We start from the raw sequence: 144,179 nt of genomic DNA on the forward strand, positions 1-144,179 counted from the left end.
AGAGGACAATACAGTTGTTCCTCAGCATCCTCAGGGGAATTGCTTCCAGGACCCCCCTGTGAATATCAAAATTCTTGGATGCTCAAGTCTCTCATATAAAGTGGTGTACTGTAGTATAAGTAGTTGAAGTGCTGAAAGTACAATACAAAGAAGAGAGGCAGAAAAGAGAGAAAGTGGGTCCTTGCTTCCTTCCTTGTTTTTTGTTTTAAAGGGGATATACCTTTGCTTCTTTACTTACTTTCCATTACCAGAAATCTCTTCAGCAGTCTATTTTAACTGCTCTGGTAGTGGGTGAGGAGAAGGAGCACGTGTGTACTGTCAAAGTTTTACTGTTTTGTCAGTGATGAAGGAAAGGCACCTCCAAAAAGTATGGAAAAAAATTAAATTCAGTGTTTTCATGTATTGTGTGTTTGCCAGGTGTGTCTATGTTTCTTGCCTCTTCAAGTAGTCCTTCTTGAAGGGTGTCCTTTTGGGTGAAGATTACATTATTGTGTGGTTTCAGAGGGAGAAGTAGAACCCAATTTTGGGGGAAGGCCATTGGTACGTGGAGTTAACTGTTGAATTAATAGTGACAAAACCTAGCCAACTAGAAGATGTTTAAAATATGTCCCTCTTATCTTCCCCAGTCCCCCCCAAATCAGCATCAACACTCAGATCTATTAAGTTCAGATTGTATTTGTTCCTGGTAAGCACCTACCACGTGCTGGAAATTTTGCTAGGCAGAGTTTAGATTACTTTGTTTAATCCACACTATAGACTGGTCAGGCATTTGTAATCCCTGTTTTACATATCAGTAATTGAGGTTAGGAGAGATGAAGTCACCTGTTGACTCTTAAGTATGCCTAAGAGCAGACAGAACTGAGAAATGAGTGTAAAAGTCTCCCTGCATCTGAACATCATGATCTTTCACTACACCAGACCTGCAGGAGCATGGAATGGGTAACCTTGTCGAGCTCTTTTACCTGTCCGTAATCCTGCCAACTGGGCCAATTGTCAAGCTAGGCCTGGGTCTGGAGCTCTCAGACCCCTCAAGCCCATTCACAGACTGGGTCACCAGACCCCTCACAAGCAGATCTATTCTCTAGATAACTGGCAGAAAGGTCCTTGGAAGCTGTAGGTTCGAGAGCATGGCCGTGCGCAGTGGATGCCCAAGATTGTAAACACCAGCCAGCTCGTGGCGCCATGCATTCGCACTAACTCCACCAACATACAATTTGCTTACAAAGAATGCACCTCACCACCCCCAACCGGATGGGCAGGTGAGGGGGCCTGATTAAATTATTCTATTTTCCCAACAAACCTCACAAGGGAGAGTTCTCCATCCCTGAGGTAGGAGACACAGCAACAGCTACCTCTTTATTATTATGAATATTATCTAAATTTTGATTTATTTTCATTGAAGTAAAATTCACATAACACAGAATTAGCCATCTTAAAATAAACAATTCAGTGACATTTAGTACATTCACAGTGTTGTGTGATCACCACCTCTATCTAGATCTAAAATATTTTCATCACCTTAAAATAAAACCTCATATCCATTATGCAGTTACTCACCATTCCTCCCCCCCACCTCACCCCCACCCTAGAAACCACCAATCTTCTTTCTGGCTCTCTGGATTTACCTACTCTGGATATTTAATGTAAATCTTTTTTCACATAGCACAGTGTTTTTGAGGTTCATCCACACTGTAGCATGTATCAGCACCTTGTTCCTTTTTATGGATGAATAATATTCTATTCTGTATATGTAGCACATTTTATTTATTTATCTGCCTGTAGACACTTCAGTTGTTTTCAACTTTTGGCTATTGTGAGTAGTGCTGCTATGAACATTCATGTACAAGAACTGTTTTCAATTCTTTGGGAGCTCCATCTTTTTGAGTATTTACTTTGTGCTGGTCAGTGAACCAAGTGCTTTATGTTCTCAGAACTCTGTGAGGTGAATATAATTATCCCTGTTTTATGAATGAGGCAAGGATGGAATTGAGGAAGGAATGTCTGAAGCAGCTATAGGTGTTAAGTCTAAAGCTGACAAGACACAAGTGCAGAGTGTAGACTCTGGAACTTGGCTGCTCGGGTCATGCACTTGTTCTGGGATTCAAATCCAAGCAGCCAAGTTCCAGGGTCTATACACTGCACTTGTATCTTGTCAGCTTCAGACTTAACACCTACAGCTGTTTCAGCCTTTCCTTCCCCAATACTATCCTTGCCTGTCTTCAATGGGCATGCTTTGTCCATCTTTCATTTGTCATGTTTTCTCTTAAAATTTATAATTCAGTATTAGATACATATGCCAGGAATAATTTTTTACATTATTATTATAATTACCATTATTGATGTTTTGGTTACATTGAAATGTACTTAGATGTTGGTTTTTAGAATAATATTTGTTAGTTTTTTCCTAACAATGAAAATTATGTAATAAAAAGCTAAATGAAGACAAAAGTCAGACCCAAGCATCACAGTCCAGAGTATCTCTGTTGCCATTAAAAAATAAAGTAAAATAAAATAAAAATAATAGTACATCTATAGGGTTAAAAAATTCAAATAGTAAAGAAATATATAATATTTTTATTATTACTTTTTTCTGGAAAGAGAAATTATTACTATTCCCAAATCCATATTTTAAATATGTTCTGACAACGGTTATATGCAGAGTCTCTTTGATCTCCTCAAGGCTCTGTTTTAGCTTCTTTAGCAGCTATACAACAAACCAAAGGCTACCACTGAGTTTTTATGGTGGACCAAAAGTCCCAGGTTCTTTTCTCATGATCTGTTACCAAGTCTTAGCCACACTCTTCCTTCAATTATGCAATTGATTCTCTTAACCTACATGCAGAACTTTCCATGTTGCTGTGTAATTCACTGGGAATATTTTGGTAATTCCCTTCTCTCAAGATAAGTTTACATTTGAAGTCTGATATTTGGTCTGTTAACTGCCTTTCTCAGTTAGGAAAGGGCAAAGAACTCTGCCACTTGGCCATCTCGAGGACTTACACACTATGAGCTGAAAGAAGATTTTGATCACCTTAAGTTTCACTTAGAAGCATATCAGAAAGATTCTTGCTCAAGCCAAACATGTCCCACCTACCATTTCCAGAGTGACATTGTTCCAATTGTAAAAACATAGGTTGTAGAATATACTAAAAAGCATATGTACCTTCACAGGGCCTGGTTTTCCAAAGCCTTGCAGTTTCAAATATTGACCTTGTGGAGAACTGGAAATTTCCCTCAGGCTTTAAGTCTCTGTTGCAAGATAAGGATTGTGGCACAGCAGGTTGCTGGCTCAAAGACAGACTAGTTACTGATTGTTGCACAAAGATACTGAGAAATTGCTATAGGAAGGAATGTTTGCTAAGATCAAACTGTTGTTGATAGGACCACTTAATTGCCTTACTGGAATGTCATCTGGCTTGTTTCACTGAAAGTTACCAGCCTATACTGTTAAACTGTAACCCCACCTTTGTCTCCTCCTGTAACTTCCTGGTCTGGAAAAATAAATGCAGGAAGAGAACCCCAATTCGGCATTAATTTCGCAAGGAAGGGCTACCTCTCACTGGATGGTGCCTGGGAAGTTAACCTCTTTGGGGCTTCTTACTTATCGAAAGAGATGGGCTTTGAGTAATCCTTTGTGTCTCCGTAACCCAGGGGAAATGGTGTGACAAATCCGTCGGGGGTGAAGCAACGCAAAGCAACAATAGGTTCATTTGCAGGGATGTGATATGGAGGGGTGGAGAGACAGTATTCAAGTTTAAATGTAGTGTTTGAAACTATGGAGGTTCTATGCAGTTCTCAGTGTGAGTATAGAATTGCACAGTCTCTTGCTCAGTTTAATTTATTATCTGAGAGATGTGCATACATTAATAGTGTTTGACCACACTTTAATCTCACTACTGTTATGAATTAAACCAAGTGGTAAAGGTATAATGTATAAATTCATTTTATACCAATATAAGTTAGTATTAACCCATAAAATGAAATGTGTTTTTACCTAATCCTGAGATATTTATCTTTCTTGTATGTAACAGACCTATGGTGTAAGTCAAGCTAATCTTTTCCTTTTATCTTTTTCAATAAACTATTTGTGTTAGAGTGGAAATCCCTAATTAATGTAAGTAATTGATGTTTGATGTTTTCGTTAAGTCTAAAGGTATTAATTCAGCATTATCCATTTATTCCCTCTTATGAGATGTTGATAGTGATCATTTGGGGGTGGACATCCTTGTTAAAGCTATGCAATTTACTAATGAGCTTTTCAAGAATAGATTTTTCCACCAAGTCAGTGCCCATGAATGTTTATGATTTCTTTTCTTAGGTGAAAAGGCAAACCAAATAACTGTCTTGTTTTTATTTTGATTATTTTATGTGAAATTCTTCTTAACTTCCTTTTTAAATGGATTTTGTGACAGGAAGAAAATGCAAATGAAGAAATACCATTGCCCATCAATTTCTAGCCTGGTGAACGTAATGCAGGGTACTGGCTTTGCTATCAAACCTCCCCAAGCACATTGTCTTTGTGTTAGTGACTTAGGCAATACTGGATCTTTCATCTGTACATTAGACTGTGTAACTCTTCCCTTCCACATAGCATGCTTTGTGTTGCACCCTTTACATGTATGTGTGAGTGTAGCATTCTTTCTTACCTGAAGCTAAGAAATGCCAGCATCAGATTTCCCCTATACATTCTAAATCTGATAAATGGATACCCTGTGTTTATGAAAATTACATACACTTAATACCTAGGGCAAGTGCCTTGCAGTCTCAGCAAATTCCTAAATGATGATCTGCCCCTTGTTGATGCAAAAGTGATGTTAACACTTTCATAGGAAACATCCTAGATAGTGATTGTTCCTTTGGAGATGTGAACGCACTACTATACTTTTTCAGCCTTTCTTCTTTCCCTCACCTAATTATATCAGTTGTGCTTGTCTTTAAATGGAAACACTCATTTAGAATTATCCAGATACAGACACATGTCTGTATATGATGAAGTCTCTGAGGAAAGATAAAAGGAATTTGAAAACTAGAAAAATGCTCAGGTGATACAAGAATTACTCACAGCTGCCCCTACCTTTCACTTCACATTTGCAGTCCCATTATTATGCATTCTGCAATGCATCTCCAAAGGAAATATATTCCATGCAAGTTATGTATGATATTTCAAATTAATAAAATTTGCTAGGTGCAGAACTACTCCCATGATCAATCATGGCTTACTCCATGATCCAGTCAGGCTTCTCATCTTGGTCTTTCCCTTTAGAATTATTTTATGAGGCTGGTGGCCATGTGGCAAGCAGAGAGAATAGGAGATGTCTTCCAGAGATGGTACTAACAACAGCTCAAAGCCCTGAAAAGTATATGTCTTTTATTTGACCACTCTGGCTGGTATAAGAGGATAACTGGGTTCCTATCTTTTCTGGCTATGTAACCCCAACAACTGGGTCCACAAGGCAACCAGTGACTATAAGGAAGTAATCTGATTTTTGTGGGTTTACTTCAGTTTCTGAGCCTATAATAATAAGTATATAGTTTAGTTGTTATTACTCCTTTTTCCCTGTATTTATGGAAGTCATCACTAATTTGCTGTTGAAGTATTTTCTACTAAACTCAGATATTGCTTCATAATCCTTCTCAACATAGGACCCAAGACAGTTATTGTTTCGGGTCAGAGTTGTCACATGAGATGCAACTGATCTGGCCATCCATCTCTGGGTAGGGTTTTAGTCACATTTCTCTCTAATACATCTTTAATAAGGCATTATAGAGTAAAGATCTTTCACTTTTTTGGTAGGTCACCAACAATAGAAGTACCCTGGATTTCTTTTGTTGTGTATAATTTATATCACAGTAACTCAGGATGATTTTTCCTGGTGTTCCCAGCTCTTTATTTCTTAAGTTTTTATATACCTTATAACTGACACTGTTCCAAAAGTCATTCCCTGAGCCATTCTATCACCTTGAAAATCTCCAGCCAAGTCACAAGAGATGAACATGTGTATTCTGAAACTCCCAGATATTAATCTCCTGGTTAATTCGTAGTTCCATGAATGCTTGATATCACCATCAATATAGTGAAGTCTGGAAGTTTCCTGTGATCACTAACCTCTTATGGCTTGAATATTAAAGAGGTAGCAGAAGATAGTGGGTCTTCAATTAATATTTTTTCTCTGACGCATATGACCACTGTACCAGCTCTACTTTCCTGATGTTCCTGGGCATTGCCATAGATGAAGATGATGGTTTTACTTCTCTTAGGTGAAGAACAATCCATGGTAAGCTCTGAGTAGACAGACTGACCTTTAACTATTACAGTTTTAAGGTAAACCTTTTCCTATACATTAGACTATGAAATATGCTTGGCATTTCTACCAGAGATTCTGGTAGCTGTTGAAACATTGGTTCTGAGATTATTGGTTAATAAATATTTATGGAGTAACTACTGTGTGTCTGGCACTATGCTAATCACTGGAAATATAGCAATAGATGAGAGGGAGCGAACTTTTCACGTAGTTTCCAGTTGTGGAGGAGGACAGGCATTAAGCTGAGAATTCTGCTTCCCGATAGCCCTGCCCAGGGAATATCCTTGTCTGACTTAGTGAACCCGTGTCCTTCTAGGTGATGAGTGGAATTCATCTGTACAGCCTTATGGTTATCTATTCTAAAAGGCGAGTAGCCCACCTTGGTCATATTCTGAGAAGCCTCAAGGCTTGTGTTCAAATGGCCATTATTCATATCCAAAGTTATATAAACAGAAATGTATTGGTCATTTTTGCTTTTGACATTGTCTATTCTTAAATGACTTAGTTTCTTTTGCTTTTACAGATGTATGTATTTTAAAAGCTTAGAACTATTAATAGTAATAGCAGAAATTACCATATATTGAGTATTTACACTATTATCCAGTACTCTGCTAAGAATTTATTTACATTATCTCAATTAATTCTCACAATAACCCTATGGGGTTTGGGTATTATTATCCAGGTTTTATGGATTCCTAAAACCAAGTTTAGTCCAGTTCAATGATCTGTCCAAGGCTGGAAGATCCAGGACTCCCATCTGGTGGTCTGTACTAGAAACTGAACTCTTAACCACTGTACTGAGCTGCATTGCTAGCAAACATCTGGTCTACCCACTACTTTATTAATGGGAAAACTGAAACCCAGTCTAAGTGACTCGCCATGTTAACTGCTATTTAGCTACAGACTTGAGATTAAATCTTATGTCTTCATTTTAATATAATATAAATAATAATAACAGCTTAATATTTTATAGTGCTTACCACATGCCAGTCAATCTCCTAATGCTTTTTATATTGGTTGATTTATTTAATCAATACTACCTGGAAGAAAGTACTTTCATTGTCCCCATTTTACTTATCAGCAGACTGATACATTCTGAGACAGTGGCATACTCAGGTGAACTAGAACTGTATTACACAGCTGCAAAGTTAGAGAGCTGGGACTGCAAATCAGCTGGTCTGGTGCCAGAGTTTGTGTTCTAACCTGGTGGTTCTCAGAGAGGAGAGGCTTTCCCCTCCCCCTTCAGGGGCATTTGCAATGCCTGGAGACATTTTCAGTTGTCACACTTTTGGGGCTGGGGAATGACACTTCTGGAATCTAGTGGATAAAGGCCAGGGATGCTGCTACACACCCTAGACTACACAAGACAGCCCCCTGCAACAAATAATTATTTGCTTCAAAATGCCAATAGTGTTATAAACACTGTTCTAGCCACTGTACTATACTATCTCTCTATGCCAATGGTAGGATCTGGGAAGAGGCATACAGTATAATATACCTTCCCCAATCAGGAAAGCAGAGAGTAGCCTCAGGGCATACTTGGTTTAGTGTGTCTTTTATCATAACTGCAATTCTGGGTTGGACTATTACAGTTCAGTAGGTACCTCATAACCATAAATACTAGCATTGTGCCCAGCAAGAACCATGGGGGCTTATCAATTATTACAATGGAAGCACAAATTGGTGTGTTTAGATTTAGGGTGAAAGAATGGCAACCCAGTTGGAGAAGATGATAAAAGTAGCACTCTGATGAATAGTGGTGATTTTGGCTTTAGTAAAGTATCCACATTGTTATTCAAAAAACATATTATTTTGAAAAGGAAGAAGACTGATGTTTCAGGCATTTTTTCTTTTCATTAAAACAAGCCTATTTTGCAGGTTTAGTATGCCTTTTATCAGTAGTGCAGCTCAATTACAGTTTGGACAGCAAGTTTGGACAAAAATTAAAAAGAGGAATAAAAATATTTTTATACCTACATGTATATTTCTCACAAGAGTTTGCAAGTGTAATTGTCCATGAATTTCATCCAAAAATTTTCAACTATGCAAATCTTACATTTGGTTACTGGCTAATCAGGATTGGACCTAAATCCAGTGCATAACGCTACATGAAGAGGTGGGGACATACATTCCAAGCAAAAACAAATCTCCCTATTACTCGTACCAAGGTTTCATGTGGTTCATTATCATCCAGGTAATCAAATCACAAGACTGCCTGCCTACCTTGCCTCTCCTCATCTCTGTCTTTTCATTTAATAAATATTTTGGTCTGTTTACTATGTGCTAGCTTTTGTAGAGATTACAAAAGAGATGAGATACAGTCTCTGCCTTCACAAAACTGGTAAGTCAGACAGAATTAACATACCTCCCACAAATAAAAATCTGTGCAACCTTAGGCTCGTAGTATTGATTACAGCAATTCCAAAGAATGGCATATTCAGGTGAACTAGAACTACATCTCAAAAAATAAGGTGGATATGCACAGGCCAGTGAGGATAAGGGATTGGATGGAAGGTGGGGAAAATAGTATGATAGAACACAGAGGCATGATATGGTGATAGACCATAAATAGGTTTATTGACTGATAATTTATTTTATAGGTAAACTTCCAGGTTCTAGAGACAGACAGAACTGCATTTGATACTACTTCTACCACATATAAGCAGTGAGACTTTGAGAATATTATTTCACCACTCAGCTTTCTCATTTGTAAAATGAGCATAATAAAATTGTTCTAATTATCAAATAAGAGAATTCATGTAAAGCATTTAGTGCACTTATGTATTTATTAGCAATTACTCCTGTTGTCTCCCTCATACCCTAAAGTCTATGCAATATACCTTCATATTTATTCACATGAATCTGTATATCTACCTATATGTAGCCACACCCAATATTCTCTCATTTGTCTACTTTATCTGTTGCTGTCCATAGAAATATAATGCCAGCCACATATAAAATTTAAAAAAAAATTTTTTAAATCTCCCTTTTATTTATTTATTTATTTTGGCAGCTGACTGTACAGAGATCCAAACTCTTGACCTTGATGTTATCAACACCACACTCTAACCAACTGAGCTAACCAGCCAGTCCCGATAATTTCAAATTTTTTAGTAGCCACATTCAAAAAAGAAAAATGAGCAAGTGAAATGATTTTTAATAATCAAGTTTATTTAGCCCAGTATATCCCAGATAGTATCATTTCAACATGGAATCAACATAAAAAACTATTAATGAGATTTTTTACATTTTTTTGCATACTGCACTTTTGAAACCTGGTGTGTGTTTTACACAATGTAGTATATCTCACTTTGGAATAGCCACATCAGTATTTCTGAGACTCACTGAATTTGAGTCTCTCCTCTTAAGGAATAAAATTGTTGGCCTAACATATCTTTTTAACTTTATTTGTAGTCATAGATGATGATAACTAAAAGCGTCTTGTTCAAACAAAAATGTCAAAAGGCAGTAGACAGAGATATAACTGGAGAAATAGAAGGATTTATCTATTAAGTGGACTTTTTTAAAAACTTGAGTTTAAGGCTACTGATAAAACTTTAAAGTAAGTGCATACTTTTGAAATAAAAACATATCACATAAAATAAAACTAAAATTCAACTCCTCTGTGCCTCGGGCTGAAAAAGAAGCTTGTGTGAGGACCTACCTATTTATGTTATCAGAGTTAAATGAACACAGGTCATTCTTAGGGTACAGGATAAAATTTTAACATAGGAACACTCTATATTAAAACATACTGTTTGATTTATGTGAAAGACATTTTTAAAATAGGAATTAATTGCTTTTAGTTTCACCCTGCTTCTGTGTGTCTGGTACTACAGTATGATATGCCACGCACCATAGTAGAACACGTTGCTTTTATGGGTGAAGCAGATTCTTATGACCTAGAACGTGAACACCTGTGTTAGGCTTTGTTTTCCAGTTCTAATAATGGAATGCCTTAAACTAGTAACCTTCCTGTTCAAATCTTCTTAGAAAAAGTATGTTTGTACCCCTAACTGTAGGCAGCAATTTGTACTTCTCAGACCATTACAAGTATGATTTCTGTATCAAGATAACTGTCATTAACTTACATGAAAGCACTTATGACAACTTCATTTGCATTTTGCTTTATGCTAGGTATGGAACTAACACCCTGGTACATTACTTTAGTTTTAGTTTGTAAGTCCAGTATTGTAATTAACTACCACATTGTATTCCTGTTTTTAAAAGAAATACCCCATCATGTTTTTAGTACTGAAAGTTAAATTCATTAGTCACTCCCCTGTTTGTACTTTCAGTGTAAATTTCCAATGGTAAATATATTTAGGTCTTGGAGAACCTTTGTTCTATAACTGTAAAAGAGACACATACTCTCACAGTTTAATAAATACTGGGTGCTATTGAGTAGTCATAAATGAAATGGTTTTGGTGATGGGCAACAATAATCAGCCACAATGTATATCGACAAAATAAAATTTTTTTAAAAAATTAATAAATAAATAAATGAAATGGGATGCCATTGTTTTTTTGTTTTTTTTTCCCATTGCCTATCCAAAAGTTTAACCATCCAAGAAATAATACTTTCAAGTTATAGACTTCCACAGATGACCACATAAACTACTTCGCTGCTCCTGGAGGGGGAGTTCTTAATTATTCCTGAAACAGCTTTTATAGTTAAGAAACTTGTCTAATGAGAGAAGGAAAATGAAAAGATCTACAGCGAAGGTCAAAACTAAAGGGATTCACTGTGCTGTATGTGTTGTTTACTTTTATTAACTTCAAACATTCTTTACTACATAAAGGCATTTTGTAATTGGGGCTTTTATCTGATGTGTGTGTTTGTGTGTGTGTGTATATATATATATGTATATTAAAAGAGTTAATTTGCACTATATTTTTATCCATTCTTCTTCCTCCAAAAAGTTGATAGATAGATCGCATTCTTTGAAGAATGTCCTTCAACTTTAAGTGGAGTCAATTTAGAAATAAATCTGTCAAATATAAAAGTAAAATATACATCTGCTTTTATTAAAACATTTTAAAAAAACAAGTATGCACTGTATTTTTTGTATTTGGAGAAATGAAGCGATTTAGAATCAAATACAGCTGCTTCCAGTAGTGATTTGGTACCTGTGTTCTTTTTTTTTTATTGTAACATAGTTGATTGTACATATCTGTGGGCTACAGAATTGAATATCAGTACGTGTGTGTAATATGTGATGCTCAAATCAGGATAATTAGTGTATTCAACATTATGCAATGTAATCATTCTGTGTTATTATTGTGGTTTCTGCTTCATTTTGTCCTGTGACTCAGGTGGTTAGAGTGCATTGCAAATTATAGGCTTGAGTACCACTTGAGACAGAAAGTTTTCTTTCTTTCCTCCTTTTTTTTTTTTTTTTTTTTGTCTTCTTGTCCCAGATCTCTCAGTGTTTCTCTTCCATCATCAAGTGTGTCTTTGCCTAAGAGCTACAAAAGCACTTGGGCTTCTAATAGCTCATAGTCTAATAAGGTTGATAAACCGTAAAGTTAGTGATGTCTTACAAAATATGCTACGGATCTCAAAGAAGGGATATCATTATTAAGCATATAAAGCCTCTATGGGATGTTTTAATATTATGGACATATATTTCCTACCAAATATCTTAAGGTTTTCAACCCACAGACCATTGGAAAAATATGACATGGTCATAAAGTTCTATGCTTTGGTAATTTCCAAGTTTACTTTGGGAAATATTCAGGAAGTCAAAATTTTTCACTTGTTTGTGTACCTCAAGCAGTTCATTATGTGTGAATTATGCCAAACATAACTCACCACCAGAGAAAATTAATTAATATACATGCCCTACCCTTTTTTGGTTAGCTTGGCAAACAAGAGTTAGGTTTTCCTTTGACCAATTATTTGTAAATGTTATTGTGGGAAATGGAGCATTAGGAACTAGTCTTTTGGGTTTGTATGAGACTAAAACTTTTATATCTCCCTTCACTTGAGCCATTGCCTCTCTTGTCAACCAGCATGGCTTAAAGGAATGTTTAAGGAATAAAGAGAAGGCACAAAGGTATTGTGTGGGGTGGGGGCGCAGTATGGACAGAAGGAGAGGAGGAGAGTGATTAAAGAGAGAGCTACACATAGTCAAACAGTGCTTATCAAACTGCTGTGGATGGCAATCACCTAGGGACCAGTTAAAATGAAACATTCCTGGGATTCTGCACCCTTCCCAAGGAGGCTTACAGTCTTTGATTTACTGTGTCTCAGGTTGAAACTGGGAATTTGCATTTTGTCAAGGATCTCAGGGCTATGGACCACACTTGAAATTCTGCTCTAGGAGAAAGGCAAACTCTGCCCAAGAGGAAAATGAGGTATCCTAAATACAATTTTCTGGTTCTTTCTCAAAGCAGAAAGTAACTCCAGACCGAGGTAATTTTTTGGCAACCACATGTGTTGAATCTTCTTCTCTGGCATGTAACCCAGCTGGAAACGAGTTTCCTGTTGAGGCTATGATAATCTAGTAGGCCCCATAATTTGGATGCTGGAACAGATCAGGATAAGAAGAAATGAAAAAAAAATTTTTTTTTTTTACTTTTGTTCCTAAAACTATGTAGACTACATAATGGGCACAGAATTTCTGTTTGGAATAACAAAAAAGTTCTGAAGGTAGATGGTGGTGATGGTTGCACAGCAATGTGAATGTGCTTAGTGCCACTGAACTATACACTTACAAAAGTAAATATGTATATTTTACTTTGATATATATTTTTGTTATATACATTATATTATGTATATTTTAACATTGTGTGTGTGTGTATATCCATCCTTAATATCCACGAGATATTGGTTCCAGGACCCCCATGGATGCCAAAATTCATGGATGCTTACGTCCCTGATGTAAAATGGCATAGTATTTGGTTATATCCTGTAAACTTTAAATCATCTCTAGATTACTTAATAATACGTAGTAAAATGTAAATACTATGTAAATAGATGTTATACTGTATTGTTTAGGGAATAATGACAAGGAAAAAAAAGTCTGTACATGTTCAGAAGAGATGCAATTTTTTTTCCATATATTTTTCATCCTCATTTGCTTGAACGCAAGGATGCAGAACCCATGGATTATGGAGGGCTGACTGTACGTATATTATGATAACGACAACTTTGGTTACTCACTAGCTGCTACTTTTGAGATTTAGTGATCCGTGGGAAGATTCTCAATGAGGACTTCAGTGAGGCAGGCAACCATGAAGATTAACTGTTCATCAGTTTAGAAAAAATAACTTTTTGAAGTTTATTTCCTTTTGTTTTAGTTTTATTAAAGATCTGAAAAATGTGAATGATGCTTTCTTTGGTTTAAAAAAAAAATTAATTGGATAGCAATGCAGGTGTTCCACTTGAAACCTCTCTGTTATTTCTCGAATCTTGAAACATCTCAGTTTCTGGGTTGGATCAGATTGTGTCTTTATCCTTTTCTGACATGAAGTTCTATAGGTCTACAGTTTACTGAAATAATTTATATAACATTTTGATATGAAATATTTCACCTAACATGGAGTGTGCAATTCATAATTGAGAGGTTTGGGGGAGAGGGTTTCATGGTTATTATTCAACTTAGTGTATTCATTCAGATTGTGTTACGGGCAAGGTCAAAAGCATCAATGGTGTGAGTACTTTATAACTGACTGGCTGTTGAAGACTCTAGGGAATTCAATATTTTACATGAATTTCAGTGTACTAAATCAACACTATATGAAGCCATCAGAACATAGGATAGCCTCACTAATCTCACTGTGGTAATTACTACAGGTGTATCCTGATTATTGAAAATGGTCATTCCTATTAGGATGCATTATTCTTTAAAATATTAAGGCCATTAGGGAGAATTATAAGAGAATTTTACTTTTAGTACTTATAAAAAAGATGAAATACTTGTCAAACAAATATATCCTACACATTCTGAACACCTAGGATTAGTTTATTGAAGCAAATGTGTGCAAAAGTAGTACACAACATAAGGGTTTGTTGCTACTCTCAACTTGTGTTTTTATCTTTTACCGAGATCTGCAGGAGTTATGCAGAGTGATGAGATTAGAACCCTTCAAAGTATTAAATGATAAAACTGGTAATTCAAAATACAGGATATTTTCATGGGAGAGAGAGGAGAGCGGTAATTTTTTAAAGTACATTTTTAAAAGGACTGGAATGATTCCTTCTTTTAATTTGTGATTGAGTTTGCTGGTGAAGCACAAAGACTCTTGTTGCTATGGTACCTCTGAATACTGCTTTTGGAACAGCCTGCCATAGCTGTAACTGGCTATTTTAAGGGGACATCATACATGCATTTGGACATACATGCATGTTGTTTACATGTTAAAGCTGGATAGTTTTTACTATGCTCTATTTAAAATTAAATTATTTATTTTGACCAAAATTGAGCATGGTAAGTGAACAAAGTACTACTTATATGTTAATTGTTTTAATACCAGGAAGAGTTAACTATTTTCATTCTAGCTGTTTTGTTCATTATGAGAGGAAGTGGAGGTTCCTTTGTTCTTTAGACAAGTCCTTAGTCTTTATTTCTTGCTTTTTTTTTTTTTTTTACATTTCCAGCTGGCAAAGCTCTCAGTTACTGATCTAATTTTAGTATTCACATATGGCGTAGATGCCAGTCTTGCCTTATTTAAAAAGTCTTACAGTATTACTAACATTTTTCCCATTGGATGATCTGCTAAAATTGTGTTATTTCTACTGGAAAAAAAAAAAAAAAAAAAAATCCTGGTTAGGCCCTGGCTACCAAAAATATCAAGGCTATAAATATTGGTAAGATTTCTAAATTGGTGCAGTTTTGCTAAGACATTTACTTTCTGAATTCTAAATTTAGTTTCCAGCTAGTTTCCCATTAGTCCTTTCTGTAGTTTGGCCTCTAGGTGCAAGCACGGCGAAACTGTGAATGTTAATAATGTTTGCCCTTGGACAGATACAACTTCACTTCCCAACTATCTCCAACATACTTTTTTAGGTAAGTCATAGCAAAATTGAGTTATATGTGTGAGATGCATTTTAACATAGCATCAAGAGAATGGTTTCCATTGTAGAATAGACTTGTTTCCGTATCCCAGCCTTTCTACTATGTTTGTTTGACTATTTGTAATTTGCTAAGTGTCTCTGAACCACTGTTTCCTCATAGGTGGATAGCAATATCTGCCTTGTCATGATAATATAAAATCATATATGTAAAGGTCTGAGTAGAATGCCTGGTAAATGGTATTTATGCAGTAATTAATAACTTATTATTATTATCAGTAATTAATAAATAAACCTCTTAGAGATAGGTGAAGATTAAAGTAGAACAGAGTCATCTTTTTAAATCAAGATCAGATATGACAGAGACGGGCCAGAACTTGGCCTTGCATTGTCCTGGTCCCGCCTACATGTAGAAGCTATGTGCACTAATGCAAATTCTACCTTTCATTTACCTTTCAAACAGCACCCACATGCCACCCCATTATAGTTCTCAAAAGAGGCTGATGAAATGGGTAATGTTACCTATATTTTATAGATGAGGGACCTGAAGCCCAACGTGACCTTTGTCTCTCTGCAAATGGGTACGAACTCATACCCAGACCCAATATTTCCTAATTTCTAGTCCAATGATATTTCCCTTGTACCAACCGTGCCACTCCTTATAAACTGAGTTTCTTCTTTCTTAAGAAACCGGAACACAAAGAGTTCCATAAGATGACTGAATTTGACATCAAAACTTTTGGACAATTTTGTCATTTTAATTTTCTTATAACATGAATTTAACCAAAATAGGAAAATTTAGAGTAAAGAAACTTTAAAAAAAATATTCTAATTCAGGAATCTTATATTTGGGTCCCCACCGAAGACCATACAGGCAGGTCAAGGATGATTTTCAGGGAGTTCCCTGAGCCCCATGAAATTGCATGCTTCATAAATATATATTATCAATATATTTCCGGGGGAGTGGGCCTATCAGATTTTGGGTCTGTGACTACTTTACTAAACACAGAAAAAGAAAAAGATATCACCAAACATATGAGATAAGTAGATGTTAGACCAGGAAAGTAGGTTGTCATTTAAGGGATAGGATATAGGACAGTAAGTTAGGTGCATCTAAGACTAACTTAGTGGTTCGTTGATGTCAGCATGACCTAGCCTCCTTTATTTTCTCCCTGCCGTTAGTATCTTGGCCTTTAGCTTTCATGCATCTCAATGTGTGGTCTCAAGACAGCTGTCATCACTCCAGGAATCATATTAAGGTTGAAGGTAGGGAAAAAAATAGGGGAAGGGCATGCACATTAGGCTCTCTCTTATTCCTGTCATTTTTCTAAAGAAGGAAATTTTACCCAGGACTTTTATTCTAATAAGACTTTTATTATAGCTCATTGGTCAAAATTGGCCCTCATGGCTATTCCTCACTTTAAGATGCTGGTATGGTTTGAATGTCCCCTCCAAAACTCATGTTGAAATTTAATAGCCATTATAACAGTGTTGAGAGGTGGGACCTTTAAGAAGTGATTAGTCACATGGATTAATGTCATTATCTCAGGAGTGGGTTAGTTATATCGCACGAGTGGCTTTTTGATAAAAAGATGAAGTTTGGCCTCCATTTTCTTTCTGTCTGTGTGCTTGCTTGCCCTCTGCCATATTATGACAGCATGAAGGCCCTTGCCCGGTGCAGGTGCCATGCATGCTCTTGGACTTCCCAAACTCCAGAAATATGAGCCAAGTAAACATCTTTTCTTTATAAATTACCCAGTCTGTGGTATTCTGTTATAGCAGCTGAAAACAGACCAAGATAGGAGTCGAGGTACATAAAGATGTGGTAAAGAAAAATAAGATTGCTATAATTGGTCTAACCCAATCAGAATCCATCACTGTGACTGAGTTCCTTGCTACTGTGAAGAGAAATGGAGTTCTTTTGTCATAGAAAAAGGAGAGACTGGCAGGAGCTAGCCCACTGCCTATGTCTCTCTTTACTGTGATGATTTCCTGCAAATCCAGATAAATTGACTAAGTTTTACTTTCTTTTTTCTAAATTGAGAAACACCTTGTCATTCCTAAAATATCCCAGTGTGTTAAGCAATACCCATTTACTTAGTTCTTTGCCTCTTAAATATGGAAATTATTTCTAATATTCTACTTTTAGAGTTGGAGCTATTCAGAGGGAGAAAACAGTGAATGATTTTATTAAATAAGTAAAAATGTCAGGTAAAACCTGCAAGTGATCATTTGATTTTCTGTCAGGTGCTCATTCTATCCCATATTAATTCTAAGAGTGGTCATAGCTGAACATAGCACCTTGTTTCTTATTTAATTTCTACCCAGTTTTATGGACTTTTAGTCCTTTACAGTCTTAAATTTTTAGAATAACTTTTAACAGAAAAAATACACCAGATAATTCTCAGCTCTCCTTTTCTCATGTTGATCTGTCATACAATGAAAAGAATATTCTAGCACTGGGCCAATTTAAAGCCTCATTTGGGGACTTATCAGAATACACAATCTGTTGTTTGGATGTAGCGGCCATTTTCAACCAGTTTTTCATTTACTTTATAAAAGTTAGAGGTACATTCTATGTCAAGACAAAAATAGACCGTTCAGATCAGATTTTCTTGATCCATAATTTTATATCTGTGGGTGATGGCCCCTTAGAAAAATCTAATGTTTGTATTCCTGACACAAAACAAAATCTACTCCCTAATGTTTTAGTGAAAAAATTAAATAAATTTTCTGAGTTAACTCATTTAAAGTTTGTTTATCCATCTATGGGGAGGAGGCATGAGGCTGTATTAGTGTTTATATGTGGGTTGAAATTGTTGATTGAAAAATCTTTGAAAGAAATGTTTTTATACATTTATTTGCTAGTATAAATGTATAGCTTGGAAATAGCATTTCTTTTAAAAGTACTATATAATTGGTTTTATGATTAGGTGTATATTGGTTATTTTTATAAAACATGGTTATTGGATGATTTTTTCCTTCTCAACAGTGTACCTTCTCTATTGATAAAATTATACAGTGTATTCCTTTTCTGCTTCTTTATTTCATCTTCAAATTCCCTGTATATTCTGGAACTGGGTTGTAAATGCTCCTCCTAACTTAATATCTAGTCTTATTTCTGATTCTGTCCTAACATTGCAACTTTTTCTCAACAGTTTTGTTCTACTACCATGAGAGGTCAGCCAACACTTGTACTCCCATACTTATTTCTCCCTGTTACGTTCCTTTGAAGGACTCTTAAGAGTTTTACCCATAAGAGTGAATGTTACTTCTTGCACATTTGAGATAAAAATCAGACCTGGCCCGACTCTTTAGAAATATAGCATATCGAGAGTCATGACTGTTTGCACAACCTCCCAAGTAGATCTGAAGAAAGTTTAACAAATCCATCAGCAATCAATGGAGAGGTATTTGGGAGGCTCCTGGTATGTATAAGCTTTGGGATTAGAAGCTTTGAGAAATGCAGAGTCTGAAATACAGTCTTTGCCTGCAAAGTCCTGCCACTTCTGCAAGGGAACGGATGGCACATACATATGAAAAGTTAATTTGTCATGTAAGACTCTATGCATTATTGGTTGAATTAATTTTGTTCGAATGAATATGGCATCAGTAAAAAGGAATTCATAGGTGGGACAGATCATTGTGAACAAAATAAACCAAAATCACAGCACATTTCATCTGTAGGAGGTTATCTTAAATTCTCCTATCCTATAGATAACTAAATAGAAGTCTCAAACTGAGTCCTAGAATGTGATTGTGATTTTCAAAGAGCAAAATGTTATTATTGACAGAACCATGATTGTTTGTAGAGACTGATAGACTAGATTTATTCAGGAAGGAATGGAGAAAAAATCCTAAGTGGGAAAAGGGGCTGGCGGGGGAAGAGCATGAAAATTTTAATTTGACAGACATATTTGGAGAAAAATAAACATAAATCTATTATGAGGAGAGGTTAGGGAATATGCTAGGGGGCTAGCTTCCCACTTCCCATCCTCCAACTTTATTTTCCTTAAAATGATGGCATGTTCTAGAGCTAGATGAGTAAATTTTTTTTCTTGGAAGTGAGTGGCATCTGTGTTTTCTCTTTTTAATGAGGAAAAATTATCATTTCCCTTCTGAAATAGTTAATTCTAGGAATAATGCTCCTTTAATCTTGTGATTGTCCTCCATAAATGTTAAACTTGTAAATCATCTGGATTAGTTAAATTGGAGGCCATCTGTCCCTCCAGAGGTGTGTTGGTTCAGAGTACTCCAAAATGAGATGATCATGGCATGGGAAATTAAGAAACCTCTCATCTAAGTGTTCTGAGCATCAGTAGGTCGTGATGTCACAATTGTTTGCCAGTGAAATTTTTCATTAACCTTGCCTGCATTTTGTATTAAAGTCTTGGGTTTTACCTTCTGAGAACATTTATAAATGCTTTATTCTATGCAAAGCTTGATGCAGTACACATTTTAAAGTCTAATTAAAATGCTCAGATGTGGCACAAAATGTGTTATGAGTAATTTTGACACCAAGAATCTTACAGATGCAAAGTATTTCTTAAGCTCCTTAGAATTTAAATAAGAGAAGGAGTTTCGAGTTTAAAAGTATCTCCTCAGTTTTCCAGCAGATAAGTTAAGGGCAAATTTTACTTAAATAGTAAGTAACATTATTTTGGAAATGGTTGAGTGAAATAAAGATAGTTAGGTTATTAAACTAGATTACCTTTTGAGAAAAAGATGAAAAAAAAGAAGGCAGGGACAGCACAGAACCTTGATGGTGGAAGCAATAAGTGAACTATAAATGAATGGTTAAACAAGCTCCATTGCAGAAGAAATGCGAGATTTCTCTCCGAAACACATTTGACATTAAAATTCTCTAATTCCCATATGAAGAAGAAGGTATAGAAAGAACTACAGAATTTTAGGGGTGAAGTAAAAATGGAAGTTTGACCATTTTGATTCTTTCAGTTTCCTCCCATATTACTAGGAATATAGTTATACTTGTTAACAATATTTATATTCTTTACAGCATCTAAACATTTTTGTGCAGTAGGAAGGAAAGCAATGGGTCCCTCAGTAATTGAATCGGAAGAATTGCTTAGTCAGGTTCTTGTGGAAGAAACCCTTATAATACCATGACAAATAATAATAGATAACATTTATTGGACATTTGTTAAGTGCTATTTAATTAATTCACTCAAGAAATGTGTACTGAGCAATTTTTTTTTGGTATGTGGAATATATTAGTGAGCAAGGCAAAAGGATATCCCTGGCTTCTAGGACATGCACAAGATGAGCCAGGTCACCTCATGCCAGAAAGCAGGGAAGCTACCAAAGATGAATGGGATCATGGCAAAAGGGCACAAAGGCAACTTGAAGGGCTCCCCACTGAGCTAAAATGGGACATTTTGAGCATCAATAGGAATAATGTCTGTAATTGACTGAATGTTGAATATGTAATAAAACCTATTATGTGGTTTATTAATGATGTTACAGGATAAAATGTAGAGGATTCATAAATCAAATGTACTTCACAGGGCCTGGTGTTCCAAAGCCTTGCAAATATTGACCTTGCAAAGGACAGGAAATTTTCCCTAGGCTATTGAGTCTCTGTTGCAAGATAAGAATTGTAACACAGCAGGGTTGCTGGCTCAAAGACAGGCAAGTTACTAATTGATATGTAAAGTAACTAAAAAGCTGCTGGAGGGAAAAGGAATGTTTGCTAAATCAAGCCTTTGTTAGTGGATCACTTAATTGTCTAATAGAATGTCATCTGACTTGTTTTTACTGAATGTTACCAGCTTCTATTGTAAAAACTTATTAAACTGTGCTTAGCAAAACCCCACCTATGTCTCTTCCTGTAACTTCTTGGTCTGGAGAATAAATGCAGGAAGAGAACCCCAATTTGTGGTTAATTTCCCAAATGGAAGGATGCCTCATGCTTGAGGGTCCTGGGATATTAACCCCTTTCTGGGGCCTCTCACTGCTCAAAAGAGATGGGCTTTGAGTAATCTTTGGCAGTTCCGTCACCCAGGGGGAAAGGGGTGACAAATCCATGGGAGGCAAAGATAGATAGGTAGAGATACATAGTTCTACATAGATAGGTAGAGATAGATAGTTGTACATAGCTAGATAGAGTTCATAATAACCTGAAAAATAAATTCTGCTGATTCCTATTTACTGATGAGGAGGATAAGACTTTAACAGGCTGAGTAATTGGCTAAAGACCCACCATTAGTAAGTGGTAGAGCTGGAAATTCAAACCTATAGAGCTTGCATTCACAGTCAAAGCTATTGACAGCTATTTTCTATATCCTCCTGTTTAACTAGTCATCTGGCTTGATGTCCTTCTTGTGGTAGAACAAAAAAGGCACAAATTCATTTATTGTTGCCTAATCTGTTTCTGGAAAGCTCATTCTGAACTCCTCCAGTGAAGTATTTCAGGGCTTGTGAGGTTAAGCTAGAAAGTTTCTAAATAAAAAAGTGGCATTCACCCAACAGTCATTGTTACCTATCCAGCTTGAAGGGCTTCACATCCTTGTGTGTGTGTGTGTGTGTGTGTGTGTGTGTGTGTGTGTGTGTGTTCCTTACTTCTGCATTTTCATTCCTAAAACTTATTCTCAAGATAAGTGATGAAGGATGTGTCTCAGATTGAATCTAAAAGTAGCAATTCTCTGACTACCTTGGACTTACAAATATCTATGTGAAAATTGTTTTGGGAAAATTCTATTTGATTTGAAGTGTATTTTAATCAAAGTAGACACTGTTATTGCTACTTAAGGAGAAACAAAGAATAAATGCAGAATTTGTACAAAAACCAAGGCAGGACTTTGTGAATAAGATGTGCTTTATGATTTCTTGTTTCTGCTGTGTCTACAATGTATTATAGAACATAATGTTATGTGTTGCCACACTTAAGAATGTACTCCAGGATGTGTGTGTGTGTGTGTGTGTGTGTGTGTGTACCCCAGCTGTATAATTTAGCATAACAAATTACCAATAAATGGAATTATACAGTCCCATCCATAATCCAAATTGAGATTGAGTGAAGAGATACATGGCACATAATGTCATTTTTTAATGATAAATTGTTTTGGAAAACAACTTATCTTTGACATAAGTGCCCAGCAATAAAAACAAATATCCTTAGAAATGTACTTTAACTCCTAAAATCAGATGGAACATATTTTACCAATCAGTTCCTTCAACCTTCTCATTGAAGAGATGAGTCATGGGACCCTAAAAAGTTAAGTGACTTGGCTAAAGTGACTGACCGAGTAAGTAGCAGAGTCAGGATCCAATGATGGTAGAATTACCTCTTTCATAAATCTGCTGAATTTCTTGAATTCTTCATTTCCACTAATGGTACCACCATCCACTCTGGCCAAGCCAGAACAAGAGTATCACCTTTGAGCACTCTGCCTACTTCTGTGTCCACTTGCTGTCAATCCCCAAGTCCTGTCCATTACATCTCCTAGCAAATTCTTGATGGCCGCTGCTTGGTTTGTCCTTTACATATCACTACCTTGTTAAAACCTCTAAAACTTCTTTCCTGCTTTGCTGTGACAGCTTCCTAACATCCTGCCTCTCATCTAGCTTTCTCAACTCCATTTTAAATAGAAACTTTTCTAAAATGCCCACTCGATCATGAAATCACCGCATTGCCCTTGGATACAGGTTGCACTTCCATAACACGGCACACAGATCCCTGCATTGTCTGGACTCTACCTGCTTTCTTCTTGCTACTTTACCACTTCTTTGGTTACCTCAGAGCCACACTCTCTGATAATGTAGTAGGTAAGCAACCCTTGGCTATTTAAATATTTAAGTTAATTAGAATCAAATACAATTAAAATTTCAGTTCCTAGGTCACAGTACCCTTATTTCAAATGCTCAGTAACCACTAGTGGCTGTTAGATACCATACTGGACAACACAGATTTTAGAATATGTTCACAAATGTGCTTATTGTTGCAGAAAGTTCAGTTAGGCTGGGATGCATCTTCAAAGATTAGTGTTTCTCTCTTGCCTTTGGTCCTTCTCACAAGCCAGAAAGTTACTGGAGTAGCTGGGTACACAGCTTTTGCCAAGACTCTCTCAATTCCCTAACTCCTTCCCATTCTGTTTCTGCTGAGGTTCCTTCCCCTGGGGCTATCTGCCAGGGCATCTTCTCCTCTTCCTCTGAACTCACTAGCCTGATGTAACCTTCCTTCGTTAGGTTTCCTTTCTATGCTGTTCTTTATACATAGGGCTTCTCTTAGCATAGCATTTCATTGCATATATTGTAATTGTGTGTGTATTTGTCTCTATCCCCCACCAGTATTTCTTGGCTAGAGTTGCATTTGGAGGATGCAACTTAGCATCTGGTACTTTCCTAGCAGTCAATAAATGTTAGATTAATTAATGAATTAATTAAAATATTCATTTTGTTTTAATAAACAGGCATAATTAATAGAAAGAATGTATTTACATTTTCTATGAATTTAAGCCTTTTTAAAAATTTGACTTTCATTATAAAACTAGAAATTAATTTTCTCAGACATTGGCCTTGAGAAAATTACTTTGAAGAATACATAAGTTATGTTAAAAATATTTAATCCTAAACCATACGATGATGATGATGATGATAGTAACAGCAATAATAATAGGAAATCTAAAAAATTAATAAGACAGTCTCATACCCGATTAAGAAAATGTATTTAGCACAAGCTTGCTTTGTGCCAAGCCACGTGAGAAACCTATTATTTAATATGATTAGAATAAATCAACTGTTTTCATTTATCTGTTATTTTCTAATCCTTGAGTGCATGAATGCATAATTTTACAATTACCTTCATAGCTCCGATGGTTTCTATTTTTAGCTTTAGCATTAATATTTTATCATAGGTATCCAACAGGGGCAGTATAATTATTTTTAATGGCTTCACAATATTCTACTCTGATATGACTGTGATTTATGCAGAAATTCCCGTATTACTTTTGAACAGTTAGATTGTTTTTAGTGTTTGATATTTCAAGTAGCAATGCATTGAATATTTTCATGCAAACACTTATTTTTGTTGAGAGAGATGATTTTAGCTTTACTCAAGTATAAAAATCTGGGAGTTTATGGTATATGAAACATTTTGCCAAATATTTCTTCATGATGTTGTGGGTATTTTTATCATTTAAAATTCTTTTGTTAACTTAACTGGTACAAAATGGACAGAAAGGATTTTAAAGTTGAGTATGTGGCCAGAAATATTTTTTTCTCAAAACACTTTACAAGTGAGTTCAAAGAAGAAAAAGATGCCATTTGTTTTACTCTGTTTTTAAATAAATCAGCAACTTCTTGTAGTCCAAAGTTAATGTCCCCTTTCTAAACTCTTGTAGGGTAAAGGTGTGACATCAGTGTCATGTCACTCTATGTGGAATAGGACCTTGTGAGCTTAAGAACACAGAAGAAGCATGCGTTTGCAGCTTACCTTTAATAGAAGCAATAGACTGATTTTCTTTTACTCTCGGGACATCTTACATTACGTTTTATTTCAAAACATGACAAATGATAGTGCACAGATGTTTAAATTCTCCTTCATACATTCCCTTCCACCTGTCTCCCATATCAGTTCTTTTTTATTCATATCTATTTTTGTTTGATTGTTTAACTTCCAATGATTAAAGCTATTGGTGATTCATAATGCATTTTTCTGCCTAATAATAATAATAATAATAATAACAACAACAACAACACAAAAATAGTAATAGCAATAATAAAACCTAATTCTTTGTTGGGTTTTTTTCAGAGATGAAAAAACTGAGTCACGGAGAGGTTAAGTAATTTGTCCAAAAGTGCCCAGCTATTTAAATCTAGCAAGTGTAATTATCTGAGTTTCTTGCTCTTAACTTGTATGTGATACAGAATGGATCAAATTATTATTATTATTATTATCATTATTATTTCAGGTAGTTAGAGGTGAAATTCTGAAGTACTAACTACAAAATGTATTAAAGATGTCCTTGAAACCTAATATGCAATTACAGTTTTAGAGTACCAAATTCCCACAAAATCTGAGTTTGGAAAGCACAGGTATTAAATGGCCTGAAAACCAATCTGAATTTACTCTAAATAAGTCACACAAAATTAATCTTCCTTTACATTCATGACTATTAGACCAACGGACTCCTTTAGGACAGGACAGCTGGCATTTAGTAAGATATGGAACAGCAATTTTAATGGTATCCTTGTGGGAAATGTGAATAATAATGATTAATTCAGCTGATATTGTGGGCTTGAGTTTTCTCAAATTCTTGATTATTCTCATGAAACTGGAGATTGGGTAGGTTAAGTACCTCAGAGTGGAGTCAGTTAGTCTTGGCTCAGATTTTGGTTTTACCACTGTAGGCTCTTTGGTAAATTTCTTAGTTTTCTCAAGTGTCAGATTCTTCATCCCCACTATAGGAATGCTAATGTGTAGCGTCCACCTCCTAAGATAGCTGTAAATATTAAAATGGGGTTATGTATGTGCAATGCTTACATAGTACATCCGTACAATTGTGTGCTGTTCAGCAATAAAAAGAATCAAGCTACCGATACATTCTACAGCATGGATGAACCTCAGAAACATTATAATAAGTGAAAGCCAGATGCATTGTATATTATGCATTGTATATTTATTATTGTATGATGCATTTATATGATATGTCTAGAAAAGGCAATATATAGAAACAAAGTAGATTAGTGGTGGCCTGGCACTGGAAATGGGCGTGGGGACTGACTGCAAGTGGGCACAAGGGATCTGTTCACGGTAACGGAAAAGTTCTAAAATTGGATTGTGGTGATGATTGTGCAATTCTGTACATATACTAAAAATCATTTAATTATACACTTAAAGCAGGTGACTTTTTATACTATGTAAATTATACCTCAGTAAACTGTTTAAAAAACAACCTGAAAATAATGTTTAGCATAGTTAATGATTGTCCGTGTCTTTTTATTTTTCAGTTATTTTTGTGTCTTTATTATTTGTATTATTGAGTATTTATTATTCATATTACTTATAGTGAGAAATTCTGGGGATATGCCATAATCCCTGTTCTCGACTGGGCTTTAGTACATTTTATCAACTTTTTGGAGGAAGACATGCTTTAAATTTGAAAATGACATAGCTTGAAAGGATAACTAATAGAATAGAACCCCAAAACAGGATTTGAAATTGTTTTGATAGCTTTCAAAGCTGAGCCAAAACCAATAAGATGAAATTTAACAAGAATGAATATAGTGTCTTGCACAGACTGGCTTCTTTGTGCATGCAAAAGAGATATAAGTTGCTGGCTTCTGAAGTGGCTCTTGTCTGTGTAAAAAACATGTTTGCATCTTACAAAGGGAGTCCCAGAAAACGTAGGAGGGTATTCAGGCCAAAGTTAGAGGTTCCAAATATAAATGGTACCTTAGGTTTTTGGTAGATGTTTCCAGAGTACTCATCTGGATACTCCATGCCTTATGTTTATATAATATTAATAATAATAATATTATTATTATTATTATTACTATATTTTTAATGATAAAAATCAGTGCTTACAGTTTCGTAAGCTCCGTGATAAGTGCTTTATATACATTACTTTATTTACTACTTATAACAACCATACAGACACTGGTTTGTCCCATTTAAACATGTGGAACTGAGTCTTAGTGAATCTTAATCAAATAGCTAGTAAGTGGTGACCCAGTTATGAAGCAGGTAGTCAGAAGTCACAGCCTATATTCTCAGCATGTAAGCTCTATGATCAACTTTTAGAATCTCTTATAAACAGAATACATAGTTCTTGAACTCTAACAAAGTGAAAATGCAAAAGCAAAGAGATACATTGCATTTTTTAAATGCAGGGAACCACTGATATTTTCACCGATGCAGGATTGGTTTGTTTTAGCTCTAATGCTTTGGGAGGCACTAATGTCCATCACTGTGTTCTAAACTATACTACATGTAATGAGCTGTGTGAAAATGCTGAGGTATTACGGGCCACGGCCATTTGATCAAAAAGGCAGTAAACTTAGTAGGAATAGCTGCTTAATAAAAGGCTATTAGTAGGCCAGAAAACAAACAGGAGATTTTGCTGAAACATATAATCTATTTTTAAATTACTTTGAAATAATCACTTGGGCATTGATACGGAGGAGAATTATCAACAGATGTTTTATATTCCATTTTGAAAGGTGCTTTTGGATATTTTCTATTTTGTCTTCAATAATCTAAAGAAAGGGAAAGGGCAGTCACTATACATTTATGAAAAATATAATACATGATGCACTGACTTGAAACTGTTCATTTTAAAGAAAAGGAAAATGCATTGTACAAAGTCAGAAAAGTACACAATTGATGTTTTCTTATTTCAGAGGGACATGCATGTAGGAAATCTCAGTTGGTCTGAAATGCAATGTAGATATGTGGATTAGGGAATTATTAGTCCACCTTCTCATTCTCTTATAGTGTGTATGTATACCATAAAAATAATACTGAAATTATTTTTTGAAAATAATGAAAAATGTAAAGTTTCTTCATATATAGGTGTCTTTTCTTATTTAGCTCTTAATTCTATTTACTATTTTGTTTTTACTACATAAAATTCTGATCATGGCTTTGGCAATAGGCCTTATTATTTTTTTCTTTCCAGACCAACAGAATAAATTTATCTAACTGCATATTCTCTTCTTCAGGTTTTTTGCCCTTCCCAGAAGGATTTTGTCCTTGCTCATTCTTTTCATCTTCCTGTTGCTATGGCAGCAGTCTTTAACTAGAAAGCCCCAACAATTTCAGTGATATTTGTTTTCTTTTTCCATTTAAATACCCAAAAACAAAAACAACAACAACAACAAAAAACCTCCTACACGTTTTTTCCTTCTAAAAGGAAAAACAAAAACTAATATTCATAATTTTACCTACTTTGCCATTTCCTTAGTCTTTTATCATTTTCACCCAGAAAACATGTTTCTTTTAATGTTTTTCCTCTTTTTTTGTTGTTTCTTTAAAAATAATTTTATTTATTTATTTATTTATTTATTTATATTTATTTATTTATTTTTATTTTTTTATTTTTTAAATTTTATTTTGTCGATATACATTGTGGCTGATTATTGTTGCCCATCACCAAAGCCTCCCTCCCTCCTCCTTCCCCCCCTCCCCCCCACCAATGTCCCCTCTGTTTGCTTCTTATATCAACTTCAAGTAATTGTGGTTGTTATATCTTCTTCCTCCCCCCCCCCCAGTTTCTTTGTGTGTATGTGTGCGTGTGTGAATTTATATATTAATTTTTAGCTCCCACCAATAAGTGAGAACATGTGGTATTTCTCTTTCTGTGCCTGACTCATTTCACTTAATATAATTCTCTCAAGGTCCATCCATGTTGTTGCAAATGGCAGTATTTCATTCTTTTTTATAGCTGAGTAGTATTCCATTGTGTAGATGTACCACATTTTCCATATCCACTCATCCGATGATGGACATTCGGGCTGGTTCCAAATCTTGGCTATTGTAAAGAGTGCTGCGATGAACATTGGGGAACAGGTATACCTTCGACTTGATGATTTCCATTCCTCTGGGTATATTCCCAACAGTGGGATAGCTGGATCGTATGGTAGATCTATCTGCAATTGTTTGAGGAACCTCCATACCATTTTCCATAGAGGCTGCACCATTTTGCAGTCCCACCAACAATGTATGAGAGTTCCTCTTTCTCCGCAACCTCGCCAGCATTTATCATTCAGAGTCTTTAGGATTTTAGCCATCCTAACTGGGGTTAGATGGTATCTCAGTGTGGTTTTGATTTGCATTTCCCGGATGCTGAGTGATGTTGAGCATTTTTTCATATGTCTGTTGGCCATTTGTATATCTTCCTTAGAGAAATGCCTACTTAGCTCTTTTGCCCATTTTTTACTTGGGTTGCTTGTTTTTTTCTTGTAAAGTTGTTTGAGTTCCTTATATATTCTGGATATTAATCCTTTGTCAGATGTGTATTTTGCAAATATTTTCTCCCACTCTGTTGGTTGTCTTTTAACTCTGTTAATTGTTTCTTTTGCTGTGCAGAAGCTTTTTAGTTTGATATAATCCCATTTGTTTATTTTTCCTTTGGTTGCCCGTGCTTTTGGGGTCGTATTCATGAAGTCTGTGTCCAGTCCTATTTCCTGAAGTGTATCTCCTATGTTTTCTTTAAGAAGTTTTATTGTTTCAGGGTGTATATTTAAATCCTTAATCCATTTTGAATTGATTTTGGTATATGGTGAGAGGTATGGGTCTAGTTTCATTCTCCTGCATATGGATATCCAGTTATCCCAGCACCATTTGCTGAAGAGGCAGTCCCTTCCCCAGTGAATAGGCTTGGTGCCTTTGTCAAAGATCAGATGGCAGTAAGTGTGTGGGTTGATTTCTGGATTCTCTATTCTATTCCATTGGTCAGTGTGTCTGTTTTTATGCCAGTACCATACTGTATTGGTTATTATAGCTTTGTAGTATAGCTTAAAGTCAAGTAGTGTTATGCCTCCAGCTTTATTTTTTTGCTCAGCATTGCTTTGGCTATGCGTGGTCTTTTATTATTCCATATAAATGTCTGGATAGTTTTTTCCATTTCTGAGAAAAATGTCTTTGGAATTTTGATGGGGATTGCATTGAATTTGTATATCACTTTGGGTAGTATGGGCATTTTCACTATGTTGATTCTTCCAATCCAAGAGCATGGGATATCTTTCCATCTTCTTGTATCCTCTCTAATTTCTCTCAGCAGTGGTTTGTAGTTCTCCTTATAGAGATTTTTCACCTCCTTGGTTAACTCAATTCCTAAGTATTTTATTTTTTTGGTGGCTATTGTAAATGGGCAGGCTTTCTTGATTTCTTGTTCTGCATGTTCACTATTGGAGAAAAGAAATGCTCCTGATTTTTGTGTGTTGATTTTGTATCCTGCTACTGTGCTGAAATCATTTATCAATTCCAAGAGTTTTTTTGTAGAGGTTTTAGGCTGTTCAATATATAGGATCATGTCATCTGCAAACAGGGACAGTTTGACTTCATCTTTTCCAATCTGGATGCGCTTTATTTCCTTCTCTTCTCTGATTGCTCGGGCTAGTACTTCCAACACTATGTTGAATAGGAGTGGTGAGAGTGGGCATCCTTGTCTAGTTCCTGTTCTTAAAGGAAAAGCTTTCAGCTTTTCCCCATTCAGGATGATATTGGCAGTGGGTTTGTCATATATGGCTTTAATTATGTTGAGATACTTCCCCTCTATACCTAACTTATAGAGGGTCTTTGTCGTGAATGAGTGTTGAACTTTATCAAATGCTTTCTCAGCATCTATAGAGATGATCATATGGTCCTTGTGTTTGACTTTATTAATATGGTGTATCACATTTATTGATTTGCGTATGTTGAACCAACCTTGCATCCCTGGGATGAATCCCACTTGATCGTGGTGAATAATTTTACGGATGTGTTGCTGTATTCTGTTTGTTAGTATTTTAGTGAGGATTTTTGCATCTATATTCATCAAGGATATCGGCCTGTAGTTTTCTTTTTTGGTTATATCTTTACCTGGTTTTGGTATCAGGATGATGTTTGCTTCATAGAATGAGTTTGGGAGATTTGCGTCTGTTTCAATCTTTTGGAATAGTTTGTAAAGAATCGGCGTCAACTCCTCTTTGAATGTTTGGTAAAATTCTGCTGTGAATCCATCTGGTCCTGGGCTTTTCTTTGTTGGGAGCCTTCTGATAACAGCTTCAATCTCCTTTATTGTTATTGGTCTGTTCAAATTTTCTACGTCTTCATGGTTCAGTTTTGGGAGCTTGTGTGTGTCCAGAAATTTATCCATTTCCTCCAGATTTTCAAATTTGTTGGCGTATAGTTGTTTATAGTAGTCTCGAATGATTCCTTGTATTTCAGATGAATCAGTTGTAATATCGCCTTTTTTCATTTCTAATTTTTGTTATTTGAGTCTTCTCTCTTCTTTTTTTTGTTAGCCATGCTAATGGTTTGTCAATTTTATTTATCTTTTCAAAAAACCAACTTTTTGATTCATTGATCTTTTGAATTGTTTTTTGGTTTTCAACTTCATTCAGTTCTGCTCTGATCTTAATGATTTCTTTCCGTCTGCTAACTTTAGGATTGGGTTGTTCTTGTTTTTCTAGTTCTTTAAGGTGAAGTGTTAGGTTGTTCACTTGCCATCTTTCCATTCTTCTGAAGTGAGCATTTAATGCAATGAATTTCCCCCTTAATACTGCTTTTGCAGTATCCCACAGGTTTTGGTATGATGTATCATTGTTTTCATTAGTTTCAATAAATTTTTGATTTCCTGCTTGATTTCTTCTTGGACCCATATGTCATTAAGTAGAATGCTGTTTAATTTCCATGTGTTTGTATAGTTTCCAGAGTTTCGTTTGTTATTAGTTTCTAGTTTTAATCCATTGTGGTCTGAGAAAATACATGGGATAATTCCAGTTTTTTTGAATTTATCGAGACTTGATTTGTGACCTAATATGTGATCTATCCTGGAGAATGATCCATGTGCTGATGAGAAGAATGAATATTCTGAGGTTGTTGGGTGGAATGTTCTGTAGATATCTGCCAATTCCAATTGGTCTAGAGTCTTGTTTAGATCTTGTGTTTCTCTACTGATTCTTTGCCTAGATGATCTGTCTAATATTGACAGTGGGGTGTTCAGGTCCCCTGCTATTATGGTATTAGTGTCTATTTCCTTCTTTAGGTCTAATAGAGTTTGTTTTATAAATCTGGCTCCTCCAACATTGGGTGCATACATATTTATGATTGTTATGTCTTCTTGATGGATCAGTCCTTTTATCATTAAGTAGTGTCCCTCATTGTCTCTTTTTATGGTTTTTAGTTTAAAGTCTATTTTGTCAGATATAAGAATAGCTACTCCAGCTCGTTTTTCTTTTCTGTTTGCATGGTAAATCTTTTTCCATCCTTTCACTCTTAGTCTATGTGAATCTTTATGGGTGAGGTGGGTCTCTTGTAGGCAGCATATAGTTGGGTCCTCCTTTTTGATCCAGTCAGCCAGTCTGTGTCTTTTGATTGGGGAATTTAAGCCTTTTACATTAAGAGTTGTTATTGAAAGGTGTTGATTTATTCCTAGCATTTTATTGGTTGTTTGGTTGTCTTAGGTGTCTTTTGTTCCTTGCTTTCTGATTTACTGTTTGGTTTCTGTGTTTGTTGGTTCCTTAGGCTGTAGATAGCATTTTTGTTTGTTTGTTTTCTCTTCATGAATGCCATTTTTATTATACTGGTGGGTTTTGATTTTTGGGTTTTTATGGCAGTGGTAGCTATTTTTCAGGAACCAAACCCAGTACTCCCTTGAGGATTTCTTGTAAGGTTGTTCGTGTGGTAGTGAACTCCCGCAGTTTTTGTTTATCTGAGAAATATACTATTTGCCATTCATTTCGGAAAGATAGCCTTGAAGGGTAGAGTATTGTTGGCTGGCAATCTTTGTCTTTTAGTATTTTGAAAATATCATCCCATTTCTTTCTAGCTTTTAGGGTTTATGATGAAAAGTCTAATGTTAGCCTGATTGGGGCTTCCTTATAGGTGATTTGATGCCAGAGAACTGTGGAGGGATTGGTAGAGGAGGCCGGCCTGTGGGCCCCGGGAAGCCCCGCTCCGGGGCAAGCAAGTGGGAAGGCTCAGTGAGGAGTCAAGCCGGGCGAGGAGGACAGGCTTGGTCGAGCCTGGCTGGAGCTGCCACCACCTGAGAAAATGGAGGCAGCCCCAGGGCCGGTGAGTGGCCCAGTGGGGCAGGAGGAAGGTGGGCGGGCGTCTGCCCGCCGAGCAGGGCTGGGCCGGGGGTCACTCACAGGGCTGTGCTGGGTCGGGCGGTTCCCTCTCTGCCTCTGCTTTGTCGCCGTCCCCGTTCTTGGCTGCCGCTGCCTCGGGCTGCTCAGTCGGTCCCGCAGCGTGGCTCAGGCACTCCCAGGAATCTTCTTTTATGCCGGCTTGAATCCTCGAATCCTGAATAGGGCAGCTGGCCCCCTTCAGCGCGGCCCCGGCCTCCAGGACCCTGGCTGCATCAACAGCAGCCCTGGCGCCGTGTTCCCTGTTTAGAGACTCGCTTTTGAAGCTAAGAAACAGTTCTTTTCCTCCTCCTTACTTCAAAGCTGTTGCCTGTAAATGAGGCAGCCTCTCCTGCCAAGGGCAAAGTGGTGGTCTGCCCCCATGACTGGCCAGCAGCAGCAGCCCTCCCTTAAGAGATGGCAAGAGGAAGGTCCACAAGTTTCCCGGCTGCCTAAGGCCCAGTGGCCTCCTTTTCCACCTCAGGTATTCTGCGCCAACCGCCACAGCCACCGCCATCTTATGATCCTCCTAATGTTTTTCCTTTTAATTAAACAAATTGACATTTCTAAAATTTAAATTGGGCCTAATACCAGAGCTAGACAAACACAGTACAAGAAAAGAAAACCATAGACTAATATCTCTCCTGATCACAGATGCAAAAATCTCCCCCAAAATCTTAGCAGTCAAATACTACAATGTATAAAAGTAATTATATACCATGACCAAGTGGGGTTTATCTCAGGTATGCAAAGGTTTGTTCAACATTCAAAAATCAATTAATGTAATCCATCACATCAACAGGCTAAAGAAAGAAAATGATATCACCATATCAATAGATGCAGAAAAGTATTTGACAGAATCCAACACCTATTCATGATAAAAACTCTCAGTAAACTAAGAATAGGTGGGAACTTCCTCAACTTGATAAAAAATATCTACAAAAACCTTACAGCTAGTGTTCTACTTAATGATGAGAAACTTGAAGCTTTTCCACTAAGATCAGGAGCAAAATAAGGATGTTCCCTCTCGCCACTATTTCAAACATCATACTGGAGGTCCTAACTAATGCAACAAGACAAGAAAAAGAAATAAAAGGTATACAGGTTAGGAAGGGAGCAGTCAATCTATCTTTTGACACAGATCACATGATAGTCTGTTTAGAAAATCCAAAAGAATCAATATAAAAACTCTTGGAACTAATAAGCAATTATAGCAGAGTTGCATGATACAAGGTTAACACACAGATGTAAATCACTTTCCTACATATTAGTAATGACCAAGTGGAATTTGAAATTAAAGGCACAATACGTTAGCACTCCAAAAACAATATGCTGAAGTATAAATCTAGCAAAATACGTACAAGATCTATATCAGAAGAACTTCAAAACTCTGATGAAAGATAGGAACTAAATAAATAGAAAGATATTCTGTGTTCATGGATAGGAAGACTCATATTGTCAAAATGTCCGTTTTTCCCAAGTTGATCTATAGGTTCAATGCAATTCCAGTCAAAATTTCAGCATGTTATTTTTCAGATATCAACAAACTGAATCTAAATTTATGTGACCCAGAATAGCCAACTCATTATTGAAGAAGAACAGAGTTGGGTGAATGACACTACTTGACTTGAGGACATACTGTAAAGCTACCGGAATCAAAAGAGAGTGGTACTGGTGAAAAAACAGACAAATAGACCAATGGAACATAATATAGAGCCCCAAAATAGATATACATAAATGTAGCCAACTGATCTTTGACAAAGGAGCAAAAGCAATACAATGGAAAAAAAGATATTCTCAACAAATGATGTTGGAACAACTGGACATTCACAATTGTGAAAAAAATCTGGATGCAGACCTTGCACCATTCACAAAAAACTTAACTTAAAATAGATCACAGACCTAAATGTAAAATCCAAAACTATAAAACTCCTGGAAGATAAATAGGAGAAAATCTAGATGACCTTGGTTATGGGTGATGACATTTTAGATATGACATCAAAGGGAAAATTCATGAAAGAAGGAATTGATAAGCTGGACATCATTAAAATTAAAAATTTCTGCTCTTCAAGAGATACTAACAAGAGAATGAAAATACAAGCCAAAAACTGGGAGAAAATATTTTTGGAAGACATATATGATAAAGGACTGTTATCTAAAATATACAAAGAACTCTTAAAACTCAGCAGTTAAAAAAAAAAAAATTTAAAATCGGCCAAAGACCTTAACCAACACCTCATGAAAAAAGATATACAGATGGCAAATAAGCATATGAAAAGATGCTTCACATCATATGTCATCATGAAAATGAAAATTAAAACAACATTCAGATACCACTACACACCTATTTGAATGGCCAAACTCCAGAACACTGACAACATCAAATGCTGGTGAAGATGTGGAACAACAGGAACTCTTTCTCATTGGTGGGAATGCAAAGTTGTACAGCCACTTTGGAAGATAATTTTGCAGGTTCTTACAAGACTACACATACTCTTACCATATGATCCAGCAATAAACGCTCCTTGGTATTTACCCAAAGGAGTTAAAAGCGTGTCCACACAAACACCTGCATATGGATGTTTATAACAGCTTTATTCATAATTGCAAAATTTGGAAGCGACCAAGATTTTCTTCAGTAGGTGATTGGATAAACAAAACTGTGGTACATTCACACAATGGAATATTATTCAGTGCTAGAAAGAAAGGAGCTATCAAGCTATGAAAAGACATGGAAGAAACCTAAATGCACATTGCTAAGGGAAAGAAGCCAGTCTGAAAAAGCTACGTGCGATTTGATTCCAACTACATGACATTCTGGAAAAGGCAAAACTATGGAGACAGTGAAAAGAGCAATGGTCACCAGGGGTTGGGGAAGGGGGTTTAGTAGATGGAGCATAGAGGATTTTTAGGGCAATGAATCTATTTTGTATGATGTTACAATGGTGAATACATGTCATTATACATTTGTCCAAACCCATAGAGTGTGCAACACCAAAAATAAATGTTATGTAAGCTGTGGACTCTGGGTGATAAGATGTGTCAATGTAGGTTCATCATTTTTGACAAATGTACCACTCTGGTCAGAGATGTTGATAATGCAGGAGGCTATGCATGTGTGGGGACAAGGTGTGTATGGGAAATCCCTGTACCTTTCTCTCAATTTTGCTGTGAACCTAAAACTGCTCTAAAAAGATAAAGTCATAAATAATTTAAATTTGGCTATTTTCTGTTAGCTGCTAACTCTAGGTAAGGCCCACTGTATGCTTGAACACAAGATTGTAACTTGCGTCTTATGCTTGTAGAAATCCATTAGGAGCAGTATTTTTAGTTCTTTCAGTGTAACAAGCATAATGATGATTTGAGTTGGGATCAAAGTTTTCTTGATGTTTAATAGATGTTAATATAACGGGGAAATGGAATTTCTAAAAATCTGCCATCAGTTGCATAACATTTGATGGTGGTAACCGTCCATGATCAGGTTTTTGCCTCCAAGTTCTTAACCTGTAGAAGAACACTCTTGAAATGACTGCTCTCAAATTACCCATCTGAGGGTGAAAGTTTAACAAAGCCCTTTCACCTCTGGAATTTGAATTTGATCTTCCATTATTCAAACTCTATTAATCTGCTAATGTGATAAAACAGCAAATCTAATTCTATTGGTAGACAATATTGCTTTTGATAAAAATAACTCATGGTTTGTAAATTGCTTCTGCATAAACAGAAACTATAAATGTCTTATGAATGCTTGATTTGGACGGGATGTCTTGGACTTCCATACAACGTTGTGACTCTTGTGTATCCCTTATGGTGACCCTGGAAGCTATTCCCAGGGAATTGTTAAAAGAGATGTTGGCTCCTGTGGGACATGAGACTTTTAAACCAGATGATTCCAGTACTTGCTCAATGTGCCTCTTGTCTCCTTGCACCTTAACTGTCATCTGGGGAGCAGATGGCTCTCAGAAGTCTGTGTGAGCTGCTGCAAGGACATCCATAGAGAGAAACTGCTGCTATCCTGCTAGGATGCTGTGCTTCTGACTCATATTCTTCTGTGTACCCTGATGTCAGATGTGGCCTATGATAGTCTTATGAGTCTAATGTTCAGATAAATGTAAGAGGAACCTCTGGCAGATATTAAGCATCTGATTAAAACATTGTGATCAAACTAGTGAAATGTTTGGATTTTTGAATGATTTAACATCATGGCAGAAAGCAATTGTGCACCTTACTAACTGTAATCACTAATGTAATGAGCAGAGAATATAACTCAATTCTTGTGGATAAACATAATATTATTTAGGTCTATAGATTTACCACCCCCCCATTAAAGCTTGATACGTTTTTTTAAAAATTTATAAAGCACCAAAAACCCAACTAAAAATGAAAATTTATGTCTGACAAGTATTTGTTTTGTCCAAATACCAATTTAGCTGGCTGTTTTTGTTGCTGTTTCTATAAATTTTATGGTTTTCTCCAAGTAACACATTCATTTGGGTGCAACTGTAAAGCAATGGATTAACCTTAATGTTTGATAACTGGAGAACATTTGACAGGTTGGCAATTCTACTTGAGTTTGTAACAACTGACCATTTTGGAGTGTTGCTGAATTTAAAGTTTATCTCCTTTTTTATCTCTAACTCTTTTTCATGATCCCAAGATTATATAAAATGACATTTTACGTTATTTTGTTTGTTCTAAATTAAGTTGTGAGATCCTTTCTTCATATAAATCAGATAAAAATTTGTAGCCTAGTTTAAATGATAGACTACAAAATGCCTGCTACCTTCTCCTCATTTTTCTCTTCTAGCAGCTTTTGAAGCATCATTAGGAATCTACAGATCACAGTTTGTAGAAACTCTGCTATATACAATTATCAGGGTTCCACCGAGTGTGTTTTGCCAGTGTCAGCCAATTTGTTGGTGAAATTTCTAATGTAAAACGAGTTTTAGTTTGTATAAATGTATCATTTCTAAACCTGGTTTGTTTTTCTGCTATCTTTACTCCAACACATTATCTTTTACAAATACTGCCACTTCGTTATTGTTTAAACTTAACCTAAGAAAGTAACAAAAAGGAATGCTACAGAATCTGTACAGCAGCCTTTTCTCCCTTCCTACCATTCAACCAATTTACCAACCGATCGTCTATTCATCTGTCTACCCTACTACTGTTATTTGTTGCCAGGGGATCCTTGTCTTCAAGAAGCTCACAGTCAATCTTATTGCCTCTAGTTTACCACCAGCACTTTCAGATACTCTTTACCATAGATACTCTTTACCGTTATTTTCTTCAAACTAAAAATGTGTGTCTACCTGTATATATTCATAAATCAAATACCTATAAACACTTAAATATTTTGTTAGCATTTGACAAAAGTTTTCCTTTTTTTTCCATACAAGACTTCTAAAAAGTTTAAAAGCCTTTGGCTATATGTTACACTGATATTGATCTCTTTCCTCCTATACCTTTATAATTTCAGGAATTTATGAGAAACTGTCTTTTACTATGGTATTTGCCACATACAGAGAATTGAAAAGAAACAATATCAGCATTTATTGGTAACAAATTAATTTTTGCAAAAACAAATGACACGTAGCAGTAAATTATATTTGTTCATGAAAATAAATTAAGAGAGTTAAGTTATGATTCAGTTAATTTTAAGACTGAAAATAGAGAGCAGGCTTAGCAAACCTGTGGGTTAAAAGATGCTGTTTCTCACTGTTTCCCTTCTTGTGTATACCTTGCCAATTAATACCCTCCAAGCAATTAACTGTCTATAATTATTCGTAATATAGAGTCACTTCTTTGGGCATTAGCGAAACTGCACATTTTACAATCTCTTACTTTCAAGTACAACTATGGGTAATTATATAAGATGTTTAGATATGGAGGCTTAACAACTAACAATCTTTAGTTTGCTAGGAAAATGTATATAACAAGTCTGAACTTTCAGAGTTTGTGTAATAGTATTCAACGGCAATGCGTAGTCTTCTCTATGCATTAGTACATTCACATTCCCTTCGATTGAAATGAATGCTTGTAAGTGAGAAAAGCAACTAACATAACGTTATTTAAATTGAATGTAGGCTCCATTTTTAATAATAGATAGTCTGGAATCATATATAAAAAGGAATGATAAATAATACAATAGAATCCAAATCATTCATCTTTGCATTGCTCTGCAGAGGCATGCTGATTTCCATCAGATGTTTTCCTGGCATCAAGCCTTGCTTTGTTTTTACAAGTTATTTTTTCTAAGTTTTTATGTTCAAATATTTCTCACATTCGCATGTATTGACTCATTTTACTTTTGGGTGAAATACTGAATTATTGAAATAGATCAGTTTAACGAATTATTTGGAAGCTCATGCCGATCTTGAGAGGTTAAGAAACTTGTTGAAAACCATTTTTGCCCTCTCCACAAAAGACATTAGATATTTAAGTATCCTAGAATTATTATATTGTATCTTTCTACTTGCCTTTCTTCCAGAATTCCACATTTGTTTTCTTCATTTTCTCTGAGGAATATTAGGGAAAGTCCAACCCGTCTCACCTATTTGACCTTCACTGTGAAAAGAATGTGTGTTGTGTGTAAAGTACCCAGTCTGTTCAGCTATGTTACATGTGTCTACAAACACTAATAACCTCATAGGCAAACAATAAATAGGAGAACGTGGAGGTCACATTAGGTCATATGATATTTTCATAGGCAGAGGTTACTGAAATAGCAGGATTAGAATTATTATCATCACTGGGAAACAAAAAAGCCCTCAGCTCAGCTAACAGCTGCATAGACAAGAGCATTTTCAACTCTATTTACAGAAAGGGAAAAAAGAAAAAACCAAAAAACAAAAAACTAAGCATCTGCACCAGAGGTTTTTTCCTTGGTAAGGTACACTCTCATCTGAGCAGGAATTTCTGCTTGCAGCAGGCTGCACTTCCTCCTGGGCCCACCTTAGCAGCAGCCCTACTTCCTTCTGCAGGAAACCATCACATGCACTCTCATGATTTTGTATATTTTTAAGTACCACTAAGGCAATCTCCAACCATACTCAGCTGCCTATGTAGGTTATCCAAGATAATTTCTGAGGGAGACACCAATAATTGTTTTTGTTAACATTCTTGTCATAGAGTTGCATAGGTTTTTAGTGGTCTACCCCAAGTTTGTTTTTTCCATAAGCCATATTTTTAGTGTATAGTTTTACAAAGAGTGAGATCTTTCAAAAATGCATGTTTCCGGGTATGGAATGCCTTCTTTATTTTCCTTTACACTAATGCAGAACTCTTTTACAGTTTTGTATTTGTGCACTGAGCAGCATTATTTACAGAAAAAGGGAAAGTAGCTTGAACCCTGTAATATATGTTTCATTGTGAATAATTTGTCAGCTTTGTATGTATTAGTAAATTTATTTTATAGGACCGATCTCACACTAAATTCTCACATGGTCATGAAATAAGGACACAATCAACTTTAAAATCACTGATCTAGAGACTAAAATATTACTTTCCTTAGTATATACAAACTTCCAACTTAAAAAAAAAATAGGGAAAAAAATTCAAACTTTCCATGAGGGTAGGATCTTCTACATGAAAGCAAGAAATATGTCTCTTCAGAGCCTTAGTCAATCTGGATAATCAATAAAATAAACCATTTAAGGGTAAATATTTTGTCTAATATTATCTTTCTTACCCTCCATACCACCTAGCAACTAGCAGATGCTCAGAAGGGTTTACAGAAAACAACTTATCGTGGTATCAACAATACACCCCATATGCATCAATTTACCATTACCAATAAAAATAAAGATAGTTTTGCAAATTGAAGAACTGAGTTAGAAAAGAATAACAAGTTCAAAATTTTTATGGTAGCATGTTCTCCTATGAGATGCCTTACTCTCCAAAGGGTCAACAAATGACATGAAAAGGAAAAAAAATACATGAATATTCACACATGTTTGATAACATGTTAACCACTGTTTAATCTAAGTGGTGGATATATTGATGATAACTGTACTATTTTTAAAAATTTTCTGAATGTGTAAGCACTTTTACAATAAACCACTGGGAGAAAACACATGCTGTTGCCTATGTCTGATAAAAGAGATACTGTTATAAAAAAATTTCATAGACTCTCAAAAGCTATAAAAATCATTTTCAAACTTTGTATTATTTAGTTTAAACTACCCCGTCCAATTTCTCTTTTCATGTGTGGTTAAAATCTCTTTAACTGTAAATTTAGTATTTATGGTCTCTAGTATTCAGTATGGTAGAAATGCCTCTGAAAACATCTATGTTTCTATAATTCAAATTCTTTTGATAAGACTGGACATTCACTCCTTCCTGGAGAGTGAGAAAGTGAATTTCCCATCAGAGAGCAGATTGTCTGTCATGGTTTTATTGCATTCTGGTGCTTTGCGCTGGCATCTTCCTGTGATCATTAGCGTGTCATTTTACGAATTTTTATTTTGTCTCATAAATCTACACTGTGAACTTTTCAGACAAGGATTGTCTTAAGTCTTTGATACCTTTTTAACCTATCTGTGAATCAGAAAATGTGCAATTTAGGCTGTATTATGTTTTGAATTTGATTGATTTTGAGAAATATATCTATTTTATTCTATTGTAACTGAATCAAAATCTCCCTGAAGGCAAGGATTACTGCTTTCTGGGTTCCTAGCATAGTGCCTTACATACAACAGATGCTTAGTAAATACTGTCTGAATTTTATGTGAAAGGTGGCTCATATGCTTTGCCAGATATATTGCACTCTTTTATTATGGAACTTGTTTTACAGCATTTGTGAGCTCTCCCTTCTAAACATGTCCTAAATTTCAGAGGGATTGTAGGTTGGGATAGTGGGTCAGGTTGCTAGGCTTGGTCCTGGAGTCATCTCAGATCTGTAGAAGCAATCTGAAGACATTGGAAATGAGATGTCACACCCATTTGAGAACTGGGGGTCTTTTGGGGGGCTCTAAGTTGACAGAATGAGAGAGCAGGTTGTGTTTACCAATATATCGTTTGGAGATACCAGAGCTGGGAGCTGCCATTCTGTCTCTTTCTGCTTTCCCATATTTTACAGATACATAAGTGATCATGTTATCCTTAATAGGTACTTTTTCCTCTTTGGTGAAATAACTAAAATAAGTAGTGTTAGTTATTTGGCTCATTATTAAGTTTTCTACTTAATCCCTTTTTATGACACTTTGGGACTTCATATTTAAGAAATTTCAATAAATGAAGGAGAGGAATGAAGCAGATAAACTTGGATTAGCTGTCTTCCTTGATAATGCTTAGAAAGAACCACGTGCCTATACCCTAATTAACAAATGTGAAGTGTGGTGGCAGTTTATAATTCAAGCAGTATTGTCTATAGTCTTTTCAATCTATCAGGTTTTATAGGAAGATGGTACAAAGACTTGATTGTTATATAACACAGATTTAATTCTATGAAAATAAAAAAATTGATTATCCTAGAGTCATTAAAGAACTGTTTTTACTTGCATAAATGATAGTTCTTAAACAGCTGGTCATTTACTGTTAGCATCTTAAAGTTCTTAAATTATAGGCATAAATGTTTCATTTTAATTGTGAATTTTCAAACTTCACTCCAGGTGTCAAGAAGATAATATATAGTGTCTTACTTTCTATGTGTACCAAGGGAATAATTTAATTCTTTGTATCTCACTTTTCTTATTGGAAAAATTGAGACAATGATAATAGTCTTAACTAGTTCTCATATTGAGATCACATAGAAGTTCTTGGAAAAGTGTAAAGTTCTGTTTATTTCCACTAATAATGTATTTCTATTAATAACATTCCCTTGATCTAAAGCAAGGGAATATTAACCCAAAGTGTATGAATTCCTTGGAGTTTTATGAAAAAATTGTACTTGCCGACAGTTTTCCCGCACTTTTTTCCTAGGGAGAAGGTCTATTAAATCCTCAGCAGACGGGAAACTTGTGGACCTTCCTCTTGCCATCTCTTAAGGGAGGACCGCTGCTGGTGGCCTGTCGTGGGGGGTGACCGCCACTTTGCCCTCGGCAGGAGAGGCTGCCTCATTTACAGGCAACGTCTTTGAAGTATAGAGCAGGAAAAGAACTGTTTCTTAGCTGCAAAAGCGAGTCTCTAAACAAGGAACACGGTGCCAGGGCTGCTGTGGATGCAGACAGGATCCCGGAGGCTGGGGCCGCGCTGAAGGAGGCCAGCTGCCCTATTCAGGATTCGAGGTTTCAGGCCGGCATAAAAGAAGATTCCTGGAAACGCCCGAGCCGCGCCGCGGGACCAAGTGAACAGCCCGAAGTGGCAGCGGCCGAGAACGGGGAAGGCAACAAACCAGAGGCAGAGAGTGAGTGCCCGACCTGGCACAGCCCTGTGAGTGACCCCTGGCCCAGCCCTGCTTGGGGGGCTGACGCCCACCCGGCTTCCGCCTGCATCACCGGTTCACTCACTGCCCCGGGGCTGCCTCCATTTTCCCAGGTACTGGCAGCTACGGCCCGACTCAACTTGGTTCCTCACTAAGCATTCCCACTTGCTTGCCGCGGTGCGGGACTTCCCGGGGCCTGCAGGCCAGTCCCCGCTCCCACTCCCTCCGCGGTTCTCTGGTGGGGCTGGTGGTGTGGGGCATCCCCGGCCAGCGTTGGGAGGGCAAGGAAGTACGGGTGGGGCCGACTGTCACTCCACCACACCCTGGACTCAGGCCCCCGGTAAACTTCCTGTTACTGGGAGGCAGATACCATCTCTGCGGCCACCTGTTCGGAAAAACGCCTAACCAATTTCTGGTTGGGAACAGTTGTGGTAGGAGAGTTCCCAAGTCCGCTTGAACCTGCCGGAGAGCTGGCTGCAAGCGGGCGCTAGACTCGGTCCATACCGGGGGGATACAAAGGTGAACAAGTCCCGAGAAAGATCTACACAGTGCTACAAAGGCACCCAGAGCGACCAGTCGTCTGTGCCTAGCAGAAACCTGGTAGACTTCCTGGGCGAGGCGGTGCCGAGCAGGGTCTTGAAAGCCCAGCTGATAGACGAGGGTTGCAGAAGACACGTCCCAGCCCAGCCCAGTGCGCACAGAGTGGGGAGACGTGCGGCCAGGGAGGCAGAGACTCGACAGAAACCACACACCCTGTGGGGTCACCACTGCACGGTCCAACAGCCTGGGCCAGAGCACATGGAAAAGGGAGAAGTCCTGCATGGGAAGTGAAAGCTCAACAGAGATCACACACCCTGTGGTACGTGATCCACCAGCCCAGCAGAGTCCAAGCTGACCAGAAAGGTGGCTCCCAGGAGAGGCCCAAGACCCGAGGCAACCACACACACAAGGCACTAGAGGCCAACTGAGCAGTCACGGAGGTAGCCATACCAAATTGGCAACCACAACAACATCTTAGTTAGTCAATAGTCTCAAGCCGGTGGACTGTGAAACCCCCTGTCACAATGAATAAACATCAAAAAAAAGATACCAGAAATACAAAAAATCAAGAAAGTACACCACCAAAAGTTAATAAATCTCAAACTCTAGATCCTATAGAACAAGAAGCCCTAGAAATGACTGACAAGGAATTTTGAGTGATAATTCTAAGGAAACTGAATGAGATACAAGAAAACTCAGCTAGACATCATGATGAAATGAGGAAAAGTATACAGGATATGAAAGAGGAAATGTACAAGGAAATCAGTGTCCTGAAAAAAAATGTAGCAGAACTTGCTGAACTGAAGAAGTTATTCACTGCAATAAAAAACACAACGGACAGTTTAACCAGCAGGCTTGTCGAAGTTGAAGAGAGACCCTCTGAACTTGAAGATGGGCTGTTTGAAATAACACAAGCAGACAAAAAGAAAGAAAAAAGAATCAAAGACATTGAAGAAAATCTGAGAGAGATATCAGACAACCTTAAACGCTCAAATATCCGAGTCATAGATATTCCAGAAGGGGAGGAAAATGGAGATTCCATTGAAAACATATTCAACAAAATAGTGGCAGAAAACTTCCTAGGTATAGGAAAAATCACAGATCTTCAGATCCATACAGCTCAACGATCTCCAAACGTTTTCAACCCAAAAAGGCCTTCTCCAAGACATGTTATACTCAAATTGGCAAAACTCAGAGACAAAGAGAGAATCTTAAAAGCTGCAAGAGAGAAGCGTCAAATCACCTATAAGGGAGCCCCAATCAGGTTAACATCAGACTTTTCATCACAAACCCTAAAAGCTAGAAAGGAATGGGATGATATATTCAAAATACTAAAAGACAAAGATTGCCAGCCAAGAATACTCTACCCTTCAAGGCTATCTGTCCGAAATGAATGGCAAATAGTATATTTCTCAGACAAACAAAAACTGCGGGAGTTCACTCCTACACGACCACCCTTACAAGAAATCCTCAAGGGAGTACTGGGTTTGGTTCCTGAAAAATAGCTACCACTGCCATAAAAACCCAAAAATCAAAACCCACCAGTATAATAAAAATGGCATTCATGAAGAGAAAACAAACAAACAAAAATGCTATCTACAACCTAAGGAACCAACAAACACAGAAACCAAACAGTAAATCAGAAAGCAAGGAACAAAAGACACCTAAGACAACCAAACAACCAATAAAATGCTAGGAATAAATCAACACCTTTCAATAACAACTCTTAATGTAAAAGGCTTAAATTCCCCAATCAAAAGACACAGACTGGCTGACTGGATCAAAAAGGAGGACCCAACTATATGCTGCCTACAAGAGACTCACCTCACCCATAAAGATTCACATAGACTAAGAGTGAAAGGATGGAAAAAGATTTACCATGCAAACAGAAAAGAAAAACAAGCTGGAGTAGCTATTCTTATATCTGACAAAATAGACTTTAAACTAAAAACCATAAAAAGAGACAATGAGGGACACTACTTAATGATAAAAGGACTGATCCATCAAGAAGACATAACAATCATAAATATGTATGCACCCAATGTTGGAGGAGCCAGATTTATAAAACAAACTCTATTAGACCTAAAGAAGGAAATAGACACTAATACCATAATAGCAGGGGACCTGAACACCCCACTGTCAATATTAGACAGATCATCTAGGCAAAGAATCAGTAGAGAAACACAAGATCTAAACAAGACTCTAGACCAATTGGAATTGGCAGATATCTACAGAACATTCCACCCAACAACCTCAGAATATTCATTCTTCTCATCAGCACATGGATCATTCTCCAGGATAGATCACATATTAGGTCACAAATCAAGTCTCGATAAATTCAAAAAAACTGGAATTATCCCATGTATTTTCTCAGACCACAATGGATTAAAACTAGAAACTAATAACAAACGAAACTCTGGAAACTATACAAACACATGGAAATTAAACAGCATTCTACTTAATGACATATGGGTCCAAGAAGAAATCAAGCAGGAAATCAAAAAATTTATTGAAACTAATGAAAACAATGATACATCATACCAAAACCTGTGGGATACTGCAAAAGCAGTATTAAGGGGGAAATTCATTGCATTAAATGCTCACTTCAGAAGAATGGAAAGATGGCAAGTGAACAACCTAACACTTCACCTTAAAGAACTAGAAAAACAAGAACAATCCAATCCTAAAGTTAGCAGACGGAAAGAAATCATTAAGATCAGAGCAGAACTGAATGAAATTGAAAACCAAAAAACAATTCAAAAGATCAATGAATCAAAAAGTTGGTTTTTTGAAAAGATAAATAAAATTGACAAACCATTAGCATGGCTAACAAAAAAAAAGAAGAGAGAGGACTCAAATAACAAAAATTAGAAATGAAAAAAGGCGATATTACAACTGATTCATCTGAAATACAAGGAATCATTCGAGACTACTATAAACAACTATACGCCAACAAATTTGAAAATCTGGAGGAAATGGATAAAAATCTGGACACACACAAGCTCCCAAAACTGAACCATGAAGACGTAGAAAATTTGAACAGACCAATAACAATAAAGGAGATTGAAGCTGTTATCAGAAGGCTCCCAACAAAGAAAAGCCCAGGACCAGATGGATTCACAGCAGAATTTTACCAAACATTCAAAGAGCAGTTGACACCGATTCTTTACAAACTATTCCAAAAGATTGAAACGGACGCAAATCTCCCAAACTCATTCTATGAAGCAAACATCATCCTGATACCAAAACCAGGTAAAGATATAACCAAAAAAGAAAACTACAGGCCGATATCCTTGATGAATATAGATGCAAAAATCCTCACTAAAATACTAACAAACAGAATACAGCAACACATCCGTAAAATTATTCACCACGATCAAGTGGGATTCATCCCAGGGATGCAAGGTTGGTTCAACATATGCAAATCAATAAATGTGATACACCATATTAAAAAAGTCAAACACAAGGACCATATGATCATCTCTATAGATGCTGAGAAAGCATTTGATAAAGTTCAACACTCATTCACGACAAAGACCCTCTATAAGTTAGGTATAGAGGGAAAGTATCTCAACATAATTAAAGCCATATATGACAAACCCACTGCCAATATCATCCTGAATGGGGAAAAGCTGAAAGCTTTTCCTTTAAGAACAGGAACTAGACAAGGATGCCCACTCTCACCACTCCTATTCAACATAGTGTTGGAAGTACTAGCCCGAGCAATCAGAGAAGAGAAGGAAATAAAGCGCATCCAGATTGGAAAAGATGAAGTCAAACTGTCCCTGTTTGCAGATGACATGATCCTATATATCGAACAGCCTAAAACCTCTACAAAAAAACTCTTGGAATTGATAAATGATTTCAGCACAGTAGCAGGATACAAAATCAACACACAAAAATCAGGAGCATTTCTTTTCTCCAATAGTGAACATGCAGAACGAGAAATCAAGAAAGCCTGCCCATTTACAATAGCCACCAAAAAAATAAAATACTTAGGAATTGAGTTAACCAAGGAGGTGAAATATCTTTATAATGAGAACTACAAACCACTGCTGAGAGAAATTAGAGAGGATACAAGAAGATGGAAAGATATCCCATGCTCTTGGATTGGAAGAATCAACATAGTGAATATGTCCATACTACCCAAAGTGATATACAAATTCAATGCAATCCCCATCAAAATTCCAAAGACATTTTTCTCAGAAATGGAAAAAACTATCCAGACATTTATATGGAATAATAAAAGACCACGCATAGCCAAAGCAATGCTGAGCAAAAAAATAAAGCTGGAGGCATAACACTACTTGACTTTAAGCTATACTACAAAGCTATAATAACCAAAACAGTATGGTACTAGCATAAAAACAGACACACTGACCAATGGAATAGAACAGAGAATCCAGAAATCAACCCACACACTTACTGCCATCTGATCTTTGACAAAGGCACCAAGCCTATTCACTGGGGAAGGGACTGCCTCTTCAGCAAATGGTGCTGGGATAACTGGATATCCATATGCAGGAGAATGAAACTAGACCCATACCTCTCACCATATACCAAAATCAATTCAAAATGGATTAAGGATTTAAATATACACCCTGAAACAATAAAACTTCTTAAAGAAAACATAGGAGAAACACTTCAGGAAATAGGACTGGACACAGACTTCATGAATACGACCCCAAAAGCACGGGCAGCCAAAGGAAAAATAAACAAATGGGATTATATCAAAATAAAAACTTCTGCACAGCAAAAGAAACAATTAACAGAGTTAAAAGACAACCAACAGAGTGGGAGGAAATATTTGCAAAATACACATCTGACAAAGGATTAATATCCAGAATATATAAGGAACTCAAACAACTTTACAAGAAAAAAACAAGCAACCCAAGTAAAAAATGGGCAAAAGAGCTAAGTAGGCATTTCTCTAAGGAAGATACACAAATCGCCAACAGACATATGAAAAAATGCTCAACGTCACTCAGCATCCGGGAAATGCAAATCAAAACCACACTGAGATACCATCTAACCCCAGTTAGGATAGCTAAAATCCAAAAGACTCTGAACGATAAATGCTGGCGAGGTTGCGGAGAAAAAGGAACTCTCATACATTGTTGGTGGTACTGCAAAATGGTGTAGCCTCTATGGAAAATGGTATGGAGGTTCCTTAAACAATTGCAGATAGATCTACCATACGACCCAGCTATCCCACTGTTGGGAATATACCCAGAGGAATGGAAATCATCAAGTCGAAGGTATACCTGTTCCCCAATGTTCATCGCAGCACTCTTTACAATAGCCAAGATTTGGAACCAGCCCGAATGTCCATCATCGGATGAGTGGATACGGAAAATGTGGTACATCTACACAATGGAATACTACTCAGCTATAAAAACGAATGAAATACTGCCATTTGCAACAACATGGATGGACCTTGAGAGGATTATATTAAGTGAAATGAGTCAGGCACAGAAAGAGAAATACCACATGTTCTCACTTATTGGTGGGAGCTAAAAAATAATATATAAATTCACACACACACACACACACACACACACAATAAAAAAAAAAAAAACGGGGGGGGGGAAGAAGATATAGCAACCACAATTACTTGGAGTTGATACAACAAGCAAACAGAAAGGACATTGCTGGGGGGGAGGGGGGTAAGGAGGAGGGAGGGAGGTTTTGGTGATGGGGAGCAATAATCAGCCACCATGTATATCGACAGAATAAAAATAAAAAAAAAAAAAAAAGCAAGTCAATAAGTCAAGAAAATAAACAAACAAACAAACAAACAAATAAATAAATAAATAAATCTTCAGCAGAATCTAGGTATCAGAGACAGTGTCCTAAATGGGAAGATGAAATTTATCTAGAGAAGGACCTTTTCCATTGCAGAACAGATAAAGTAGAAGATTATTTGAAATGCCCCCATTGACATCATACTCAACATTTAAAGGCCATCTTCAAAGTCTAAAATTGACAGATTCCCCAAGTTCTCATTTCAAACACCACTTCCTCTCCAAAACATTTTTCAAATTGCCAAGTAGGAAATAGTCTTTCTCTTTTAAAATTCATATAGGACTTTAAATAAATAGTCTCTTAAAATAGGTTTTAAACTTCTCTACTGTACTTCAAGTTCCTTGAAAGCAGGTATCATATCTCGACCTGTATGAAATCCCTAGCCACTTACACATATGACTTATTCAATGAGTTCTTGTTGCCTAATAAATTCCTCAAAATATTTGCTTGTTTTAGTGGTATATTACATTTTTTATATAGCTGTGGTTTGGTCTAAAAATAGCAAGTTTCAGCCTCAAAAGTAATATAATAGGAAGGCTCCAAATTGGATCCAGCGGTCAGCCACTGGAACATGATACAGAAAGGAGCAGATGGTTATCCACAGTACCTGGCTGAAATGCAGATCTTGTCATTTGTCTTCTGTCCCTAACCATCCAGATGACAATAAAAGGTGGATTTGTTCATGGGCTTGCTTAGAAAAGTTAGAGTTAAAAAGATATAAACCACTTTCACCTGGGAGACATTAGTTGTCAGCATACTACACTTACTATGTAGTAGTTATAAAACAAAGGAAAGTTAATCAAGTGTTTCCTTTAAATACAAACTCAAATTTGTCATGTCATTTGGAAATTTATTGGTGCTGCAAAATTCTACCGGTAGGAAAGCCATTTACTCTTGATGACATCTGATGTGCTTGTAGTCAATATTGGCTTAATTCTACTTGGTTATTTATCAGCTCATTTCATTTTTACTGGAGTATTGGACGTTCATAAGTATAATAAGAAAAAACAGTTTTGGGGTTTTAGGGGCTTGAGAACAATGCTCCTCTTTCCCCACGAAGTTCAGAAGCAACTGGGAGACATACCTAACAAATACAAATAAAAACAGCACTTATTACTAATAAATTGAAAAATATGTCATAGCTGTGTTGACAGGCAGAGCACCCATAATTCACCCCTGAATTAAACAGATTTATCCACCCAGTTACTTGCACACTTAGACAACTTCAGTTTCCTGGCCCACTCCCGAAAGGGACGGTCTCTGCTATGTATTGTTGGAGAGCGGAATGGAAGGTATCCTTTTTGAAAGCAGGGGTTTCAAAAGAAAGAATTGAAGAATGGACTGGGATGCCTATGTTCAGTTCCTTCTTCAATCTTCCATTGAGATTATTCCGTATTTTTTTCTATTGGAGTATAATTTACATACACTGAAATACACTGACATTAGGCATACAGCTTGATGAGTCTTTGTGTTAACATCGTACCTATCAAAATATAGAGCATTTTCATCCCTGAAGAATATTCCCTATGTCCCACTTTTTCAAATTCACATTCTTCCACACAAAATGTGTAGATTATTTAAATTGTATCCTCTGCTTTTTGTTTCTATAATGAATTTAAGTACCTATTTTATTGTATCTTTCAAACTTTTCAAATATTTTTAGTTCTTTGTATGCCAGTTAATAATTGCAACTTCTGTTTGCTCCTCATAATGGCTTTTCTTGTATGGTTCATTCTTATCAGGTTTTGCATTAACTAACTATGGAAGACCCATGTGCTCAAAGTGGTAAACATATTCCTATATAAAAAGTCTGAATTCATTTCTGCTAGGTCCCTAATGAATTTGTAGGGTTTTGTTTAGTTTTTTTGTTTGTTTGTTTGTTTGTTTGTTTTGCTAACATTTTACCTTGGGATTACTGGATCAACACTAGGAAGTGTAAACTTCGACTTTATATCTGTGCAGACTGAAGTTAGATTCGTTAACAGATTATACTCTCTGTATTAGTTTCCTATTGCTGCTGCAACAAATTACCCCAAAGTTAGTGGCTTTAACAAAACAAATTTATTCTTTTACTGTTCTGAAAGTTGGAAGGTCTAATATGAGTCTGTAGAGATGAATTCTTTCTGGAGGTTCTAGGGGAAAATTATTTTCTTACTTTTTCAACTTCTCGAAGCCACCTGTATTCCTTAGCTTGTAGCCTCTTTCTCTATATTAAAATCCTAGCATCATTGTATCTTCAAATCTCTCCTTCCCTGTCTCTCTGACTCACTATCTTTCTCTCTCTCTCTCTCTCTCTCTCTCTCTTTGCTTCTGTTACATATTTCCTTTTGTACCTGTGTCTTTGATTCTCCCATGTTCTTATAAGGACCCTTGTGATTACACTGGGATCATTCATGTAATCTAGGACAAATTTTCTCATCTTTAATCACATCTGCAAAGTTCCTTTTGCCATGTAAAGTAATATATTCAGTTTCTGGGGGTTAGGACTTGGACATTGAGGGGACATTATTTAGCCTACCACATCCCCCCTTCCCAAATTTTAGAGATAACATATGTCATTAATACCTGTATATGCTAAGAGTGGATTTTACTATTCATCTCTCACATGGTTCAGACTTTCTAGTATCCCAGCTTTAAGCAGGGGTCTTAAAGTTTTAGCTTCATGCAGATAGAACCTCCTAGAGATGTGCAGCATGACATGATACCCCAGCCAGCATTCAGGGCTCATTTCACTGTGCCCTCCATCATTGATTAACCTTACTATTATGGCGTGGCACTTTATTTTTTTTCTCCAAGCTCAGCTAAACAAATGGTGTACAAATAATTTTGGTATTTTTTTCTTTCTTTTAACCAGCATTTTTGTTTTGTCATGTTGCTGGAACTTCACCTTTATTTTACAGGTGAAGAATGTGCTTTCCAGGAAGAGGATTGACTTATCTGAGGACACTTGATAAATGACCAAATCAGGGCCAGAACTCTGGTATCTTTTTTCTGAGACAAAAGCTCTTTTGTAAGTTGTAATAATCATGCTTTTATAATTATTATTACTCCTGTCATCACTAATACTCATTATTGAATTAACAAATTACCGAAAAACCTGATGAAAACTGTATTGTGGTATGGTTTTGTAACTGCAACACATATAAAAAACCATTCAGTAACTCTTGATATATTTATTGTGCTGTAGCACTGAGATAGATGCTAGGTATTCAAAACTGAGGGAGACATGATATCTGCATTTAAGAGGTCATAGTCTAGTAGAAGAAATAGGTGTGTAAATAGTTAATTTCAAAGCAGTGTGCCTGAGTATCATGTGAACTCAAAAGAGATAAGTTAAACTGTAATCGAGGGTGGGAGTGACTGGAGGGGAGAAGAAAGAATGAGTTCAGGAATGCTTCATCTTAAAATACTCAGTGGACTGATAAATGGATAGGATAGAGGGATGCATGGATGGATATTTATGTGACAGAGCAGACATGGTAAACTATTAATTGTAGAAGCTATTGTACAATAGTTGCTCATTGTACAAGTCTTTCAATTTTCTATATGTTTGAAAATTTGTATAATAAAAGGTTGAGAAGGAGTCATCTTCATCTTTATTATAGCTATCATTCATTGAGTGCTTAGTGTGCCAGGCATTTTTAAGAGCTTTACATGATTTAACTCATGTAATTCCCATATCATCTGTGCAAGATAGGCACTATCATTATCCCCATTTTATAGAAATTCTGGCACAGAGAAGTTAGGTAACTTGTTCAAACTCATACAGTTAGTAAGGAATCTGGGATACCAGCCTTTCTGTCTCCAGGATTTTCCTTCTTAACTTTGACTGTTAGACCTACCTCTAAAAGATTAGAAGGATTTCCTTGATAAAGCAGGTAGAGATGAGGAAGTATTACAGGCAAAGGAGATAATGTACTTGTGTTTGCATGGAGGGGGGAAATAGCAATGGATTTTTCAGGGAAGAGGAAAAATCCTGGTTGATGAATGGAGTATAAAGCACAAATTAGTGAGCAAAGAGGTCATTAGAGAGGGGAACTTTGTAAGAACTTTAACAGGTACTTGATAGGGATACATTGAAGGATTTTTAAAAGGTGGATGTTTCAAAATAGATTTCTATTTTGAAATTGGCACTCTGACATCAGTGTGAAGAATGGATTTCAACTAGGGCTTTTCATTTTTTATTCATTTCCAGGTGAAAAATGCTACAACAAAATAGAACAGTTTAGAGATCAATAAATGGTACAAGTTAAAATGTCTGGAAGGAACTTTTTGGCTCCTTAATATAGAGTGCATTCTGCAGAAGTTGAAAATGACCCTAATCTGATAAGTGTAGTATTTTTAGAGTAAGTAAGTATGAAGAGGAATATCCCGTTTTTCAATTTAAGACATTAGTAAGAAAACTTATTTCCAGGTTTATTCTGACAATTTCCCTCTTCCCTTCAAAAAGATATAAAGTTCATATTTTTCTCCCATCTTCGGTTCTCTGGATCTTATAATTTTCATGAATACCTTGATTAGTTATCATTAGCTTTTGTTTCTGAAAAAATTCAGAAACTTAATATTTCTTGAATGGCATCTAGTACTGCCACTCTCATGTGTGAGAGGGTTGAGTGAGTGGGCTGGGATCCTTTAGGAAAAAAAATTGAGAGATCAGTTAATTATAGAGATTACCGAAGTTTAAAAATGTCCAGGTTTCATAAGCATCATTATAAAAATTCAGTCACATTTCATCAGTGTGTTCTAAAACTACTGGGAGAAAGGCTATCGGAGAAAATTATACATATGTGATCTTAAAGTATCCCTCAATATTACCGCTTAGTCACAAAAGTATAATGGCACCTTTACATTTATAACAGAGAAATTTGGTGTTCAAACTTAAATAGGACAGATTGACAATACTTGCCTCCTAATGTAATTTGCTGAGGGTACAGTGTTACCTACACTTGGTATTTTTGACAAATATCTTGACTTTATCATGAAAAAGCAATCAGAAAAATTCAAATCACATGACATCCTGTAAAATAACTGACTTAGGTTCTTTAAAAATGTCAGCATTATAAAAGACAATAAAAGGTAGGAGAACTGTTTTCTGTAAAAGAAAGGCATGACCACAAAAAGCAGTGTATAATCTTTAATAGGATCTTGGATCAAAGAGTCAGGAAAAACAAAAACAAAAACCCACCCAGCTATGAAGGACATGACTGGGGAAATTTGAGTATAGACCATATAGTGACTGGTAGTTTTGTTTCAGTGTTGAATTTCTTAGGTTGATTAATTAAATTGTGGTTATATAGATGAATAGAGATGTTTTTGGAGAAACATTATTTGGTGAATTCTTAGGAGCATTATTTACAGACAAAGTGTTATGATATCTGTTACTCTCAAATGATTCAGAAAAAACTTGAGTATTACAAAGAGTAGGGAGGAGGAAAGGGAGAGACAGTGAAGACAAAGTAAATATCAAAATGTTTACATTAGTTCTAGGTCAAAAGCACATATATGAGTATTCATATCACCACTCTGTTAACCACTCTGTTGACTTTTCTGTAAGTTTGAAATTTTTCAAAAAAACATTGAGGAGAGAGGGGAATTCAGTTGATCAAACAGAGTGAATGCTTATCCAAAGTCTTATCCAAAGTTATTACATTTTATGTTATGTTAGGTCAATCCTGCCCAACAATTTCAAGGTTAATATATTTGCTTTATTTTATGCCAGCCTGTTATAAATTTGCAAACTGTTTTAAAGTTGCACAGACCTAGATAAATTTATCACTTAGAATAAGGGTGAACATTTACTTTAAATTTACACACATTATGTGGCTATGTCATGTCAATTACATGAATTTCAGATTCCTAGAATTAAAGGTTGATTTCTCTATATTTGACGTTTGCTGTCAATGTTACTGCATCATATAAATAAAAGAGAGTGGGTGGGGGATGAATTTAAACAGTTTTCCCTGAAAAGAGCTTTGAAAAAATCTACTTGAAGAGAAACTTGAACTCTGTCTTAATCTCTGATTTACATATGTTCTAAAATTAAGCCTTTTCCTGGGTATCTGGGAAACAGTGGGGGGAAAAACATTAACCCATTTTCTCAAAGCACGTAGAAAGAAAATCAGGCCTCTTGTTTTTCTTTTTCACCCCATAGACTATATGTAACAACAGGTTTTCCTCATTCTAAACAGACTCTTCACAGTTTTTCTAATGTAGTACTATGGTAATCTTAAGGAATATAGTACATTTTAGATTTAGCTCTGCTTCTGCCAGTCTTCCTCGTTTGGACACCTTCTTTCTCTTCTTGTTCTATCTCCAGCAGATCTAAGAGAACATAGTTTCCCTTTAAGAAACAAAGTTTAACTGTGATTCCCCTCATGTAAAAGCCTGAACAAGGCTTTTTGTAGTTGGTGGAAGGGATGCCAAAAATAAAATGAAAAGCTCCTGCCGTCTACCTAGCGCCTATACTCGCTGGAGCCGACAAAAGAGCTCAGCACCAGAGCCAAAGAGTCCACGGAGTACCAACCACATTAGTGAAAATGCCTATTATAAATAATAATGACCTTAGTGAATGATGAGAAATGCAATAAACTTTTCCTGAGCCAGACAGGATGATGTAGGGGATACAGAATAAATGCATAACTTCTGTAAGGGAAGTAGATACTGAGAGGTTCAATTTCTTTCTCCAATAATTTAAATTGGCAATGAACTTAGTAGGTGCTCAATAAATATTTGTTGAATGAGTAAATAAACAAAAGTGGTCTAACAACTGATTTCCTAATGAAAGTTCTTGAATGGAAGCATGTTCACATTAAATGTCAACTCTGTGTTAAAACTGTATCTATTTCTGGAGCAAGATCAGAATCCTGATAGTGGAATGCTGCCCGTCTATTTAGGGGCAATCAAAGAGTTAGAAAAAATAATAGATATATGGAATTACAAGGAACTCAACTTGCCTACACGTTGTGTTCGTTGTGATGGTGGGGGGAGAGGGCAAGAGAGGCTGGATGAGCTTAATTTTTCTTTATAATATTTGGCTTTGTGAGAAGCAGTCTTCTAGTGAGGAGAGGGCCATGTTAGGTACCTATTCTGACTTGACTTCTATACGTAGTGATCATGCTGCTAGTCATTTGTTCTATGGCCCATATTAGTTTGCATTGATAGACTTGGATGTGTTGTACTTTCTTGGCTTTTGAACTAGCTTGTTGTGCTGAATGTGGTAATTTTTTTGTGAGCATACTAAAGATATTAAGTAAGTTCCAAGTCAAAACAGTGTAGTATAGAGGTACTAATGCTATATCTAGAACAACACCATTTGTATTTGGTTGGTTTGTAATCTCAACTCTCAGCTCTTAGGCATTCTAACGGTAAGAACCACATCATACTTCACTTGGGCCAGGGATTCTTAAATGTGGCATTATTGACATACTGGGTCAGGTAATTCTTTGTTTGGGAGGGATCCCTAGCCTATGCATTGTAAGCTGTTTAGCAGCTGGTAGCACCCTACCCCCCCACACCCAGTTGTAACAAGCAAAATTCAATTTTTTCAAAACTTTCTGTTTTTGTTGAAAGGAAAATCAGAATCTTCTGAGGTAAAGGATTTTTATTCTTTTCTTGGATAAGAAAATTGGTTTGTGTTCTTCAGCCATTATAATAAGTACAAATCAGTTCTACCTCAAAAAGTAAATGAGATACACCACTCATAAAACAATTTGTCCTCTCTCTGTACATAGATATATTGATAATATAGGTAATTATGATATAGATATACCCCCCCACACACCTCAAATTATAGACATTTTTTGCTAATAGTGACTCCAGTTCTCTGAGCAGTTAGTGGTAGAGGCATATAGCACTCTTTATCTAGCTCATAGGTCAATTTGATGTCATTTTCACATAATTATTAAAATGAGATATGTCTAGCTCTTTTACCTGCCTGTAATCCTGCTGACTGGGCCAATTGTCGAGTTATGGCTGGGTCTGGAGCTCACAGACCCCTCAAGCCCGTTGTCCAGACTGGGTCACAAACCCTTCACATGCCAGTCTGGGTCCCCAGACCCCTCACGTGCCAAGCTGGGTCATCAGATCCCTCACACGCAGGTCTATGAGCTAAGTAACCAGCGAAAAAGTCCTTGGAGCCGTAGGTTCGAGAGCATGGCTGCATGTGGCGGACGCCTGAGGCAGTCAATGCCAGCCAGGTGGCAGCACTGCACAGGTGCACTAACTCCACCCACACAAAGCTTATTTACAAAGAATGTGCCGCACCACCCCCAACCAGACCTAAGGTGAGGGAGGCTGATTAAATTATTCTATTTTCCCAACAGGATATTTTCTCCATAGACTGTTTTAATTTTCTGATCCTGGTCTATGTGGGTTGCTGTTATTAGACTCTGATTACCTCCTGGAAAATGAATATGGGCACACACTTTCTCATGTACATCCATACTTTTGGCTTACTTCTTGATTATTTTGTTACTGATTCCATTGCTTTAGGTTGGGAAAAAAATTCAGTCACTCCTGCATAGATTATCATTCCAGTGGGTACCCTGGGTACCTATTTCTGAACCACCCCTTCTTTTGAAATTTTGTTCCCAGCTGGAGAAATGTCACAGTTGTCTCAGCTTTTGACACTGACTTTTAGTAAGAAATGTGAGGAATAGGAAAATATGAACATTTGTTAGAAGAACCAATGAGCAATTGTATGCACATCTGGTGACTTACTGCTAAAGATTCCAAAGCATTTAAAAATATTGATTAAACTTCAACCTGTTGGGAAATTGTTGCCATAACTTTCATTTCGCCCCTAGATTTTCTGAGTCTCAGAGCTGTATTTAACTTGCTGAATTTTATATTATGGCCAGAAGGAGACCTCAGGAGCCCCATTCCCCAGGTTCTTATTAGCCTTGACAAGAGCATTGTTAAAATTGCAGACTCCACACAATCCCAAAGAGATGCAGTTTCTTGCCATTTCAATGCAAAGTCTAAAACAATCTTTGTATATATAGTTTGGCTTCTGAAATACATCCTGGGATAATATATCAGGTTCTACTGTATTTAAGAAGACAATTTGTTTTGTTTGCAGTTACTAATCACATTGGTCTTTTCCCTCTCTGTACTATCTTTATTTTCACTTTAATGTTGGCCTTAAACAAAAAAGAACATACATTTTCCAGATTTAGGCTTTTAGTAGAAACCATTTCATATTTTAAATGATATGTCTCAGGAAAGAAATGTATGAAGAATTGATGGAAGTTAGAAATTTTTAGTTAGCAGTTATCACCTACCATTAGAAACAAGTGCAAATCACATGATGTCCAAGTGAATCTATCACATGCCATAATCAAAGATGAATCAAAGTAATTACCAGGCAAACAGGGATTGAATAGAACTTAAAACCAATTAAACTATTTATTTTGACTGTACCACTGAATAAATACTTTGGTATTTTAATTTGCTTCTCTTTTCATTTGCTTTAGCAATATGTTTACTAATATGACTGAGATGCACAATTGCTATTTAATTAACCTGTTTTTGTCAGCATCTCACATGAGCTGCGTGAAGTAGATGTGGTGAAGTCTCAATAATAATGAGCTAGATAAAAACAGCAAACATGAAATTTGTGCCAGTTATTTTACAAGTCATGCCAAATTGCAACAATACCCAAAGAAATCAAGAAACAGGTCACCTTATAGGATATGAATTGAATATTTTCAAAATCATGTTGAACTAACACATTACCCAAAAGTTTACAAAATAGAAAAAAAAAATAATTGCACTGTTTCTGTATTCCCCACTTGTGTGTTGTTACTGTTAGCTATTGATGGTAAATCTACTTGAGGCCACGTGTCTGCTAATGGACACAAAAGAGTTTGATAGCATACATCTTTTACCAAAACATGTATCCTTTCGGAGAGCTACTTTTATAATTACTAGGTAAGGCATCAGAAAAGTGTTGATTCAGTTTTCCTTTTATTCCCTAAGACCAGTATCAAAACCCTAATACAGTTTGGGTTGTCTTAACCTTGACGATACACATTTTTCCACAAAAGATGACATAACTGACCACATGAAGAGAAGCCCCACCTTTCTCTACCTTTGGATGGTAAGAAAGTAAAATGAAGTAATCTAAGTTAAATATAAAAAGACTCTTTTCCCACAAAATCGCAGAGCTCTGGTAATTGGCACGTGAAGACAAAACATTCTGATTGGACTTTGGGCTCTTCATCCAGATGTTTTACTCTCAAGTAGATACAACTTGTGTACAATTAGATAAAATTATTTTCTGCCCACCGTGTCTGTTTTTTTTTTTTTTTTTTTTTTACATTTCACACATTTCTAATTTATTCACACTGACTGGTCATGATGCTTTGAGTTCTCTAGAGCAGCTGCTTAGTAGCCAATTGATCATGGGCCCTCAAAGGTAACAGAGACCACCCCAGCTCCCATCGCTGAATTTGGGGCAGTCAAAAAAGCATACCTTTATTTTGTTTCCATTATTCTAGTTGCTATTATGAGGTGTGTGCACCTTTCTAACGAGGTCCACTTTCTAGCTTTTAGAACAACAGTGGAATGTCATATCACAAGAGTCCTTTAGACTTCTGGACCAAGGACCTTATTGTAAAGATTAAAAAACAAACAAACAAACAACAACAAAAACAAGGCTCAGAAAGGTAAAGTGTCATATTGGAGACCACCTGTCTTTTTGTACCAAGATGAGGTAGCACTCAGATTTCACAGACTCTTTACTAGCTGCTTTGAGTGTAGTAGAGCTTTAACCATGTGGTGCCTTAATGATAGCCTTTTAATGAGTGAGACAGGAGCTGAGTCTCCCTTTTTCTGAAATGGAAAGTTTTACATCCCTAACCCAGACTTGTTTAACTAAGGTCAAATTTACATAAACAAATGTCTTCAGCGGCCAGCAGGTGGCATATCTGGGCAAAAGTGAGTGTGGTACCATTTTGATAAAGAGCAGAATATATGTTCTATTTAAAAATATTTACATTCAGATTCTAAAATCTCTCTCTTGACCAACCAAGCATGTCCACAGGCTACTAGTTTGTAACTCCTGACTGTATCACCATGCAGACAGAGTGAAGAAGAGTGTTCTTTCAGTTATCCGGGCAGAATCCACATCACCAGTTCTTTTTAGAATTTTGGGTGTCCTGAATACTGTACCAAGCCCTCTGCTTTGGGTCCCCTGGACTTCTAGGCACTCAGTGCAGAAGCACATCTTCGCAGACATAAACACTCCTATAGAGACCAGCTTTAGTCCAGCCAGAGCCCCCCCCCCAAAAAAAAACCTAAACCTGAAAAGAATATACACATGTGCACCATAATTCCATAGGGAAAATGCTGCTGCAGCCTGTAACCTTCCTTGGAGCTGCTAAAAAACACTAACAGACAAACAAACCAAATCATAGAGCAAACTCACCATCTGTACTGAACAACCTGTGTAATTTTATCCTGTAGTTGAGGAATTACAGAAATTGCCCATTGGGAAGGAAGCCTTAATCTCCACCCCTCCCCTGAAATCTATAAACAGCTGTGCAAGTCTCTGTGTATTTTTGAAAGGTTCAACACATTTGATCGGAGAACCCACTTGATTTCCTAATCAGGTTTGATGTGAAGAGAGCCAGTTAGAGATGTGTGTGATTCTCCCAGTGTGCGTCTTTGATTCATGCGCTAATTATGTCGATCCTTTGGGGAACACAGCCAGGAAGCTGGGTCCTCCTTGATTAATGCTGGCAGAGAGCCATGCAGTGCGCAGCAGAGAGCAGTTCAGCATCTCTAGTCCCAGCTGAGAATATGGTCCCATTATCTCCCAGCTGCCTAAGCAATCCATAAGGGCCTGCTCTGCGTGGATGATCAGTGTAGTGGAAGCAGGGACTTGCTGAGAGCTGAAATCTCTGTTTGATTTGCTGTAACATGTAAAGCGAAACTGGGACATTTTACTTTACAGTCAGTAAGTACCAGGTTCCCCCCCCCCTTTCTCCTTATATCTCCATGTGAATGTGACTTTGCAAGCTGCATTTGATTTTCTGTTCCATTGCTCTTTGTTGAACCAAGCTGGTGAGACAGAGTGTAATCTGTTTAGAGCTTGCTCTTTCTATCAGATCTCTTATTTAATTGATTCATACAAGGAAATAAGGAGGCTTTCACATGCTTTTATAGAAGTCAAAAATTATTGGCTTTGTTTTTAATTGGGGAGCATGGTTGTGTTATCTGTGGTGCCCAGGATGGTTAGAGCATATATTTATCTTCTTCTGTACCTCTGGCCACTGCAAGAAAAATGTAAGTAAAACTAATGTATATGTGAGATCATCTTAACATGTGTGTCTATATAAAACAAACGTGTCAGTATTTCCAGAATTTAAGATAGTTTATTTTGCTGCTCTCTACTGACACTAAGAAATGCAAAAACAGGAAAGTTTCTCTTGTTTTTCAGTTGCATGCTGTTTAGAAACTTTGGGTGGGGGGGCCAGTTACTATTGAGAATATTTGCAAATATAAACTGTAATCTATTTTTTAATTCTAAGGGATAGTATTTTAAAATATGAGTATATGGTTAGCCCATTATAGCTTTTGAATGCACCACTTTTTAAGAAGTGATGTGAATTTAAAAAGCAAAGAATATCACTTCAAATCTGGGTTCATTTATCTTTTTCATATTCCCCAATACAATCTATCAAAGTAATATTTGTTATTCATGCACAATGAATTGATCATAAAAATTTTATTAGAATTTAATATTGTTAATAATGTTTGCATGGTGTCTTTCAAATGATCAATGCCTTAGTGAAATTAAAGATTGTTATCACTGTGGAAAGGGATTTGTGGATTATTGTCTGGGTTTCCCTAACCTAAATATAAATCACACTTTTTCCTGGATTGAAAGTAGAACAATTGAACTGTTGTAAAAATAGAATTTGAATAAAAGTGGTTTAAACTGCTTGAACCAATGGTCAGAGCTGACGTAGACCAAAGTAAACTTGAAATCATACCTGAAAAGGGTAATTGAAGTGCCCACACTGAGCTTGAGACCATGGAGCCAGAGGATCCCATAATTTCTAGACTGAAAACACAATTTCCCTAAATAGGCAGTCATTCTCAAGGCAGAGAAAAACCACAGGCTGTGAAGTATGAAAGCGCCTCACTGGTGAGGACAAAGTATATTCTCATTAGATTTGATTGAGAGGAACGATGCAAGAGAGAGAAGATTTAAAATAGATCGTTGTCTACATGAGCACAGGCATTTTCAGAGCTTGAGGTTTGGAGGAAAATGATAACAAACCGAAAAAGAACACAAAATCTGGCGAGATGAAGCAAAACGAGAATCCTGTGGTACCTCTAGGTAGCAAACAGTCCCAGGCCGGTCCTTGCCAGCAAGTCTGTTCTCTGGAAAAAAGTAAGTGTGTTAAGTTCTGATACTCAAATCTGAAGTAATGACAAGTGGTTTTGATGGTTCTATTTTCTCTACACAAAAGAATGGCCTCATGCCTTCTTCTAAAACTGAGCTGACTTTGTGAGTGCTGGTTTCTGAGGAACTCTTTGCTATATTTTAAAATAATTGTTGGTACTTTTCTGACTAGTGCAAGCATCTGGCACAGGATGTGATCTCGTTTTAAGAGGATGACAAGAACAGAGATAAGGTCCAATGATTTTTTTTTTTTTTTTAATGTTTGACTTGGGTCTACCAAATTTAGTAAATACTGTGTTCTTTTGAATTCTAATTATTATTATTATTATTTGGTCAGACTCCTAAATACTTTTTTTTTTTTTTTTTTTTTTGTATTTAGCAGGAACTTTTGCCTTCTGTAGAGGAGTATTTCCCTGAGGTAGTTAAATTTGATTTTTATTTTCAATTCAAACATTTAGAAATTTCAACTCATATCTTATGGTGTTGAATTTATATCTTATGATGATTGTGGTTGGTCATCACAAAGCTCAGAGAGGTATTTGCAAGATTTATAGTGTGCTTCCATTGCTTTAGAAATGTTTTTATTATTTTCTAAAAATTGGGACATTGTCTCCCCAGTTCTTAATCTGTAGAAAAGGGGATTGAATTCTCCAGGGGTTGGTTTAGGGTCTGGTCGCTTGACAGATGGGGAAGCCAGATGGGTGTTACATATACCTTTTAAGAGGTGCTTTTAAGGCCATGGTGATTTGATTGGCCTTAAAATTTTTTTCAAGTGCTATAAAAGAGAGTAGATGAAAATTTCTATATTTTATATGTAAAGATAGTGTGTCTCTGTGTGTGTTTGTATGCGTTCAAATTTACCCAACAGCTTTGTAGACAATTTCTGTGCTACTACAAGTACAATACCCTCTTAGCTCTTAGAAGGTACTGGGGTTGAACAAAGTAGAAAGAATCCTGTGAATAGGGGCACATCAGAGTAAAGCCCCCTGGCATTCTGTGCTTTGGGCCCTTGGCACACTGTTTTGTCTGTCCCCAAGGCTGCTGGGTGAAGCACAAAGGGGACTTCATGACAGCCTCAGCAGCATTTATAAGCAGGTCCTCTTTGCACACAAATTGCACCCTAGCCCTCCTTAACAGGTTGAGCCAGCCAATGTGAGGCAAAGAATGAAGCTCTGTAAACTGTCTCCACAAGAAGTTAAAAAGTGAATATGGTGGAATGAAAAGTGAATTTAATAAGCCTAATAATTTTGTATGATTTAAATGTTATCAGGCCTTGGCTATACATTGTCAAAATGTATACTTTATAGGTTATCTCCAGTGACAGTGGAAGCTTGAGTTAACCTCCTTCAGTTTGCTGTGCAGTATCTAACAAGCTGCTTCATCTCTCTGTGCCTCAGAATCCCCCTGTAAGATAAGGTATGATTTCTAAGATCCTTTCTAGGAAAGGAAAGTCTGTGATCTCCTGACACCTCATTCTAACCTCTCACTCATTCCTGGAACATCTTTCAAATTGCCTAGGGACTGGGTGAAATGTGATGTAGTTGTCATTCTAAACACAATGTCAGTAGGCTAATTTCTTTCTTCCTCCATTTCTTTCTTTCTCTTTTCCCCTTCCTTTCCCTCTCCCTCCCCCTGCTCTCTCTCCCCCCTCCCCCCTGCTTCCTTCCTCCTTCTCTTTCTACCCCCTTCCTCCTCCCTCTCTACCCTGTTTCCTGTTCTCTTTAACCCCTGCTTCTCTCCCTCTCTCTTTCATCAGTGAGTTTCATCAGGGTTGACTTTAGAAACAAGGTTGAGTTTGTCTGCTCTTTTCCATAACCTGTTCACTGCCTTATCTTATAAGAGTTCATCATGTACTAATAATATATGGCTTCGTTGTGTATTGCATTTATCTAGTCCTAGGCATGTGTATGCAGAAGGGACCCTGAAAGTTATGGGTATGTATGAATGAGTGCATAGGTTGCCCATGTTAATTTTTAAAGTAAGAGAATTATTTTCCTTATATTATACATTGAAGGTAATTAAGCAGGGTTCATTCTAAGTATTTAGCTAAAAATATTTAATTTAAAAAATAAAAAAACCCACAAATTAGCATCCATTTCAATGTAGCAGTATATTAAAGAGGTTGATTTTTAAAAAAAGAGTGCACCAAAGGATTTTATTTTTCTCCAAGAAATTATTGTCTTGTTAAGCAGTATGGAAATAAAAGCCATAAATTATTTCATTAATAATTCATGAACTAAGTCAGCTAAGCAACATTTTGGAATTTAAGTGAGATTACAAAATTTTTTTAAGAAAAAATATTTCACAAAAAAATTTTTATGATACTTTTTTTTAAATCTCAGAATTGTTTATTGCTAGGGTAAGTCTCTTATTTAAAAATGACAGATAATGAAGTTACTAAACCCACCGCTAATGATTCTGGAACTTCTTGATATTCTCAAACTAAACTGTGAATAAACTTCATTTGAGCATCTTCACTGAAAGTACTGGGAGAAACAAGATTAATTTCAGATCAGAATTTATATTTGTATTGCAAGGATTGTAGTGTTTTTGTTTCTTTCACTGTCATATGAAATAAAAATACACATTGGTTGGATAGCTGGAATCCTGCAAAATAATTACAGGCTAATATCATACTTAATTGACAATGTATATATATACATACATACATACATATATATATACACATACATACATACATATATATATACACATACATACATACATATATATATATATATATAAGTAAACAGCAATTGTACTCTAAGATGTATGATAAGTGGCCGTTTGCTAGCCCTAATAGTTTGGATGGGCTCATCTTATCCCAGATCAGGGTAATGTTATGACAGCTTTTAAATGTTAGTTAGAATGTTCATTTTTCTCTCAATTTTTACCATTATGAAATCTCTGGATATGTGGCTTACTGTTCTGGAGTTTGAATATTAATGTTTTTCCTGATTGAACTTGTGGACTATATTTGATGTGATCTGTGCAGAGTATAAAATTAATTTCCCAAATCTCGTAAACCTATGTAGATATTCTGGCCTTTTAGGCAGCAGGCTTATTATAAGTAGAAACAGTAATGTGAACTAATTCCTCTGTTTTATAGTCATGCATCCTTCCATGACCAAAATGATTTTGTACTTATGGACTATTTCAAGCAAAAAATATAATGGTGACAGAAACCATTTGATAATTTGTGGCTGTCAAATCCTTTATTATAAAGTTACCAGGCAGCTTCAGGGGCACTGCTTTTGGTTTTAAACCAGTACATCTGATGACTTCAGATGTTCAATTCAATATCACTTAGTTAATAGCCACAGTGGTTTATCAGACTGTTTTATTGTGTAGTTAAAAAGGTAAAGTTGTAAATCGGATTTAGACATGGTTTTAGGTTTTGTACGTGGTTTATCACGTCTTCACCTCTATTCTAAAGTAGGAATGTAAGTAATTCTGCATTTTAGCATGAAGTTTCTCTGTTGTTTCAAGGGAGGCATGAGATGATTTAATATTGAGAGGAGCACAACAGAAAGAGCTGCAAAGGAATAAAGTGTTTCTTAAGGTTAGATATAAAATGCAGAGCTACACAGTTTGAAGGTATGACAGAATTTAGAGAAGCTGACTGTGCCAGGCATTTGGTAAAGGGGAATAAAGGAGACAGATTTAAGGATTGCCAAAAGGAAACCCTACATCAGTAGATAGAAATTTGAGTGCCCTACAAGCCAAAATAAGAAAACAAAACAAAAGAAAAAAATGTAAATACAGAAGTAGAGGAATAAGAATATTGTGGCTGAAAGAAATGTGGCTTCATGCTGCAGAGGAAAATTGTGGTGAGTGAGGGAAAAATTTCAAGAGTCAGGGCATTTGGACTAATTCCAAAATAGTTGGCATAGGTATTTCTAAGTTACTGTGAAAATGATTAAGAAATTTGGATCAATGAAGAGATAAAGAGAAAAAGCAATGCTTTAGGCTCTTGACTGTACCAACCAGCAATCTTTAAAAATATGATTATCTTAAATGAAGTGGGTATTATGGCACCAGAATTAGATTGTCATAATTTAGTGGGTATTTCTGGAGTAGTATATGGGGATATTCTGTACGGTTTGATAGATATTGATAAGCAGATATCTACAGAAATTGTGTTAACTGTTTATACAAGTTGCTAGTAAATTGCTTTGCTTCTTCAACCAATTTTCTGTTTCTGATCCACCACCCTCCATTTATCTGTGTTATCCCAAATAGTTCTAGGAGATGGAATGGCAAGACTGAGTTGCAGGAGTTGATTTTATTAAATCATTTCTACTGCCCAGGAAGTAAATTTAAAGTTCTTACTGGAGGTTGTAATGCACTAGGATACAGAATGACATCTAGAAATCATTTCACTTTATTTTCCTCTAACGAGCATCCTGTCCACAGTCATATGTTTAGGTCTCCCAAGCATTTAGATACATAACCTTGTCTACTGGATGTGAACCTGTAAATGAGTCGTATCACTAACTAATCATAGTTATTTGCCAGAACTTTTCCTCCAGGTTGCTAAGAATTCAATGCATATTTGTGTGCCTTTCAGATTGATAAAGCTGCTCACAAACAGGCATGATGTTTGACATCACAGGTGAAAACAACCACAATCTCCCAGAAGAGAACAAATTATGTGTTCAAACATAATCTCTGGCATCTTTATGATGTGTGTGTTAAGGGTGAATCTGGTAATTTAAGGTGTGTTACTCCTACTTCCATCCAGCTGTCTGGCTGTGTGCTTAGAGAGAAGAATAGCAGCAGATTTAGACCAACACAATCCTTCCCTCGAGTAACCCCCTCCTCTACCTCTCCCTGCAGGAATCCACAAGGGTATTCAGTTGATTGCTATTGTTAACCTCTCCTGTAGTATTATATTTCTTGTTGAAAGTACATTTTGTGGCATGTGAGTACATATAAGAGATGTGAAAGCTTTAAAAATAGCTTTACTTTTAAGCTTTCTTACCTAAACTATTGGAAGTAAAAATATTTCTGTCTAACGCGCTCGCGTGTGTGTGTGTGTGTGTGTGTGTGTGTGTGTGTGTACATCTAAGCTAAGATCTTTGCACATCTTTAATGTTCATCAAGGGCTGTGACAAAATTATACATTGGTTACAATGGGATTTTTTTCTAAATCATTCTCATAACATATGGATAATATTCAAGGTGTTCATCTAAAGTAATAGACTGAAATATTTCATTTGAGAAACATTCTTGATTTTGTACATAACAGTCTTAAATCTTAAAATCGTCTGGAAGATAGAATTAGGAACATGTTTGAAAGTATGGTTAAGACTCTGACAATTCAAAAAAGTGTTTTGGTAAACTTTGAGCTTCACAGAGTTTTCCCAAAGTATGAAGTAAATACCTCTCGTGGAATGTTTGATAACATCAGTTAGTACCCAGACAGATATTTTTAATAGATAAGTTAAAGAGAAAATATATACAACTAGTAAATAAAACAGATTATTTTACAGATATACTTGCTTAGGACAAGGCTAGGTTGATACACTTAAGAAAAATTTTTGATAAGCACTTTCAGAAGAGGTTCTTGAATGTAGTAGAACTTATGATGGTGGCATGCAACTGTAGGTGAAATAAAACTTTACCTCTATCTTCTTAGAATCTCTAGCTGGGCCTGAGAATGAAATTAACATAAAACAGATTAACAGGAGTAAAGCATACAGATTTATTACGTGCACATAGGAGCCCCATAAGAAAATAAAAACCCAAAGACATGGCAAAACAAAGGTGCTTACATATTAAATTGAACAAAGAGAGGCAATTGTGGAAAATAATTAAAATATATGGGGAGACTAAAGGAAGATAAGATTATTTTAACCAGGTCTGTTTGTACAGAATTCCCTTGGTCTCACTCCCTGTCTCTGATGATAAAAAATGTTTCTTTTCTCCTGGTTTAGAGAGGGCATCTTTCACATGGAAGTTTTATCTCCTGCTTTAAAAAAGAAAAAGGGAGATCAGAGCGCCCTTCTTGCACTTGCTGTTTTTCAAATGTCTTTAGCTCAAAATAATCCTTATGCCTAAGTGACATATTATGAGACAGCATATTCTGCCACCCTTCATAAGTGACATATTATGAGACAGCATATTCTGCCACCCTTCATAAGTGACCCTGCCATAGTTTATTTCCTGTGTGTCCAAGGATGATACCCTAGCTGATGTGGAAATGGTATGAAATCTTGGAATTTTAGGTCTGGAAGTGATCTACATATTGTTCTTTTCCACCTTCTTCTAACATGTACAAAGGCTTATCCAAGAAAGAATGGCCATAATGTAGCGTGATTAAGAATGGAAACTAGAATTTCCAGAGCCCTATATGGTGCTCAACAAGAGAGTCACTATTGCATTTCTCTTCAGATTCTATTCATATGCCATGAAGCTAGAACTGTACTAATAGCCAGCGAACCCAAAAACAAAGGCCTGCAGAAACCACAATGAAAACATGAATGAGTGAGGTGGACCAGTTGTCAAACAATAGGGAGTCCATAGGGTCTGTTTAGAACAATGCATGTGTCCCTCCTAAATGTTGTTGCCATGTAGTATTGTGAGCCCAGTGTTGCCACATCTCATCCGGTAAGGGGATCGCAGCCCTCCGCACGGTGTTGTCTGCACCACGCTCAGCCAGTGAGTGCACTGGCCATCCCCATATAGGATCCGAACCCGCAGCCTCGGCACTACCAGCGCCGCACTCTCCCGAGTGAGCCACACGGGGCTGGCCCAATTTTTTTTTTATTTAATGTTTGAATGTTAAACAATCTATTGAAAGTTACTTGAGGGATCTCTCATTGGCAGAGAAGAAAAAATGGGGGTTTACAACATGGAATGCCATGAACTCTACCTAAAAGAGGGAGTGTATTAATAATCTATTCTGTGTACTTTTAGAGAGGAACCTAAGGGGAGAAGAAAGCAAAGCACGTTAGGATTCCTACAAGGCTTTTTTTAGACCCTCATTAATTTTGAGTTTGTAGTGGTCAGATTAAAGAACACATATTTTACAGATATAAGTATGAAGTTAATGACAGAATTTAACAAATAAATATATTTTGCTATATATGAATAATTCAGTTTAATAGATTACAATTGAGTTACTGGTTTTACTCACATATTTCATATTTGTATTTAAATTGGGCACTAAAGTTGCCAATCATGATATACAATACGGTTGAAAGGAATAGGTTGGTGATTATTTCTTCTTTGGCTTTTTTTTTTTTTTTCCTTTAGGTACTTATTGAATAATGGGGCAAGTAAAGGAAATCTGCAGATGATTTCATTACATTTGAGGGATAGAAAAGACTGTCTAATTTTCACTTGTTTTTGACCACAAGACACAGCCTAAATTCCCTTTAGTTTTCCACTAGATATTTTAGAAGTTGTGTCTGATAAAGGAAAAAGGAACACAATGCTTTGGTGTTTAGGCACAGTCATTTTCTTGTGTCTGTGCAACTGATGGAATCACCAGGTGGGCCTATCTTCAGGGCTGCTAGCCTATATTCATCCATTCAAAAAATTTTAATTAAATCTCTGCTATTTATTTCACCCTGTTCTAAGGTGCAAGGATACAAAATGAACAAAATAAATAAATGAAAAAATGCCTTCCCTTAGGACAGTATGTGCATTCTAATTGGGTATATATCTGTGAAGAAAAGGAAGGGACGTATTCCACAGGCCACTTGGGATCTATGGTGGCTTTTCTCTCTTCTGGACTTCCTTTTGCTCTGTTAGCTCTTTTCTATAGCTGAGCATTTTTCTGTGGTATTTAAGTTGATCCGATGTAGGCCATATGAAGTGGAGGACCAAAACTGTTTTCCAGATATTTTTGTGAACCCAAAATTATGTGGTACTGAAATAGCTAAGTAATTGAGGCAAATTATTTGTCTGTTTGAGGGTAGCTTTTAAATTAGGCCACCAAGCTCTACTAAGGCAGGCCTCTGCTTCTTTTTGCTTCTGTGAACAAAGCTGGACCTCTACCTACCCAACAAGTCATTCATTTCTTAGGTGTTTCCTGTCCACCTGCCTTAAATGATTGAGTTGAACAAACTATTTTGAAACCCACTTATGACTCTCTAGATATGGGTATAGCCATTCCTCTGTAGGACATAGTCTTAAGTAAAGTTGAAGTAATATGTGAGGAAACATTTTGAGCTTCTTTGGAAGAAGATGTTTTGTAACTGCAAAGAGCTATTGCTATTAAAGATAATAATTTAGAAGTAAATATTATAGCAACCAAGTGCAAAGGAGCTCTTAGTGCTCTATTTCCATTTCAATATGTAAAAAAAAAAATTGGTACTAAAGTATATAGTTCCTGTCTGCCTTGTAATTTCTTTCTCCCAAGTCTGTTGACTTTTCTCTCCCTTCTAACTTCCGTTTGGTAACTCAGAAGCTTATCTAAGTTTTGAAGTAGCCAATTAGAAGCATTTTCTGAGTAGATGACAACTTTGTCTTTTTTCTGATATCTGAGGGCTGAGCACTATGGAGTGATTAATTGTGTGGGCATCTGATGTCATTTTTTCCAGAGATACAAAAGTAGTAGTGCTTATCCCTAAAGGGGTTTGGCTCTGAGCTTTGGTAAAGTGGTCCTGACCCCGTGTGATCCCAGGAAATCATGAGAGGGATAATCATTACTGTTTGGAGCCTACAAGCTCAATGGCCTTTCAACTCTGCTCTCTTAATTAAACACAGAGCACTCAGGGGTTTACCTCATCATTATCAGGAAGGCAAATCCTCTACTGACACTATTGGATATAGAATGAATGTGGCCTGCCTAAGCAGTTAGTGTGTGTGTGGGGGGGGGTATATTACATTACTTACCAGCACAGTACAAGATCTTTACCTTCCATAGTCTACAAACCCCACCTTCCTATGCAAAGTCACAGCATGCTTCAAATTGATGTAGTATTTGAAAATTAAAGATCTATACTAAGTATTAACAAGGTAGTTGCATTTTCCACAGAGATGTAGTCTTAAATATCAATTTATTTAGAATATCTCTTAGCCTGACATTAATATTAAGGCTTTAACATAGCTCTCACATGAGAGATCTGATGTTTTGAACTTTGGATTACAATTAATTTAGCATTGCAATATATATTATCTTATATTACATTTCTTTTCTCATGTTAATTTGACTCAATGGCTGTTAATAATAAGATATTTATTATTTCAGTGGCCCAAGAGTCCAAAACTTAGGTAGTGACACTAGTATTAATGTGGTTTAGACAGTGCTTCTTAAACATTAGTGTGTGAAAATGTAGGTTCTGGTTAAGTGGGTGGGGTTTGAGATTTTGAATTTGTAATTAGCTCCCATATGATGTCACTCTTGGTGGTCTGCAGATATGAGTATTAGGATGAAGACTAGTTGGAATTCCTTGTTCAGTTTACACTGAATTTAATAACTAAGAAATTTTTCTTGGGCATCTTTTTTCATCTTTGTCTCACCATATTGTTATTTGAAATCAGAAAAGAAAAGGTAGTGGATTGATAATTCTATCAGCCTGTCAAATGAAAAGTCTGTGCCTCATTTTGTATTACATTGCTTTATGCCCTAAATCTTTGCCTTCTGTCCTAAATTGATCTGACACATCTTTGCCTGACACCTGAGTCTTGTGGTTAGTTATTTAAAGAAATGTGAAGTAAAAGATTTTGAATGTTTTAGCTGGGATAAATGATTTTTCCAGAATCATAGGAACTGAGGTATAGACTGGAAACAAAACAGTTCTGCTGCATATGGAATATTCTGGAGTATTATGAAAAATACTGTTGTTTGTTTCTTTTTTATCCTGTGTTTCCTGCAAGTGAAATGTGGGTTTTTGTAATATATGCATTCTCTAGTTTCCCACATGCTATTTCCCCTTAGTAACATTGCATGTTATGTTGCTACTGGTGGTGACAACTCTCAGGAAAGCAAGAAGCCTTTTCTTCTTTAAACTTTTCTCTACTTGTGACATGATGACAGCTGTCATGGGAATGGGAAAAGATAGGGCAATTTTTCAGAGTTCGTCAAATGAAGGCACATTCAGTGCTGTAACTTAATGAAAGTTGCTTCATTGTGGCATGTGTCAGAGTCTTTGGTGATGCAAGTGTGGAAGGATCATTTCTGAAAGATTTATGCCTCGAGTCTGGATTTGAACTGAAGGAATATGACCTTGGCTTTGAACTTACAAAAGGTTACCCCCTGTAATAAAATCCAGAGTCAGTATGAAGAGGTTTTTAGATTAGGAAGGCAACAGAGAGTAAACAACAAGCAGAGACTTTCTCTGAGATGAGCAAATATCACGACCAGCGTCTTCTCAGCTTTATTTTACTCGGAATCCTCAGATAACAGATGGATATTGAGATAGTCACTTGGGTACTTAGACATCAAAATGAATGGCTGACTTTTTCAGTTTTTATCAAAACAACTTGTTTTATAAATACACACAAAAAACCCATTTCCTTCTCTCTGAAATTTCTGTTGCAAAGCCCACTATTTAATTTATTCATAGTTGAAAAAATTGGTGAAAATTAAGAAAAAGAAAATTCTCATCAAAATCTTTTTCTAAACAGCTTTATTGAGTTAAATCCCTATACCGTACAATTAACACATTTAAATTTTACAATTTAATGTTTTTAATATATTCAGAGTTGTCCAACCATTAACACAATCAGTTTTAGAATATACTTGTCATCCCAAAAAGAAACCCTGCACCTATTCACAGTCACTACTCATTTCTCCTCATCCCTCCCACAGCCCTAGGAAAACATTAATCTACTTTCTGTCTCTGTGGATTTGGCTATTATGGATGTTTTGTATGAATGGAATCATACATATGTGGTCTTTTGTGACTGGCTTCTTTTACTTAACATCCTAGTTTCAAGGTTCATCCATGTTGCAGCATGTATCAGTACTTTATCTTTTTTATGGCCTAATAATATTCTGTTGTATTGGATATACCACATCTTATTTACCCATTCTTCAGGTGATGGACATTTGTGTAATTTAAACTTTTTTGGCTATTATGAATGATCCAACTGCGACTATTCAGGTACAGTTTTTGCATGGACATAAACTTAGGAGTGGAGTTGCTGGGTCTGAACCAAAGATTTTTAACCAGTACATGTTTACACTTCAGCAACCCTGAAATATAGTGAATTTTAAAAAAGAGAATATATAAAAAACTGTTAAAGAAAATGCTTCTCAATGAATCATTTTACTCATCTAAACAAAGAAACTCTTTCTCCTATCTTTTAGTCTCCATTAATAAAAATGTTTTCTAAATCTTTAGTTCCTGTCCTCTAGCTTCAGTAGTGGCACACCTCCCAAGGATTAAAAATACGATTATTAGGCAGAAAGTTAAATTGTTTATTCTGTAAAAAGTAAAACAAAGAATGTGCTCTTTCTGCTTATTAAGAGCAAGATACATGCAACTTGAATAAGGGGTATTTACAAACTAGCTTAGTTAGCACAACAGAGAAAAAAAATCTAATTGAATCCCATCTCAGCCTTTTGGAGGCTTAAAATATTTTCATGGCAAGATAGGAAATTGTGGGTAAGCTTTGTCTACCCATCTGTAAAATCCAAAGGTTGAAGATGCAAAAAAGTGTCAAGCTTGTATTTTCTCATCCTTGAAAGTGCCAATTGGCATGATAAAATTTAGAGCATAACCATATTGGAATTAGATCTTTACTGTGTATTATTGAATATGACAACTTGGATCAGGGCACGTAGTAGAGCGGAGGATGAATCAGTGCACTGGGGATAGTGATGTTAGTCATGTGGTGTGCACCCATGGAAGGCTGATTGGATTGCGTTTGATTAACTCTCCCATGTGTTTGATGTTTTGCAAGTATTCTATAGGGACTTCTTTTTCTTTTTTCCAATTGGAAGTTGTTTAGAGAAAGGATATAAAAATGTTAGTGATCTGAAAGGAAAAAATAAAGATATTAAGATATTTATAAATTATCCTCCTTAAGGTCAAGGGTTCAGATCTCCTTATCAGCCAGCTGCCAAAAAAAAAAAAAAAAAGGAAAAAGAAAAAGAAATTATCTTCCTTCACCTGAGCCATAAAAGACAGTGTGAAAATACCAAAAGAGTGAATATTGTTCATATTGGCAGTAAATTTTTAGTCAGTTGAAGACATTTTAAAATTTGTATATATCTGTGAAAAACAGATGTAAGCTTTATTTAATCTCCTGCAAAATCAAACAAGCAAGTATTTTACTTAAAATTCAAGTTATTAGGGCCGACCCCATGGCTCACTCGGGGGAGTGCGGCGCTGGCTCCCGCCGCTGGTTCAGATCCTATATAGGGATGGCTGGTACGCTCACTGGCTGAGCGCAGTGCAGGCGACACCAAGCCAAGGGTTGTGATCCCCTTACTGGTCACAAAAAAAGACAAAAAAAAAAAAATTCAAGTTATTGACATATCTTTATTGTATATCATATGTTATTTTAATTTTTCTGAACACTAAGTCCAAAGATACAGTAGTTTACATTTTGTGAAATCTTAACACTACTTGTGTCTTTGATTTTCATTTTGCAGGTGCCAATGTTGTCCATTTAGTAAGTATTATTACTAATAAATATGTGATCTTACATACAACCGCCATCAAATGCCAGGTTTCTAAGACTATTGAAAATATATTTGCAGAGGTGAATATGTAAGACAAACAGTAGTGAAGGATATGGTTGATGAAATATCATTCAGTTCTATTTTTAGTGTGATGAAATAAATAAATAAATGAACTCATAAATATGCCCCCCCCACACACACACAGTGTCACATGGAGATCAAAATTAACACCACAACCCCCACCCCCATTGCTACTCCACAGAAAGGTCTTAACAAGGTAGTTTTCTTATCACGTATCTTGCAGAACATCAATGCAGATTGATTCAGGACCAGTACAAGACAAAACTGTGCATTATGTATTGTTTGTTTTAGCGAGTCGTAGAATTCATAATCTCACCACCTCTTTAACAAATTTCACCCATGCCTGGAACTATGGTTCTCTCCATTACCCAGCTCCCATGCCCTCCTTTTTTCCCACGATCTTCTTTCTCTCTACCTTCTTAGTTCTCTATCTAAACGTGTTCTTAGTGAGAACTGAGAACACTCTGTTTCAGCATTTTCTAAGGTTCTTAGAGTTACTGTAAGTAAAAGAAGCTGATATTTCTGCAATGTATCATATAGTTTCACCTAGGCCCTATGGAAAGGACATATTCTTTCCTATGGCTAAAATTAATCTACTTGGAAAAGAAGTAAGAACCATTCCTACTAGCATCTATAACTGTTAAATATCAAAGTTGTCCAAGTAAAAGTTGCCTAATAAAGGGAATATAGTTTTATAGTTTTGTAGTTTTATAAAAATTTTATAGTTTTAAAACTTTTTATTTTGTATGTAGGTAACTAGGAGAAAAAGAATTCAATAATAAATATATTTTACTTGTGAAAAACTTGATATACTAAATCATATGGAATACAGAGTAATTATTACCTGCAAAACAATAAGTGTTTACTTTCTTAAAAAAGTAAAATAGCAGTGTTCATATACTTTCTTCATTAAATTCATAAATATACCTTTATGTTTTGATAGAGAAAATGTATATCATCCTGAAGTTTGTTTTCCTTAATTTTTGCATAAATATGCATATACCTCTAATGGAGTGAGGTCTATGAAAAAAGAGCTTCCCCCCCCCCCAAAAAAAAGGTGAGACTCATGGTCTTACAAGTTTACTGAAGGTACTAACAGAGCAGAATATGTGACATGAGTACTATCCTTGATCATTGATTTGTTTAATCACTGCACAAACCTCTAAGATTTGAATCTTATTCCCGGTGTTGATTTTCTTTGTGAACTCAGACATTTGACATTAACTTCTCTGGACTTTTGGCTACTTTCTCAGAAAATGTAGAAGCTAGATTGGTTCATCTTAAGACTTGTTCCAGTTCTGGCATGCCTTAAGAATGAGGTTGCTTCTAGCTACAGTGTGGGTGCACTAGGGGTGGAACTTTTCTAAGAAACTGTTGAGCAGAGATCTTAGCCATGCATTGTTGATGTGAACTCTGGATTCCTCCTGTTCACTACAAGTGCCCTGCCACTGTTTTGCAGCTGAGGGTTGTGATCTAAGAGCTTTGGTCCTGTTTCATCTTCTTTATCTAAACGTCCTCAGAAGTTTTAATTGGTTACACTGTCCTCCTTTTTGTTCCCTTTCCTGTTCCTTAGAAGTGTTTGCTAAAAGCTGCTGTTTTACTCTTGAGAACTGGTAGTACATGAGAAAAAATGTTTGTTCTTGTTGTCTTCTTCTAGAAACATATTTAGAATTTGATGGGAGTGGGTTTAAGTGACTATATGGAAATGTCTTCAAAGATTTTGGTATCTTAAGTGATAAGTGGTCTTGGGAAGATGGGATCTTCAAGCTACTTATTCTATCTTTGAAAGTAATGTAAACTCTCAAACCTTTCCTCATCAATAAAACACATTATATATATGAGAGATCTTCAAATAGTTCATGGAAAATGCATATTATGAAAAAACTATGCATAGATTTTAAAATTTCTTTGCTGCAAAATTCACTTGTGCAAAATTCACTTGTGCAAAACTGTACTACTTGTTATAACATGTCTAAACAGGATGTAGTTTGAGGCTCTAAGAAGAATAAGATATCAGTTTGAAAAGAGCCCCTTTCAGAGCAACATGAATCCTACTAAAGTCAAAGCAAGAACAAACATAATATTTATCGTGAACTTGGGTGGAAGGATGTTGAAATCATTGATTCTTTATGAAAAGTTTATAGGGACAATGCCCCAAAGAAATCTGCAGTTTAAAAATGGATAATTCATTTTAAGAATAGATGAGACAGTGCTGAAGATAAAGCCTGTGGTAGTAGATCATCCACATTAATGTGCGACAAAAAATTAATCTTGTTTGTGCCCTAATTGAAGAGGACCAATGATTAACAGCACAAACAATAGCCAACACCATACACATCTCAATTGGCTCAACCTACACAATTTTGACTGAAAAATTAATGTTGAGGAACTTTCCTCTCAAAACTGTCACATCCAGATCAACTCCAGACAAGAGCAGAGCTTTCAATGGAAATTTTAAACAAGTGGCATCAAAACCCTGAAGCATTTCTTCAAAGAATTCTAACAGGACATGAAACATGGCTTTACCTGTATGATCCTGAAGACAAAGCACAATCAAAGCAATGGCTACCAAGAAGTGTAAGCAGTCCAGTCAAAGCAAAAGCAGACCAGTCAAGGTCATGGCAAAAGTTTTTTGAGATTGTCAAGGCATTTTGCTTGTTGACTTTCTGGAAGGCCAAAGAATGATGACATCTTCTTATTATGAGAGTGTTTTGAGAAAGTTTGCCAACACTTTAGCAGGAAAACACCTGGGAAATCTTCATCAGAGAGTCCTTCTCTACCATGGCAATGCTCCTGCTCATTCTTCTCATCAAATAAAGGCAATTTTGCAAGAGTTTTACTAGGGAATCATTAAGCATCCAACTTACAGCTCTGATTTGGCTCCATCAGACATCTTTTTGTTTTCTAATCTTAAAAAATATCTAATGGGTGCCCCTTTTTCTTTAGTTAATAATGTAAAAAAGACTGTATTGATGTGGTTAAATTCCCAGGACCCTCAGTTCTTCAGAGATAGACTAAATGGCTGGTATCATTGCTTATAAGAGTGTCTGAAATTTAATGGCATTTATGTTGAGAAATAAAGTTTATATTTTTTATTTTTATCTTTAATTCCATTTGTCCATGAACTTTTTGAAGTCCTCTTGTACAATAAAAAGAACTGAGTGTGGGTATCACTTATGTCCCTTCTTGCTCTTTTCTTGAGGGTTGTTTTAAATAGCAATACCTGACCATTTCTTTAACATAATTTTGTCAATGTGTCTTCTGAGAGGTAGTTACCCAAAAGATGCCTTTCCACCTTGAACTTCACTGAAAGTCATGCAAGTTTATTAGTATTACTGATGATATATCTCCTCCTCCCGCACACACAGTTGGATACTTTGTCCTTTCCTTGTAAATCTGCCCTCAGTTCTTTCTAAAGCTATCTCTGATGCAAGAGATCCTGCTTTTCCTCTGTTGTCTCTGTGTTTCTTCCTGGTGTCTCCCCTCACTTCTAATTTCAGTTTTGAATTCTGTTTCAGTTGATCATAGCCAGTTTCTGTGCTCATTCTAAAACAATCAGTGTACTTTCAAGTTTTCTCTTTTTTCCCCATCAGCTCTTCTTGTCTGAGCTAGGTAGCCATTCAGATGTTCACTGAAGCCATGCCCTCCCCTGTCTCTTTAGAGAGTTGCTCACTTCATGTACACAATACTTAATACTTATATCACATCAAAGTTCATATGTTGATTGGACTGCCTCTTTCCACTCAGTGATTCCTGTGTTCTAATCTACTCCTAAATGTTGTAGAGGGGCCCTGCTTCTTTATGTTAAATCTCAGGAAGGAAAAGTATAAGATATGATTATTTTACAATGTAAAGTCATTACTTCTATTTTATTGGAACTTAATTTTGATTGTGTATTGAATATGTCAGAAAAATAAGAATGTCAGCCATGTCATGCTACATGGTGACGTATGCTGATGGCTGCTCAATCCATCATTCTATACAATGAATGGAATATATAGCAGAGATCAAATCACTCTCACTAAAACAAACCCTAAGTAGTGCTTGTATTAATAAAACTATGCTATGACATGAATATAATTCAATCTGAGCAAAACCAAACTGATTTTTCTGATTTGTTTGATTTCACCAAACATAATTTTTTCATTAACGCTTTTCTGATGATGATGTTATGGTGATTTATTGAGAGCTCTACGTGGTGATTAAGGCTCTGTAAGTGTGTGACTTAGGCAAATCTTGTCACTTCTCTCAGAATTTGAAACAAAATTTCTTTTGATATTAACCTTTAAAAACTTCTAATACTTTATGATTGGCCTATAATATAATAATTTGTTCCAATTTGAGAATCATAAGCTATTTACTAGCTTTGATATTTGAACAGAGTAGATGTATAATATAAATATATATTGTAATTTATAATGTATATGAATACATTGCCTACTGTATACAAACAACAAATCCAATAAAATGGCATAATATACCTGTTAAGAAATCAGTATGAAAGGGGACAATGTTGATTTTATACCTTCTTGAACAGATAAGTTGATCATTGTATAGGCTACATTATTCAAATCCTCTTTAGCTTGCTCAATTTTCTTGACTCTTGTTTGAGTAACAGTAATGGTGACCACTACACCATGATGATGATGATGATGATGATGATGATGATGATGATGATGATGGTATCACTTGCAATAGCTAATAACACAGTATCTTGAAACACTAGCTCTTTAATAGCTGCTGATTTGATTTCAGTTAGGCTGCTTCTTTGCTGTCACCAATACAGTAGATGAGCTACTTGTAGTTGATATATTTTCATCAGTGAACATTGAAAAGTGGAGATGCTATGCTTTTTTGATTTCCCTCATGTGATTCCTGGACTGTATCATCACACTTCTTCTCTGGCAGTAGAATCATTACCTTCTACTGCTACCAGTGGAGATTCTCAGAAAGCTTTATTCAATCAACTGATTTGAGAGCACCAGGAGCTTCTCTTTCCAATTTTGTTGCTGCTTTTCTAACATTTTCATCATAGTATGCATTGGCTTAGAATTCACCCAAAATAAATAAATAAAATATTGCTCCATCATTGCCTGCCAGATATAATACATTATCAATGTAGTTTTTTTTTTTTAATCTCTCTGACATACTTTATTTCCTTCTTAAAACCACATTGATTGGGAGTTGGCCTCAAATTTTCCCATAATTTAGTTCTTGTATATTAGCATTATCCTGTAACTGCTATTTGCATTTTCCTTTTACTTATTTAGACAGATTTTATTTTCTTTGACAAGATAAAAGGGTAAATCGTGTGATTCGAGACATATGGTTTAGCCAAGGAATTATTCCTACTTTACTGCCTGAAATAATTAAGAAGTCACTCTCTTTAAAAATTGGAAATAAAAGGAAATAAACCATAGTTAGGTTTTCAATTGTTTTTAATGATGTGTTAAAACTTTCCCAGTCTCTTAAGTTGTTTTTTAAGTTGTATTAACATGGCGATTTAAAAAATTGTTCCATCTTCAGATATGACTTACATGGAAGTGGATTACCTTTACTAACAGAAGCGATTAGGGATGTGAAAAAATGCCTCTGGAGTCTAGGAAAAGAACCTCCTAAAGAAGAGTAAACATGTTTGATGATATTAAACTGAACTCTGTCATCTGTTAATGGTTTCATTTGTCAGTTGGAAAATAATAGCTGGTCTTGAAATTCTACCTCTTCCTTTCTTGACTAGTAAGAGACAAGTTGTTGCCTTCAGGGTGTTTTGTTTTCCCTTAATTATGAGCCATTCCAGGTCAGAGAAGGAAAGAAAGAGGAAAAGCTCAGATCAGTAAAGCTAGATAGGGAAAAATTTAGCTCAGTTTTGCTCAGAGATAGTCAGGAGTCCATAATTAGCAGTCTAGTCAAGGGAGGGTTGGGGAAAAAAATAGGAGATATTTCTTGTCTCCGTCATCCCTCCATCCCTCCAACCTGGGAGGCAGTAAGTCTTTAGGGATCCAGGCTGTTACCCACAGCTTGTTTTCATTTAATTACTACACTACCTAAATAATGTACTTTTTTCACTCTTCCTGACTGCAAAAGTGAGGGTATTATATAATGATTCACTGTTGGGTGTCCATTTACTCTTTCAGTTGTTGATTGTCTTATTCCATTAAACAGAAAATAATGACTCTTTCCTGACTCTTCTAATAAGGTTTCTGACCTTTTTTGATCTTCTTTGGATTGTCCCTGGAAGTGAAGATTCAATCCGATGAGTGGAATTATCTTCCTTATATTAATGGTCATGAATGCCCTAGAGAGGATAATGCATGCAGTTTAACAAATTCAGACTCAAGTCAAAATCTGTCCTGATATTCATAATAAGAATGTATGTGATGTTCATGATATACAGCAGAAATAACCTGTGGTAGTGTTAGCTTTAACACTCAATCTTGTAAGAGAAAGTTTCAACATTATATGAATTGAAGAATTAAACCCGAGCCAGCGTTAAATTGCCAGGGAACGAGAATCTGTTGTGTTGCTCTGTTTCTAAATGTGCCAAAAGCCATGTTTTGAGAGTAAATGACCTGTTAACTCACACTGAACTTTTTTACTACTTTTTTGCATTCAGTTTTTATAACCTATATTCTTGCAGCTGACTTAGTTACAGATACTTTTAAACCTCTTCCTGATTATTGGGAGATCATATATTTAGATTTAAAAGAAGTGAAACAAGCTGGTATTTCTCCATTTTGTCAAATAGTTTCTCCTAGGTCTTATGACAAATTAAAGGGACAGTTCTTTATTTTGGCCAGAATGTTTATAGATGGGGAAAAAATGTTAGCCTTTCCTAGAATCTGTATTTTTAAAAATCAAAATTTTCGGGCCGAGCCTGTGGCGCACTTGGTAGAGTGCTGCGCTGGCAGCGCGGCGACGCTCCCGCCGCGGGTTCGGATCCTATATAGGACTGACCGGTGCACTCACTGGCTGAGTGCCGGTCACGAAAAAACGACAAAAAAAAAATAAAAAATAAAAAATAAAAATAAAAAAAAAAAAAAAAAAAAAAATCAAAATTTTCAAAGTAGGAGTTGACTAATGAAGGATATAAAGTTTTAAAAAAGCAACCACTTTTAAAACTTCTTTCACTCCCATTTTTATCTCAGCTCTATTTGCAATAGCCAGGCTATGGAACCAACCTAAATGTCTACAGATGGATGGCTGGACAAGGAAAATGTGGTATATGTACAGAATGGAATATGATTCAACCATAAAAAAAGAATGGACTTCCATTTGCAGCAACATGGATGAGCCTGGAGAAAATTATGTGAAATAAGCCAGACATAGAAAGAGCAATACTGCATGTCCTCACTCATAAGTGGGAGATGAATTAATAGATAAACAAATAAACAATAAAGAGAAAGAGAGAAAGAAATAACAATTACTACAATATGTTGAACTTTTAGAAGGAGAGAACAGAACTGTGGTTAATAGAAGTGGAGAGGGGAAAAGGGAGGGAGGTTAACATACACAAAGTACTCAAAGAATGACTACATATTGTAATGATGAATAAGCTATTATCCTGATTTGATCATTACATATTGTACACAACTAGTGATAGTCCACTTTGTACCCCACAAGTGTGTATTATCAACTGCACTTCAATAAAAAAAAACAAAAAACCAAAACAGAAACAAAAAGAACTTCTTGCTTTGTACATAGGTAACTACAAGAAAAGGAATCCAAGAATAAATATATTCTACTCTCAATAAATTTACCAAATATACGTGAAAATCATGGGAGACATTTATGGCAAAACAATAGTTATTTACTTTCTTTAAAAAGTAACTATAGCAATGTTCATACTCTTTATTAAATTCATAAGAGGAACCTTTATATTTTGAAAGAGAAAATGTATATCATCCTGAAGTTTGTTTTCCTTAATATTTGCATAAATATGCATAGTCCTCTAGTGAAGTGAGGTCTGAAAAAAGAGGTTTTTTTCCGTGAAAACACAAAAAGGTGAGATTCATAGTCTTACAAGTTTACTGAAGGTACTAACAGAGCAGAATATGTGACATGAGTACTATCCTTGATCATTGGTTTGTTTAATCACTGCACAAACCTCTAAGATTTGAATCTTGTTCCCAGTGTTGATTTTCTTTGTGAACTCAGACATGTGACATTAACTTCTCTGGACTTTGGCTGCTTTCTCAGAAAATGTAGAAGCTAGATTGGTTCATCTTAAGACTTGTTCCAGTTCTGGCATGCCTTAAGAATGAGGTTGCTTCTAGCTGCAGTGTGGGTGCACTAGGGGTGGAACTTTTCTAAGAAACTGTTGAGCAGAGATCTTAGCCATGCATTGTTGATGTGAACTCTGGATTCCTCGTGTTCACTACAAGTCCCCTGGCAGTGTTTTGCAGCTGAGGGCTGTGACCTAAGTAAGAGCCTTGGTCCTATTTCATCTTTATCTAAACGTCCTCAGAAGTTTTAATTGGTTACACTGTCCTCCTTTTTGCTCCCTTTCCCGTTCCTTAGAAGTGTTTGCTAAAAGCTGCTGTTTTACTCTTGAGAACTGGTAGTACATGAGAAAAAAATGTTTGTTGTTGTCCTTGCCGCCTTCTAGAAACATATTTAGAATTTGATGGGAGTGGGTTTAAGTGACTGTATGTAAATGTCTTTAAAGATTTTGGTATCTTAAGTGATAAATGGTGTTGGGAAGATGGGATCTTCAAGCCACTTATTCTATCTTTAATAGTAATGTAAATTCACAAAACCTTGTCTCATCTGTAAAGTGCCTTATCTACGTAGTCACAACAATTGGGTCTGGGTGGTGTTTATGTCCCTTCTTGCTCTTTTCTTGAGAATTGCTTTAAATAGCAATACTTACCCATTTCGTTAAGACTATTTTGTCAGTATGTCTTCTGAGAGGTCATTGCCCAAAAGATGCCTTTCCATCTTGAACTTCAATGAAAATAGAGCAAGTTCATTGGTATTCCTGATGACATATTCCCCACCCCACCCCCAGTTGAATACTTTATGTTCCCCTTGTAAATCTGCCCTCAGTTCTTTCTAAGGCTCTCTCTTACTGATGTAATAGTTCCTACTTTTCATGTTTCCTCTGTGTCTCTTCCTGGTGTCTCCCCTCACTTCTAGTTTTCACTTTTGAATTCTCTTTCAGAATCATGAGCTATTTCTGTGCTCTTTTTAAAGCAGCATACTTTCAATTTTTCATTTTTTCTCTCAACTCTTGTCTGAATTAGGTAGCTATTCAGACTTTTGTTGAAGCCAAGGCCCTCGTCTTGTGTCTCCAGAGAGTTGCTTGCTTTTTATTGACACTGCTTAGTAATTATGTCACGTCCAAGGTCATACGTCAATTGGAATGTCCTTTTTCACTACAGAAGCTTCTGTGTTGTAATCTGCTCCTAAATGTTGTTATCAGGAGGAACCATACTTCTCAGAAAGGAACCATATGAGATTTTATTGTTTTATACTTTGATGTCATTCCTTCTATTATATTTTTAACTTTCGAATGATAAGTGAAAGCCTCTGTTTGTCCAAGCATGTTTAAGAGACCCTCTCAAAATAGATTGAGTAAAAAATATCTCTTTTCTTAGCACATTTTCAGAATTTTTTAAACTGATCTAAGAAAGGGCAATCTGGAGCTCTTTGACAGCCTGGTTGAGTAAAGAAATCCTCCACTTTCCCAAAATTGTGTTTTTGAAAACTCTTCTTCAAAGAGCAAGCCCACTGTTTTTGGTATTAGTGCCAATTAAGAAGAACAAGCGGGTTTTCTGTATCACAAGGAAAAGCAATAGATAATAATGACCTGAGTGCCACTGTCTTGCAGTTGAAACCTCATTTTCTTTAGAGTACTGTCCAACAGATTCTCAGATAGGCAAGGATTTAAGGGTGATACAGTTCAGACTCATATCTATCACCATATAATTCAAAGGTTATATTTATCTATCAGGGAACCTTTTAAACACCATCTAGATCTATGAGTAAATTTCAAATCTACAAAGTTCAAATGGGTGGAAAGTTTACTCAAATGCATTCTTTCACCCCTGTTTCTAAGCCTAATTCTATTGCTGTTAGGTTGACTCCGATTTATAGAACTGAAATCATTATTGTACTTCCCTAGTGACTGTTGACAATATTTGATTTCATGCACCAAGACCAATTTTTATTTAATTCCCTGTTTTTAGACAGCACGACCTGGAAGTCAATGTCCTATGCTGAAAATATTAAATTAGTGTTCTCAAATGCATAGTATTATAAAAACAGTTGACGCATTGATGTGAGATCATATCAAAGTAGTACACTGAGTTTGAGCTCTGAAAAAAATTTAAATGAATATATTTTTAAGATATAAAAACCTAACCATTTTTTCTAGGTCAGCAAAAATAGCTCTTTTTTTCTGTCCCAGGAGTGCAACATTTGATATCAAGTAGATGTTGTACTACACAGTGTTGAGGAGCCCAGGCTCTAGAATTCTTCTCGTAGTTTAGATCTTGGCTCCAGTGCTTGAGACAGTTACTCAACATGTCTGTCCTCAGTTTTCTCATCTATAAATTGAAGTGAAAAATAATGTCTACAATATGAGGTTTTTGTGCTTATTAAGTGAGTAGTACAGAAGTCTTATTAACCCAATTGGAGCCTGTACTGTGTGCTACTGTAGTGTATGAAAAGATGCAACAGATTTCTAAATTTAGGGAGAGAATTGTGTTTTATACACATGCATTCTATGGGGTAAATTTAGAAAGTCATTTACTCCATATTTCCATACAGTGTATGAGTATTGATACTGGTATCTAGGCCACATAGACAGTTGGAATACTGTCTCAAAGACATATTATTGCTTGGATTACAGAGGTTCCTGTGAATCCATTAGGACAGAGATATAGACTAGAGTTGGTAGATCTGAAATAGTACCTGGGAAGTCTATAGGGTAATATCAGGATACAGATCCCAAGAATTAAGTCTGCGGAATGGTCAGAGTCCTTGCACTTGTGAGAGAGCCATGTCTATAATTTCTCCATTGGTCACAGGATACTTTGTGCTGCCTTTTAAGTTGTAGCTATTCAGATCTGCTTATTCATCTCCACTTTGCCTTATATTTCTCTCTGGATGTAAGATTATGATTATATCTAATGAAAAGTGTTCACTGACCAAATTATTTGGCATGGGTATCTACTTAAAGCACACTAAGACACTTGTAGGGGAATTTGACACTTTATGACCCAATATATCAGATTCATCCTTACTACTAGCTACCCCCTGAAATCTGGGAAGTGCCTTGGTCTCAGGGACCAAGATCATGAGAATGTCTAGAAAGATGAGTTATAATTGCCATCCATTCATCCATCCATCCATTCATTCAATATTCACTCATCATAAATATTCAGCTCAGTTACTTCTCCTTCAATAGTGATCAGGCTGAGCAGGAAGGAATTAGGAGTACATCTCCAATGGCACTCCTCCTGGAAGGGAAGTGAAAGTTCCCTCCTTCCCCCCACTGTCTCTCCATGAGTAAATGTTATAGGTTAAATTGTGCCTCCTCTCCCCTGCCACTCCTCCCCCCACCAAATTCATATGTTGAAGGCCTACCCTCCTATACGTCAGAATATGACCTTACTTGGAAATAGGGTTGTTGCGGATGTAACTAGTTAAGATGACATCATACAGGGGGTAAGGTAGGCCCTCCTAAACCAATATGATTGGTGTCCTTATAAAAATGGGAAATTTGGACATGGAGAGAGCACCATGTGAAGACTGGAGTTATTCTGCCATAAGCCAAGGACCTACCAAAAGATATGTAGAAACAGAGCTTTCCCTAATGCCTTCATAAAGAACATGGCCCTGCTTACACCTTGTTTTGGTCTCCTAGCCTCTAGAATTTTGACACAATAAATTTCTCTTGTTTAAGTCACTCAGTTTGTATTACTGTGTTACAGCAGCCCTAGCAAACTAAGGCAGTGAACTATGGGATTAATCCCTCTCCTCAACATTGTGTAAACTATTTTTGATCTACTTAACAACACATTTTGGATATTTTTATGTATCAGTAAATATATTTCTATGTAATTTCTAGTAGTTTTAATATATAGTCATTTCCCAAATTTAAAAAAAATATTGTTAATCTGTTCACAAAAATCTACATTAATGTACTAACTTGTCTCTAACGTAATAGTTTAAAATTCTGCAGACTGGTGTTATAATCTGGTTTAGATTTGAAGCTATCTGTTGCACTTGTTAATTTTCATAACTGCTGCTTTTTATACTTATATTTATGTCATAGATAAGTTATTAAATTAGCTAATTTTTAAAAATAGTAGTGAATAACAGAAAGTCAAATATAATCCCTAATGGCAGTTATTTTCCTTTTTTGTGTATTCACACGTAATTTTTGTCCATGTGCATATGTGTTTTATATATTTTTAATTCTGATATACATATACATATACAGTCGTCCCTCCATATCTAGGGAGGGATTGGTTCTGGGACCTCCTGCAGATACCAAAATGTGAGGATGCTCAAGTCCCCTATATAAAATGGCATAGTATTTGCATATATACAACTTATGTACAACGTCCCCTATAAATCATCACTAGATTACTTATAATACCAAATACAATGTAAATGCTATGTTTTCTTAGTTGTCATACTGTATTGTTTAAGGAGTAATTATAAGGAAAATGTTATATGTTACATGTTCACTACAGACACAGTTTTTTAAAAAATATGTTCTATCCACGGTTAGTTAAATCCACAGATGTAGAATCCATGGATGTGGAGGCCAACTCTATCTATCTGTCTGTCTATCTACACAATTTCCTGTACAGTAATTTGATTTATTACTTAATATGTTATAAAGATATTCTGTTTTCATATTACCTTTACGGAATTTTTTGAGTTACCATACAATATCCCATCAAATTTATATACCCAAAATATTATTGATGTAACTACTCCCCATTACTGAACATTTAGTTTCCTTATAGCTTTCAGCTGTTGGAATTTATGCTGCAGTACCTATGACTATTCTAACCATAAGAAAGATAGGTCAAAGGTTATGAAATTTTGTTGATTTTTGGTAATTATTTCCATAAGGATTATCCATAAGCAAGATAATTGTGAAACTGACTAATTTAAGATGGCAAATTATTCTTGAAATTAGCATAATCCAGCAGTATAGAAAGCATTAATATAGGGATAAGATTTAATTCTAATGCTAAATATCAGTAATCAGAATTCTAATATTCTTCTTTTTCATGTTTTTTTATGAGTATGTTCTTTTTTATTGAAATATAATTAATTAAACATTTGTGGGATACAGGGTTGACTATCACTATTTGTGTACAATATGTGATGATTATATCAGCATTATTAGCATATTCATTGTTACAAAACGTAATTATTTTTTTGTCCGTTACCCAATCTCTCCCTAACCTCCTCTCCCTCCCCCTTTCCCACTCTAGTAACCACAGTTCTGTTCTCTCCTTCTGAAAGTTCAATGTATTATTGTGGTGGTTGTTACTTTGTTTTTTAAAATTCTAATATTCTGACTGTATTGTGTATTTTATCAGGTGAATGCTTTTGCTGTTCTTATGAACCTCACCTTGCCCCATACTTGCAACATATTGTTTTATCTTTAGAATCTCTGTCAATCAGCACTAACTTCTTTTCAGATATGTGTCTTGGGAAAAAGGCAGATTTTTCTTAGTTTTCAACTTTATTGTTTTCCCCTTAATCTCAACCTAAGATGATAATCTTGAGAACAATAGTATTTGGAACTGCCTTCAGTAAAAATCCCCAAAGATATTCAATATAACAAGTTCATGTTATTTACACTTAGAAAACAGACTTTGACTTTTTGTCCTTCACCACATAGGCCTGATGCAAAAATCAATGAGGTGTTCCAGTTTCATGAAGTTGATTTCTTTTTATGTTTTTCACAGAAAAGAAAAACATATGAAATTAATGTTACAAGTAAATAGATTCCTAAGCTTTGATCCCCCATGTGGAACATCTACATACTTCAAAGACAATATAGAATCTTTGAGGTAAAGTAGTGTGTTTTTCTTTTTTTCCTTTTGACAGGATAGGAAATGATTTGCATCAAGAAATGCTATTCTGCATACTATAAATTGCCACTGATCATTCAACACTTGCGGGTTTACAGCTGGAAGGGAACTCAGAGATATTCTAATTTTCTTCCTTGAAGATTCAATCACTATATTGAGAGAATGTATTTAAACAAATACAGATCATGTATTCAAAATGAAAGTGGCTGAAGAAGAGATCATATGCCATAATATGCATCATCAGTGTGTGTATCAGCGAGTATGTTTTGGGCTAATAGATAATTAGAAAAATTGAGAGCTATAAAAGCCATCCAAGAAGTCAATATATATTACCACCATATAGTTTCTTTGCCTCCCTTTTGGAGGTTTATTTCCTTTTCTGATTAGTAATGAACTTGAGGGTAGGTGTGGCAGCATTTTAAAATGCACCCAATTATAGTTTGATTACATGGAATTGCATCATATTGCTTGGCAACACTCAGTTAAGTCTCTACACAGATAGTTTGGAGCCACATGTCTCATGGGCACTGAGTATTAATTTCTCTTGCAACAAAACAGAAAGTCTACTGAGAGAGTGGACTTGTGTGGTTGTAGACCAGAGAGGAAAAAAAGAGGATGGGGGATAAAATTTTATTTGTTCTGCTTCTACTCCAAGTGCTGGAAGTCATAAGATATTGCCTCCTGCTGTACATAATCTTTAAAATTGGCAGACATTTCAGTATGATTTGTCTGTTGTCTGTAGAAATTATAAATATGGATAATTTTCAGACATAATATAGTACCATATTTAATAAGAAGTTATTTCATAAATACAGTCTCATATTAAATTTCAGGTCAACAAATATTCAAACCCAATTACAAAGGAAAGTACAACTTTTTGTCACAATGTTTTATATATTTAATTTGCCTTGATTCAAGGTTTATTAAGTAATTTGCACACTGTGCTTACTTAGCTTTTCTGATTATCTGCCCATTAACAGAGGAGAAATAGATGAGATGAATAAAGCAAGAAGAACGGAAATAGCCAATCTTGTCAATTAATGACTGTACCCATAATGATATGTTGGAGAGTGCAAAAATATTGAAACAATAAATTAAGGTTACAAAGCATCTATTTTGCAGATGTGGAAACCGAGGCTTATGAGTATTCTTGACTCCTTACGTAGCTAGACTGGAACCCAACACTCAACTTTCTACAGCTATCTTCTGGGACTCAGAGCCAGATTCAGGGGATTTTGAAGTTATCTATTTGCACACTTAAACTTGTTTGAATTTTGACAAATCTCAGGTAGAGTACCTTAACGTTAGTAGTGGCACTTGCACATGACACCTTTGGCTAATGGCTAAAATGCATAAATGCATAAAGATATGCAGTTGGGGTGTTCTAAGGTACTCAGGGTTTTTTGCGGGAGAGGGAGAGTGAGGTACAGGTATAATAAATATACTGCGTTAAACCATACAGTAATTTATGTATTCATCACTTTCCTGTGCAAACAAAGCTTCTCAGTATACTATTATTAACCTTATTATACAAATAACTCAAGAGAAAAACACTTTTTTCCATATAAAGAAATCAGACAGGATAGCAGGGTTGTTATAGAAGTATCAAATAGTTAAGACTATTCACTGTTCATGACATTGTTTATCCTACATTTGTCACACATAATTTTCTCAGGGTACCTGATATAACCTCTCCAAGACATTTGGTTTAAAATTAATAGGTAGTCAATGGCAGAGGCTAGAATCACTTAAATTTGCTGAAGCAAGCACAGTGGCATCTACCAGAGTACATGTCACGTTGTTCTCAGACTGCCAAGGGCAAAATATGTGCTGAGGGAGGCTATGTTGGTGCCACTGTTTTGGGGTCCTTCTTTGACTCTTAATTTGCTTGCAGAGAGTGGAGACGCCATCTTGACTGGCTGACCGAGATACCATTACCTAGGGCCACTGACCTTGGCAGCTCTAATATTTATCTCTGTAGAATTGAGTTGTGACATTAAAAGGCACTGCACAGGTGTTTCCATCTATTTTAAACCAGCAATGTGTAAACTACATGTAGGTCATTAAAAGTAACTATCAGTGTATATACACTGAACTGAGGGGCAGGAAACAGTCTCTGCAGGGATCAGCCTACCTTTGGGTCAATAGCACAGTACACTTTGCCATGGTATTTTAGAGACATCATTGTTATTTTTAGACTGAACATAACAGTAGGTTAAGTTTTATGGGGAGTAGTTCTTCTTGATAAGATCAGCAACGATGCTAGAAATAGGGCTGGGTGTGAAATAAATGCAGCCAACTGGCCTCAGCCACCAGTGTTATCTCCTGGATAACTAAGAAGCCTGCAGTTACATTTTGAGAATCTCTAATAGTCAGATAAGCAAAACAGGCCTTCCATGGACCCAGGTTAAAAGGTTTGATTGTGAGATGAGATTTAATACCAAAGGAAAAATAGCATAGAGAAAATAGTAGAGGATGGGAAACAGAATCTTAGTAACGAACTGGCACTAGAAAATCTTCTACAAAGAAAGAATATAAAAAAGAAATAATCTCCCAAACACAGGATTTAAGCTTCTGCATTTTCTTTCTATCCCTAATGGCATGCCTAGCAATAGCTGATACAGTACAAATTTTGCTGAATGTCAGATTGAGAGCTCCAGAAGGTTTATTTTTGCCGGAGATTAAGGTACATATATTTCCAGATTAGTTTCAGGGTGGCAAGATCAGCTCACAGCTTGAGGCTTCTGCCATCACAGAGATGCTTTGTGGCACTTTTTCTTCTCTCATAAATGAAGTGGCAAAATTGCCTCAAGTAAAATGGAAGAAGTCAAAATGTTGTGTTAGGTGTCCTGGGGAGTGAGTAGTGTGTTTCCTGGGCTGGATAGCAGGTTTGGATTCAGGAAGGGGACTCAATGCTCTTGGTAGAACTGGAAGATCAGAAAACACTTGACCCTGCCTCTGTTGTATAAATGATTGCCTTGAAAAGAAGCGTTTCCACCCATTCTGTTATCACTAGTAAACATGCATTTAGAGAGCTGAAACAGAAATCATCAGCATTAACACAGGTTAATTTTATGAAAGGTCACAGGCAAATTGTGTACATGGACATGTGATAGGATGCACTGAGATAAATCCTTTCAATTTATTTTAGTCTCCAATTGCTCCGGGAAACCTATTTTTTGACAGTTACAGAAAATATATGGTTCACTGGCTACCATTAGTTTGAAAAATAAGGGAGGATATATTTCAGCCTGAAAGGACTAGAACTCTAATGCTATTGCAGCTGTAATAAAGAGCTAAGCACCTAACCTTAAGTTTGAAAAAGTCCCTGGGTGAAGACAGAGCTATACCCTTAAAGCACTCAGAGTCAGAAGCAACCTTTTAAAATAAAACCCAGAGGAAAACCATTTAATAAACAAATAATAAGGCATGCTGGAGAGGCAGTTGTTTGAGTCCAAGTGTAATCAAGTGTTTCTGTCCTAGTGCTGTGTTCTATTCAGCAGGAGCCCTGCATCATCTGGGATTTGGGCCCTAGGAGTGGATGGATAACAGTGACTAAGGGCTTAGCTCTAGGCTTTGCTATGCGTTCATCTTAGGAGATACCATGGGCCAATTGGAGCTCGTCGACTTTACAGCTTCATCAATTTCAGCTTCGGGAGGAATAACAGGGAGCCAAAACAGGACAATTCCATTGCTCCAATTGCTACCACCTCATTCCTCTTTCCTGTGAATGAATTTAGATGTTGCAGAGAGCTCATGAGACAGACAAATAAGGAATCCTTTTGCTAGGTTCACAAGTGGTCCAAGATGGCACCAGTAATCAGAATGATGTTCCTCTCTCCATTAGTTAATACATTCTTTACTTATCTACATTGGTATTTAAGAAGTTGTTTTACCTTAAGTGTTGTTTTACCTGCATACATTAAGGACAAAATATTATCTTTTTAGTTTTTGCACAGTGGACTTGGGCTTTTTTTGTTTCAGTGGAGAGCTAGCTTGCTATGGACATATGGAAGGGACAAGCCTCTCTCTGCTAGGCATTTAACTTTGCATATTTTGGATATATCTGCCCTCTTTTTTCCTCCAAGAACACACAAGAGAACCCCTATTAATTAATTTTGTTAATTCAAAACCTGTCTTGATATAGTAGTAATATATATTTTTACAAATTCATGGTCATGAATTAAGACCTGATACTATAATTCTAACAAATCAAATTAAATCTTACTCAGACCCTTTGCCAGTATTCATAATCACCCCATAACAGACACTGGTGTCCCTATTTTTTACAGTTATTCATAGATAAGACCTAAGTATTTTGGTAAATGATAGAGACATACTCCTCAGTGCTTTAGTCCTCCTTGGAGAAGATGGGAAGAAAGATTATCCACATACAATCATAAGCAGACTGTTGCCATCCAAGCAACCAAGGATATTTTTATACAAGCTTGGTCTCACCAAAAAATGTTGAATAGAATAGTGTCAGTTGTCAAGAGATCAACAAAAGGTTTCAAACACCTTTAAAATATATGGTGTTAGGCATTGTGGCAGGGTACAAAATCCATGAGAATACAGACTATTCTCTGTCCTCCAGAAATTCATGATATAATTGGGAAAAGAAAAGAAAGTATGAACAAACTGCCCATATAAAAAACAAATAGCAGTTAAATTAAATACAGATACTTGATCAAATGAATAGAAGAAATAATAAATGCTGTAGGAAAGTTGAAAAGGTAGAAACAGCCATGGGCTATCCTGGCCTCCAAGGTAAATGGAAGGAAATGGATTTGAGCAAGATCCTAAAGGACTGGTAAGATTCATACATTTAGTCTAAAGCAGAAAGGGTGTCCTAGCATGCACAAAAGTGAAAGCAGGGAAATGTAAAAAGCATTAGGTATGATGATGATGATAGTAGTTAACTTTTATTGAATACTTAATAGGTTTTATGTAATATTGATTAATCTTTACCACACTATTTAAGATAAATTTGACATGCCAGTGAAAGAACTTAGTCACAGATTGGATGTAGGTGATAGAAGCGTAGGGAATGAGGAAGACAAAGGTTGGGAGAAACCACTGATAACCCCAGGTCTTCAGTTCTCGGTGACTCTAAGAATATGGTGTAGATTTAACTGGAAATGCATGTCTTTTGCCAGAGGCGATTTATGGAGAAGAAAACAGAGTTATTTATGAGATGGTTTTTAATAAATTGAGACAATTCAAGAGGAAATATGTATTAAGCGTTTAGAAATTTGGGACCTGGATTTCCAGGGAAAGGCATCACTCGAGAAACAGAGTTAAGAGTAAAATACCCAGGAAGTTAGCCGAACTCATGGGAGCCAAGGATTGTTACTATCCTTGGAGATGTTTTACATCCAGAGGACAGTGAAACAAAGTAAGCTTTCATTTCTCTCATGTGCAAAGAGGACTTATTACTAGCCAGGTTTCTCATGACACTGTCCAAAGGTCCACAAATCCCCAGGAAACTGTTTCTTCTTTTCATAGGGACATGCAGACTAGAAGAAGGCAAAAGAAAAGAAAATGACTGAGAAGTAAAAATACCAAGTGTAGAGCAAGCAGAATCTGTCAGCTCCCTTTTATTCCAGAAGTATGAAACATGTTGTACAGTTTTGTGTTGATTCCCTAGAAACCGGATAAAGGTATCACTTAATGGAGAACCTTATCAATAGAAAAATGGTGTGTTTTTCTCAGGTCTGATGCAATGTTATGAGTAGAGAAAGATGTCAACTGGAAAATCCAAAACGTTATGTGGATGGCAGGAGAAGTGACTGTATGTGAGTGCATGCATGTAACTACATATAAGCACTGTGTGCTTGAATGTGTGTAGGCTGACACATGCACACACACACACAATTGTCTTCCTTATTATTGCTCCATGATGTTAATGGATCCAGATAATTTGTAATGGCCAAAACCGCACAAATTTAAACTGATACTTAAAGTTATGTTAGACAGAAGGGAGAGAAATGACTTGCCAGTAGGGTGAGTATGGTTAACAGTTAAGTTTTGCAGATTACATAATAGCTAAAGGAGAGGTTTTTGAATGTGTTCGCCACAAAGAAATGTCAAATGCCTGATGGGTACACTCACTATCCTGTGACCCCAACAGAGGCTCTTGGTCACTCTGAAGCTCCTCAGCTGGGGTGGGCTGGCCTTCAAGAGGTCGCTGGGGCCTGCCCATGACTGCAGTGGCCTCACCCAGAGTGGCCCACTTCGCTTCAGCTGAGCAGCTGAGAACTTTAGCATCTGTCTTAGGGATACAGGGTCCCGCTCACATTGTGAAAGATATCTGAGAACTGAAAACTGTCATGGGAATAGTGGATTTGATTTGTATATCCTAACTAACACTCATTCTGGGGCATATGCTATTTATAATGTTATGTATGTTTTTGTTTGTTTTTCTTTTTCACAGCATATGTAGTTGAATTCATTCCGGTTAATATGAATGATGCATTTTGGCCATTCATCCCACGAAGAACAGGGAAATAGAAACCAAAGTTTTTTATTTTGAAACTCTAGTCAAAGGACTACCTTGAAATAACTAAGTAAACCCCAATATCAACTTTGGCTTCTAAAAAGAGCCTAAAGGCATTTAACAGTTTCTCCCATAGGATCAGATATAAGGATGGTTATAAGCACATAGGAAAAAAGGATCAGAGCCAAAAATCTGTAACAATATCTGTCAAATGTTTTGTGGGGGAAGATGGAAGCTGGAAAGAATGAGGGAGAGAAGAGCATATGAAAAACAGGACTTCAAATTAATTTTGCTGAATTATAGAAATAAAGAAAATACTTTTGTGAATATACATCACTAGAAGTTTCTGTCAACTGAATTATTTCCTTCCATTTTTCTGTTTTCTATTAAATTAATGACCAGATTGATTCTAGCAATTTAGAAAATAATGTTAAATGTGCCCTGAACCAAACCAATAGTTGCATTAGTTTAATTGTATAGATTAACAATTGAAAAATCAAAAAAGCCCATTTCTACTAGGAATTAAAGCCATGTATTTTCTTTAACTACCAAACTGGAATAAAAAACTGGATCATCTGAATATTCTACATGCTGTACATGAATTAATATATCATTTAGATTAATTTATATCAAAAACCTGATTCAGCTTTATTCTTGTGTGCTCAAAATTAATCTTAGTGAAGTGCTTTAGGTAATTTAGAATACCTGTATGATTTTTTCAAATAATTAAATAAAGGTTAAGTTGTCTTTACTAAAATTTCCAGTATGTTTAGTGTTTTGAGAAGTTATCTATTCATATAAGGTATTTTAAGGTGTTAGTTTCAGGCTTTTCTCTAAATGTGTTTATATTTGTAAGCTTTAACCTGCTAGTTTAATACTACCTATTCTTTAGTTTCTAATTAGGATTTAAAGAAGAAAAATCCAAACCTGTTTTGCTTAGTTCACATTTCTGTTTGGAAAATACTACTGGTTAGCTCTTAGTGTTTAAAAACAATGTGACACTTTTTCCAGGTTCATGGATTATTTCATCCTGCATTTGTACAACAATTTTGTATAACACATCAGCAGTGAGGCTGGATGGTTTTAGGTAGTTTCTTATCAAACACAGAGGAAACTTAAGTTAAAACTTTAGAAAAGAACAAAATATTACTGTAAATTGGAGATCAGAAAATGTTCATTGAAAATGGCTAGTTAGTATTATTTTCAATTTTACAGGCCAAACACTCACCTCTGCCATTGAATCAAAAAGCAGTCACAGACAATGCCTAAATGAGAAGACATAGCTGTGTTCCAATATTGTTTACAAAAACAGATGTTGGGTTTTGGTCCTTGGGATTTAGAATTTTGCCTTTAGGCCATAATTTGTAAGGGATTTGGCCAAATCCTACTTTATGTATTCTGACCCTAAGGCCATAGTTTGCCAATTTTTGCTATGGGTGACAAACATGTCCTAAAATGAGTTCTGAGGAACTTTGATTCTATGGGATGCTTGTGGATGAAAAAGTGTTTCTGGGAAACACCACGCAGAATACTTTTCCTCTTAGACACTTAAATTCCATGTTATCTTATTAAAGACCATAAGAAGTCTTGCAATAAAGTGATCTGTCAATGTTGGTTAACTCAGTTTCCTCAAACCGATGTTACCTTGAAATTCTTATCATATTAACTTTTAAACGTATTTGAATATCTGTGATTTAGAAACAATTTTCCAAGCTGATAATTTGGATACCTGTAAAGATTATCATATGCATATCTTTATTGAAATCTTTTTAAATCCCCAAGTCAACTCACAAACTCTTGTCCACAAAGGTAGTCAGGGAAAATACTAAACTTATTAAATAGTTCTAAGTAATTTTCTGATTGATCCTTTCTTAGGTTCTAACCATATTAGTTCCTACCTGTAATTTAGCTGTTGGACTTACTCTGTTTTTCCCTGAGTAATTAAATGCATTATAGTTGAAATCTCTTCAACATGTACTTGCTATGTGCACACTTTCCAAGCACATTGATGAATGAGACAGATTTTGTCTTTCCCTTCAGGGCATTTATAATAACTAGGATGAAGACAAAAGTTACAATATTTTATGATAACTGTTATAACAAGAGAAGTTCTGCATGCTGTCAAAGCACATATGAGAAGTACTAAACCATTCTTAAGAGGTCAGGGAAAGCTTCCAGTAGGAGTTTATCTAAGCCACAAATTTGAAGCTAGCCACAGAGGGAAAGAGGCAAGAGGAGCAGCAAGTACAAAGGAAAGCAAACAAGATTGCCAGATGTGTCCAGCTAACAGGTAGTAATGACACTAATATAGATTTATGCTGCAGAGATGGGTGAGAGTTGGAATAAGCAGTCTGTTCCTGACTTTGTAAAAGTATGTAAAGCAGGTGGAAAGTTAGAGGAAGTGGCCTGATCGGATTTGTACTATGGTAAAGTAGCTGTGGCTGCAGAGTGGACTGGAGGGGCAGGGCTGCTCAGACATGGGACTCTTCTTAAGCTGTTCATAAAGCTTTCCCAGGGAATCCACCATTGGTGAGGCATTACTCCATATTTTTCCCTCAGACAGGTAACATGCTGCCAAGCCTCCTAGGTTATGCTAAGAAACCAAGAGCCAGGTAATATTTTCTCTCTGAAACCATCTGTTTGCTATTGTAAACATTAAGTTGTCTTTTCATTTGGAGGTATCATAAAGAGTATAAAGAATAATAAAAACGGTTTTAAAAAAATTCAAAGGAGTCTTTATTATCTCTTTATAGTTAGATAAAAATTGGCACCAAGAGGCTAAGCTGAGTGTTATACCTGAAGGAAATGATCGGCTGTGGAGGCAACCTGGGCATTTTCCTTGGCAACAGCAATTAACCTAGAAGTACCTTGCCTTAGGTCTGTTTTAAGGAAATAGAATTGGTGGACATGCAAATATACATACATATAATTACATACCCTGCCTGTCCCTGTGCACGTGTACTGTTTACTTACAAACACATGAGATATTTCCAGAAGTTATCTTCAAGTAGAATGCAGCATAATGTTGTGTTCAGTAAATAACAATATATGAAATATGTCCACCTTATAATCTAGCAAACTTAAAAGGATGTGAAGTTTTGGGGTTTTTATTGTCTTCTTCTAGTGAACAAATAATACTATGTTAACAGCTGGGCCCTGGGAAATTTTATATACAGACATATCCCCGCACACAAATACATACAAACATACATACATACATATGAGGGTATTTCAAAAAGTTTATTGAAAAATAGAATTGAAAGATAGTACAAATCTTTCCATGAACTTTTTGAAGTACCCTTATACATAAAAATCACATATTATATATAATGTAATTTTTATATATGTATGTATATGTATGTATTTACATACATATATATATAATTTAGAAATGTGATTTCTGTATTCTTCCTGTATTCTAGCTATATAAAGAATGTCTATTCAACATTGCTTAGAAATGCAACTTCTAAGGTCCAGACTTAAGGGTACGTGGAATTTTTAATTAGTGGTTGTTGTGGTTGTGGTGGAGTATCAGGTGTTAAAAAGAAATGAGACAAAGCCATGAGTAAGGTTTGGGGGTTTGTATCAGAGAGGTGATCTCTGAGAGTCTCTGTTACCTTTGGCAAAAGAAAAGTAATACACTTCTCCTCCAACTCTTTGCCTAGTTTCTCTTAACATGTTTACCATGACCACCAGACTCATTTGTCAATTCTGTGAATTCAGGATAAAGTGGAATCTCTTGGGAGGAATTTATGCCAGAGCTTAGAAGTGACACAAGTCTGTCATTACGATCTAGTATTATCATTGCCACCAGCCCCTATTGAGGCTAACTATGAACCACGAACATAGTGAAAATACATACAAAAATGTTTGTTTCTTGCTAATAAAAATTTGTCTTCCTTGCACTTGGTTAGACACTTGGAAGTCTATTGCATTGTATTTATACAGAGTATTCTTTTATACCCATCAAGGTTACTGTTTCCTAAGGGATTTTTTTTTTTTTTTTTTTTTGGTTTCCCTCTAAAAGTGGTTCTATAAGGTTACCTTAGAAACAGTCTGAGTCTGAAATGTGAAGGTAGGAAAAGTTAGTTAAGAGCTTTGATAAATTTACAGTTATGTAAACACAGGCACCAAAAGGACATATTTTATCAAGGTTTCTTCTATCCTTAAAAATACTGTCCTGAAACTTGCATCTGAGATGTAGTAAGTGAGAGGCTTGTAGGCAGTTAAACAAAAACTTGAACTGAGTGTAGACATGTACCTTTAACAAAAATTACAGAATTGAATTTTTCTGAAGTAATATCAACTGTTTACATTTTTCTTTTGTTTTTTTGCCAGATCTCTAAAATAACCTTTCTCAAAATTTATCACTAATTAGAAACTTACTCTCATTTTTTTTTTTTTAGATAATTCAACTATTTCTTAGTTTCCACAGATAATTAAAATTACTATGGTTTCTTCTACTAATAGTAGGCCCAGATTTAAAGAAAAAGTTTGATATCGGGGGGGGGAACCAACAAAAATGAAATTGTGGTATTACAGCTATTCCCATTTTCTTATTTTTAAGTTTCTTTACATAGATCTCACATTTCATGCAAAGAGCTCACGCTGGTAGTAAATGAGAAATTTAGGGGAACCCGCTTACTGTATTTTTAGCATATAAGAAGTACAGAATTCTGGCTTTACTTTTTTCTCCATTAAGATAAGTAGGGTAAGTTTGGTTCTTTTCATATCTTAGTTTGACTGCTTAGCAGTATAATTTTAATTAAATTGCAGTGAAGTTGCGGTTTTGACGATATTGAATGCATCTGGGGAATCCAGATATTTTTTTCTCCATTTTATTGATTCTGGGGAATCCATAATTTTTTCTATGACTATCTTGTCCTCTAAGGGCAAACTTTTGTAATCCTTGAACTTTTTTCCAGAAATGATGTACAAACCATTAATAAAACATTTGCAGTGAAATAATATATGCACATTTCTTTCAAGGAGGATAGCTCCACTGTTGTAAAACAAAATAAAATATAAAATGTTTGATTCTCAGCCTAGGAAATTATTTATGCAGCATTAGCTTTATTTTGGAATAATCATTGACTTACAGAAAAGTTGCAAAAAATGTTATAAAGTTCCCATATTCCCTTCACCCTATTTCTCCTGATGTTAATATCAAACATAACTATAGTATCATAATCAATTAAAACTAAGAAACTGACATTGGTACACTACTGTTAACTAAACAACAGACCTTCTTTGAAGTTTACCAGTTTTTTTCCCTAGCGTCTATTTTCTGTTCCAGGCTCCAATGCAGAATCTTACGTTGATTATAGTATTCATTTCTTCTTGTCTGTGATAGTTCCTGAATCTTTCCTTGTCTTTTGTGATTATGGCACTTCTGAAAACTACTGGTGAATTATGTTATAGATTATTACTCAACTGCCTAATATTTTCTCATGACTATATTGAGGGTATGTGTTGTTGGCAAGATACCACAGAAGAGTACTGTATTCCTCTCAGTGCACTTTATCAAAGGGTACATGAGTACCCTCATGATAACCAGTATGTTTTATCACTGCTGATGCTACCCTTGATGCTGGGATGAGGTCTGCTGAGTTTCCCTTCTGTAATATTAGTATTTATCCACAGCATTAGCTTTAGACAAAGACACATGTATTTCTTCTTAATTTACTAAATATTATTTACTTACTATATTCTTTTCTGCCTCAGTTTCCAACCTAAATAATTAGTATACTGGAACCTAACCCTCATCTCAACCAATACAGTAAGAATTAATACACTGTCCCTGAGAGATTCTTGGATAAAAGTCACTTTATAACTGGAAGTAATTACTTTATTGCATTTTAAATAAGAACATAAATAGAATGGTTAAAAGTAGATTGGCAGCATGTGCTCATTTCACACCCAGAACTACAGGACATCTGTTATATATGTGACAGGCGATGCCTGAAATCTGGTTAACTCAGAACCAAGTAATGTTTGCCCAATTTGGCTTTAGCCTGATCAGACAAAGAACACATTTATTACTTGCTACCTATGTTGGCTATTAAACTAACTAGATAGATAGCCACCCATTGAAAAAGGCAATAGGTTGGCTGGTTAGCTCAGTTGGTTAGAGTACAGCCTTGTAACACCAAGGTCATGGGTTCAGATCCCCACACTGGCCAGCTGCCAAAAAAAAAAAAAGAAAAGAAAAAAAAGAAAAAGGCAATAAATAACTTTTTAAAAACTGTCACATTTATAATTTCTGCCCTTCAAATAAGGGGGAAAATGTCTTTTGACGTGCTAATGATTCTGGAACCATATGCTGTAATTCAGTCTCATCAGTTTGTGTTTGATGATGAAATATCTCCACCAATACAGAGAAAGAAAGGCATCCTTTGCAAAGAGATTTACTGGCTTTCTTCTCTATTTTTCTTTTTTTTTTTTATTATTATTTTTTTTAATTTTATTTTGTCGATATACATTGTGGCTGATTATTGCTCCCCATCACCAAAACCTCCCTCCCTTCTCCCTCCCCCCCTCCCCCCCAACAATGTCCTTTCTGTTTGCTTGTTGTATCAACTTCGAATAATTGTGGTTGTTATATCTTCTTCCCCCCCACGGTTTTTTTTTGGGTGTGTGTGTGTGTGTGTGTGTGTGTGTGTGTGAATTTATATATTAATTTTTAGCTCCCACCAATAAGAGAGAACATGTGGTATTTCTCTTTCTGTGCCTGACTTGTTTCACTTAATATATTCTCTCAAGGTCCATCCATGTTGTTGCAAATGGCAGTATTTCATTCGTTTTTATAGCTGAGTAGTATTCCATTGTGTAGATGTACCACATTTTCCGTATCCACTCATCTGATGATGGGCATTTGGGCTGGTTCCAACTCTTGGCTATTGTAAAGAGTGCTGCGATGAACACTGGGGAACAGGTATACCTTCGACTTGATGATTTCCATTCCTCTGGGTATATTCACAACAGTGGGATAGCTGGGTCGTATGGTAGATCTATCTGCAATTGTTTGAGGAACCTCCATACCATTTTCCATAGAGGCTGCACCATTTTGCAGTCCCACCAACAATGTATGAGAGTTCCTTTTCCTCCGCAGCCTCGCCAGCATTTATCGTTCAGAGTCTTTTGGATTTTAGCCATCCTAACTGGAGTTAGATGGTATCTCAATGTGGTTTTGATTTGCATTTCCCGGATGCAGAGTGATGTTGAGCATTTTTTCATATGTCTGTTAGCCATTTGGATATCTCCCTTAGAGAAATGCCTATTTAGCTCTTTTGCCCATTTTTTAATTGGGTTGCTTGTTTTCTTCTTGTAAAGTTGTTTGAGTTCCTTATATATTCTGGATATTAATCCTTTGTCAGATATATATTTTGCAAATATTTTCTCCCATTCTGTTGGTTGTCTTTTAACTCTGTGAATTGTTTCTTTTGCTGTGCAGAAGCTTTTTAGTTTGATATAATCCCATTTGTTTATTTTTCCTTTGGTTGCCCGTGCTTTTGGGGTCGTATTCATGAAGTCTGTGCCCAGTCCTATTTCCTGAAGTGTTTCTCCTATGTTTTTTTTAAGAAGTTTTATTGTTTCAGGATGTATATTTAAATCCTTAATCCATTTTGAGTTGATTTTAGTATACGACGAGAGGTATGGATCTAGTTTCATTCTCCTGCATACGGATATCCAGTTATCCCAGCACCATTTGCTGAAGAGGCAGTCCCTTCCCCAGTGAATAGGCTTGGTGCCTTTGTCAAAGATCAGCTGACAGTAAGTGTGTGGGTTGATTTCTGGATTCTCTATTCTATTCCATTGGTCAGTGTGTCTGTTTTTATGCCAGTACCATACTGTTTTGGTTATTATAGCTTTGTAGTATAGCTTAAAGTCAGGTAGTGTTATGCCTCCAGCTTTATTTTTTTTGCTCAGCATTGCTTTGGCTATGCGTGGTCTTTTATTGTTCCATATAAATGTCTGGATAGTTTTTTCCATTTCTGAGAAAAATGTCTTTGGAATTTTGATGGGGATTGCATTGAATTTGTATATCACTTTGGGTAGTATGGACATTTTCACTATGTTGATTCTTCCAATCCAAGAGCATGGGATATCTTTCCATCTTCTTGTATCCTCTCTAATTTCTCTCAGCGGTGGTTTGTAGTTCTCATTATAGAGATTTTTCACCTCCTTGGTTAACTCAATTCCTAAGTATTTTATTTTTTTGGTGGCTATTGTAAATAGGCAGGCTTTCTTGATTTCTCGTTCTGCATGTTCACTATTGGAGAAAAGAAATGCTCCTGATTTTTGTGTGTTGATTTTGTATCCTGCTACTGTGCTGAAATCATTTATCAGTTCCAAGAGTTTTTTGTAGAGGTTTTAGGCTGTTCGATATATAGGATCATGTCATCTGCAAACAGGGACAGTTTGACTTCATCTTTTCCAATCTGGATGCGCTTTATTTCCTTCTCTTCTCTGATTGCTCGGGCTAGTACTTCCAACACTATGTTGAATAGGAGTGGTGAGAGTGGGCATCCTTGTCTAGTTCCTGTTCTTAAAGGAAAAGCTTTCAGCTTTTCCCCATTCAGGATGATATTGGCAGTGGGTTTGTCATATATGGCTTTAATTATGTTGAGATACTTTCCCTCTATACCTGACTTATAGAGGGTCTTTGTCATGAATGAGTCCTGAACTTTATCAAATGCTTTTTCACCATCTATAGATATGATCATATGGTCCTTGTGTTTGAGTTTATTAATATGGTGTATCACATTTATTGATTTGCGTATGTTGAACCAACCTTGCATCCCTGGGATGAATCCCACTTGATCGTGATGAATAATTTTACGTATGTGTTGCTGTATTCTGTTTGCTAGTATTTTAGTGAGGATTTTTGCATCTATATTCATCAAGGATATCGGCCTGTAGTTTTCTTTTTTGGTTATATCTTTACCTGGTTTTGGTATCAGGATGATGTTTGCTTCATAGAATGAGTTTGGGAGATTTGCGTCCGTTTCAATCTTTTGGAATAGTTTGTAAAGAATCGGTGTCAATTCCTCTTTGAATGTTTGGTAAAATTCTGCTGTGAATCCATCTGGTCCTGGGCTTTTCTTTGTTGGGAGCCTTCTGATAACAGCTTCAATCTCCTTTACTGTTATTCGTCTGTTCAAATTTTCTACGTCTTCACGGTTCAGTTTTGGGAGCTTGCGTGTGTCCAGAAATTTATCCATTTCCTCCAGATTTTCAAATTTGTTGGCATATAGTTGTTTATAGTAGTCTCGAATGATTCCTTGTATTTCAGATGAATCAGTTGTAATATCGCCTTTTTCATTTCTAATTTTAGTTATTTGAGTCTTCTCTCTTCTTTTTTTTGTTAGCCATGCTAATGGTTTGTCAATTTTATTTATCTTTTCAAAAAACCAACTTTTTGATTCGTTGATCTTTTGAATTGTTTTTTGGTTTTCAATTTCATTCAGTTCTGCTCTGATCTTAATGATTTCTTTCCGTCTGCTAACTTTAGGTTTGGATTGTTCTTGTTTTTCTAGTTCTTTAAGGTGAAGTGTTAGGTTGTTCACTTGCCATCTTTCTTTTCTTCTGAAGTGAGTGTTTAATGCAATAAATTTTCCCCTCAATACTGCTTTTGCAGTATCCCACAGGTTTTGGTATGATGTATCACTGTTTTCATTAGTTTCAATAAATTTTTTGATTTCCTGCTTGATTTCTTCTTGGACCCATATGTCATTAAGTAGAATGCTGTTTAATTTCCATGTGTTTGTATAGTTTCCAGAGTTTCGTTTGTTATTAATTTCTAGTTTTAATCCATTGTGGTCTGAGAAGATACATGGGATAATTCCAATTTTTTTGAATTTATTGAGACTTGATTTGTGACCTAATATGTGATCTATCCTGGAGAATGATCCATGTGCTGATGAGAAAAATGAATATTCTGAGGTTGTTGGGTGGAATGTTCTGTAGATATCTGCCAATTCCAATTAGTCTAGAGTCTTGTTTAGATCTTGTGTTTCTCTACTGATTCTTTGCCTAGATGATCTGTCTAATATTGACAGTGGGGTGTTCAGGTCCCCTGCTATTATGGTATTAGTGTCTATTTCCTTCTTTAGGTCTAATAGAGTTTGTTTTATAAATCTGGCTGCTCCAACATTGGGTGCATACATATTTATGATTGTTATGTCTTCTTGATGGATCAGTCCTTTTATCATTAAGTAGTGTCCCTCATTGTCTCTTTTTATGGTTTTTAGTTTAAAGTCTATTTTGTCAGATATAAGAATAGCTACTCCAGCTCGTTTTTCTTTTCTGTTTGCATGGTAAATCTTTTTCCATCCTTTCACTCTTAGTCTGTGTGAATCTTTATGGGTGAGGTGGGTCTCTTGTAGTGTCTGTTTGAGTGTCAGTGCTATCTGTCCTGGCACAATACTCCGTGAGGAAATTGGCCACTTACAGATGTAGAAGTAAGCAGAAAAAGGTATACTGAAGAAATACATGGGTCATACACCACCCAAGCCCCACTTTCCTCTATGACATATGGGAATAATCATATGTTTACCTCCTCAAGTTATTGCAAGGATCTGATAATCTTTATAAAACCTTTGGATAGTAACTGATGCATAGTAAGTACTCAAGAAAAAAACAACTGGTCATTTTTATCACTTTACCATCTTTCATCCTGAAATTCAGGTTTGGGTGCAAAAGACAGTAAAGTGGAAGCAAGGGTTCGCCTACATAGTTTTGCTTAATTTGCAGAAAGCATTTCGAAAACCATTGAATACCAAATAAGAATTCAATAGAATTTGTCAGATGATATGGAAACATCCCATCATCTGCATGTAGTCAGACTAAAGGAGAATGATCCAGAGGTGCACTTCACAGGAAATTAGACTGTTCTTCAAGAATATGGGTTCATGAGCAAATAAACCTAGAAAATGCACTAGAATGCAAGCTAATGATGGCAGGACTTTGTCAGCTTTACTGTTATACCCAGTGCCTAGCAAAGTGCCCGATGTACTACGGGTGTTCAACAAATAATTTTTAGATAAATGTTCTAATACAATATTTAGTTCTATGAATAGTAACACAGGATGTGGAATGTACAGTTTGTTTACCATTACATGAAATAGTCAGCTGTACATACAGATTCTGTATTATGGCTTAGCCAAAGACTAGGGTGTTTTGTATCCCAAACTCCACTTATTGTGTAGAGAGACTTCTGAGTTCCACCTAGGTAAGACAAAACTGATATTAAGATTGTGTTGCTTCTGTATTATGGTGCTAACCATTTTACATGCATGATCTCATACTTCTCCATAAACTTCTGAAGTAGGTGGAAATGTCTGTATTTTATAGATGAAAAATTGGAGGATCAAAAATAACTTGTCTAATACAACATGTAGTGGATATCAAAGTCAAGATTTGAATTCAGGTCTATCTGCAAAGACCGTATATATTCTTGACAAATACTGATACACTTGTCCACTGTTCCAGCCCACTTAAAGTACCATATTATTTTCTCCTAGTAGAATAAAATAATTTCCATGAAGGTGGATCTTGTCTTATTCATTGCTATATCAAATTGGATGTCAGTTACTAGAAGTTCAGTTAATAATTTGTGAGTAAAGACGGAGTGTAGTAGTCTTTATTTAGCCCTTTTATTTGTGTGGCCTATCACAGTTTGTGTTTTTATGTTTGAAATCTTATTTCAGTTTCTGATTAAGTAGTTACAGACTCTCTTTTAGACTACTAGGTATCTGATTTGGCTGTCCAAGCAATCAGCAAGCTGTGGGTAATGATGAGTATACTGGTAAGCTTTACTTCCTCACTAAGTGCATCCAAGTAAAAGCCTGAAAGTCACACAGTTCTTTCCACTTTAAATCTGACACCTAATATATTAGGTATTAGAGTGTTTTGTGCTTACCTTTAGCTCTTCTTTGGTTTAGGTGATTAAAAAATGCCTGTTGCTGTCTGTATGTGCAACATGCTTCATTAACGGTGATTTATTTGGGAGTTTAGCAGAACTGGCACTCTGCAGCACACCAGTGGGTAGGAGGAAAACAAACGTGAAATGATTGCTAAAAAATCTTTCTTTTTTGTTCTGGTAGTAGGGCCTTAAGAGAGTCAGCAATTTTTACTTCCCAATACCCAGAAAGTGTAAGTAAGAGTGGAAACTATGGGTATTGTCACTTCTCCCAAGTCCCCTGCATCCACCCTCCTCTGATGCTCAGTAGGGAACCCAAGGAGGTCATGGATTTCCCCTTTTGGTACAGTGTGCTCCCTGCATCTGTGATCTCCTAGGAACAGAGGTTTCCACTGCATGCCCATCTTGTTTTCCGAACAAGTTTGCCTACCCAAAGCCACATTCAACTTTTTCTAGCAGAATCCAGTGATAAAAACTTTCTCTCATATTGCTTTCAACGACCCTGTATCCTTACTGTCACTTTACCAAAGAGGAAAGTCAGGCTAGCAGAGGTTAAATGACTTACCCAAGGTCAACAGTTAAATAGTAGAGCTGAGATTTAAACCTGACTTGTGTGATTCTAAAGCCAAACATCTCAACCACTATAGGGAAGCAAAGGAATTTTTATTTTACTGCAACCCATATTGATTTTGTCGTGTCTACTTTAAATGCTGTGTGAGAAGATTCTGGGACTACTCTTGGGCTAGACAGGAAAGCGTGCCATAATCAATTAGCATTACTCTCCACAGGAATGGGAAGGAGGAATGGAGGTGGTGCCATGTTTTTTCCTGTCTTTAGCTATGATCTACTTTTGTTCTTGTTTTTATTGAAATGAGAGTATAATAATATGGAAATAACATTCTAAATGAAGGATGAAGTAACTGAGAAGCAGTCTAAATAAAAAAGAAAAACACCGGATATTTTGTATATAATACAAATACTTGTTATTGCTCTAGCAAGCCTAACTATAACTATTTGGGAGAATTTGGGTTGAGTATCCGTATTCTAAAGTCAGACTTTCAGGGTTCATTTTGGGGTTGATGGAAATGTTCTGCATCTTGATGGTGGTAGTGGTTATATGACTATATAAATTGTGGGGTTTTTTGTTGTTTTTTTAAATTTCATATTTTAATTGACATATAATAATTGTACATATTATGGGATACAGAGTAATATTTTGATAATGCATAGACTGTGTGATGATCAAATTAGGCTAATTAGCATACCATCACCATAAACTTTTATCATTTCTTTGTGATGAGTGTTGGGCTGGCGGGATCAGGAGGAGTGGAAAGCAGCAACAAAGTAGTGATGGAGCCTCCATTTTGTGAACTCCACCCCTCCCTCCATCTTGTTTAACTGCACCCCCTCTTTCTCCCCCTCCTTCCCTGGAAGGTGGGAACCAGAAACTGAACCCTGCCCAATTCCTTACCATATATGGGCAAAAAACTCACCAACAGCCCTCCCCTATAAATACCCACTTGTATCCACCCTGGTGGCGACTTCCCCGGCCTCACTACCTTGCAGGGCTGTGGAACCTCACCCGGGAGTGCCCCCATTAAAGCCTACCCTAAATTTACTGCCTGACTCCTGGTTTTCTTTGCTCCAGTTCGAGACTAAAACCTTCAACATTCAAACCTAACAATGAGAATATTTGAACTCCTCTCTACCAGTCATGTAAAAATATACAATAAATTATCATTAATTATAGATACCTAGCACTACTGTTGAGTACTACAACTTAGTCTTCCTATTTAGATGTAATTTTGTTTCTTTTAACCAACCTCTCCCTACATATCCCCCTCCCCTCTACCTCTCCTATCCTCTAGTAACCACAATCCTTTTCTCTACTTCTGTGAGCTCACATTTTATCTCTCATATGTGAGTCAAATGTGGTATTCATATTTCTGTGCCCAACTTATTTCACTTAACGTAATGTCTTCCAGGCTCATCCATGTTGCTGTGGATGACATGATTTCATTCTCTTTTTAAGGCTGAGTAGTATTTAGTATTTAGTATTTTGTATTATATATATGCCACATTTTCTTTATCCATTCTTCACTATCCATTTTCTTTATCCATTCTTCTGTTCATAGACACTTAGGTTAATTCTATATCTTGGCTATTGTAAACAGTGCTGCAGCAAATATGGGGGTGCAGATATATCCTTGGTATACTGATTTCCTTTTCTTTGGATAAATACCCAGTAGAGGGAATGCTAGATTATATGGTTGTTCCATTTCAGCTTTTTGAGGAACCTCCATACTGTTTTCCATAATGTTCATGCTAATTTACATTCCTACCAACAGTGTATAAGAGTTCCCTTTTCTCCTCATCCTTGCCAACATTTGTTGGGTTTTTAAAAATCTTTTTGATTATAGCCATTCTAATTGGAGTGAGATGGTATCTCATTGTAGTTTTGATTTGCATTTTCCTGATAGCTGAATTTTTTCATAAACCTGTTGGCCATTTGTATGTCATCTTTTGAGAAATGTCTACTCGGGTTATTTGCCAATTTTTTAATTGAATTATTTGTTTTTTGCCATTGAGTTGTTTGAATTCCTTGTATATTCTGGATATTAATCCATCGCTGGATGAATAGTTTGCAAATATTTTGTCCCATTCTGCAGGTTGCCTCTTTATCAGGTATTTCCTTTGCTGTGCAGAACTTTTTTAGTTTGATGTAGGCCCATTTGTTTATTTTTGCTTTTGTTGCCTGTGATTTTGAAGTTTTCTCCATAAAACTTTCCCCTAGACCAGGGTCTTGAAGCATTTACCCTATGCTGTCTTCTAGCAGTTTTACAGTTTCAGGTTTTACATTTAAGTCCTTATTCCATTTTCAGTTGATTTTTGTATATGGTAAGAGATAGGAGTTCCATTCTTCTACATGTGGATATGGATTTTTCCAAGCACCATTTATTGAAGAGACTGTCTTTTCCCCCAGTGTATGTTCTTGGTGCCTTTGTCAAAAATCAACTGGCTGTAGATATGTGGATTTATTTCTGGGTTCTCTATTCTGTTTCATTGGTTCATGTGTCAGTTTTTATACCAGTACCATGCTCTTTTGGTTACTGTAGCTTTGTAGTACACAATATAGACTTTTTGAAGTTAGGTAGTATGATGCCTCCATCTTCATTCTTTTCACTCAGGATTGCTTTGTCTGTTTGGGGTCTTTTGTGATTTCATACGAATTTTGGCATTGTTTTCTCTATTTCTGTGAAGAATGTCATTGGTATTCTGATAAAGATTGCATTGCATCCATAGATTGCTTTGGGATTTTTTATTATTTTTGACAATATTAATTCTTTCAATCCATAAACATGGGATATTTTTCCATTTTTTGTGTACATATACATAATAGTATACATATCAGTATATAAAATATTTCTCAAACTTAAGGTGAAAAATTCAGAGTTAAGATCTTGTTTCCATTACTTATCAGCTATAACTAAGGTCAATTTACTTAACCCATAAAATGAAAATAATATGATGTCTACCTTAGTGTTGTTTTAAAGATTATGTGAGTTAATACATAATACAGAGACTACTACATAGTAAAGTACCCTGTGATGTCTATTTAACCCATAAAATGAAAATAATACGTTGTCTACCTTAAAGTGTTGTTTTAAAGGTTATGTGAGTTAATACATAATACAGAGACTACTACATTGTAAAGTGCCCTGTGACATCTATTATTTATCATTTCCCCAGTTATTTTGTGTTATATTCTGCCATTACATTGCTTCTAACATTATTTAATAGTTTAATTACATATTCTCTTATGTCGCTTTTTTACTACCTACATTTTACTGGACACTGTCCATACATATAACCTTCATATACATGGATAATTGTGAAGAAAATCACAGCTCTAAACAGGGTGTCTTTTCTGTTTTTACTAAACAATGCTAGAATACTTGAATCATGTCTGTTTTTCAACTAAATTGTTAAAGTGTTCAATATCTATGTGTCCTAAATACATAATACTTATTAAAACTGATGAACTACAAGGTGTATTTGAACACATTGAAAGCATTAGATATGGTGGAGTGTATAGGATGAAACCTAAACAAAAAAAAAAGAGAGAGAGAAAATTATTAACTCCAAGAAAAAAAGTCAAGTATTACAGTAAAAGAAATACAAGCAGTATACTGTGGGGTCAGCTGAAAAATAATTAACTAAATTACATAATGTAACAAAATTCAGATAAGTTTTGTGTATGTGTGTCTGTCGTGATTATGTAAGATAGCTGAATTGTCATTATCTATAAAAGAACCTAATAATGTATAAGACCAAAATATCAAGAAATAATAGTATAAGCATGTTATTTTTTAAATTATCAATATTGGGATACCAGAAAAATTACTTGTTGCCCCTGGAAAGCAGTTCCCTCAGGCGAGTCAGAATAAGTATTAAACCTATGTTCACATATTACATCAATACAAGTAAAAATTAAATAAAACTTTAAAAAGCAAAACAATAAGTGATTACTTATTAGGGAATATGTATGGTGAATATGTATTTGTAGCTAGAGATTTAATTTCCAATAACAGCATCATATATAATATTTAAAAGCAATGTATCTCAGACAACTTTGGTGGGTGGGAGGATGATGTTATCTGAGAAATTGTTAGAAGCCTCAAATGGCTGTAGTAATGACAAGGGCACGGTGACAACTCTTTAGTTAACTAACTAAATATCTTTTGAATATATAACCTTTCTCTGATAGAATGAGGTAATTCACAGTTTCAATAATCCTTAGAAACAATATGGGCCAGCAGCCCCCTTTCATTGGTGAAGAAACTCGCCCAGCAAGTAGGTAACAGGACTGCACATGGAACCCAGTTATTCTGAATCCTAATCCAGTAATCTTTTGAAATACCACACTGTGATTATTGGGATTACTTCAGTATTTTGAAGATGGACTCCTCAGTAGCAAAGTGTTAAAGAGACAGCATAAAAGGATAAGGTTTTATGAGGAGAAAGTATATTGGAAAATTTGTAGTGGGTATTACTTGAAGAAACACCAATAAAAGATTTTTCAAAATTATTCTGTACAACTCTGCTGGCTCTCAGACTGTGTAAAAGAGATCCCTCAGTAACTGAAATGATGAGATATTGGCCAGCTGGCTTTTATTCTAGAATATTTCTGCCTAATGGAATCATTATATTTCTGGTTAGAATCATCACAAGTGTCAGACACTAATTTACCTAAAATCCATTAATAATGGAATTACCCATATTGATTGACCCTCTGTCATTCCCTAAGGTCCTCTCTAATGTGGTCTTATAGTGGAAACAGAGTCCAAATCAGCCACTGGATAGGTTAGTAGGGTCTAAATAAGGGATACTATCATATATATGTCTACTTCTTGATTAATATTTCCAGATGCTTGGGAAAGCATCCAATGAGAGAAACCAAGCAACACTCCTTTTCTCCCAATTTCTAGCAGACTACTTATTGCAATCTCCAGTGAAACAGAGAAGACATTACATATTGGAAAGGAAATATGTCTTGTCTTGTAGAAAGAGTAAAAAGCTAATACAAAGAGAAAATCTAGTAAGCTAATTTGATTGACTGATGTGATATGAATTTTCATTATCCAAGGAGAGCCTATAGGCCAGCTTCCATAACCACAGAAAGTATAGATTCTACTACTCATTTGACATACAAACTCACGTAGTCAGTGATTTCTTCTACCCCACTGAGTTATAGTGTCCTCATAGGCAGAGACCTTGACCCATAACTCTTTGTATTCTGCATATTACCACTTGAATAATGGGTACTCAATAAATATCTGTTGATTGATTGAGCATTAAGATTTGACTGTATGCCATTTTCCCTTGAAATGATTTGGCACCTTGCTTTCTGAGGAAACTTATTTTCTCTCTTGCTTTCAGTTCTGTTCGCTGCTTCCCTGCTATTGTGATTGACTGTACCCCTCATTAGCTAATTGTAGAGTTAGAAAACGCTCAACTATACAACTGGGAACTATGGATGATCCTTTTTAAAATTCTTGCCTTAAGAATGGCAGCACTCTAAATAATAATTAGCAACAAAACAAATGTTCATGTTGTTCATACGCTTAGGAGGAGAACAACTTATTCACAGTCAGGCTGTCTGTGAAGAAGAAGATTTCTGAATTAACACTAGTGAAATGTAGCCCTCTGACAAAGTCTTAGCTCTGAAACTCATGCTATACTTTGCATCATGAATATCACACAGATTCTGCACTGTTGCTTCCTGGCATCTGGCTTCACTTCTGCAGAAAGACAACAGGAAAAGCAGAGTTAGAGAGAAAAGAGTCACCATCAGAATTTTATGTTACACTTTAAAAGACACATTACTTTTAGAAAACAGTTCATTGCTTTTAGAAAAAAGTTCAGTACTTTAAGTATAAAGACATTGATTTAAGTACTGGCTTGATTGGTTTCTAGATGCTTGACTTTGGACAACTTCCATAGCCTCTCAAATTTTAATTTCCAAGGCTGTAATTTTATGGAAGATGGTGATGCTTGATAGGGCTGTTGTGAAGGTTAAATGAGAAGTGAATGTAAAAGCACACAGTAGGACCACAAAAGATGTTAGTTACATTTATCCTTTCATTTATATATCAACTATTGATTGACCATCTACTCTGACCATTCACTATTCTATGTGCCTCTTCAATATCAATATGGAAAACAAAGATTCCTACCTTCATAAAGTCAAAAATCTATCTGGCAGGGGGCTGTAGGGTAGAATTTGAATCTGAGTCTAAACAATAATAATAATTAATATTTATTAACAAAATATATCAATTGACCTTTACAGCATACTTGTGAGAAAGATAGGGCTTATGGCATGATACCCAACCTACACGCAAGCAAACATGTTTACAGAGGTTACGTGATTTTCCCACAGTCAGATAATTTGTGGCAAAACTGGAAAGAACTCAATGTTCTTGACTCCAAATCCAGTGTTTCCTCGCTCTGCCTTGCTGCCATGAGGCCTTGAAATATGTGTTATATATTGGAAGTATGCTTAGTAATTAGAGATGTAGTTAACCTGACCAGAGGAGAAAAGCAAAGCGGGAAAATAAATTTTGTGCTTTTGGGGACTGCATTTAAAGCAGATCTTCCTACAGGGAAATCAAATGTGTTTGTATCATTCCTCTGTTTAAAGACATTCCTATCCTCCTCTTAGCCTTTAGAGTCAAGTCCAAAATCTTTAATATACATTCAAGGCTGATTTGGGACCAGCATCCTGACTAATCTTTCTAGCCTCTTCCTCCACCCCCAACCTTAACTCCCAACTTCATGCTGTGCTGTTCTGTCTTTAACAAGGACAGCTACTAAGTGCCAACTTTTACCAGTACCTATGTTCAGCACCTTTTACACATTCTCACTAATCCTTACAATATGCTTAGAAGATATGTAGTATTGCCACTATTTTACAGGTGAGCCACACAGCTGGAGAATGGTAGGTCCATGATTAGAGAACAGGTTCAATTCGGCAGATCACACTTTTCATCATCTTGAATTGCTGTAACGTGAACACTAAATTCTCACAGCTTCTTGCCTGTTTGTGTTCTTTGTCACTCAGCTTAGAATGACTTCTTTATCTCTTATTTATACCTTAAGACTCAGTTCAAACTACTAGCCCCTTGGTAGAGCTTTCATGAAGCCCCTGCCCCCACCCCACTCCCGGGCTCAGTTAGATGATATTCTTTTGCTTCCATAGCATGTCGTATTTAATAGACCTATTACACACATTGCACCGAACTGTAATTACCAGTTTATTTGCCTCTCTCACCAAGAAAACTGTGAGCTCCTTGAGGACAAGGCCAACACCTCCGTTACCTCTGCATAACCAACACCTAGCACTGTCCCTGCCACATGATAAACACACTTTTTTGCTGAGCTGAATTAGGACTATTTAGAAAATGGCAGAATTTTAATTTAGCAGAGAGCCAAAACAGATAAATATATGACCAGGCCCTGCATGTAGATTCTTGGAAACCAGGACTCTTAAGGGAAAACTATTTATGATTTTGCTTTCAGCACTTTATACTGAAGTCTTCAGTATGACTATTAGTATCAGAATTGTTTGAAGGATTGGGGGAAGTTTTGCTCTGTTCAGGAGTGTGTCAAAATATCTTGTAGAATTCTCAGTTATTCATCTCCTTCCAGCTCAGTCAGAGAAAGCAACCAAGCCTCATTTCATTGTGTGGCTTCCTCTCCAGGATTTAGAGTCTCCTTCTTGAGCAAGATCTCAAAGTTAGTGCTAAGTACACTACCTTTGCTATAGCCACTTTTGGATAAACCAGAGAGGGCTCAAAGTTGCAGGAGAGATCTACTGCTGCCCTAACTCTGGGCTCATCTCACAGCTTTCATTCTGGCTCTGGCATGAAAATGGAAATATAAAACTTTGTATCTTGCACCACAGTCCCACATAGATTCATGAATTTTCAGCTCCCTTCAGAAAACCTGGTGCTTTGGTTACTGCTTCCCACTAGAGAAATTACTGTCAACAGCTCCATTATTTCTGATTAGTAAGGGTGAATCTTACCTGTCAGAATGTAAATAAATGTCAATAGGGTTCTTGAATTTTTCTATCCTTAAAAATCTTAACAGAACATGCACTGTAAATATTATCATATCATGAATCAAATCTTTATTGTGTAATTGGATACATTTCCTAAGTTAATTTTAATTGCCTCAAGAAACTGCTTAACGCTGTAGATCAATCCTGAGGTCTGAGATGACATTCCTCTCACAAAATTAATTATTAATACCCTGATCATTTGCTTAAGACATTAATAGTTTTCATTGATCAGCACATCCTGTTTATCTAAAATGGCCTAATGACCATGCATGTCAGAAGAGTATCTGAACATATCCAATTAGAGATGCTGCCTGCTTTCAGCCACATCAGCAGATCAGAAGTTAAGGGTCCCTTTTGTCTTCACAACATATTAAGTCTAGCTTTGTCAGAAACTGAGCTATTTAAGAGCACAAAAGACAGGCGAGTTCTCTAATGATGGCTCTTCACTTTCTATTAGCTTCCTAGTAAACATAAAGACTTTTCTGTGACCATGTGGTATAAATGAACACTAAGAGCCCTTGATTAACGCGTGTGCTAGTTTCCACATAAGCCTGTGTTTGCTCACAGTGTTTCTCTTACAAGTGGGAGTGAGATGAGAAGCCCCAGATTATTATCAGCTTAAAAATATTGAGACGCCCATAATGTATACATATCAAAACATCATGTTGTACACCATGAATATATACAACTTTATTTGTCAATTTAAAAAATAATATAAATTAAAAATATATTTTAAAAAAGCAAAAAAATATTGAGATTACAATAATAATATGTCAATGTATGGTGCTATGTAGTTTTCAAAGAGGTTTCATTTTCTTAACCAGGAGGTTTCCTTTGAAACAACCTTCAGAGGAAGGCAGGGTGGTGTAGCACACCCAGGAGCACACAACTAGTTATTGCCAGAGCTGTAAATAGAACAGAGCATCCTAGTTCCCTAGATTTCTCGCTTATTTGATTAACTGATGTATAGGCAGCATTCTGCTCATCTTTCAAACCGCAGGGGGAGCTTGTCTCCTTTATGAAGACTCGCAGGCCAGAAAGTTTCCTTCCTTCCTTGATAATGGCACAACATATATCAATTATATGAAATTGTGGGTAACTGTCCCACCGGAGTACGAAGCAGAGATGGTAGTATGTTCACCTCGTTTCTCATAAGCAGAGGGTGCTTCATACATGGCTGGCTGGCTGGTAGGATGGGTGGATGAGAGGAAGTACAGCGAGAGTTCTGTTTCACTAAGTTCATGTTGCAGACCTTCGGCACCAGATGGCAATTTGGCTTCGTTTGAGTCAAGCAGTGTTTAAAAATATTTTAAACTGATTTCCAATATTTCAAACTTGAGAGATTTTCAATATACAATACTATTTTCAACTTTTCTTTGAAATTTGTGGATGCTCCTGCAACCCTGGGTCTGTGCCCCACATGTCAGTCATCTGAGGAGCACCTGCCCCCTTCAGACACAACACCTGTGCTCTCTGGAGTGCCAGTGTCTGCCTGCCTGCTTCTCTCTGGGTTATCTGCTTTGTAGCTTTTGGTACATAGAACAAGGAGCTTCTTTTTACCACAGAATTTTCCTGTTTTAAGATTCCTATTCTTAATTATGCTCTGGATTTATCCAAATGAACCTAGTAGGCAGCTACTCATAGGTGGTAGGATTTCTCTCAGTGAACCCTGGAACTGCACCTTTCTATTACATTTTAGAAAAGAAACATGGAGCATAGGGGGAAAAAATGTTTGAATTGATGGGGTAGTCACAGTTTTCCCATGTATAACTCCATTCTAAAAATTGGGAATTTCAACTTCAGGTCCACCAAAGCTAACCCTATCTATCTTGTTTTGTGGCAGTTTTTCTGTATTTGCTTTGTTGGATGTAGTATAGATTGGAAAATAAATAAAGAACAGGGTCTGGACACTAAGTGACAGGGAGGGACCTCGTAAAGCACAGACTTTCCCCTGCCTTCAGGTTTGGTCACGCCTAATCAGAAGCTGTTCTTGTCTTCTCAGTAGTCACAGGGACACACCAGCTCGAATCCTGCCCAAGTATTTTTTGGAAGAAAAGAATACGAGGCTTATTTGCTTTATATTCATAATTTAACATGCTTCTCTCTTCTCCTTCAATAGTATTTTTCCACAAGTGAATTTTGTTTATATTCAGGAGAAGTATTTCCAAATCTCAATGTAATGTCTCTCCTTTCCCACAGATTAAAGGTTGTACAAAACTTAAAAGAAGCAACGGTTCCTATTCACTTGATATTGGACTCGAAACTCCTTTGACCTCGGAAACTGAAGATGAGGTTGCCATGGGAACTGCTGGTACTGCAGTCATTCATGTTGTGCCTTGCAGGTAAAGTGTCATTTTAAAACTTTTTTATTTAAAAATGCCACTGTATTTCACACTAATTCAAAAGTGGGCCTTCATTTTTAGATTGCAATGATAAAATTGTAAGAGTACACACTACTATGACTAACATTTGCTGACACTGTTGAATACACACCTTCCTGATCGTCTTTTAGTGGCTCTTTTCAGAGTGTTGTATCCAGAGATAGACATTGATATTTCACCTATCTATCTGGTCTTTTTAGAGTCATTTGAGCCATTATTTAGTTTGAAAGTTGTTATTTTTGCTCAACCTGGTCCTCAATTGCACAGAGATATTGCGCAATAAAACTGATGATACAGTCTGGAGTATTGCCTACTTTGATGTCAGTGTATGGAAGTTTATCTGGGTAGCCCTTTCAGTGTTTTTGTTGATATCACTACATCTTTGATACTGACTCTCTTTTTATTTCAATCCACCTGTAGTTCAGTAGAATCCAGAAGGCAAGAAGGCAGGAGATTTTTACCATATACTCATGGTCAACTACTAAAAAAGGCTTTAAAGAGTTCAAACATGTTATGTATTGCTTTCTCAGTTTTCTGGAAGATGTGAGCCTGATAGTTGACATACATAATTCAAACGTATTATTTTTGTATTGTAAGTCCAGCCTGCACTGGGAGTTCGTTTCCAGGCTGGGATGGTGCTTATCTTTCCAGGTCGTTTTGGAATGAGTCTAGTTGACCTGCTTTGTTATTCAGAGTGTCAAGTCCAAGAGGGACACCTGGGATATATTTGCATTTTTACAATGTGAAACAAAAATAACGTTTGGATCACCATTACTTTGAATTATGTATTAATTCAACAATACTACTGAGTACGTTGCAGTGATCCAGCCCTATACTGCGATCTGGGAGACGCAGCTACTGCTCTCTTAGAGCTCAATTAGCTGAGTTCTGTAGCTACTGACAGCTTGTTAAACAGTTATTTGCACATGTTATAAAATCAAACGTAGTAATGATAGTACCAACATTTATGGATCACTTATTCCATGTCAGGTACCATTCCAAGCACTTGGTGTACTTTGTCTCATTTTATTCCTCCATAACCCACAGGAGGTATGTATTTACTACTTATTTTTACTATAATCACTATTAACATTAATGTTATTACTGAGGCATGAAGAAGTTGAGAAACTCACCCAAGGTCACAAAACCAGTAAGTGGCAGAGCTAAGATTCAAACATAAGCAGACTGTAGACTTGACTGTCATCTCTACAGTTTTTTAGCTGTCTTGTTGATTTGACCAGTTCATGGTTGCAAATTTATTCTTGAAATTTTGGTTTTCATTCTTCCTGTGTTTTTCTAAATGTAAACCCTCACTTATAAATCTTTTAGTACTCTACCTTCAAATTCCAAACTTCTTGCCTTGGTTGAGTTCACAACATCCTTGCTATTCCATGATCATGAACATTTTGGCATCTCTTTTAGAGATATTATTTATCTCCTTCATCTGGTCAGAACTTAAATCTTCTCCACAGCAATATGTCCCAGGCTCTAATTCCTCAGTTGCTTTTCTCTGGCACCTTGACCCTCCTAAAGGACTCGACTGAGACTCTCTAGTTTTTACTTTCCATAATGACTCTGGTATAAACATACTCTTTAAGTTATAACACAATGCATCGATTTCTCAGTATTTTGCTATAGCAATATGTTTATTTAACTCAACGCACTGAGTAGGTATCAAGAGATTAAAGAGTTGAAAATAAAAGGAAGCCATTAATCTCTTCAATTGTATTTTGAAAAATTTGGAATTTTCACCTAAAGTGTGTACCTGTATCATTTTTATTCACTTAGGTTTTTTGTAGGTAATCAGCATATTTATTATTTTTGTGAGCCTTTTTTGTGAACTGTTTTACATGGCATTAATATTCCCTTGCCGTATACTTCCTTCAGCGTAGGTAGAGTCAAGTTTTAATTAATGTTTTTGTTTTCTTGTTATTTGTGTTGATTTCATTAATTTACATAGCACTCAACACTCTGAGTTTCAAACAGATTCCTTTAACTTCTTTTACTACCCATTCTTTTCCTTTTGTGTATCATCCATAACTTTTCTATTCTTCCTTACTCTTAGATTTCTCAGTGAATTTTTGGCAAGGAAAGTATTTATGCCTATTATGCTTACCATAATTAGTCAATCTCACATATGCCTTTTCCCGATCTTTCTCCCCAAATAAGATAGAGGCTTCAAATATATAAGTAGGCTAAGGCTGCAAGGGATCCATCCTACAAGTTTTGATGATTATTTGAGGGCATTGATTAGTAATTTACAGCACAATGGGAATGTGCTCTTTTGCCAAATGCTAGATTCAGTGTTTGGCAATAATTTTCACTTAGGAAAAAAAAAAGATCACTGATGTCAGTAGTCTAAAAATGTAATCACTGCAAAAATTGCTTTACTATTCTCCTTAACCAATTCAAACCTGGGACCATAAAATCCTACCACCCAAAAGAACAAGGAAGCTAGCAAATGAGTGAAACATTCTTGAAGTAGTAAAAATTTACAGTAAAATCGGGAATGCTGCTGACTGTGGAACACTGAAAAAAAACTGTTCTGCTAAGATACCAACCAGTGCCCAGGTTGGTATCCTGTTTGCCAGGTCTCTCAGTTTTTTGAGATTTTTGTGCATATTGTATGAATTCTTTAGCACTGCCGTAATGTTAATGAATAAAGTTCAAATTATTTTTGAAAACTAAAAGTCTTGTACAAAGCAAGCCAAATGGTCTGCAGGCTAGATGCAGTTCCTAGTCCACCATATTGCAAACTGTATTTCACACATTTGGCTTTCCTTTGATATTAGACATGATGTCAACTACACTTAGACTTTAGGGCCTTTGTACTATCTCTTGCTTTTGTCTAGAGTGCCCTTTCCTTTAAACATCCCCATGACTTTCCCTCTAACCTTCTTTAGATCTGTGCTAGATCTCTGAACTAGTTGGTAAGGCTTTTCCTGATCATAGTAAATAAATTAAAATAGCAATATTCCCTTTTACCAGCATCTTCTACTCTTGCTTAATTTTTCTTCTGAGCTCTTATCCATATCTGAATAATGATATATTTTGCTTGCTTGTTATTATGCAAAATGTCTTTCACATTTAGACTGTAAACTTTATTAGGAACAATATTTCTGTCCTTTTAGTTCACTACTGTATCCACAGCATCTGGAAAATGCCTAGCCCATAGCACCATTCAATAAATATGTGTCGAATGAATGAATGCTGCATCCTGGCCAGTCATGAGAGATAGTGAGAGCAGATCTCCCATTTCAAGCTGTACTGTGGACTCAAGGAATTTTGTAGTCACCTTTATGGTCACTCACTGAACTGGCCACCAATGAGGCTAATCCATACAAATCATTTTTAATTAGATTTAAATATCTAAGTTATTAAAATTGGTTTGTTATACCTTGAACTCTATATCAGTTACACTTCGTATAACACCCCCTTGTCCATTTCTAACTTTAAATGCAGCTGGGATATACTGTTCCCTTTCAGTATTTTTCTGCCTGAAGTCTTTCTCTGAAGTCACAACCGTGGGGAACTATGAGATGTTGACCCCATTCTTGGGGGCAGCCCTCAGCCAATGGAGCATGGGAGTCAATAGATAAATGCCCTAGTCTCCTGTCCTTTGGAAAGACAGTTCTCAGTTACATTCTACAGTTCCTTAGAGGTCCCCAGCAGGATTGAGCTCACAGCAGCTCCTTCTATTTTTTTTTTTTGTTGTTCTTTACTTCAGCTTCCTGGCATCACCTTCCAAATAAACTAGCTGTTCTGAAGTCCTTCTCTTGGCCTCCACTTTTGGGGGAATTCAAACCACATACACACATCATTTAATAGCAGAGAAGCAGCCTAGGATTGGTCATGTCAATAACTAGGAAGAAACCAGACAGGAAACATAGCTTTGACAGATTACTGAAGAGTTGACTGTGTATGTAGATCCATATATATGTATGTATGTATGTGCTTACACAAATACATGTACACATACCACTGTATGGTTATGTCTGTAAACATCTGGGTCCTGCAACTAGATAGTTTTACTCTTATTACTATTTCCTAGTTTTATTGTTAACCAGATGTTGAGCAAGTCATTTTGCCTCTCTGGGATTCAATTTATACCTCTGTACAATGGGGGGATTGAACAGATGGTCTCGAAAGTCTTTTCAACTCTAAAAATTTACAATTCTATCTTTATACATGGTTTGAGAGGCAGATATGTATGCTGATAGGGTTAGAGATAAGCCCGGAATTTTATTCAACTAATATGAAATTTCACAGAGGTCATATGCCTTACCATGTGTTACTGATTTTGTTCACATTGGCAACATTTGAAAGAAAGAATAAAATGGCTGTCCATATGTTCATGTGCAGCAAGAGGCATGAAGACACTTAAAAACTCTCAGTGAATGACTGCAAAAATGTATGCTTGATGCATTCTCAGTTGATCTTGGTTTCAGGGAGGCTAAATTTATTCCAATCTCTGTGGTGTAGTTTACCAACTTCAGCAATAATCTCTTTTTGAGATAGTGCATCCTCTCCAAATGCAAGCATTTTGTTGATTTGCTCGCAAAATCTATGCCATTGTGACAAATGCATCTTGGGGTAAGCAGTGGAGAAAAGGTCCTGTGTAATTCATGGGAGACATATTCTAAGATTGGTGAGTGTTCAGAAAAAGTGGAGCAAGGAGGAGCCCTGGGGTAAATAGTCAATCACAGGGATGTAGCTTGAATCTGTGACAGAAGCAGATACAAACCAAAGGCTAATACCTCCATTCAGAGCATACAGAAAGAATGCTCAGTAGACTTCAGAAGGTATTTTAGGCTCAAGAAGTATCTTATCACTAAGACTGGAGTAGGCTGTCCATGGTTTTGGTTTATTCTAGGGTCTGAGAACACAAATACAAAATAAGAGTTGCCAGAATTTTTTGATGTTGGTGAGAGACCCCAATGAGTGCAATTTTTCCACTTAAAACATTCCAGCAAAGCACAGGACCAGCCCAGAGACCTGCTCCCTTTTTCACGATGTCTGTATATCTCCACCAGGATGGACAGCACACAGAAGTTAGTTTCAAGGCTTGACCTCACACACAACTAATTATGTCAGTTACCAAAACTGTCATATTTTTCCCCGAATAAATAGAAAAACAGGCAACATTTAAATAATGCACGGTTCTAAACAGATATTAAGCCTACTATTGCCTCTGTTCTTGCAGAAGTAATAAATATTCAATTAAGACCAAAAGAGAGTTGAATAAATGTCAGTTTTCATTTAGTTACTGCAAAGCACAGTTTTATAGTGACCTCTCTTACTGTATCATTTCTCTAAGAAATCAGTTTGCCAGTACATTTACAATCATGCTGACTGAAGCCAAAGCGTAGATTTTCTGTTTCCTCTGTGCTCTCTCATAACGATGCCATGAAATGAAACCCAAGTGGTAGAAAGATTTAGCCAAGAAGAGAGCTAATAACTACAAGAAAAAGCAATGACTCCAGTGATGCAAATTCAGGAAAAGAATAGGGGAAGTATGTACAGATAATAATAAATGGCAAATGAAAACTTCTTTTCAATATCAATTTGTGTTTTAATGCCTTTCACAGTGGCAAAATATTAATCAGCAATGAAGATGTTGAGGTAAATAGAGAAACTTGCAGCTATTGTATATCCCCAGAGGCATGGACATATAGTAGAAGGCATACAAACCAAAAGTCATTAGAAATATTCAACTTAAGACTTCTCCTGAAGAAAAATCATTAATGACTTCATTAGATATGCTCAGCCAAGCTGGATCTTGTCTTAACTATAAATAAAACTCCCTTACTGATAGAGTTTAGGACATATTGTATCTAAAAAAAAAAGATGGTAGGATTCTGTTGAATGAAGAAAATTAGAAAGGAGGGAGAAAAACAGAGAGGTGAATATCTAACATTATATGCACTTAATATCAGCTTGTATGATAATTCTCTGTTTAAATAGGAGGTCAGTGATGCTGCCTCAAAGCTTGAGGATGGTGGGTATAGGAATAGCTTATGGCATTTTGTACCATGCTAAAAGTGCCACCTGAAGACATGGCAGAGCTGGTAGTTAAAAGCGTGGTCTCTGAAATTGCATAGATAGGTCTTCCAATTATTAGCTGTGTGACCAAGGTATGTCATCCCCCTAAGTCATGGGGTGCTTTTTTTCCTCAATATATTTTAACATTTTCTTTTTACATATTTTGGGGGTACAGGAGGTTGTTTCAGTACAGGCTTACACTGCAAAATAACACTAACTTTGTCTGGGTGTCTGAGAATTACGATCCTGTGTATGTTCTTTGCAGTTGGTACATTGCCTGATACTTAGCAAACACCAGTTAGTGAGAGCTATTATTTACTGAGTCATTTAGCATGTATTCTATAACCTGCTAGTACTGATCTCTAAGAATATAGCTTAGTTTTAAGTTAAGTACAGTTTCTGTCATGGTGATGATGATGAAGATGAAGATGATGATGATGATGTCAATATGTTTCTTAGAATGCTAGTTTCTGGCCCTTTTTCAGTGATTGAAGGATATATAACAGAATTTATACCCTATCTGTTGCCCATTCCCCACTTTTTTGCAATGTGACCTCATCTACACAATGCAGAAATGATAGTAAATACTTATGAATAATAAATACCTAAATTGGTTAAGCTTGTACTGTATATGTGTATATGTGTGTATTTGTGTATCTGTAGAGTGCTCAAGAAGGTTCCTGCCTTAGAATATGGAATAAGTGTCAGTTGCTGTTAATATCATCATTAGCAGCAGCAGCAGCAAACTGCAGTGGGCAACATAGGTTTTCATGTTGGTGACAGTCAGAAGATTTAGGGCCTGCCTCCTGGCAGCAAGGCACCTAGGACAGGTACTAATTCAGGACATCCATCTGTGGGGCCTGGCATTGGGAATGAGCTTGGAGGTGTCTATAATGGGGCACACAGAAATTAATCAAGTTGCAAGAGGATAGGGGTTCTAAACAGAGATGGATCCTAGGGTTCAAAATGTTGAAGATCTTTAAAAACGCATTTTACAAAAACAAAAACAACATAATGAAAGGAGCACATAGAAGCCCTTAATGTTACTGTGATGGAACGTGCTGGAGCTCAGAGACTCCCTTTTGTACCATATCCTTCCTTTCTTCACTCCTAATCTCCCTTGGTGATTTTAACCAGATATTTCACCTGGATACAGAACTTCGCTGGATTGAGGATATGGCTCCACCCTACCCTAGTAATGCCCATAATTTGTTTAGAACTTGTCAGTCTATAAAATATTTGCTGACCAATCTAAGAAGCCTCTAGGGGTTAGAGATAACTTCAATAATGATAGAGTAAAAATTTATGGGGCATTTATGTGCCAGATGCAGCACCATATTATGCATGCCACATCCCATTTAACCTCACAACAACACTCTGAGAGGGGTATTATCCTCATTTCATAGATGAGATGTTACATGACCTGCTTAAGAAACTGGAGCTTGTACTAGTCCAAGGCAGCCTTTGAACTTGGGTCTGTCCAGCTCCAAAGCCTGGGCTTTTAAATGTTATGCTGTGATATCTTTTGAAATACCTGTCTTCATGGAGCTTCCCATCTTGTAATACACTATGAACAAGTGGTTCTCAAAATGTAGTCTATGGACCAGCAGTATCGGTATCACTTGGTAACTTATTAGAAATAAAGGTTCTTGAGCCCCAGCCCAGACGTATGGGATTATGCACTCTGCAGGTGGAGTGGCCTGCATTTTAACAAGACCGCCAGGGGATTCTGAACCTTATTAAAGTTTGAGAACCACACCAAACTCTCTTGAAATGCAAGTAAGGCAGAAATTATCATTATGCCGATTTTACATATGAGAATCTCTTTGGTAAGTAACATGCTCAAGGTTATATGGCTGGCCTCAATGGCAAAATGGGAATCTAGGCTTTCTGCTTCATCATTCAGAGATTTACTTTTTGCCCTAGTGTATATACTACCTTTTTACCCAAGTCAGCCTGGCTTTCAGAGCACCTGAAATCATTAAATACCTGATGATATAAAAGCAAGAACTTTTTATGTTGGAGAGGTGTCCTGAGTATTGAAATAATTTAATTTTTCTGAGAAGCCTTGTTTCACTGCTTGTGAACCACCGACAAGTGTGATATCGATCTGTGTCCTATTTCCATTTTATGATATAATGAATGCAGAAGAGATGATATTCCTTAATTTTAAAAGGAAATGCAAATATGTCGTAGAATCTTTGGATAGTAGAAAACAAAGGTGTCCGCTGAGCATACAAATAGAGTACAATTACTCATCATTTTGGTAAACAGTAATATACATGTTATTAGGTATGAGTTCTGCACTTAGGGAGATAAAAGAAAAATGCTTTCATATTTTGCAAACCCCCTAGTGGATTGCTGGGTTGCTTTGTGCCGTCTCAGACTAATCAAGAATACTTTCCCTGAAGGAAAATAACATTATTTTGTTTTGGAAAGAATTGATTCCAAGGGAAAGAGCTCACCTCTTCAGATCTGAATTGAGACATATCCAAGGTTTTCATTTCTACAGTGGCCACAAACAAAATCACCTCTAAACATTTTAAAATTATGCCAAAACTAGCTACACATGGCTATTGAGCATTTGTAATATGGGTAGTCCAAACTGAGTGATCAAAACGTGAATTAGTTTTCTAGGGATGCTGTGACAAGTTACCACAAATTGGGTAACTTAAAAGAACAGAAATTTTTATCTCATAGTTCTTGAGGCTGGAAGTCTGAAATCAAGGTGTCAGCAAAGCAGAGCTCCTCTGAGACTCTGGGCAGAATCCTTCCTTGACTCTTTTTAGCTTGTGGTGGCAATCCTTGGCATTCTTTGGCTTGTAGACACATCACTCCAAATCTCTGCCTCCATCTTTACACCTTCATTCCTGTGTCTGCAGCTCTTTCTTCCCTCAGATGTTGAATGTAAAGTATCTCATTAGTAAGTTTTTATTACTAATTTATTTATATTGGTTATATTTAGAAAATGATACAATTGGTTAAATCAAACAATAAGTTAATTTTTCTGTCTTTTTACTTCTTTAAAAAAGTGGGTACTAGAAGATTTAAAATTATATGTCCCTTATTTCCAGTGGACAGCATTGCTTTAGAAGATAAAGGAGCTGACCTCAAAGGTGTTTAATGTTTAACTGTAGCTGAGAAATAATTCCCGCCTTTTCTTGTCTCTGTAGAAGTAGAAACTCAGGCTGGTAGCCCTGACCTTCATTAGGAAGTTGATTAGGGCCCAGGTGAAGAGGGCAGAGAGACATAAATGTAAATCTGCTAGGGTGTTGACTCAAAAAATGGGGTAAATATTTCCTTTGTCACAACCCCTCTGAGATGCCTTAATAGAGAGAAAGAATGTCAGTCTTGAATCTAGCAAAAACAGTGAACCAGTGAAGACCAGAGTGTTTTTTTTAAAAAAAGGTTTTTCCAAAGAACTTCTTAATTTCGGGGCCGAGCCCGTGGCGCACTAGGGAGAGTGCGGCGCTGGGAGCGCGGCGACGCTCCCGCCGCGGGTTCGGATCTTATATAGGAATGGCCGGTGCGAGTGCCAGTCACGAAAAATACAAAAAAAAAAAAAAAAAAGAACTTCTTAATTTCACTGACCAAAATAGAAATATTCATAATAGCCAAAAAGTGGAAACAACCTAAACATCCATCAACTGATGAATGAATAAACAAAATGTTGCAGACCCATACAATGAAATATTATTGAGCCATAAAAAGGAATAAAGCACTGATATTACAACATGATGAACCTTGAAAATATTATACTAAGTGAATAATGCCAGACACAAAGGCCACATATTGTATTATTCCATTTATATGAAATGTCCAGAATAGTCAAACTCATAGACACAGAATGTAGATTAGTGTTTGCCCAGAGCAGCGGGTGGAAAAGAATAGGGAATGACTACAATTGGGTATGTGGTCTCTTTTTAGGGTGATGAAAATATTCTGGAATTAGTGGTGATGGTTGCACAATGTTGTGAATATACTAAAAACCACTTATCTGTACATTTTAAAAGGTTGAGTTGTGTGAATTAAATCTCAATAAAAAATAATTAAATCCTCTGAAGAAAAAATTTTAAAAAAGGAAGTATTACTGCCTCCTGAGAGACACTATCTGCTGTCAGAAAGTCAGAGATACTTAGGACCACCTTCCCTCATAAATGGTAAACAGGATTACAGAATTATAGACCAATCCCAGCTCTCCTATTTTATAGACAAGTTAGTTGTCTAGTGGCATAATCAGAACCCATGTTTCCCAAACTCTAATCCCAATCTCTCTTCCACTACTCTGTTATAGAGCCTTCAAGTTGTAACTTTTGTCGTAATATGTCTGAGGTGGTAGGTCGTCTGTCTCTCTACCCCAACATCCAAAGTGCAGCTTCTTTAATAAGAGAAAAGGAATAAAGCACAAACTTCCCTTGGAGAGTGAATTCTTTGACCTTAATTCACCTGAGGTGTGATATTGGATTCCATCCCAAAAGCAGGAGAGGGGAGACTTCCCTAGGGGGAAGGAGGGCATCGTGTTGTGAGGGGGGTCTTGAAGAGGCAGGATCGGTATCCTCAGGAAGCAGGACATCTTTTCATTTCCACTTGTCTGTACCAAACCCCCTGATGGCCAAAATTAAAAATCCATATAGAGTCCGTGATTAAACATCTCTGTATCTCAGAGTTATGTCCCAAACCAATGCTTTAAAAATAGTTTTGGTATAAAAAGAGAAGGCAGTTTTGTAGAGAAAGTGTATCTGAAGAAAACAAGAGGTCAGATGTATGTGAAAGGTCTGAAGGCAGCAGTGCATATGATGCTTGAACTACTTAAGCAAAAAGAAACAAAATATCAGTGTAAACTCCCTAGTTTCAACTACAGTATATTGTGTCCATGTATGGGACATCTATACCAGAAAGAGATTAATACAACTAGAAATTCATTCCTCTTGTTGGTGTGGAAACAAATGTCAAAACAAACAACTCAGGATACACTTGAGATACAGAAGAAAGCATTACTCTACTTTTTTCTCAGGGTCTTTGAAGATATAGCCAATGGTTGGTATAACAACCCATTGCAGCAAATATGTTACTTCAACAATCATAGATTCACCGATTGTCAAAATTCTACTCTTGTCCAATCCCTCCTTCTCTTTGGAAAGACAAAAGAACTGAAGAACGAAAAGATGAACTTATTTGTCCAAGTTCATATGATTGCTTTCAGAGAAAGGATCAAATATTGAGACTATTTAATTTACTTTTATTAGAAGAGTAATAATTTTTTCCTGATTTGTATTTGATAATTGTTTTCTTGTTACATCACAACATGTCTAAACTCTATTTATATAAGTGGTCATAAATTTCATCATAAAAGATGTTTTAGTCCAAAGTTTTTGATTGTCTTTGTCAATTGTTTTTAGATAGGGGTTCCAGAGAACTTGGCTAGTAATGCCCTAAAGCATTTTGATACAGTGGCAAATAATATTTGAAGAAGAGATTAGTTTCCTAAATTTAGAAATTTTGATTCCTTTGAAAATATTTCCATACGTCATCTATTATTTTATTAATTTATTTGATAACAATTTAATAAGCATCTACTACATTCTATGTACTGACAGGTATTAGACATACAAAGATATTTGTGACTTAGTCCATGGGCTTAAGAATCTTGTAGGCTGAAACAATTTGTTTTAAATTTATGTGTTCTGCCAGATTTAAGTGAAAACTCTCAGTAAAATACAGTGTTCCTGTCAATGTATCATAGTGTTGCAATATCAGAAGCTACTGCCTTGGCACAGTTTATAGCAGATAAGATTATGATCCTGGGGCTGAGACAAATCTGGGTTCAAAATCTACCTCTAAATATAGTTGCTAAGTAATATCAGCTTGAGAAAGTTGTGTAATTCTCTGAGAAAGTAGATATAAAATATTTAGCACAGAGACTGGCCTACAATCAGGGCTTAATAATAATGTCTGTTGCACTTATTTATTAATAATATAAAGGCATAGCATTCTTTCCTCTTTACCACTGAGTCCCAATGCAAGCATGACACTTCCACCTACGTTACCTTCAGTGGATCCTGAATTATATAGTAGAAATAAAGAAAAAAGAAAATAGTGGGAGTGGCAGGGAAAAAGAGAATGCCATAAGCAGACATGCCACCTGACCTTTCTATCATGGATAAAACCAGGTAGGCAGGTGAAAAGTGATGGTGTTTAGTTTTGCTGTAAAGACGACTAAGAATGGAGCAGGTCACAACTTCCTTCACTCTCAAATAAGGGTTTACACTTAAAGAGGAGGAGAAAAACAAGATTGATTACTATTTCTCTTATCTAAATATATTATTCTCAATCTGTATCTTCTTGTCTCTATAGACAGACAGATGCAAGCAAATGTATATAAACACTTTTTCTGTACTTTTACCCAGTCCACTGGGTGATCTGTTAATATTTGAATTAGAGAATTTTAGAAATGGAGAAAAATACTATATCACCCATCTGATATTTTATCATTAATTATGAATAATTATTATTTTACCTGATTTTTCATGTTTCTTAATATCAAAACATGGCTTAGAGTTCTAAGCAACTTTTTCATTAGTGATGACGGTGATTATAATAGTAAAAACAACAATTATTGTCCTAATTCCTCTCTGCTAAATGCTTTAAATATGTAATTTATATTGGGCTCAGAGCAGCCCTAATATGGGTAATAATGTCACCACTGTATTATGGATGGGGTAACTAAATTGGGTTAAGTGGCTGAAGATCATGCAAATAGGGTTTCACCAACATCAGATATCTTCCACCTATTTTTGTCCTGGTCAACATCAGCCTCAGATCTTAGCATGTTCCTTCTAGAGAAACACTCTTTAGCCTTTGTAGTCTCCTGTGCATAAACTGAACCTATCTGTCCCTTTACCAGGGCCTCTCCCGCGTAGCCCCTCATCAGCTTCCTCTCCGGTTATTGATTTACTACATTGCTGTGCAGAAAACTTGATTAAACTGTGTAGATGTTACCTCCCAAAGTTACTTTATTTCTTATATGTAACCACAGTATGACAATTTCTGCTTCCAAGGAGACATCCATCCCCAAACTCCCAACCTTTTATCCCTTTGAATTGTTACCTTATGCTGGCCAGCCACCAAAAAAAAAAAAGATACTTACTGAATTGTTAACTTGTTTTCTCTCTACCTGCTGCAGTAATATTTGTTATCTCTCCCTCTAACCTACTCTGGGTACGTTCTTTCTCCCTCTTTCTCTCCCTCCTTTGCTTTCTCAGACTAATTATGTCTTAGCTTAGAATACAGATTTAAAGCTAACAAAATTGTCTTTAAACACACCTTCAAACTCTAGCTGTTCACTTCCCTCTCAGTTGAAATGAGTAAACTTTTAATATATTTGTTTAAAATTCACTAGAGTAATATATTCACATATGACATGTACTTCATGTATACTATCTTCTGTGATTCTTTAAAGAAGAGTGTGAAATTTTCTAACAACGTCTTACCCATAGGAAAAAAAATATCCTGCCCCCCACCCCATGGGAATTATGATAATTCAAAGGACAAAGCAAAACCAAAATAAATTCGCATCTCTGAGCAAGAGAGTAAATAATAAAAATGCAGCAATATTTGTCAGGATCAACAGTTTTTGCAAGAACCTGATGTGATACTCTCCATAGAATTTTACTGAAAAGTTATGAACTACTGATAAGACAGGCGAATATGATTTGCACACAAGTGATCTTTGTAAAATAAAAATTGTCAGGTGAAAATAAATTCTCTCCTATCCTCTTTTTTCTCTTCAGCAGTGTTCTTGGACACTCTCTTTGGGAATGCTCTTCTCCCTAGTGTTGTGATATTTGCCCAAAAACTTTGGTTTTAATATAATATTTATCTAACTAGATATAGTCAGATTTGAAGTTGATGCTCTAGATTTCTTGTATTTCCCTTAAGATTCCAACTACCTGCTGTATTCAGTTGCATTTAAAATGAAGTAAGGGAAAGGAGTTTATTAATTGCATTTCACAATTGTTCATAGATTTCATATTACTTAAACTTGATCCCCAACTTAGGAAATAAATTAAAAAGTAAATAAGTATATGTTTTGTTCAGTGATTAAAATTAAGTCTTGATTTTGGTCTTTACCTTTTTTTGATGTAAATGTAATAGAAACCCAAGGAATCTAGAAATATACTTGCCTATTTGCCACCTGCTGCTTTAAGACATTGAGCAAAACACTCTACCATTCAGAATTTCAGATTCTGTGTGTAAATCAAAATGAGATGGAACCCAAGTGAGTTTTTCAGGCCAGTGTTTCCCAAAATTTTATCATCATTTATTTTTGTGTTATCTATAATACTACCTGTATTAGTATTCACTTCAATTTTTTATTAACTCCATTTTTTTAAATCTAAAGAAACTTTATCATGGCACTATCATTTGTTATAAATAATTTTTTTAAAAGCCATAAAAATAAATACTATGGAAACAAATGTGTTAAAGCCTGGCTTGTCCTCAGAAGACTTGGATCCTGAGCCCTGATATCTCTGCACAAAAATAAGACTGTCAGATATTAAAGATGTCGTAAAGACATGCTAGCACCAACTGAGACTTTCTTTTTAGTTCAGTCAGAAGAACTCAAAAGACAATTGATTCAAAGAAGAGTGATTTATTCTCAAATAGTCAATAGTGCTTAATGCTGTCTCTGTACAGTCTAAAAATTGTCTCACATACCAGTGTTATGCATCCCACATTATGGGAAATGCTAATGTAGAGATGAGACATCTTCCAGCCCTAAAAAAATGGATGCTGTAATGCCCAAACATAATATATCAAATGCACCCCGGCAATAATGATTCAGATGAATCTCATTTTTACACGTAATCACTTTTTCTTTCTGCATTATTTTTCATATAAGTAAATGTTTGTTATATTTTTGAACTCATATACTATGTAAAAGTTGTTCTAAATCAGTTTGGGGCTAAGACATGTAACAATATTGTTGCTTTTATGATTCAATTTGATGACATTCCAAATCTTTCTAAGTAGTAGGACAGTAGCCCATCTTGTTACTTACCTCTCCCCATCCAGAATATCATACAATGAATGGCATAAAGGAGCCAGACTAACCCCTGAACTGGAGCCCTGGAACAAGGACAGCATGGCATATAATGATTTTGTTATGACTAGAGGCCCCTTAAGCATGTCGCACTTTGACAGAACACTGAGTGGTTGTGGTATTACTAGTGGGAGATTTAACACAGAAACCATTCTAAAGGTCTTAGGAGTCCAGCTGGCTCCTAAAAAACATGCGTTGTGGGTTCCCTTAGTTTTAGTGCCTTATTTTGAACATTCTTTAAAGTGTCTTTTTGTTCACTGATCTGTTAAAGTGCTGTCTTGTTTCTGGTTTTAGCCATCTATTGCTATTATCATAATAAGTCTAGTGTTTCAGAAGTGTATGTCTAGAAGTGTAATTCCTTCTTAGGCAGAGCTACTCAAGCTGTTCCTCCCCCCCATAAAAGTAATATCTGAATTATGAAGATGTTAGAAGAATGTGAGGGTCATACTCAACTCTTTTTTTCCTCCAAAAAATAGTAATAAACATTTATTCTCATGCAACCTTTTTGGGTCAGGAATGTGGGAACAGCTCAGTTGGATGGTTCTGACTCAGGGTCCCCTCAGGAAGTTGCAATCAGATGTCACTTGGGGCTACAGTTGCTGAAGGCTTGATTGAGGATGGAGTATCCACTTTCATGTTGGCTCAGTTACATATATGGCTGGCAAGTACATGCTCGCTCTTGGTGGGAGGCCTCTGTTCCTTATCACATGGAGCTCCCGTATGGCTGCTTGAGTATCCTCATGGGATGACCCTTGGCTTTCCCCAGAGCAAATGATCCACAGAAAAAACAGGAGGAAGTCACAGTGCCTTGTTGCAGGAGTCATAATGATCATTTCCACAATATTCTATTGGTTATAAGTGAGTTACTATATTCTGCCCGCACTCAAGGGAACAGAATTAAGCTCCATCTTTTGAGAGGGGGGGGTGTCAAAAAAAATTTTATAACTAATTTACAAAGACCATAATCTACTGCTCTTCCTCTCCTTTGCTTCCATTCTGGGCCAAACTATCATCAATTCTTACCTAGATGACATGAAACAATTCTGCCTCATTTTCTCCTTGTCCTCACTCTGCTTTTACTCTTCTGCATTTCTAACCCATTCTCCCTGTAGCAGCCCAAGTGATTATTTGAAAACATAAATATATCATATGACTTTTCTTCTTAACTTTGAGTGGCTTACCATCACACCTGGAATAACATCCTACATGATTTGGTCCCTGCCTCCTTCTCTAACATCTCATGCAATTCTCTCCTTAGCTCCTCAGATGTTCAAACCTTATTTCCATTACTAAATCATGTCGATCTCCTCCAGTCCCAGGGCCTTCACATGTACTGCTCACTCTGTCTTGAGTGCTCTTTCCCTTTCCCCTTGCCTTTCTATCACTGGCTTTATCCTTTGGATTTCTGTATGAATACCTCTTCATCAGAGAAACTTTTCTTGATAAAACTAAGGTAGCACTCTATCACTGTCTTCTTATTTCTTAAGAGGTGAAAAAAAAGCTTTATTGAAGTATAACTGACATACAATAAACTGTACAAATTAAAGTATGCAGTTAGATCAATTTTGATGTATGTATACAGCTGTATAACCATTACCACAATCAGAATAGTGAACATATCACCCCAAAGATGTAGAAAATAATGGTGGATGCTCTTTTTGAAGGGCGATGGGGAATCTTTTGAAGGAAATATGCTTAGACCATCACCACAGTACTTCTTACAATCTATAATTGCTCATTGCCCTTGTCTCAGTTTATAATAACTCATTTGTGTGTCTCACCATCCAGACTGTGAGCTCCATGTGAAGGGAAAATGTATCTGCAGAGTTCATTGCTACATCTTTATAAGCACATTGCCTGGAAACTCGTAGATGTTCAATACATTTTTTAAATAAATGAACAATTAGCCATTTAATCAGCTGACAAGTGCATTTAAAGAGATACAGATCAAGTGTTCTGGCATTGTTGAGGCAGTTGGGAGTGTCAGGGAGATTTGAGTGAGGTTGGTGCTATGGTAGCTGTTTTTTGAAGGACAGATTTGTGACTGTTAAAAAAGCAGCCTTAAAACAAATAACACAATTAAAAAATGGACAAAGGAGCTGAATAGACATTTTTCAAAGGAAGACATACAGATGGCCAACAGGTACTTGAGAAAATTCTCAACATCATTAATCATCGAGGAAATGCAAATTAAAACTATGTTGAGGTACCATCGCACCCCAGTTAGACTGGCCATTATCAAAAAGACAGAATAACAAATGCTGGTGAGGATGCAGAGAAAGGGGAACTCTCCTACACTACGGGTAGGACTGTAAATTAGTATGGACAGTATGGAAAACAATATGGAGATTTCTCAAACAACTACAGATAGATATACCGTATGAGCCAGCAATCCCACTTCTGGGTGTATATCCAAAGGAATGAAAATCATTACATCAAAGGGATACCTGCACTCCCATATTCATCACAGCTCTATTTACAATAGCCAAGATATGGAACCAACCTAAGTGTCCATCAATGGATGACTGGATAAGGAAAATGTGGTCTATATATGCAATGGAATACTACTCAGCAAAAAAAAAAAAAAAAATGAAATTCTGCCATTTGCAGCAACATGGATGAACTTGGAGAAAATTATGTTAAGTGAAATAAGCCAGACACAGAGAGAAAATGTTCTCACTCATAAGTGGGAGCTAAGAGAGAAAGAAGGAAGGAAAGACAACAGTGGTGTGTTGGACTTGCAGAGGGTGAGAACAAACGTAGTGTTGCCCAGGGAGGGAGAGGTTGGATAGGGGATAAGGGAGATAATTGCAATTTGAGGTGGTAGCATGCTGATAGTATTGATCCAGTCATCACATCTTGGGCACAGGTGCTGATGGTCAGCTCTGTGCCCCATGATTATGTAAAATCAATACAAATTAAAAAAAATAAAATAAAGTAAAAGCAGACTCTGAATCTGGGCAGAGAGAATGAGGTGTACATTTCTAAGTTATAAACAAAGAAAAACAAGATTCCAGTTTAGCTTTCATGTAAGGGGAGGTAAAGAAAAGTGAGTGTTGAATGCCGTATGTAGTAGTCTGGTCGTTATTTCAGTAGAGAATGTGAAGCAATCATTGAGGGTTTTTTAGCCTGGCCCTGACTTTTTATTGTCCTGGCTTTGCCTCAGTATGATGAATATGGCACGGATAAATAAGAAAACATATGTGAGTATCTTAGAAATCTTTGCTTTGCTATCGTGGCCTGATTTATATGACTTCTAATAAAAAAGAAAAGTTAGGAAAATACAAATATAATTCAAAGTACGTGTTTTAACTTCTCTAAAACTAAAGAGAGGGTTGGTTTAACCATTATCTGGTTTATTCATGGCTGGTTTATTTTTAAGGTTTTCATAGGCTTAGAAATGCTCACACAGATGTTCGGGAATATATTTGGTATGCAACAAAATAGATCCCTGGTGCACATTTATTTTGAATTTATTATATTGTACTGAAGGGTTGTAATCAGGTAACTGTGTACTGAGGAGAGAAGTGGTGTTACGCTGGGAATTCTGAATTTGATTTGGATATCTTTGAGCATATTTCTCTCCTTTACCAGCCCTAATTGGAGCATACAAGGGTGCTTCAAAAAGCTTGAGGAAAAACGGAATTGAAAGATAATATAAATCTTTCCGTGAACTTTTTGAACTCTTCATATATAGTATCTATTCAACCCATTCTCTGAACTCACATGTTGGATTTTTCACACAATTTTAATACACGCAGATACAAAAGAGAAAATATTTGGTACATACATTTTCTGAATGTATGGAAACATCTATTTTATGTATCAATCATAGTATGATTGCCCAACTCTGTTGATATCATTTTTATGTTTTGGTGGTGGTTGACTGGCTAATAGCAAGGAGAATGGTGGCTAATGAGGAAATAGCATGACAGCAGAATGGCACATGCATTTAAATAGTGAGCTCCAATAATACCTGTCATTTGTTCATTCAGTATGAACTATATGACAAGCCCACTACATGATGAATGTAACTTTATTAATCTTCCCAATTATCTTGATAGGTAGACACACTGAGATTATTCCTGTTTAACAGATGAGAAAACTGTATAATTTCCCATGGTAACATCACTGAAAAGTGGCAGAGTTGCAATTGAAACTTGAGTTCATGGCATCTGAAATGATCAGGCAATGGTTATTGATCTTTTCTTGCCATAGCCCAGACCTAAATGTGTTGAAAATATTTTAGGGAAGAGAATATGTGTGTTCATGGATTTATTTCATCTGCTTCTGGATTGAATGATTAAAGCCAGTTTTGCCTTGTGGCTAAAAGTATGTAATGAAAAACTAATAATTTGTTATGAGGAATAGAAGTAGAGACTGTCACCATTATCATCACCATCTGAAGTAGTCAAATGTATTGCATTTCCTGTGATGTCCCAATCAGTTCCAAGCAGTTATACTTGTATTTATATAGTTATATATTCCAATAAATATTGCAGCCTTGCAAGAATTGCATTATTTTTACATAAATAGTTATTTTCAGACAGTTTCATTATTTGTGTATTTCAAAAATATAGTAACTTGAAGATCTTTAACTTATTTAGGAACAGCATACATATTGAGCTGCCTGAAAATCTATTGGCATATATTCAAGACAAATTTTACAAGCAGGAGGTTATTTTGGAAGCACAATGCATCACTTTGCTTACATAGGTTTTGGCTCTTAGTCTGGCATTTTATTGGAGAGCTATGTTTTCTTGGAGTAATGTTGAACAGAGAAACTATTAACTTTTAACAATTTGAAATGTAACTGATTAAGATCCCTCAAGGCCAAATCTATGCACAAGGTACACACGTATCTATTGATTCCATGAAAACAGAAATTCGTTGCTTTTTGTAGTAAATAGATATCTGGTAGAGTATTATTTTCCCTGGAGTATCTGGTTGATCAGGATATAATAGGATGGATCTTGGAGAGTTCTTGATGGATCTTGAAGAGTTCTTTTTACTAGATCTGAAGAGTGTGTGTGTGTGTGTACCTGCGTGTAATTGTGTATGTGTATATGTTTGCATTGAGAGTAGTTTTTTTCTTACTCATTTTCAGAGTAAATGTGCTAAATTTTGTGTATTTCTTGCCTCTGATTCCAATCTATTAGTGGAAACAATTGATATGTATCCATAACTGGAAAAGTCATAGCCTTTTAAGAGAAGTAATATTTATCAAATTAGTCACAGTTACCTTTCACATTGAGTATGAGATTGGCCAGGTAAAATATACAACCACAGGTGTGATCTGAGTTATACATTAAGGGGAATAGTACGTCCCTTGATTGTGACACTATACTCATCTTTAAGTGTCTTAAGATTTTTTTTTTTTCTGACTGACCGGTAAGGGGATCGCAAGCCTCGGCATGGTGTGGTCTGCACCACACCCAGCCAGTGAGCGCACTGGCCATCCCTATACAGGATCCAAACCTGTGGCCTTGGCGCTCCCAGTGCCTCACTCTCCCAAGTGAGCCACAGGGCTGGCCCAGTTTCTTAAGATTTTAATGGCATATTTTTATTAGCCCCTTCAAAATGTTGACCAGTAGTATGCAATTTACTAAGTATCTCTGACGCATTCTTTCTGTTAATCACCAAATTTGATATAAATTCTATGGTAAAATGATTTGTTTTGACATTTTAAAGATGATATTGTCTACAGCTATCATGCCAGTTAGGTCCCATCTGAGTTCATATGTATCTCATAGGCTTTAAGACAAATTCCGCAATGTCACACTTCATGGAATAGAGAGTAGGGATTACCGGGAAACTTACATAGGTCAAAATTTAACAAAGAGAAGAGAAGTCAGAGATCCTATAATTCTCCATATCCCACCTAAGGGTGTGTCGAGGCTTGGCTGCCTTGAGCCTGTGATGAGGATCTGTGTTCCTGTCAGGGGTTCCTTCTCCCCAAAGTCTACCTTGTCAGTGAAGGATAAGCAGACATTTGGGTCCCAGCACCTGAAGACCTTCAGGTTCTGCAGGATATTATAGTATCCTTTGCTTGGAGGAGGAAGCTTCTGGTGGCATGATAAGCTGAGCTTGGATGCAGACCCTCCTACTTAGAGAGGGTAGCATAGCCCCCATCCTAGCTGCCATGTTGTCCAGGGCACACAGATGAGCTCCCAGGGATATTTTCAGACAGTCCTGCTCATTTAAACTACAAAAGTAGATTTACGTGATCCCTGACCAGGCAGGTATAACATTTTCTCAAAGTTGATCACCTGTTAGACAGTCTCATCATTTAGTGGAAGACTCACTGTAATCACCATGAGAATTATTTATCATCATCTGTTGTATGTGGGTGGCACTGCACTAATGCTGGGTAAAACAAATGAAGCTGTCATGATTTTTTCTTCTAGTAGTTTATGAGATGGATGACATCATTCTCAAAGTCTAAACTTTGTGAATAAAAAATAGAACTATAGTATGTGCCCTTACATGAAGGCATAATTAAAAGCAATAAATGAACACAGATGCCCCTACCCACATTAAGCTTATTGGTAATATTCTTAAGGATCCTGCAGTTTGACTGTAGATAGAATCCAATGTTAAAAATAGACCTTATACCCATCTTGATTTACATATTTCCTTGGAGAGAAGCATATTGAATTAAACCTAATTCCTACAAACATCAATTTGCATACAAATTAATTTGCTAAACAAGTTATAGTTTATACATTGAGCATATTTATTTAATTTTAACAGACTAGTAAAATGGACATTGGTTGTCTTCCAAATTCTTTCTATGTTTTCATTTAGATAAAGATGATAATGTTGACAATAATAATCTGAAGTTTAGTAATAGCAACAATCATTTGTTGAGTATTTAATCTGGTGGTAGAAATGAATTAAGCTATATATATTTACGTCTGTATCTATATCAAACTACTTATACAAAAACATGTATGTATTTTACATATATTTGTACTTACACACACATTTTTGTATATATTCATTTAATCTGCCCACCATCCCTGGGAGGTAGAATATTTTTCATGCCTAGTTTACAGATCCACTGAGAATTAGGAAAGTTCAATAATTTGTCCCTGATCACTCTGCTAGTGAAAGCAGGATTTGAATCTAGGCAACTTGACTCAAAGGCCCATGCTCTTTATCACTATTCAAAACTTTGAGTATTGTAAGTTGTAAGACCATCTTGTAAGTGTAACTATAATACAAGAAATGCTATATACTGTTTTGTAAAGATTAAATTTTGAATCTACAGTGAATTGGCTACTTACCTGATTACCAACCATGTCTTTTTAGGTACTGTGTCTAGAACACAGTTAAATGTTAAGTAAAAACATCCCTTATCATATTTTCTTATTTCAGTTTCTCTGGTTTCCACACATAGCCCATATAAACTCAGAAATTTTTGGAGTTTATTTACAGAGCTCACTGAACAAAAGATCTTGAACTTTGTAGTGGGAAGGAGATAAAAGACCAGGTCACCTAAATTTTGTTTGCAAATGTTTTGGCAGCTACTCTTGGCAGCTGCCCTCCTTTCCATAGTGTTCACAAGGCAACTTACATCCTTTTGCAGCTGCTACTCTACCAGTCCTCTTCCTTTCCAGTTCCATAGCCAAGATTTCGGAGACTGTCATGGAAATTACAGTGAGCTCAGAACTTTCTTAGAAATTTAATAAGAACCTTAACATTGGGTTGCAAAGGAAAAAACAATGCCTCTTCTGAATTTGTAATCTGCCTTCTAGGTTCAGCATGAGCACTTCATATGAAGTTTTAGGAGCTTTAAAGGGTCTTTGGCAGGGAGACTTTGTACTTCAATGAGAGGGCCTTAAAGAAAGTTAATAAAAATTCCAAGGTATTTCTGTACTGACATAGGGCTTGCAAGTCATTATCTTGATAAACTTCAGCACAGAGCTCTAGCAACATAACACTTCTGGTGGCTGCACCCCAGCTGTTCCCCAGGGAAGGTGCAAAAGAGAGCATCAGCAGTCCAAAGGCATAAAAGAGGGCATCTGAGAAGTGATTCAGTATACCTATGAAAGAGCCACGTCAGAGGAGTACAGACTTAAACTGAACCATCCCAAGTATAAAGTGCATCCCCCTTGATGCATATATATCAAGGGGCCACAGATGCAAAAACTGGATTTTTCAAAGCCTGAGGTGTTGGAGAACGACTTGACAGCATTCCTCAGTCCCTTAAAACAGCCTGTGTTTGTTCCCATCTGATCCTATGACTTCAACGTATAAGAAAAGTACTTTTGAAAGTAAACACACTTGAACAACCTGCACGGAGGAAAGTGTTACAGATGCCGTTTTTCTTCTCTTCTCCCACTACTTAATGAACTTTTTTGCATCCATCAGTTTCTAACTAGGCATCTGCTGAAGTTTTTATTCATGCTTTGGTTGCCTCAAGAATTGATTTTTGTAATTCTCTTTTATGGCCTTCCCTTCCTAGGCTATTTTGAGGTTGCAACATACTCTGAATTCGGCAGGTGCTTCAAGCCTGGCAGCATCTTATTGCTTCTCTTCCGCTTCCTTTAGTGGTTCCCAGTATCAGACATGATTGCTCCTCTGATTTTAATTTTTACTTGCTGTGTCACCAAACAACCTTGTTAGTCCTATCACTGAGCCCAGTTGGCAATATTAGCAGGTCTGAGTAGTTCCACACACCGTAAACTGCAGTGGTATTAGCAAGTACAATTACACACTCTGAATCATCTTACCCTTATTATACAGGAAGTCTCAGGCTTATTTTAGGAGAGAAAATGCTTTAGAGAGGAAAGGAAAAAAATCAAAGCAAACTCTGCTCGCCTCTCAATATTCTAATCACCAAGGATTGGAATTTTCAGGAACCAATTTCAAAATGCTTCTATGTAGAATTGAAATTAAGGCCTGTGTGTGTTTGTGTGCATACACACTTTCACATATATATTTTTTAATATGGCATTTGAACTGTGGTAAAGCCAGCACTCCTTCCTTGATTTTATGTATACCATTTTTATTCTATAATTCAAAAATATAAGGAAAACTATGTAGTTTTAATAGAAATTCAGTGAAGTTAGGAACTAAAGACATACAAATATAAATAGCTGCCAGTAACTAAAGTTTTGCAAATCTCTTCAGTTAGTTGACTTATTTATTTGTGCATGTGGAGCCATGACATTTGTACAAATATTATCCCAACATATATACATGAATTGGGGATAAAGATCTACTCTCTTGATTTTGTAGCTGAATGAATTTCCTCAAGCTGTTACTAACACTAATAACTTTTCCTAGATAAAAAGCATTTCAAATGAGACAACAAGGCTTTTTCCTTTCCTGGCTTTAAAATAATTTATAATCTGAGGAAAACGGACTTACATCTATACAATAGAGTACATGATTGACAATAACTGCATTTGTTGAATATTTACTATGTACCCAGCATTGTGCAAAGTACTTTGCACACCATACCCCATTTTAATCCTCAAAATGGGTAAGGCAGTATTGGCACCAGAAATTTTGCGTACAAAGAACTCAGTGATGGCAATCTGATTTTAAAGTGAATTTAGGGGTTTGACTGGGAAAATATCTGTTGTCTATTTCAGAGATTGTGGATTATCCACATGAAGCCAACATGGAGTG

Source organism: Cynocephalus volans, chromosome 11 (assembly GCF_027409185.1).
Source record: "Cynocephalus volans isolate mCynVol1 chromosome 11, mCynVol1.pri, whole genome shotgun sequence".
Taxonomy (NCBI): Eukaryota; Metazoa; Chordata; class Mammalia; order Dermoptera; family Cynocephalidae; genus Cynocephalus; species Cynocephalus volans.